This window comes from Cannabis sativa, chromosome 3, assembly GCF_029168945.1.
Source record: "Cannabis sativa cultivar Pink pepper isolate KNU-18-1 chromosome 3, ASM2916894v1, whole genome shotgun sequence".
NCBI classification, from domain to species: domain Eukaryota; kingdom Viridiplantae; phylum Streptophyta; class Magnoliopsida; order Rosales; family Cannabaceae; genus Cannabis; species Cannabis sativa.
In genome coordinates this window covers 470696-614874 of record NC_083603.1, presented here as the reverse complement: position 1 = coordinate 614874, position 144179 = coordinate 470696, and the positions used below count along the sequence as shown (strand labels likewise).

Here is a 144179-nt window from a genome sequence, read left to right as displayed (position 1 = left end):
TGGTGCATCCACTCCTATTTTTGCAGAGGGTCAGTCTTTGTTGCAGGGGATATCTTGGTGTATTGACTCTCAGTTGAAGTCATAATTCATCTTCTCCGACTGTTTAAATTTAGTTTCAAAAGTTAATGGTGATTGGCAGGACCACTCCACTCTTTCTGGTCTTGTTTCTCAGATCAGGCTGTTCTTCTCCAACTTCTCTGATGCCTCCTTGAAGTACTTACCTCGCCAGTTCAACACAGCTGCCCATTCTCTTGCCAAGGATGCTATAAGGTTGCGTGAAGAAGGCCATGAGGGATTATTCTAATTCCTTTGTTGTTGCTGCTTGTGCTTAGTGGTGTTTTTCTGCAGCTTGTTACCTCTCTCAAAAAAAAATATATATATTAAAATTATTTTTTTAAAAAAAACCCATACTTGATATACTAATTAATTTTTTTTTAAAAGAAAACAGATATATTTTATAAACAGGCACAAAACTTAAAAAGTCTCAAAATACAAAACGAAGCTCAAAAAAGATTATTAAACAACAAAATTCATAAGAAGCCCTAGCCACCAAACACAGGATCTAATAATATTCTTAGACCTACATCAATGAGACAAAGATATATACTTCGAAAAGATTTCTAAATATTAAAAATTTTATTAAGTACAATACCAAACTCATTATAACTAATATATTTACTATTGAATTACGATAACAATCGAAAAAGGTTGTAACATTCTTAAACCCAAACCAAAGGCATAAAGATAGGCTATGAAATAGGGCCATTGCCTCTTCTACATGAGGCTCGAAGGTACTAATATATTTTCTTCACTTATATATAATTCTTTTAATTTTTTGGGGAAAAAATTGTGTGAAATTATTTATTTTTTATAATTTAATCCGTGCACGTATATTTTGCTCATTATTTAGTTACAAATAAAGTTCTAAAAAATTTGTAGAATAATATATGTGTATAGGAAAATTCTATAATGCATCCCCTTAAAAGAGATACACCCATACATTTCTATCTGTTTTAGTATTCGAAATAATTTTTTAGTCAAACTTTTTCTCATGGTTATATAAATTATACTTATTTAAGACATTCTACAAAATTTTAAGAAATTCAGAAAAGTTTAACACACTGAAAATTGCGTTCAAGTAGTGTGTTGCACGCGTGACTATTTTATTTTATACGCGTGTAAAATAGACTGTTTGAACATTCATTTTTATATTGTAAATTATTCCGAATTTCTTAAAATTTTATAAGATATCTTAAATAGCTATAATGTACATGAATATGAAAAAAAATAAAGTAAAAAATTTTTTTGGATGCCGAAACAAGTAGAGGGTGCATCAATACATCCATTTTAAAGGGGTGCATTGTAGAATCACCCTATGTGTATATATGTTAGAAAATAAGTAACATATTTTGGAATGTGTAAATTATAATTATAAACTGATATTTAAGTAAAATTATATATTCTTTTATAAAATCAATAAATCTATAATTTCTTCAAGAAAATAGCATATTCACATGCTTAAAATCTTTTGCCCGCCCAAATGAGATTACTTTGTCTCTTATTAATTTATAATTACACAATTAAATAAATAATCCAAATTTTTAAATAATTAATTTGAAAATTACCTTTTATAAAACAATGAGCCTTTCTTGGGTTTCCTCACACTACTTATCCGTGAGAATTAATTAATATATACAATATATTAATTTAATTAACTAATCATAATTAATTTGTAGTACTAATATATATAAAGTACATCTAAATATATGGTTTTAATATATATGATTTGATGATGAAGGAGATATATCATAATTAATTATCTTTGAAAAAAAGTACATTGATTAACTATAACTTAATAAAAAAAACTATTACTTAACGTAAGAAATGATTTTGAAGAAATAAGAAAACAAGGATGAATTAATTGTAATTAATTAAATGCATGTATGCATGCAATTCTTAGTTTACAAAAATGAGAATATTATATAATATAAATAATAATATAATATTTACTTAAGCTAGACAGTCTTTTTATTTTGCATTTAAAAAATATAATTAAATAAATTATATTATTAATAGATTAGATGTAGTGGCATTATTTGGATCAAAATAATTAATTACTCTTGCTTAAACTATACGTACGTACAAAATAAACCTCATGAGAGAATTGATATAATTTTTAACTAATTAAAACTAAAATATTTGTCCACTATGACATTTATTATATAAAAATATATATTCACAATTAATATAAAAGTGTCGAATTATCGACAAAGTAATACCATTAGGTTTAGTGAAAGAAACATCGATTTGTGTTTTCTTGAAGACACAAATATTTATAGAAAAATATGGGAATATTATTAATATATATAGGTGATTTTTGCATCTTCTCTCATAAATATAATATATATGTTCTAATATGTTTTTTGATTAAAGATATATGTAAATGGTAAGATTTCATTAATAGTCAAAGATATACATATGAAATTTTAAATTACTTTCTTAATGTGTACTTATCTTAATTAAACATATATTGTATATTTTAATAATATAATAAAATGTGAGTATTATTCACACATCAAATTATGAGATCAGTATATATAAAAAGAAAATGATGAGAAAATTTATTTTTTATTTTTCTTAGCTCCGATTTACTAGCTATATATATGTGCTCCTTAAAAAAAGAAAGAAAGAAGAAGCTATAATAATTAAATAATAAATAGAATTAATTATAAGTTGCTATAGTAACCCTTCTAATTTACTTATAATATTACCTATATATATTTGTTTCAATTTAATTTTTTTTTTAAAAAAATAAATAAATTATATATCAGTACTGGGAAATTAATATTATTTCAACATTAATTACGTACTAATTGATGTCAGAAAATTAGTTACTATGACGATATAAAAGATATCTATAATATAAGGTTGCTAAAAATAAAAAAAAAAATTCCTTAAAGGCTCGTTTTGTACGTCATATTGTATTATATTACATTGTATTGGATTGGATTGTGTTGTATTGTATTGTATTAGTATTACTTAATATGTTTGGTATTAACTTGTATTAATAAACTGTGTAAAGTTATAATATATTTTCAATACACTCGACCCCAACACCAACTACGAGTTCGGGTCCGATTCTGGGGTTTGGGGTCAGGGTCTGTGTCTGGGTCTAGGTACGCGATCCGAGTCCAGGTCCGGATCTGAATCTGAGTCCGGGTCCCGAGTCCGAGTCCGAGTCTTGGTCCCGAGTCCTGATCCGAGTCCGGGTCTCAGTTTGGGTCCCTGGTCCTGGTTCTCGGGTCCGGGTCCGGGTCAAGGTCTCAGGTATATGAGTCTTGGGTTCAGGTCTAGGTCTTGGGTATGACTCCCGTGTCCAGGTCCAAGTCTCAGGTCCGGATTGGGGTCCGGGTCCGGGTCCGGGTCCGGGTCCTGGGTTTGGGTTCGGGTCCGGGTCCCAAGTCCCAGTCTGGGTCTTGGGTCCCGAGTCCCGGTCTGGGTCCGGGTTCGGGTCTCGGGTCCAAGGTTCAGGTTCGGGTCCCGAGTCTCGGTCTGGGTCTAGGTCCGAGACCGGGTTCCGAGTCTGGGTTCCGGTCCGGTCTGAGTCTAGGTCCAGGATCCTAGGTCCCAGTCTAGGTTCTGGGTTTGGGTCTGGATCTCGAGTCCCGATCTAGGTCCCGAGTCCCGGTCTGGGTCTTAGGTTCCAGTCCGGGTCTGGGTTTAGGTTTGGGTTCGGATCTGGGTCTCGGGTTCGGGTTCAGGTCGGAGATTGGTGTTGACCTTGAATCTCTTGTAAATATTATAATACAAGCTAATACAGACCATTTATTTTGTACTAAATAATACAACATACATTGTATTAGAAATTTTAGTAGTAATAATTAATACAATACATTGCTTTATCCAAACATAGTGTTATTTATCATTTAATACAATACGATCTTTATACAGCGTACCAAACAAGCCTTAAGAGTACTAATTACGACTTCACGTTATAATTTCTTATTAGTTAATTTTCTACCTTCAAAATTATATGTTGGGATATTTTTTTTTTTAATTTTTTATGTCAGTATTTGTTATAGTTATAGTCATCTCATTTATAAATTTTAGAAAATTCTGAATACTTTACAGTACTGGAAACAAAGATTCTTAATATTCCAACAGCATGTTCATAAAATTTTAAATTTATTTTCGATACTGTAAACAATTTTTAAAATTTTACAGGAATGATGTTGAATGATGTTGAGTATAAAAAACACTACTATATATATGAAAAATGATAATAACATATACCTTTTTAGCATATACATAAATATTTGTACATTCTAATTTCTGAATTTGGATTATTTTTGTAACCATTCAGAAAATATATATATAATATTTGTAAAAATAATAATATTTTTACGTTTACTTACAATTTGATAACATCATAGAACGTACGCAATAGTAATTAAATCAATCATTAATTAATAAATACCACACGAAGAAAATATGTGAGTTAGGCTATATAACTTTACATTCACTCTCTATACATAATTTTTAATTATATTCGATATATAACTTAATTAAATAAATCTTGTTCTTATCTTCACATCAATATAAAGTAATAATTATTAATCTTCTTAATTTGTTCTTATCTCTATAGACTATACCCCACTATAATTAATGTAGTCATCAATTATTTATTTCTCTTAATTAATTATATGTTGTCACAAAAATGTATTTTTTTAAAATTAATTTAGGCAACTTTAATTAATTTGATGTTTTCTTTTAAAGAAAAAGTAAAAAGAATTATTTTTTTTATAAGTAGTAAAAAGAATTACTCGATTTTGTTTTTATTTAGACACACTATAAAAAAATTTATTTTGTCACAACAAAATTTGTGACTAAAAGTAAAAAAAATTATGACTAATTATAAATTATTATTCTTATGTTGTGATTAAAAAGGTATTAGTCACAAAAATTACAATTTGTTGTGACTAAATGTATTTTTAGTCACAAAACTTAGTGTGACTAAAACTAAATTACTGACAACTTGTGACTAAAGACTATATTTTAGTCACTAACATTTTGTTGTGACTAAAAGTCACATTTAATCACAAAAATATTATATTATGACTAGAAAATTGTTACTTAAAAGTAATAATTTTTTGTAATGACACTTTCCACTTTATTTTACTGGTTTACCACTTGTAGAGAGCAAAAAAATGAAGTTAATGTGGTCTCAAGTTATCTAGATTGGATATACTTGTAGAAAAAGACAGTTGAAAGTGCAAAAAATAGAATTTTAATAATGATTTGGTACTATAAACATATAGGTAAAGAAGATGTTTTATGGTTTGAGAAGCTACTTCAATATTTTGTCAAAGTGAGTTGTAAAGCTTGTATAGAGATATCAGGCCTTTTAAGGTGCTATTAGAATGTACATGGCTGTTGATTAGCTAGATGCAATATATTTTTTGATTTCTTTAAAAAGAAAAAAGAAAAAATTAACGAACATGGTCATAAAAAAAATTAACTCAAAATGCTCTCTTGAATACAGATAAGAAATATATTAAAACAAACCTTTTAGTTAGGGCTTGTTTGGTACACAATGTTATAGTGTATTGTTTTAGTATTATTTAATACAATACTATGTATGATTGATATTAACTTGTATTAATAGGTTATGTAAAATTAATTATAATATATTTACAATAAACTCGACCCCAACCTTGACCCTAACCTAGACTTGGACCCCGACCTAGACCAGGACCCGAGAGTCAGACTCAGAACCAATCCTGAACCCCTAACCTGAACCCAGGACCAAGATCAAGACTCAGGCTTGGCGTGCCCGAGGTTCAAAGTTCTAGGTTGGAATCTGAATCCTAGTCTAGGGTTCTAATCTGAGGTATGAGGTAAAGATTGATCCAAACTCTTTGTAATATTATAATACAAGCTAATATGGATAATTTATTATGTAATAAATAATATGATATATGTTGTTGTATTAAAATATAAAGTCGTAATAATTAATACAATACAATATTTTATTTTATTTAAATATAGTATTATTTGTTATTTAATACAAGGCTAATTAGCAATTTCTCCCCCCTCCCCCAAACTTTGACATATACCAAATCATGTCCTTTGAATTTTTTTTTGCCGTTGAAAATTCTCCCTAAACTATTGAGATTGTTAGATTTAAGAACTTTTGTCTAATTTCATTCAATTTTACTGTTTCAGTGATTGTTTATGTACTAAACCATGCTCCCCAGACTTTGATCTATACCAAATCATGCCCCTCAAACTTTGATATGTACTAAATCATGCTCCTTGAACTTTCATCCATGTTAGAAATGTTTTACTAAAATTAGATAAAAGTCCTTAAATTTAACAATCTTAATAGTTCATGGGAAATTTTTAATGGCTAAAAAAGTTCAGGTGGCATGATTTAGTACATATTAAAGTTGGGGAGGAAAAATTGTTAATTAATTAGCCTTAATACAATACAATTCTTATATGACATACCAAAGAATCTATTAGAATATACTACATAAATAATTAAATTCAATTTTTTTTCAAGCTAAAGAAAATAGTGAGACCTTTTCACTTTAATAATTTAGAGTGAAATGTGTATAAAAACTTGTATATTATTGACAATGCAAGGGACTTTTCGCCATCCAAGTCATAAGTGGAAAACATTAAAGCCTTTTTGAAAAAAAATAACATCTATTTTCTTTTTGAATAATTATCTTTTTTACCCCTTGTACTTATGACACTATACTATTATGCCCCTTAATCTATTCAGCTTGTTACAAATAGTCCTTGTATAATTTTATATGCATACATTTAGTCCTTCTGTTTATTTTATTTAAAAATACTGTTTGTATTGATGAGGTGGTATTATAACAAAGGATATAGTAGTAATTTCATCTCTTTTTAGAGGGAAAATTGACTATGAGGTGGCATAATAACTAACAATGAAAGATGATTAAAAAATGATTTCATAACCTTTTAAAAAAAATTTAATAAAAATAATTTTATTAAAATAATTCCAATCCTTTTTTAGCAGTTCAAATTAGAAAAAGGTGTAAAATTAGGATTCTAGAGTATTTGAAGAGATGGATATCACTAGAAAGAATATGAGATTTTTGGAAAATTAAGGTAATGATATTCTATTTTTTGGATGTTATTTTTCATTTTTTTTTTCCTGTGATTGTAATTTTTATGACTTGTAATTTATTTTCCTAATGCTATATAATTTTTCAACTACTATCTATGTATAATGCCACATTATTAATTTAACAGTCAACTTTAGTCAATTTTAACAGAATTAGATAGAAGGATTATACTATTCCAACTGATATATTTTAGGGGGTATTTTTAACTACACTTATAAATTAAGGGGCATCATAGTATAGTGTCATAAGTACAGGGACTAAAAAAGCTAATTATTCTTTCTTTTTTGTTCATTTTTTTGCTTCAAAAAAGTAATTTTTCTTACTTTTTATAATTTCTAATTAATAATTTTATTCCAGCTATACATAGATTCTACTTTGATTTTTAAAAAAGTATAAAGGCTGTAGTCTTTGAAAATGGATAATAATAATATACTTTAATATAAGAAGGTAATGATTATAAAGCATAATTTTACATTATGTATGGTTGTGATTGACACTCATATATTATATCATAAATTATAGGCATATAATCATATCTATGAGTAAATATTATATGGTTTGTACTATGATCTATTAAATTAATTAAGAGTACGAAAATATTAATTATTTTTGAATAATATTAAAAGTTTGTTTGGTACGTCATATTGTATTATATTGTGTTGAATTGTATTGTATTAATATTAGTTAATACAATATTATGTTTAGTATTAACTTTTATTAATAGGTTGTGTAAAGATATATATTTTCAAAAAACTCGACCCCAACACCGACTACAGTTCGAGTCTGGGGTTTGGTCTAGGTCTCAGGTCTAGGTCCGAGTCCTGAGTATTTAGGTCTGCATCCGTGTTCGTGGTCTACGTTCGGGTCCTGAGTCTCAGGTCTCAGGTTTGGGTCGTGTCTGAAGTCCGAGTCCAGGTCCGTATTGTAGGTCCAAATTCGGGCCCGAGTTTTGAGTTCGAGCTGCGGGCTCTAGTGCTGGTCCTAGTTTGGGTACAGTCTGAGTCTCGGGTCTAGGTTGGTTCCCGAGTCCAGGTTTGGGTCCTGTGTCCGAGTCCAAATTTAAGTCCCTCGATCTGGATCAGAGATCAGGATTGATCCTGAATTCTTTGTAAATATTATAATACAAGTTAATACAGACTATTTGTTATGTATTAAATAATACAACTTACATTGTATTACAATTTTTTATCGTAATAATTAATATAATACATTACTTTATTTAAAAACACACTACTATTTATTATTATTTAATACAATACGATTTTTATACGAAATAAGAAAATATATATAAATATATATATGTGGATTGGTCCCCTCTCCACCACCCTAAAAAATATATGTAATAAATATTTTCCCCCTTGATCTTGTCAAATTTTCCCATCTTTACTTTGGTAGTAATTAATTTTTAGTCAAATAATAATTTATAACCATTATTAAAATATGATATAGTAGAGTAGATTATTGATTATATATATGTTTTTATTATTGAATATTGATTATATATATTCACTTGGTTTTTGTTACAAGAGAGGAATACATTTTTGTTACTTTAAAATAAAAACAATCTATAGAATTAATTAAATAAAATGGATTAGAAAATTTCAAAGTGTGTATTTGATTTTCTCGTAATTATTTTACTTGTCGTGCGCTCATATGGGCCAGCTGATCATTTCAATATATATGTACCTACTTAAAATTTATATTAATAAAGAAATAATGGAATATAATATATATACCAACAAACACTTCAATTTTTATATATATATATAACTAGAAATAATCACCTATTATCTGTAATATTAAAAAAAATTAATCCAGCAAAAAGAAAAAGACAATTTATTTTATATATCACTGCAAAATTCTTTATTTTTAGTCACAATAAAATTTTGTGACTAAAAATAAAAAAAATCGTAATTAATTATAAATTAGTATTTTTTATTTTGATTAAAAGATCTGTAACTAAAATTATTAGTCAAAAATTATAATTTATTGTAGCTAAATGTACTTTTAGACACAATACTTGTTGTGACTAAAAGTATATATTAATGATAACTTGTATCTAAAAATTATGTTTTAGTCACAAAAAACTTATATTGTGATTAAAAGTTTATCATTAAAGTAACTATTTTTTGTAGTGTATACACAACACATAAACCTAATATATATATACTAGAATATTATTACGTAATTCCACGTGTACTTATATTTTTAATTTTTATTTATGTGTATTTTAAAATTTTATAAATTAAAGAAAATCACTTTTTAATTTTTTTTTTTAAAAAATAATATTTAAAGTTTATAAAAATTTTAAAAAAATAAATATAAAATTTAAAAATAATAAAATTGAGCATACTCTTAATATTAAAAATATCAATAAAAAAAATAATAATGTTACAAATAGTATAGTAATATTTATATAAATTTAAATTAATTTAAAATTGGTTATACCAATTATAATCTAAAACAAATAATATTATTATTTTTATATATTTATAAAACTAACTCTACTAAAATCATTAAATTTTATAATAAAATATTTTATATTCTTAAAATATTTTATTAAATCAATAAATTTTTTTAAATAATAATATTTTATATTTGTGGATTTTCTTATGTGCATTAATGTATTTTGTTTATATCTCTATAACTATTAAATTATGTTGTTAATTATGGAGAACTAACTAAGTATATATCAAACTATAGTATATATGACCATCAATAAAATTTAAGTACATAATAGAAAACAAAATTTACTCCCTATATATATATATCATGTATATTTATATGAATAAAATTCAAAGTTGATATAATAATTTCTTATTACCATCATTGATATATTGACTGTATATATATATGTGGGGCAAACTGTTTACAGGACTTAGATGATCAAAGGTACCAACTTGAAGAAATATGTAAATTCAAATGATTAAAGTTTTGAGATATTTAGAAAGATATAATATGACCATATATATGATCAAAAATAATGAAAAGGGAAAAGAGTATATAGTCCCAGAAATTAACTTGATTGATCATCATGTGATCATAATATAATATAAGATGATATATATATATATATTATATATATATGTGTGTGCGATTGATGAGTAGGTGTGATGGTCATATTGAAATTGTAGTTTGTCGTTTTGTGTATACAATGTCCATTTCAGCAATTGGAAAGAGAGATATAATACAACTTTTTATAAGCACACATTGGCTGGTCATGTCTCTCTCTATCCATATATACTATCATTTATCTATACATATATACATATGATTTTGTCCCGTGTACTTTCACGGAATGCATTTTGTGATGTACGGTAGCCGTCAGATGAGGAACTTATTTGATCTAACGACTGAGATTGATCTAGGGGTAATTAGAGTTAAAAAGTAGAACATACCCTGACACTCATTTAATGTACTCCGAGACCCATCTAATGTACCACGGAATACATTCCGTAAAAGTATATCACGAGACAAAATCGTATCCCTATATTTATTTATATATTTGCTTCAAACTTTTAATTCCAATCATATGTAACTACGTATATAAATATACCTAGCTAATGGTGCTACTTTTGTGTTTTCAATATTTGGCTAATTATATGATTTTTGGTTTTCCAAATTTTGATACGTATGTTTTAAATTTTTAAGGGCGTTAATTTTTTTTTTTTTAAATTATTGAAATTGTTAGATTTAAATTTTTTTTATGTAATGTCATTTAATTTTACTATTGTGGTAATTATCTATATATATTATTTAGTACGTAGTGTATCTCTCAAATTTAATATCCATTATAAATTGTGTCTCTTAAAATTTGATATTTACTAAATCGTGTCTCTGAACTTTGACATGGACTTGTTAATTCAATTTTTGGCATATTTAATTAACAAAAATATTTTATTATTTATTGTATATTTCGGCTGATGTGTATTAAATTGGTGTCCATATTTTGTGTATTTAAATTTAGAAGGAAAGTTGTCTAACTTTCTTATTTTTGGAAAAAAGGTAAAATTGGTAAGTTTGATTACACAATTAATTCTTATCTAACCAGCTGGTATATTTTGATCTTGTGTGAGTTTCCTATTTTCTTAGATCGATCTGATTTCTTGAAGAGAAAACCGGAGCTAAACTTTCATTTTCTATAAAAGGAAAGTCGTACTTACTGCCCACGATTATGTAAGTACAGAAATAGAAATTCCTGGGCTGATTGAAGAAATATTTTAGGGAAGTTTCTAGTGGGCTGGGGATCTTGTTCAGACCATGTGTAAGCTGTCAATAAGGTGTATATTGATTATAAATACACCTTATAAAAGCTAGGTTTAGTATCTCTTTCATACAATTAAAATTGTATTCATATCTTAAGGAAAGAGTGTCTTTGTTATGTAGAGAAGAGTTGTTCGACTCTTACTCCGTTTATTTGTAGTTTGTATTGTCTTGAGTCTGTATTCAAGTCTAGAAAGAAGAAGAACATCAGTGCAACCTTCGGGAGAAGGTTTTACAAAGCTTTCGAGAGATTGCTTTTCAAGTTTTGCATCGGGAGGAAGCAAGCACTCAACCTTCAGGAGAAGGTCTTACAAAACTTTCGGGAAATTGCTTTTCAAATCTTGCATCGGGAGGATTCAAGCACTCTTCAAGGTGATCGAAGGGATTTCAAGCTCTTGGAGCTTTATCAAGATTCGGTTAGTAGGTGGAATACATCAAGCTTGCGACATATAATAAGAGGGAGTCTATTTATGCATAAGTCAATTACTTTGTATTATTGAGACCGATCTAATGAATCTTATCTCTGGGTGTGATCCCGTGGACTAGTAACAATCTGAAAGGATTGTTGAAACCATGTACAAAAACCTTGTGTGTTTTTACTTTTCTGCACTGTTTATTTTTCTGGTTTCTTCTAGAGTTACATAGTTATTTTCTGTAACTACGGAAAAACTATTTTCAGTGCCAGTTTTATTATTCCGCATTTAATTAAATAATTAAACTGGGAATATTAAAATACGGAATTTCAGGACTAAATTATACCTTCCAACCTTTTGTTAGGTTTCCGTTAGTAAAATTGAACAAAAATGTAACGCCCCGATATTTTGCCTTATTTTACAAAAATACTATTTTCATGCATAATTTGAAAAGATAAAAAAAAAATAATTTAAATACAACAGTGGATTTTAAAAAAAATCAAAATGCAACAGAGAAGGATCCTTCATTTGTAAAACAAGATACAGTAAGTAAATAATTTTAAATAATGCATTTCCACTGTGTTAGATTTATCAACTGCTTAAAATAAAACTAAGGCACCACTGGCGTTCTAGATCGTTTGTCCGCCCGTAGCCGCTCACAGTATACGTACCGAACCGACCCCCGCTCACTATACATACTTCCCCGTCTAATACTGTAGGGAAAGTAAGGGGGGTGAGCTAAAAGCTCAGTAAGGAAATGCTTATCAAACAATACCATATAATATCACACATACCATTAATGTATTTATTAAGTTTTAGCAATATCATACATGCTCTTTTATAACTATAACCAAATAACTGTACATATAGAAACCTTTATCATACAAGTCTATACTATTTGTTCACACCGTACACATATACAGAGATCATAACTCCAATATCATACTCATAACATAATCATATCAATACTATAGATAATAATAACATTATCACAACATTGGCATATCATAGCCATTACTTACATAACCGGAGCCTAGCGACCACAATATCACGGGCCTAATCTGCCCATATAATAACATGGGCCTATGCAGCCCTACCATTGTTATAGGATAGGGTATCTCTATATTCAACAGTAACATCACTGTATCATACCCACCATAACAATCTCATACACGACTCAGTAAAATGTAGGGTAGGATATCTCTACATTCAACGGCCTTATCCCGTATCATACCCCACCATGGTCCCTCACTTTACCTGAGACGTTAGCATACAACATACAACATATAACATACAACAATACACCATACACCATACAACATACAATACACAACATACAACATACACATATACAAGTCATAACAACCATAATTTATATATCAATTTACGAATATTGTGTCCATACCACACATTCTCAGTACCATATACAGACTTATAATAACAAATCATAACTCATATTTCAGTACACAAAGAATCCAAATTTATGCAGATAAACACATATAACACTATCTAATTTCCTTACCTCAAATCCCGCTGCTTAAACTTGTTATCTCGTCACTACTACCTATAATAACACATGGGTCAAGGCCCTAACATTAAAATTCACACTCTTACAGTACAGCAGAAAGAATACTATTTTTGACCAATAACTACACGAATTCAGTAAAAGTTTCCTTCATAAAAATTATAGGAAATTTAATTATCTTTCCAACGATATATAGATCATTAAAAATGGATTAAAACTGAGGGAGTTATGATAGTTTTACTGAAACTATTTCTGAGAAGGAATATGGAGTAACGAATCACAGGAGACATCGAAAATACAAAGTTTTGATACTGAAATATTCCAAATCAGAGAATACTCTCTTCATAAAAGTTTTAGAAAATCAAATTCCCTTTCTAATGACACTAAAATCTTTAAAATCGGAGTTATAACGTAAGAGATATAGATATTATACCGAAACAGTTTTCTAGAAATCCTGAAACAAATGGATTTCGAACTACAGCAATAAAACAATAATTTTGACTTAGAATAATCAATAATTAGTGAATGGTTTCTTCATAAAACATTTGGAAAATTGAATTATCTCTTCAACAGTACCAAGATCGCTAGAATCGGATCATTATTCAGAGAGATATTCGGATTTTACTGAAACAACTTATATAGAAAATATGAAAAACGATTTACAACAAACAGCGTAAAAATACTAATTTTTGACATAGATAAATTTCGATTCTGTAAAATCTTTCTTCATAAGAATTATAGGAAATTTAATAAGCTTTCTATAGACACCAAGATTGCGAGAATCAGATGAGTATTTAAAGAGATATGACAGTTTTACTGAGACATGTTTCATTCTGAAAAATAAGAAAAGGAGACCTACGAAAATTCTCCTATTGTGATCAATAAATAAGTTAATGTAGAGTTTCTTACCTCAAATACATCAAGCTACTTGGATCGATAGACATAAGATGATGGTGATCAAAGATGAGAGTGAAGAGTGGTATAGATTTGGCTAAGGATGTAATGGAAAGATGACTTGAAAATTTTTAGGGTTAGTGCTTGCTCAAATAGGTGGGAAGAATAGAACGATATAATTTTAGGGTTAATGAAACCTATACTATTCTGAAATCTTATTAGCTTTAGTTTTATGAATAATAATAATATTAACATAATAACAATAATAATATGATAAATTATTAAATAAACAAATATCTAACTTTTAAATTTAAATTGTAAGCTCTCAATCTCGTAACTTTAGGGCTTAGTTTTGACCTAGAAAAATTACGAATTCTGATATAGTTATTTCTACAAAATTTATAGATCTTTAAATTATCTTTCCAACGCCACTGAAATCACCTCAATCCGAGCTCTAGAACTCCAGATATGATCATTTTAGTAAAACAGTTTTTAATCCTGCGAATTTATCCAAACCTACGAATTTTTAACATTAATTAATTAAACTCACTAAATATATTATAAAACCCTAATGGACCTTCATATTGGGCTTTAATTAAACGATTACTTACTCTGTAAAAATACCATAATATTTTACTTTCGTAGTTAATACAACTTTAACTCTCTCACAGAAAATTGGTACAACTACTCTAAGCAATAATATCAACTCACTAACAGGCACGAAAAGCAAAGATAATTATCGCTTTCAATTAATATCCAAAAAAAAAAAAATTAAATACTATTTTAATGCTGGATATTACATTCTACCCTCCTTAAAAGAAATTTCGTCCTCGAAATTTAACCAACACTCGGGGTGTTGAGTCGTCATGTCTTTCACCAACTTCTTGCATTACCTCATTATCTACCATATATATATGGACCCAATAAACATGCATTTAACCTATGTCTTATCGGTCAATCCATAACACATAAAATATACACAACTTAATTAAGTATTATTATTTCTCTATACATTACTTTAAATACCAAAATATACTCCATCATAATAACTTACATATACATGCTTTGAATACATAAGTTTTGCAATCACATGCTCGTAATATATGAAAAGTTTTTCTTTCTCTTATGACCATCCTTACATGCCATTAAGAGTGAAATTATTTATTCTTCTATGAGCATCCTTACATGCCATTAAGAGTGAAATTATTTATTCTTCTATGAGCATCCTTACATGCCCATTTAGAGTCACAGTATTTATTCTCTAAATGAACATCCTTACATGTCACTTGAGAACACATTAAACAATACAAAATAACAAACACAAAGAGTAGGGTAAAAGATCTTATGCAAACTTCTCTTTAATTATTCCCATTCTCTCGTTGAATGTTATTACAGACTAAAATCTTACTCTCTCTACATCTTTTTTTTTTCCAATTTGTAAAGCTACGGTGTCATTCTTGCAGTTTCATAGTTGTTACTCATCGATAGATACTTTTTCCATGGCACTTGGAAATAAACATGGAATCTCTTTAAAAGGTCTTCTATGTATAAATGTTTAACTATCTATCCGACCACCTTTTTGTCTAACGTTCACTTCTTAATTTCTTTTATCCATGCATTCGTTGCACTTGTCATGACTTCCCATTTTCCAAGATAATCGTCTTTGGATCCTTTTGTTGTACGATTTTTGTATCACTTTCTATTGTATTTTCTTTGCTAATCTCTCTTTTGGTGCTTGGTCCTCCATTACCCCACTTGATCAAGTTGACTTGATTATGAGATTAGCTAGTTTTCTATACTAACTTTTATCTACTTTGGTATTACATCGATATAGTGATGAAGTTTAAATCTGTAATGTCTTAGATAGATTCTAATAGTTATGTTCAATGATTGCTTCTTCTAATATACTGACCATCGAGGTATCACATAACTTCATACTTATCATAGCATTGATTATTCCAGCCATATTCATATCCTATATATATTGTAGCCTTCTTTAATTCACCAAAAAAAAAAAATATCTCAACTTCTTAATTGTACCTCTAAATCTTCCAAATCTCTTAAACATACATTCCAATGCGATTATTTACTTAAGACTATAACATATATGTATTAAAACATAGAAAGCACACTAATAACCCCTTTAAAATAAGTTCAATCCTACCATAGCTTATCGTAGCCCAACTTATTTATTATTTGTTGACTTTTAACAATAAGTCAACCATACCAATCTCATAATGTATTGATCATCCAAGTTATCGGGGTAAGGATACTATATATATAATTTGCAAACTATGCCGAAACGGACCTTACTCTGTCCATCACTATTATACCTCATACCCCTACTTGTATTTGATTTATTCTTGGGAGACTCACTATTTATAATTCCTTAGTCGGGAATTTTTATTCTTACTTCCCATACTACCTTTAAGCATAGTCAATAATTTGTTCAAGCGTCTCATTTTACATCCAAACGCCACCAAATTATCAATACCTATCTTGTTTTTTTCTTCTTCTAACTTTGCACTTTCAATTGGACAAGACTTAGTAGTGTGCAATAAGTTAGTTATTGTCGACTTGAGAGAGTCCTTCCAAAGATCTCTATTGCGGCTTTTAGATTGAGAAAAATATCTAATATTTTTCCTTTTTTTTTTTGCTCTTAACAATTTTAGCTTTTGACAAATCCATAGTCATTTTCTTCTCGGGCAACATAGGGCCTAGAAACACCATCTCTTTTCGGCGAGGCTGGACTTTGTGAGTTTTCCTCTTAGTTTCTCATTAGATGACACTCCAACATACTTATACTATTGCCCTTAATATAAGTCGTAATTGGATTGTAGTATCCATTGCTTACGTTGTGCCTTGAATTCCTTTATGTTGCATGAGTGTATTTTCTAATCCCAACAGTTATCAAAAACTTGTATAGTCCTTGACATGCCATGACATTCTTCAATATATCATGTTACTTTGGTCCTAATTGTGTCTCACTTTTCTCCTGTCTCTAAGTGAGGCTTTCCTAACATTTTCTCATTGAGCTATACTCCACACCATTGTTGTTGCATCAGTGAGTATTTGGAATCTAGGGATGTCACCCTTGAATGCTAATTCCTCCTCTTTCTCGAAGTTTTGAATTTGCGATCTACTCTACATAGTTGTTTGTTGTACACCATGTTGCATCCACAATCTCTTAGTTGTGTAGTTGTGATCAATTCCAGAGTAGTCACCCTCTTAGTTGTCTCTCATTCATGTTGTACCCAAATTGTTAGGCTGTGCACGGACCTTTTTTTGTCTTTCTCCTTTGAAAATGTCTCTGTCGAAGCCATACACATTTTTCTACATTATCTCCTCCACCAAGTAGATGACCTTGAGTTTAAAGTTTACAACTTTCCTTCGGTAATCTAATATTTGTTGATGCTCTGCTTATCTCTTAGTGTTTAAGATACCTTCATAAGTTATTACCTCAGTAATTTTATCATGTCTCTTTCTAACTTCTCATTTTGGATTCTATTGACACTACCTCCTTTACTGTAATGATGGCATCGTCTCTCACGACTCATTTATAACATACTTATCTCCAATGTCTTTGCATACGGTACTCATACTTCTTACCATCTAACTTAAGAGTGTGTAACTTATAGAATATCCAACAAGATAGTACCTTCTCCTTAAAGATCTATTATTTCATCCTTCTTAATAAGTAGGTTTCGTAAATTATACTGTCCCAGTCTGGTATAACGTCTACTATTCTAAGTCATCCCTACTTCCTATATGTTGGGCTTCCATTCATGGCTAGGTGTAGAGACCGCTTCTTGACCATTCATAGATAGGTGAAAATATATGCGTCGGTACTTAGTTGGCTATTGGTACATTTCATTATGTGCTTGAAGTTCCACTTCTTAGTGTTGGTGATATTTCTGCGAGCTGTGAAAACTCTTCAACAAATTGCCTTAGTCATGCTCGTAGTCCTTCCAATACCTCTATTAGATCGTTAGCCTTAACTATTATTGGGTTTTCTAGAACATCAACCATACGTAGATTCGTGGAACACACATCCTTAGCCCCACCTCATTGGTCGTTCTTTTCACATTGATTCTAGCGATCTTCTAGTTTCATGTGTGAGCTCTTACAAGAAAGGTTAATTTAATAGAAACAAAAGAAGTTCAATTATAGGAGAGAAGATTCCATGAATATATCTAAACTTAATGTTGTCGAAGCTTAACTAGTAATATTCTATTTATCAAACAAAATCTTATGAATTCTAATATAATTTATTCTAAATTTTCAAGAAAGGAACAACTGTCCTTCCTAGTTTCAATTCAAGACAATAAAGAAAAATAAAACCTTTTCATATTCTTCATAAAAAGTGTAATCAATCATAACGGGTAATATACTCTTAATTTCTCTAAGCACCCACTTAGGATGAGCCACTAATTCTAGAAACATATTTTAACAAAAATCTATGTATCACATATAAAACTATTAATGGCAATACCAAGAAAATTAAAACTAACACTTACATAATAGTGAGAGGGATCTTTTTCGGTCTTACGTATGTATACGTGAGTATCCTTCGGGCTAACGGACGATCGGCTACGATACCAGTAACGCCCAGATATTTTGCCTTATTTTACAAAAATACTATTTTCATGCATAATTTGAAAAGATAAAAAAAAAATAATTTAAATACAACAGTGGATTTTAAAAAAAATCAAAATGCAACAGAGAAGGATCCTTCATTTGTAAAACAAGATACAGTAAGTAAATAATTTTAAATAATGCATTTCCTTGTGTTAGATTTATCAATACGCTTAAAATAAAACTAAGGCACCACTGGCGTTCTAGATCGTTTGTCGCGTAGCGCTCACGGTATACGTACCGGGCTGACCACACTCACTATACATACTTCACATCGTCTAATACGTAGGGGGAAAGTAAGGGGGGTGAGCTAAAAGCTCAGTAAGGAAATGCTTATCAAACAATACCATATAATATCACACATACCATTAATGTATTTATTAAGTTTTAGCAATATCATACATGCTCTTTTATAACTATAACCAAATAGCGTACATATAGAAACCTTTATCATACAAGTCTATACTATTTGTTCACAGTACACATATACGAGAGATCATAACTCCAATATCATACTCATAACATAATCATATCAATACTATAGATAATAATAACATTATCACAACATTGGCATATCATAGCCATTACTTACATAACCGGGCCTAGCACGACCACAATATCACTGGCCTAATGCCCATATAATAACATGGGCCTATGCGGCTACCATTGTTATAGGATAGGGTATCTCTATATTCATGATAACATCACTGTATCATACCCACCATAACAATCTCATACACGACTCAGTAAAATGTAGGGTAGGATATCTCTACATTCAACGGCCTTATCCCGTATCATACCCCACCATGGTCCCTCACTTTACCTGAGACGTTAGCATACAACATACAACATATAACATACAACAATACACCATACACCATACAACATACAATACACAACATACAACATACACATATACAAGTCATAACAACCATAATTTATATATCAATTTACGAATATTGTGTCCATACCACACATTCTCAGTACCATATACAGACTTATAATAACAAATCATAACTCATATTTCAGTACACAAAGAATCCAAATTTATGCAGATAAACACATATAACACTATCTAATTTCCTTACCTCAAATCCCGCTGCTTAAACTTGTTATCTCGTCACTACTACCTATAATAACACATGGGTCAAGGCCCTAACATTAAAATTCACACTCTTACAGTACAGCAGAAAGAATACTATTTTTGACCAATAACTACACGAATTCAGTAAAAGTTTCCTTCATAAAAATTATAGGAAATTTAATTATCTTTCCAACGATATATAGATCATTAAAAATGGATTAAAACTGAGGGAGTTATGATAGTTTTACTGAAACTATTTCTGAGAAGGAATATGGAGTAACGAATCACAGGAGACATCGAAAATACAAAGTTTTGATACTGAAATATTCCAAATCAGAGAATACTCTCTTCATAAAAGTTTTAGAAAATCAAATTCCCTTTCTAATGACACTAAAATCTTTAAAATCGGAGTTATAACGTAAGAGATATAGATATTATACCGAAACAGTTTTCTAGAAATCCTGAAACAAATGGATTTCGAACTACAGCAATAAAACAATAATTTTGACTTAGAATAATCAATAATTAGTGAATGGTTTCTTCATAAAACATTTGGAAAATTGAATTATCTCTTCAACAGTACCAAGATCGCTAGAATCGGATCATTATTCAGAGAGATATTCGGATTTTACTGAAACAACTTATATAGAAAATATGAAAAACGATTTACAACAAACAGCGTAAAAATACTAATTTTTGACATAGATAAATTTCGATTCTGTAAAATCTTTCTTCATAAGAATTATAGGAAATTTAATAAGCTTTCTATAGACACCAAGATTGCGAGAATCAGATGAGTATTTAAAGAGATATGACAGTTTTACTGAGACATGTTTCATTCTGAAAAATAAGAAAAGGAGACCTACGAAAATTCTCCTATTGTGATCAATAAATAAGTTAATGTAGAGTTTCTTACCTCAAATACATCAAGCTACTTGGATCGATAGACATAAGATGATGGTGATCAAAGATGAGAGTGAAGAGTGGTATAGATTTGGCTAAGGATGTAATGGAAAGATGACTTGAAAATTTTAGGGTTAGTCTTGCTCAGATGGGTGGGAAGAATAGAACGATATAATTTTAGGGTTGAAACCTATACTATACCGAGATCTTATTAGCTTTAGTTTTATGAATAATAATAATATTAACATAATAACAATAATAATATGATAAATTATTAAATAAACAAATATCTAACTTTTAAATTTAAATTGTAAGCTCTCAATCTCGTAACTTTAGGGCTTAGTTTTGACCTAGAAAAATTACGAATTCTGATATAGTTATTTCTACAAAATTTATAGATCTTTAAATTATCTTTCCAACGCCACTGAAATCACCTCAATCCGAGCTCTAGAACTCCAGATATGATCATTTTAGTAAAACAGTTTTTAATCCTGCGAATTTATCCAAACCTACGAATTTTTAACATTAATTAATTAAACTCACTAAATATATTATAAAACCCTAATGGACCTTCATATTGGGCTTTAATTAAACGATTACTTACTCTGTAAAAATACCATAATATTTTACTTTCGTAGTTAATACAACTTTAACTCTCTCTAGAAAATTGGTACAACTACTCTAAGCAATAATATCAACTCACTAACAACACAAAGAAACAAGATAATTATCCTCGCTCAATTAATATCCAAAAAAAAAAAATTAAATACTATTTTAATCTGGATATTACAAAAAATCCTTGAATTTAACAATCTCAATAAATCAAGAAGATTTTTAACGGCCTAAAAAATTCAAACTGTATAATTTAGTACACGTTAAAGTTCAATTTCAAGGACAAAAATCTTAATTAACTTAAATATTATAATTCAATATTCTTATATAATAAATATAATATTATAATTATATAAGTATTTTATTAATTATTGAGATTTTATGAATATTTTTCGATACTCAAAACATAATTTAAAATATAGTCAATTGCACAAGTGTAAAAAAAATTACACATGTGCGCGTGTAAGTTTAACTAGGTGATTGTTACGTGCCAAGCCACGTAGTGTTAGTTTTATTTAATATTTTAATTTTTTATTTTAATTAATAATTAAAATAGTATAATTATTTGAATGATTTGTTTTATAAAAATAAAATATGTGTTAGTATATTTAGTAAGTAAAACATAATTGTGTTATAATAATGTATGTTATTAATAGTAAAATGTACATTAATCTTCTAATTGAAAAAAGTTTTATTATCTCATTTCATATCTAATAATAGCTATTTTATCTTCTTTCATCTTCTTCTTTTTTTTAAGCCATTTTATCTTTTCTAGGTAACTAAAGTGCCATTTCATATCTAATAATAGCTATTGTTACAGCTCATTTCATCTTCTTTTTATTTTTTTAAGCCATTTTATCTTTTCTAGGTAATTACAAAGGGGCAACCCATATAACATTTATATTATCTTCTCTAGACATTTTATCTATATTTTTTTTTTAAAAAAATAAATAAAAAAAATTATTAATATTCTTTTTTAAGATAGGTTTGTTAGAGAAATATGTGGCTAAGATGATTTTTTTAATTTAAAAAGAAATTATTAATATTTAAAAGATTGTTTGATTTTTTGGGTTTAATTATTGGGTTTATTTATTAACGGGATCAAACCTAATCGTTAAATTTAACAGAATATTCTTTTATTTTTTAAGTATATTCTGTTAAACCAAGAAATGCCGTTAGATAGGCACTTTTAATATATAAAGATATTTGGCATGATAACTTATTTAAAATAATTCAAAAATTAATAAAATATTTACTATAACTATAATATATACAGTTAAATAAAATAATTTGAATTATAGTTTTTTAAAGTACCAAAACAAAAATAAATAGATGCTCCCTGAAAACAATGCATGGTCTCCAAACTGCAAAATTTTCCAACAAATATATATATATATATATCCATATTTATTTGGCTATGTTTATTTATTATTATATACTTTTTTGGTTATAAAATATATAACTCATTATATATGTACTAAAGACTTTTATTTAATTGATGTATTTAGGCTTTTAATAATTATAATTATTAATAATTAATTTTCTATTAATACATTACTCATTAATCTAATAATGTGGGGAGGTGAATGAAATATATTATTGACATGACAAAACCCTAACCCTATTTATATAAAATGTAAGCATCAAAATGAACTTTGGTCATTATGTCTATAGTATATAATTTATAATGATATATATATATTATAGTGTAATAATTGATTGGACTTATAGATACAAATATTTATATATAGTTTAGCTAACTTATTAGGCTTGTAGATAAGTACAACCGCAAATGATGTTTAATAATATTTGATAATTTTTATTATATATGTGCTTATATATACACACACACAAAAGAAACATAAATAAAATATTAATTTTAAAGGCTTCTAGATCTAATTTAATAAAAAAAAATGAGTATTTTTCTATTAAAAAGAATAAACACTCAAATACTCTAGCTAACACTTGTTTGTAATTATAATTTAATAGTTGTTGTTTTTTTCTTCAATTAATTTATCCAATTATAACCATCACATGTAGAAGGTTAATTTTATATTATTGTAAACAAATTTATAAATTAAATAGAGATGGTGATATTTTTTTTAATTAAAATATATAATTAATAATTGAGAAATTCACAAAAAGCAGCATGGATATTCATCATGTCATTATTTTGAATAAATAAATATATATATATATTATATGGTTAGTAATAATTAATGTACATAAAAGCAAGACCATGGTAGGGTCCAATTAGTAGGGTACAAAATTAATTAAACAAATAACTTGCTTCCATGATTGCTCTCTCTCTCTCTCATAATAATTACAGTTTTCATTTTTATATTTTGGAATACATTTCTCAAATTAAAGTAAATTCCTTTTCCAATATTAAAGGATTGTTTTTTTTACTAACCTAAAAAAAAGCATTTACCAACACAAAAGTTTGTACTTTTTGTTTTTGGTTATTCCACATCAATATTAATTTTGCTTGTATATTAACAATTATGAAAAATGAAGTTATTTTTAAAATATTTGTATAATCAATAAAAAAAATATTTTCACAGCATATACATACATTATGAAAAGTTGAAAACTATAGATTTTTTTTTTTTTTTTAAAAAAAAAGAAAAATCAAAATGACTATTTTTTTTTTTAATTTTTTTCCTAGTACATTTTTTTTCATAATTTTAAAATTAAAATTACCATAAAAAAACATAGACCTATATATATATATTTGTGTAACATTATATATATATTCATATGACTTCAGCAACATATTATATGCTAACTAGTTTTGTTTGGGTTTTCCTCATTTGCTTGTTTTGTGCATAGTGTTTATTCTCTCACTTGCTCAAAAGGCCATATTATACATCTTATTAATTATATAATATACTTATAATAATAAAATTAAAGAATTGAAGAAGTGGGTAATAAATATTTGGAAGTAATATATGTCATCACATGAGATCTTGGTCATCCAAAATAGCCTTCACTAGTTATTTATTATTTATTATTTGAAGTTCATGAATTTCATATATTCCTTTTTAAAGAAAAATGAAACGTCATAAACAAAGAAGTGCTCTAATATTTGATTTTCTTTTAGATTAAAATATACCCTCCATAAAATTTTGAAAAGAATAATAATAACAGCAAAAAAGAGTGGATTTTTTTTATATATATAGACACATTAATTCAATAAAGGTGAGAAAATAATAATAATAATAATAATAATAATAATAATAATAATAATAATAATAATAATAATAATAATAATAATAATAATATTGTAATGGAGCACTTTTTATGGCCACCAAAAACATGAAATCGACAAATGTTCTTATGCAAATGCAAATGACCATAATGTGTCACTCTCATGCTAATTAACATTTAATTTCAATTATAGTGTTCTTAATTATAATTAAAATCTAGCTACTTTCCTATAGTTTGACTCTTTTTTACTTGAAAATATATACCTTAGCTCACCATTAACAAATTAAACAAATTGATATATATATAGAAAAACATAAATGGATTTTGTGCTCTTAATTTCTTAATATGTAAAGTTCAAAACTTTATTGAATCATTTGATCAAACCTAATCTAGCTAATAGTCAAGTACAATATATCTTTCTTATATTAAATGTGTACCTATTCAGCAGAATTTATTAGTTTAATGATTTTTTTTAATTAAAATTAACTATTAACAATAAAACAGTTAAACCAATTAATTAATTATTTTTTAAATATTTTAATTTAATTTTAAAATATCAACAAAATTAGATAATTATTTGTTATACAAATTTTAATTTAAATTTGAATTAGACGTTAATTTAATTAATTAATCATACTTTATAATAAATTTATTAGTTATATTGTTTTAGATATATAAACTTATTTACTTATTTTATTGTTTAAAAAAATTAATTAAATATATTTTTAAATAAATAAATTTAAAACTAGATTAAATTTTATATTTTATGTATTTTAAGAAATATAATTAAATTGTATTAGATTTAATTTTATTATTATTATTTAAATTATAATTAAGTAATAACAACTTTATGTTATTAATACTTAATATATATGAACTAATTAATATGTTGAAATAATGTTTCAACTATCTATATATATGTCTTGTTAAAAAAAAACTATCTATATATATGTCTTGATCATAGAAAAGATATATAAATGATATTTCATCAAATATTTTAATTACAAACAATATAAATTTAATTAGATCAATCATCATTTTATTTTATTTTATACTTTTTAAGGAAAATTATCATTTTTTCTTTTTCATTTTGAAATTAATGAGGGTTTTCCTTTTTTCTTTTTCTAATCATAATTGGTGTGAGAAAGGAAAAGAGCTATATAGATAAGTTATTATTAGTTAATAATACTGTCATTATATTTATGTATCTGTCATTGTATTATAGATATATAAAAATGGGACAAGGGTATTTTTTTTTTGAGAGTGCTTTAATGAAGAGGTAATAAATATTTTTACTTGAGTCATAATGAGAGAAGATAAATTTTAAAAGAAATAAATGGAGGGTTTTGGGATTCAAATACAAAAGAAGAAAAAGTCATAAAAGGAAGAAATGAATGTTGCTTTGAAAGTCCCTTTCAAAAATAATAATAATAGACAAATAAATAACAAAGAAAGAAAGGAGTTTAAGTGTTGAGAGAGATACTTAAAATGACCCATATTAGAGATATGATAATAAGCATTGCTATCGAAAAGGCTTAATTTGGGTTAACATAGTTCCATTTTTATTAAATTTACACTAGCATTTAATATTATCACGAGATAATAATAATATTCAAACAATAAAATTAGGGTTTCTCGTTTTTAATTTTATAGCTATAGGAAGTTGTTTTTTTTCTCCGACTATGTCTGTCGCCTTCCCAGGGCATGGGAGCGGCTTGGTCGGAGTTATGTTTTACTATTGCGATTCAATTTTTGCTACTGCGATTAGTCTTGTATCTCTATGATATGGCTTGAGTGTTTTAGTCTTATCTCTGTGACATAGTTTTGCTTTATTTTGTTTAGTTGTTAGTTCTTTTTTGTTTTTTGTTGGCTCGCCATAAATCACTATTAATGATTGTGAATAACAAGTTCTCTACGACAAAAGGGGTTATTAGTAGTGCAACTACTTATCTTGCACAATAGTTGAGTGCTCATGCTAAGAGGTTGAATAGACATGTTCTAACAATTTCTACTGTTGTTTCTTCTGAGCAGTAGATAAAATAGAATATAGGTGTTCTTAAGGTACTTTATGATGCTGCAATCTTTTTCAATGTTTTTTTTATCAAATGATCTAGGAATTAGACGATTGATTATTTGATTTGTTTTTCTAATTCTAATTTTATTTGTGTCTTCAACGGAAGATGTACTTTAATTGAATTGCATACTAATATTTTAACTGATTGTTATTAATAAAATTATCTCATTTATTAAAAAAAAATTAAAATTAGACTAAAAATAGCACTTTAGAAAGTGTTAAAGATATTTTGATAGCAATTCTCTTGAGAATAAGTTGAAAAAGTGAAGAGAATCACAGTAAATCCATGTGGGTGTGTTTTACTATGATATGTCTCAACCTAATTTTATGGGACAAAAGGAGTATCATCAATTATTATTATTATTGCTATTATTATATATGGGTCCATTCCATGCATTTCAATGCAAAATTTCAGTCTTTAAATTTTCAAAAATATTTATATATCTTTAATATATATATATATGTATGTAGTAAACATATAATACACTTGCTTTCATGGATGTGACTAAGCACTGTAGTATTTGTCTGGTGTTTAATATAATTTATTTTGGGTTATATTATTATTTGTTTTCATTTAGGTCTCTAAATTGTTGTCTTTATGTGCAACACAAGAACAAGAAATAATCCCACATTATATTATTGTTATTTTCCTCTTATATACTAAACAACTCAACAACAAGTGAATATATAACTCACATTTCTCTTCTTTTATTACTAGGAATATAATAATATAGGATATGGATTTTGTCCCTTTTTATTATAAGATTGTTTGATGTACTTATTTGATTAAGGTGGGATATACTCTGGCCTCGGTATTATGTAATTTGGTTTTTAACCGTTAGATCAACTCAATCTTAATTCAATAATTTTCAGGATTACGAAATACATACTCTCACGGAACAAAATTCACTCCCTATAATAATATAGCTATTGAGAATATATTACATGTTACCCAAAATTATATGTTGTCTTATTATGTGCAGTAAGATTCTAAGTGGGTTGTGACTAAAGATGAAATATCATTTTCATCTTATTTTCAGTACTGAAAAAAAAATTATATGTTATGATAAAAGTGTCATTCTTTTTGTGATAAAGATGAGTTTCAACCAAAGAGGAAATAATATAAGAGAAAAGAGTTAGTGATTTCTGTAAAAGGCAATCTTTCTAACTATAAAGTTCATAATAGAGATGAGGAGAAGAGAAGAGCTTTAAATATAGTTTCTCTATTTAAGGATACACAAAACTTAAGCTTCTTCTGAATTGGGATTTTCTTCCTTAGTAAATTTAGTTAAAATCTCCTCACAACATTTATAGTGATATTCCCCAAAATGTCAATTATTACTAAGTAGTGAGTGAGTGAGTGACATAGTTATATAAGAGGGAAAGTGATATGAATCATTAATGATATATAATCATTTATGTTTATACCAAATCCACTACCTGAGCTAGTTTTTCTCTTTCTCTTTTTTCCAAACAAAAAATGAGTATCTAGATTGACTAGAAACTGGATTTAGAAGTGTTTGCCTTATCCAATCTCATAAGCCTAATAAACACAAATTTGGGCCCAATATATCTTGGATCTAAGACCATTCATTTGGCCCATTAGATATTGATTTTATATTTGCATCCATGATTCATATAGAATAATGTGAGTTTTAAAATTATTTTGTAGTTATATTTGATTAATGTGCAATAAAAAAGAGTAATTTTTAATTTATCTTAAATAATTTATAACATAAATATTTAAGCTTAACTCTCTTGTAAACAAATATTTAAGTTTGATTTTTGATGGTAAGAATATTTAAATTATATTTTCCAAACTTCTACAAGTACCTCACCGTTAAGTGTAAAGTTAATGACCACGTGACAGTTTTTAATTAGTCCAGATTATTAATTTTTTATTTTTATTTAAAAATTAATTAAAATATACCAATAAAATAACGACATGTAGATAATGACTAGACATCTAACGGCTAGGTGGTACTTATAGAAATTCTAGAAATATAACTTATGTATTATTACTGTCAAAAATAAAATTTAAGTATTTATCTGCAACCAAGAATTAAACTTAAATATTTGCACCACAAATTACTCTATATAATAATTATAATAAAATCTATTACAGGATCAATGTAAACTAGTTGACTTCATTATCATTATCATTATCTTTGAAATCTTCCAACTTTACATTACATAATTGCAACAATAATAATCATGATCATGACCTTAATTTAGTTTGACCAACATGGCCAACATATGCTGCAGAGTAAAATCATGTATCAACTACAGATTAGTCCACTGAACCATTTATGAACCAGTGTCACTCTTCTTTAAATATTGGTCCAATTATGTTGTGTATCCCTAAAAGGGACATACATATATGATAATTACATTATGCAACTATCTAAACAAGTAAGAAAAATAAAAGGTTCTAATTGCCCAACTAATCATAGTGATTCAGATTCCACTCACTAAGATTTACTAAGTTCATGAATGAAGAACAAAGTACTAAACTTTGATTTAACAAGATTGACTGAAACCTTAGGATAAACTATCACAAACTTTGCTAGTTCAATTCTACAATTGGGGTACTAATACTGACAAGCAACTAGATTACAATCAATTCTCACAAAGATCTTTTGGGTAATTTACAGAAGTTATTATACAAAGGAAGAGAACAATAGTATCTATCAAAAAGCAAAGTGTATATGTGTTGTTCTTCTATGTGTAAGTCAAACTATAAGAGGATATATATTGATTATACTATACAATATGGTTGTTGCATATAGTTCATATACTGATATGCAGTGCTATGTTTTAAGATACAAGAAACTTACAAAAGATATCTCTTTTGTTAATCACTCTGGTTGTGTTGCATCCATGGCTTGTGTATCAGCACTAGAAATTGAAATCTCATTTATATTGGCTTGACAATTCTCTTTCCATGGTGCAACCATTTGACAATTATTCACAATAGCATTATTAACCTGAGAGGAAGATCCAACATGTGAATGAAAACATGGCGAATCGGTCTCACATTGTAGGCCGAGTACTCCATTAGAAGGCTGCAGCTCACCACAATCACCTTCCTTAAAGAAACTAGTGGTGTTACATAACTTTTGAAAGGGGAAAGAACCCAATTCGCTATCGATCTTTCCTCTAAGATCAATCAAAATACTTCTCAACCGCATGACTTCGGCTTCAAGAACAGTTTGCCTCTGCAATTTCTTAACTAATTGTTGGTTTACCATTCGCAATTTCTTAACTTCCTCCTCTAAATAAGCAGCATGAGCCTTCTTTTTCTCCCTATACTTTCGAACAGCTTCTCGGTTGCCTGAAGACTTTCTTGATTTCTTGGTTGTGGGATCATCATCTTCTTCAGATGCAAGTACTTGAGTGTGAGTATGGTAACAAGTATGTGTGTGAGCTGAGTCAGGACCAGGTGGATTACAAGTGTGAGTGTGAGTACATGTCCTGGCATTCTTCCACAAATCATCAATGAATGAATCTACAGACATTGGATTATCATGAAAATTGGAAGAAGAATTCTCATTTGCCAAAACAGGTTGTTCATCATCATCATCATCCACCTTTGCTTTCATCTCTCTCTCTCTCTCTCTTTAAATTGATCAGACAACACAAAATCAGTACCCAAATTTAGTCAAAACTATAATATTTACTCATATTGAAATATAGATAACCAACCACACAGACAAAAGGGGTTCTTTGCATAAAAAAGAACAAGCTTTTCCATTCAGACATTTCATCTCATCGAATAGATTCAAAGCAACTTTGACCATGTGAAAAGAAAAGGCATTAAATTGTCCAATCAAAAGCTATTTATACAAAAACCCACTTGAGTTTCTGGACCAGTAAGCCATTAAAAGACATAACAACACCTAACCTTGATTCTGAATCTCAAAAATTATGAAAAATGAAAACCAGAGGTTCTTCAAGCAATTAATCCAATAAAAACCCAATTAAGGAAATTATATTTATACACAAATATAATAAGTGCCCACTACAAGATTATGGTATTGAAATCTAATTTGAGTGAGATGCTGCGGAAAATTTAAGCAAAGATGTAAACTTTTGTGGAGAATAATATTATTAAGCACTATGTATCATTGTTGTTTGACTTATATTATTATTACCTGATGAGTTTTCTCTTTTGTAGATTCTGTGACCACAAAGGATATTGAAGTTTGAAGTTGTGTGATTATGCCACTTTGAAGGCCATTGAAGAAGCAAGAAGCATCTCTGATTCTCTTATCAGTTTTCCTTTTTATCTGTACTGTTCACAACTTTGGGTTTGAAGAACTTGTCAACACCAGTACAGTACGGCCATTAATAACCGTTTTAGTTTTTCTTCTTTTGCTTAGGAAAACGACATCAGATCAAGAAAACGACTACAGCTCGAGAAAACGACATTATTTCCGTAAAACGACAATATTTTCGTAAAACGACGTCAGGTCAAGAAAACGACAATGTTTTGCTGAAACGACATGAAAACGACAACATCTCATGCAAACCACATTATTTCGGTAAGACAATAATATTTTCATAAAGCGATATCAGATCAAGAAAACGACAATGTTTTACAGAAACAACATGAAAACGACAACAGCTTATAAAAACGACATTATTTCAGTAAAACGACAATATTTTCATAAAACAACATCGGATTAAGAAAACGACAATGTTTTGATGAAACGACAACAGCTCATGAAAACGACATTATTTCAGTAAAACGACAATATTTTCATAAAGTGACATCGAATTAAGAAAACGACAACAGCTCATGCAAATGACATTATTTCGGTAAAATAATAATTTTTTCATAAAACGACATCAGATAAAAAAAACGACAATATTTTTCTGAAACGACATTAGCTCATAAAAACGACATCATTTCACTGAACGACAATATTTTGACGAGATGACATGAAAAAGACACTATTTGGTGAAGACAACCGATCGTGAAAACAACAATATTTTGTTCAAACAACATGAAAACGATAATTTTTTGTTCGAACGACATGAATACGACAATAACTCATAGAAACAACAATATTTTCTTGAGACAACAATAAAACGACAATTGATCAAGAAAATGACAATATTTTGCTGAAATGCCATGAAAATGACATTATTTACTATAAAAAATAATAATATTTTGCTGAAACGCCATGAAAATTGACATCTAAAAGTAAAAAATAACAATATTTTTCTAAAACGACAAACAACCATGAAAACAACATTTGAAAGTAAACATGACTATATTAGTCCAATAATTATAATTCAATTCAAGTTTAATGAAATCATCCACTTTGTCACCTTTGGGAGCTGTAAGGATTCAATCTAGAGAGAGAGAGAGAGCCTAGTATATTGCAATGAGAGAGTTGTTACAGAACATTATATACAATGAGCTAATCAAGCTCTAACTAACTTTACAAATGGTAAAGTAGTTGAGTTAGTTACAAACTGAAAACTAACTAATGAACATTAGACTCATCCTTGACAATCCCTTCAAACTGAGTGTGGATTTAAAAACAACACACAACTTGGTACGAACTTCAACAAATCTCAAGTTGGAGATGGATTTTGTAAGACAATCAGCAATCTGAGCATGAACAGGGACATCTTGACTTGTATCAGATTTTACAGCACTTTGTCTCGAACAAAATATAGGTCAATTTCGATGTGTTTAGTGCGAGCATGGAGGGTGGGATTGACAGCTAGAAGTACTGTACTTTGGTTGTCACACCGTATAGAGGGTACTGATGTGGATGAGAATGAAGCCATGTTACTTCAGTAACAACACGGACCAAGCTTCGAAACTCTGCTTCAGTGTATGATTTGTTGATTGTAGCTTGTTTTTTAGACTTCCAAGTCACTAGATTGCCACCAAAATAGATGCAATACCTTGTCGTGGAGCTCCTATTATTAGGATCGGAGGCCTAGTCAACATCACAAAACACATCAAGGGAGAAATGAGTGGCTGGTTTTAGCATGAGGCCATAGTCTAATGTCCTTGCAATATATCTTAGTATCCTTTTGACTGTTGTCCAATGTAAAAATGGTAAATGTTGCATGTATTGACACACTTTGTTGACACAGAATGTAAGTTCAGGTTGTGTCACAGTGGCATATTGTAAAGCTCCAACAATAGACCTATAAAGAGTGACACCCTTGACAGGGTCACTGCCATAGATGGAAAGCTTCAAACTACTGTTCATTAGTGTGTTCTGAGTATTAACATTTTGCATGTCTTCTTTGCAAAGCAGTTCTTGAAGATACTTAGTTTGAGAAAGAAATATTCCTTCAAACGCGTGTGTGACTTGAATCCTTAAAAAGTAGTCAACAAGACCAAGATCTTTTAACGAAAATGTTGTACTCAACTCTGTAATAATCTGATTTACAAGAGTATCATTACTGCCCATTACCAAGAAGTCATCTACATAAACTAGAATGTAGATGCAACTGTTAAGTGACTCTTATGAACATGGATTGATCAGCCTTGGAGTACTGAAAGCCATGCTGTAGCAACACATTAGATAGCTTCCCAGATCAAGTTCTCGGTGCTTATTTTAGACCATATATAATTTTTGTAAATATTCAATAGCGTAAATTCGAAGAAGCAACCAGAATCCACATGGAAATACTCTTAACGCAACTAGAAACTTTGTTGGAAAATCTAGAAAAAGCGAGAAATCATTCCAAAAGTACTAAAATACCCCTCATCTAAACTATAAATAGACTCGAAAACATTTCAAAATAGAGCAATTCAATCCCAAAAAAGATTAATTGGAAAAGTGTTATCAAACACACCCATAAATAATCTAAATTTAAATTTTTAAAACATGGATTGAATGAATAATTTTTAGTTTATGTAATCCAATCAAACCAATGAGGATATCATTCATAATACTCTTCACAAACTAGCTAAGCTAGAAGTAACACCTACATAATTATATCAAAATCTTGAATCTAATGAACAAAAATATATAACTGTTCTGTGATTTTGAGGTGAAACTGATAATATAACATATCAAGGTTGGTGACCAAGAAGTGATGGCCTGTAGAACACATGAGTTTGAGCAATCTGGATACGATCTCTCGGGTCGTTCATCGTTTCGTCTCTTAGTGTTTGAAGAATAGCTTGTGATGAATACTCCCTAAATACGAAAGAACCAAAGTATAAGAGTTTCACCCTTGAAAAAGAAACAAAATGCATCAACCATACCTAGCTAAGTTAGTAGTAAATAAGTACCTTTTGATAAGGATTTTATAGAGCATTTTCAGTATAGGACAGAGCTCAACCGGAGCAACATGCTTGTTTTCTTCGGGGTGTAACACACTCAACGATGAATGGCTTAACAACTCGAAAAATGCTTTCACAGCAGAGACACCCTGCAAGCAATTTGAGTTTGACAGGCTCAGTTTAGTTATAACAATTCGAATATCATTCCATAAAAATCAGTTTGGTTTGAAGATTCTGTTATGTACCTGAATCATACCCTTTCCCTTGATGCTATCACCCATTTCGAGGCTCAACTCTTTTTTGGCTAACTTTTGTCCGTACCATGCATTACGACCTTTCAACAATGTCACATAAGTATCGGCAAGCAAAGGCCCTGCAAGTTTCTCTGGCTCTTCTGCCAAAAGATGAGTTATGAATATCATTTCGGATGTGCAATGTGCAAAATACACCGATTTGCTCGTTGCACTTTCTTTTGTTAAAGCAGCTACCATTCCTACACAAAAACAAAAAGATAAATTGGAAAAGATAACTGAAATCGGGTAGATTGCTATCATGGGACATAACTCAAAGAACAGATCAAGTTGATCAATTTACCAATCAGATTATAAACATGTAAAAATTAGACAAACAAAACCCAACTCTGAAAAGTTTCAATTAATTTGAAAAGATATAAAAACTGAGAAGCACACAAGAATTCGATGCTCTTACTGAAAAATGAAAGCTTTTTAAACGAAAGCTTACCAGCTCCGATTGCATAGACATTTTTCAAACCGCCCATCACTTCATGAGTAACTAGATCACCATTGTCCCACACTATAAAATGGGGTTGTCTCAAAAATGTAGCCAATGGTTTTCTCCATTTTTCGCCTCCACATATTCGAGCATTAGCATACTCCTTGTTGTATATTTCTGAGGCAATATTAGGACCTCCAAGATAGAGAATGTTCTCAATTGGAACTCCAGCTTCAAAACACAACATCATAAGAACTTTAAAGAAATCGAAAATATAAACAAAAACAACTGTTTAGACATATAACTAAGTTATAATCAATTCAAACAAATGTGGATGTGTTCTTACTAGCTCGATTGATCATTTGTGTAGGAGTAATAATCCGTGGCTCAATCTCAAGTTCAGCCTCTACACCTTTAGACAGAGAAATAATAACCGGCATTGCTATTCTCTCTTTCCAATACTTGCTAATCTCTTCAAACACTTCACGAGTTTCTGTCGAGGGCAATCCATTTACCAAAATATCAGCATCCCACACAGCTTCCTGCAAGTTAGTAACAACCTTCAAGGGGCAAAGAGGAGTATCAATCATATTTACACAAAAACCGTCTTTCAATATCTCATCAGCATAGAGCGTTCGATCACCTAATCTTGCCTCGACATACTTCAAATAAGCACAGCGTCTGATTAGTCTCCTCAACACATCTTCTCTCGAGTTGATTATTTCGAATAAATGTTCAGCTGTGGCTTTATCGATTGCTCTTCCCGGTCTTCTCCAAATTCTTATCAAAACCTTGTCTCTTAAGTGACCATAACAATCCTGCAACATGGCAATAAACACACTGCCCCAAGCACCAGCACCAACACCAACTATCTTCAAAGGATCACCTTCAGCTTTCCCCAAAAGCCGACGAATCTCATCGATCTTGTCTTCAATTAAACCATTCGAATTATGTACCAATCCATTTGAGTACTCATTATGAATCACACCATCACCATCACCATCACCATCACCATCCCCAACCATATCTTATTCAATTCCTCTTTTTTCACTAAAAAAGAGAAAAGGTAGAATCTTTTTCAATGGTATTTCCTCCTCAAAGCCCCTGATCTAAGCAGCCCACTTCTAACTTTTTCACCTAATATAAGAAATTAACTTTAAAACATCAAAAAGAGCTAGAATTAATGTTGGATTTTCTACAAAAATCAAATATCCTCAACTCCAACTAGACTCTTCAAAGATCAACACTATTTTCAATGGTCAAAGCCCCTGATCTATGCAGCCCACTTCAAACTTTTTCACCTAAAATAAAAAAATCAACCTAAAAAACATCAAAAAGAGCTAGAATTGAAGTTGGGTTTTCCACAAAAAAATCAAAACCCAACCACCATTTGACAAAAACTTAAACTTCTATAACACCATTTACATAAAATTTAACAACATGGGTATTATAGTTTCTCATTCAATCACCATTTCCAAATATAGAATTCTATGAAAAATCATTAAAGTTCAAATCTTTAAGTTGGGTAATCTACTTCCCCACCTAATCAAATCGAAATATAATTAGATTGTCTATCTTACCTTTGATGGGCGGATACTTCAATGTAGTGACATGGGTTCCAAGCTTTGATCTTTTGGGTCATTAAAGAATTGGTTTTTTGGCGTGTGTAAATGAGCTTCTTCGTTATGGTCGGTGGGAGCAGCCGGCAGGGCCTCTGTCTGGCATTGCTGATGTCACCTTTTACCAATTCTTACTTGACACTTCAAAAGTTTCCAATTTTAACTCATAAAACCCAAATTTCCTGATTTGATTCGTATAAATTTTAGTTAATGTCGTTTTTCGTTTTCATTGTCGTTTTTTATGAAGTTTGTCGTTTATCTTATTTTCCTTTTTTAGTTGGTATGAAATGACTTTTCAAGTCATTTTATTTAGGAAAATTCTTTAGTTTACATGAATTACTATTCCTATGGAATGAGTTTTTCAATGACAATAAACAAACCAATCACTTGAATGATCTTTCTTTAGGAATAGCAATTCCATTTCTACACTCATTCATGTAAACCAAACACTACCAAGTTTCTTGTTGTGTTTTTTGAATTGTGTCGTTTTGCGTGTTTTATGTCGTATTCTTGATTGTGTCGTTTGCTGGTTTGTCTTTTTGCGTATTTTGTTAGAATTGTAAAATGCATGGGTTCTATCTCAAAACTAATTAATGATGAGAGGAGTATCTTATGTATTTTGTATATTGTTATCTTTCTACACATTAGCAGTATAAAATTCTCTAACATTCTCCCTTAAGATGGTAGTTGTTTTTTGCTCACCATCTTAAGCAGCTCTTTTATGGTTCATTATCCCTTGAATCACAAGTGACTCTTTTTAACTTTGACTCTACTTTTTGGATTGTCTTTTTGAATTTTTTTTATGGTTTTACTTTTATTTCGATCGACTTTTTTATTTTTTTGGATTAGATTGTCATTAGAGGTTTTTTGTTTTTGCTCTAATACCATGTTCGAATTATAAGATCCATGAGGATGATGCGGTTCCATCTTACAATCAATTGATGATGAGAGGAGTAGCTCATGGATCTTATATATTTTATTATCTTTCCACACATTAGCAATGTGAGACTCTCTAATATTCCCTTAAGATGTTAGTTATTTTTTACTCACCATCTTGGACAGTTCGATCACAAGCGACTCTTTTATGGCTCACTATCTCCCGAATCACAAGTGGCTCTTTTTTGACTTTGATTCTACTTTTTAGATCGATTTTTTAGATTTATTTTGTGGCTCTTTTTTTGGTTCCACTTTTGTTTCAATCGACTTTTTTTATTTTTTTTTAGATCGGATAGTCGTTAGAAGTTTTTTATTTTTGCTTAAATATCATGTTAAAATTGTAAGATATAAATGGTTCCATCTTAAAATCAATTAGTAATGAGAGGAGTAGCTCATGGATCTTATATATATTCTATTATTATTTGTTGATTTGCCATTTTTTTTTTGTATTTTATGTCGTATTCATGATCGTGTTGATTGATGGACTATCGTTTTATTTATTTTATGTTATATTCCCGATTGTGTCATTTGTTGGATTGTCGTTCATAGAATTATGTTATTTTTTGTTTTGTGTCTTCTTATTTTATATGATTGTGTTGTTTATTAACTTTTTGTCGTTTATTGATTTTTACTTATTTATTTTAGGGGAATTATCCTATATACTGTTTTTTTAACTTTTTTTTTTTTTACGGTTTTAGTTTCTAAAGTGGTTGCAGCACTAGTTGCTATAGGGGTTTCTATACGATTTTTTGTTGCGATTTAGGTTGCAGCGCTAGTTGCAATAGAGGTTTTTATGTAGAATTCCGTAAAAATGCAAAAAAAAAATAAATAAATAAAATTAAAGTGTAAAAATAAAAAAAACCCTTTATTTTACTTATTTTAATTTATTTTTTGTGTTAAATTTAAATAATTTTTTTTAATAATTTAAAAAATAATGCATATTAATATTATTTTCAAGTATTCATATATATATATATTTAATTTCTTTTAAAAGAAATTTATATAAAATATACTTTAATTTATTCATATTAATATTTTTTTATTAATAAAAAAAAGGCATAAACACTCCAAGACCCATATAATGCGTAGAGAGGACACAAGTCTCCTATTTTTTTTTTTTTTTTTTTTTTTTTTATATATTTTAGCTCTTATTTTATAGATTCTTATATGTAAGTCCTCACTAATATTATGTATTTTACATTTTTGTAAAAGTTATTTATATTTTTATTATATATTTATAACTATGTAGTATTATAATTTTTTTAATTGTATATATTAATTTTATTAATTATTTATATTTTGCATCTACGATGACAAAAAATTTTGGGTTCACTGAACATAAATAAAAAATAAATAAAATTTACTTAGGTAATTTATAAAAAATATATATGCTTTAAAAAATAAATTCTTATTTTGGCATATTTGAAAAAATACCTGTTTATTTTTTAAAAAATTGACAATATATATTAATATAAAAATCTTTAAAATCAATACTAAAAAATAAAAACTAAAAAGATCAACAAAAATACTATTATTTAAGAGTGGGGAGGGATGGGAACTTAATGTTGTCAAGATCAAGAAAATAAAAATTTGGGGATCTATTTGTCAAAAAATTAAGATTGGGGACTAACTTGTTAAAATTTATATATTTTGGAGATTAATTTGTCAAAAAATAAAATTTAGGCACCAACTTACCAAAATCTATATAATTTAAGAACCCACAGTACAAATAAGTCTATATAGAGTTCCACATTGGTTAGAGATTAATATTTCATCTCATTAACTTCTATATAATAATTCATGCCAATAATTATCTAATTGGGATAATAACTTTATTAATAATTATACAATTTTGCTAAACTAAATTTGCAATTCACACATTATTATTTTTATTGTGATTAAAACTTTTACCAACAGATTTTTTAGTCATAATCTCGTCACGATAAAGATTAGGACAAAAATTTTTGGTCACATTTTTTACCTTTAGTAATTAAAAATCAAGTTTTTTGTAATGAATATAGGTGGTATTTGGTTTAAGGGAATGTAATTGTAATAGTAATAGGAATAGTAATGGTAATAGTAATAGGAATACTCTTACTATGTTTAGCTTATTTTATAATGAACATTGTAATCAAAATTGAATTGACAAAAATACCCTTGCCTTATTTATTATTTATAAAGAAAGAGAAAAAGTAAAATTGTCTTTTTATTATTTAGTAGTGATTGTAATCCTTATTCATGTGGTGTAGGAGTGTAATCCTTATTCTATTACAAAGGTTAAAAACACAAACCAAACATTGTAATGGTAACTTTTATTCCATTACAATCTTCATTCTACTAAACCAAACATGCTCATAGTTATTAACTTCAAATTTGGGTAGTATTATAATCTTCTCCTTTACAATAACATATTTCTAAATTTTCTCAATAAAAATTAGTGTTAAAGAGATGTTGCAAGAAGGAAAATTTGTATGAATGTTTTACACTTTTGATTTAAATGAATAACTTAATCCGATAAATGTATGAGAATCTAAGAACAGTTGCAACCAGTCAGTCCCACAAGGAATATATCTTTCTGTATGCCGACATTGTGACAATGGAGATTCCCTCCCATCTTCTGTGAAAAATTAGCTCCTTTTCATTATTATGACATATGGGACATGGAACTATTTCTGTTCATTGATCATAGCTCTGTAAAAGTGAGAGCTTTTTATAATATTTTCCAACTACTTTTTGGCATTTTCAATGGAGATCCAAACAACAACAAGAAAGATTAGATTTTTAACTTTGTGGTATGTGTTTTGTTGAGTTTATGGTGTTCGATTTTTCATTCATGTTGGTTATCTTAATTCTTGCATGTTCTTAGTTGACATTTAAGATAAATATTTATCATAGGATGAATGGCTCAAAGAAAAGGTTGAGATTGATGTGGTTTATAATGTCAATTTCTAGTGATCATATTCTCTCAAACAATGGTTCATATCATTTCACCACTGTCTCTCTGAAAAGTTGCTTTGATTCAAATCATTACAAAATTTGATATACCAGAATATATTATGAGATGCTTTAAAGAATCTATTGAACAGAAGAAAGGCTTTCCTTTTTGGGTTAGTTGTTTTATATATCAATTTTTATTGGATGTTCAAAAGTTGGATCAAAATAGGAAAATATTCCTTAAGATTATAAAAAAGTTGTTATAGTTGACAAAGGCTGAGGTAACAAATATCAACCACAGAATACAAAAGTGCCATAATAAAATTTGATTGGATTCATGTTTGGTTATATCTAACAAGAAAGATCATGATATGTACATAGAAAAAGTGAGTTAAGTTGTTTGTTGTGTTCCCTTTTGGTTAACCAAAATGAATTATGCTAATTAGAACTTGCTTAGACTAATCCATAATAATTCGGTTTGATATATCTGCTGCTAAGTTTCCATTAGAAGAGTTCAAAGAAGAACATTAAAGGAATATTTGACACAACTAAATGAAATGTGCTCATTAAACTTGCTTAAACTAATCGAAATTCGGTTTGATATACTTCTGATTTAGTTATTTTCTAAGTTACCATTAGAAAGAGTTCAATGAAGAAGATTGAAGTTTTTATGTCCATAATCTGTTTTTCTATTTCTCTTTAGGAAAATTTGGCATAACTAAATGAATTATGCTAACTAAACTTGCTTAGACTAATCGAAATTCGGTTTGATACTCTTCTGATTTAGTTATTTTCTTAGTTTTTAATCCTTAATCTGTTTTTCTATTTCTCTTTTGGAAAATTTGACATAACTAAATGAATTCCGCTAACAAACTTGCTTAGACTAATCGAAAAATTCGGTTAATTAATCTGTTTTTCCTTTTCTTTTTTAGGAAAATTTGTCATAGCTTTCAAATTGGGCAAAAAAGAAAATGAAGACTAAATTCAGACAATGCAATGATGCAAATTATTTATGCATAGTCATTTTTCTCATGATAACAATGGAAGAAAGTAACATGGAGGTGTCTATTAGTTTGAGCCCCTCCATATAAATATAAACATATAATTAATTCATTTCATTTTCAATTGTCAGATATTTTGAAGTTACTTTTTCCAACAGTATCAAATCTTTGATACACTGCATTAATTTTTACAAAAGGAAATTGGGAATTGTCCAAGTTTCATATCTGGCAAAAGGGTAATAACTAATAAGTAAGGGGAAATTAATAGTAAAGTTATAATTTTTGTCTATGTGGTCCATACATACATATACAAACAATTTTTCTCTGAGAAAACTTTGTTACTAAAACTAAAGATTCAACCTTTCTGCTCAACTTTTTTAAGTGTTATTATTAAACAACTCAAAACTTGTTATGATTTGTTATGTCTAAGTTGTATTGTCTAATTTTCCGAATTGTTTTCTCATTTTTATTGGTTGATATACTTAAAAGAAACAACCAAAATTGATCTGCCCTTTGATTAGAAAATAAGCTTTCAGATGAAATCAATCCCTCCATTCTTTTGCATTTCTTCATTGAATTCTTAGTATAATTCAATCACTATTTTGAAAAAGAAAAAAAAATGAATCTCATGTGATTCTCTATGTATAAGTCATATTTTCTCTCTTTCTTATTAGTTGCTTTACTTAAAAAGTGACTAATAAATTAGTTTGCATGCCCTTTGGCTAGACGATAAATTTTCGGGTGGGACCCGATCGCTCCATTCTTTACTATTTCTTCATTGAATCCAATCACTATTTCAAAGAAAGAAACAAAAAAGATTGAAGCTTGAACATGGAGAAGAAGAAGAATAGTATGCATTTATAAAGTATAGAGATTGAGTAGTACACATTACATTAATATTTGTTATTAAACTTTACAAAATTGACATATATATAGATATATTTATATTTATATATGGTATTTATTTACATGGTCTATAGGAAGGACGGCTGTTCTCCAAGTCCCTTTTCCAACTATGATTAATACTTAAACCCTTTACAAAAATCTCAACTAACTAATTAATACTAATCAATAATTACTTACTGTTGTATAAAAGCATGGTTGTCATGAGAATTGTATTAAAGATTTGCCTTTTTGAAATATTCTTTGGCCAGGAGCAAATATGGCTAAAGGGTCATAAGTTGATTTTCTTTGTGTAAATTTATGCCATTTTTGTGGACCAAAGTGGGCTCTCCATTGTTGTTGAGTGGTATAATGTGGTAGGTATTGCTTTACTCCAAGATTGGATTTTTCACAAAACTCTAGAATTCTCTTGTTCTGTTTTAGAATATGTTCTAATCCATCTCTTCCTCTTGATGAGGGTACAGCTGAGCTAAGGAATGCCACCAAGTAGAAGATTTCTTCTTCTTCTTCTTCTGGGATAACTACTGATGTTCTGTTGTCCCACCTGTAAAATAAATATCAATCAATCAAATTTGGACAACATAAGGCAAATGGGATTTTGTCCCCTTTTTTCAAAAAAATAAAAACACAAAAAAAAAATGTACTTCAATAAAAATGTAGATATGTAATATAAAAGGTAATTACTTTGATTTGTTGACTGGGTAGATGAGAACTGGACCATTGCTTGTATGAGTTAAGATATTGCCAAATACTTGATGAGCAAAAGTTTGAATTTTGGTTTTTGGTATAAGAAGATTAAGCCATGGATGTGGTACTTCCCATAATCCCTTTGACCTTAATTTGACTTCAGATACATGAACTCTGTCTAGAAAATCAACATAACTAACATCTGATATGAACAGTGTTGACTTTATATACTTTAATTTACTCAACATTTTCTCCACTTCCTGCATTTATACAACAACAACAACATTAGAGAATTTTCATTTTGGAAAATTTTAGAAAAAAATTCAAAAATATAGGAAAAAAGGTATAAGGTAACTGGTTACCTTCTTGTGGTAACTAGTTACCGTTTTCCTATATTTTTCAATTTTTTTCCATAAAATTAAGTATTGAAAACCTATAAAATTCATAATTTAATTAAGTTTACTATGCTTACCTGATTTACCATATCTATATTGTCCTTGTTGAAATACTTAACCAATTCTAAACAAAAAAGAGTTTTTCCATCTGAATTGAATTGGCTAGCTTGAGAAGGATCATGTGGATTAAAAGATGATCTCCAATTGTTTAAGAGACCAGTTCTGTTAATGATAACAAACCCTTCAATATAATCAAAACTGTTGTTCTGATCTTGTGTGATCAAACTCTCTTGTTCTCTTGTAAAGGTTTCGAAATCCGAATAGAGAACTCTAATCCATTTCACCATTGAAGGAGCTGGTTCTAGTGATATTCTTGCTCTTGTTATGATACCAAATTGACCAAGTCCACCAAGAACACTATGAAACAAGTCACTATTCTCTTCTTTTGAACAATTCACCACTTCTCCTTTACCTGCAGATATATTTTTGTAAGTAAAAATCCAATCTTTAGACAAAGAAATATAATAAAAAAGAAAACTTTGAGAACAAAAGGTAAGGAAGGTCATTAAGTCTAGACAATTTGTTTTGGTTGTTTTGTCTTTCCAAGTTTGACTCTTGACCCTTGCAATAGTCACCTCAATATTGGTTTTTTTCTCTCTTGTTTGGTTGTCAACTCTACTTTACTATATAAAATAAACACCAACAAATAATACCTCTCAACTTTTCAGACCGTTAAAAATTGCTGAATTCAATAACTTTTAATTCTGTTTAATTTTACTAATGAACGTCTAACATGGTGATTGTTTATGTATCAAATTATATTCCTGAACTTTGATACCAAATAGTATCCCCGAACTAACGGGCATCTGACATAAATGGAAGTTCAGGGTTACGATTTAATACATAGAGAATCGCCACGTTAAGCATACATTCAAACAGAAATCCTTGAACCCAACAATGTTCGAAAGATACAATTTGGTACATGTGAAAGTTCAATGAGAAAAAAACAATCCTAATTAGCCATATATAAATATAAATACATTATAGTTTTTTAGATATGTATATTAACTTACCTGTAATAACTTGTAGCTGTAGGACATTGCTGATCTGGGGACCATGTCTAAATGCTTGTCCACTAATTCCAGCATTGGAGAGAGTTCCACCAACAGTGAGATGAAGATAATCAGTCCATGATTTTGGTGTTAAACCAAATTTCAAAGTCTCATGCAATATGTTAATCCAAAGCTCACCACCATAAACATCAACATAAGAGAATTCTCCATCACTATGAATATACATAACAGAGTTTTTGTTTTCACTAAGTGACTCCATATTTATGACAACACCTTTATGAGCTTGTGATTGTCCTTGGAGTGAGTGACCATGTCCTCTGGCTGCAACACTTAGCTCTGTTGTCATCCCCATTTCCCAAACATGTTTCACAAGAGTGGCTATATCCGATACCGATTTCGGGTAAAGAACAGCTGAGGGAAGGTACTGAAATCTGTTGCCAAAATCCTTGGATGCATGATCAACATCATCAAAACTCAAATGCCCATCAAACTCAAGTGTCTTCAAATGATCATGATCATGATTATTATGATTATGAAGAAGAAGAGGAAGAGTGTTTGAGAAACAAAGGTTTATCTTAATAGTACTTATTAAGCAAGTGAAGAGTAAGATAATAAAGCCTCTAATGATGATAAAGATGTTAGCTTTAGATTGCCAATTCATTCTTTTTCTCTTTTATGTATATATATTAAAAAGAGATTTATGGGGAAAATGGAGAAAAGGGTAGAAGTAGTTTTTGAAAGATTGGATGAGAAAATTATTGTTTTGAGAAGAGAATTTAAAGGGGTTTTAAGCTAGTGAAGAAAAGATTTGATTTTTATTATTTATTTATTTATTTATTTTTATTATTGGGTGACTTAGTCAAACTAACTCATATGACTTGATCTAAGTAGTCATTAGAATCCGTATGAAGACTGCCTACTTTGGTGGAAGAGTTTTAGGATTTTCTTTTGTTAGTTTTCCTTTCTTTCTTTTAAAGGAGGCTTTTTTAGTTTAGATGAAGCCATCACAACATATCACCAAGTTGAATACAAATAAAAATAAATAAATAAAAGAAGATTGTGAAAATCTTTCTTTGCACTTTTTCTAACAGTTACAACCACAACAACAAAACCCCACCTTTTATTTTTTTAATTCATCAAAGACAAAATATGTTATGAAGAAAAAGAAAACAAAAATAAAAAAAAAATGTTCAAAGGATACTTTCCCATTTTTAGCTAAACAAAAGAAAAAAAGCTTAGTCCTTTTGGCCATAATGGTGTATTTGTATTAGTATTTTTCCCTTGTGGCATGATGATGATGATGATGATGATGATGATGATGATCATGAGACTGTGTTTTGCCTGGGAATATAAACACAGCGTATCTGATTTCAGATCGGATGATTATGAGAAGAAATGGATTGTTGTGGTGTGGCCTTTCTTTTGATTCATTTTCAATGTGGGGTCTTTAGATGGGTCCACGTGGCACGTGATTTTTAACTAGTTTGTGTGTGCTTTGTTGGGGGAAGCTATGTATGATTGGTTTTATATTGGGACCCCCCAACACTCTCTTAATTAATTTCTTCTCTTCTCTTTCAACTAATGGAATCACAATTAATATCATTGTTATTGAGCATTGTTACTGAACACTAGTAGTGTGTAGGGTTTTCTGCAAGTGGCGTTTTACAATATGAGATTCGATACTTAACTATATCAATAGAAGAATGACACTGAGGAGAGTACTAGGCACCAGGCTACACTCATGGACATGTGATTTTTAAAAGTGATATTATCTATCTCCATATTGGTATGATATTGTCCACTTTGAGTTTAAGTTCTTATAGATTCGTTCTTGGGTATCTTTCCTAAAGATCTCAGTATGGAGATATTGTACTTCCTTATATACTCGTGATTTTTCCCATTTTTAGCTAATATAAAACTTTAGTTTCACATCCAACAATGATGATAAAAAATATTGTGCATCCCAATGAAAGAACCCTTTTGAGAGACTTGCACCGTACACAACACGTGTCACTGTACTTGTGGTATTCGAGAAATCTGCATGACATATTAATGAAAAAAAATTGTTCATCCAGATGAGAGAACCCTCTTGGGCGGCCACGTGGTACCTACCAGTGGTATTGGTCAAGAGACCTGCAGTACTGTACCACATGGCTCTAAGAAGTACTCACAAGATAATATTATTCTACATTGAAGTAAAATATATAGAATCTGATACTACATTATACTAATAACGATTTTATTAAATTTAAAATAGTATTGTTACTCCCAAAAATAAAAATTGAAAAGACTTTTCCTTATGGTTATACCTTACATTACATTACTCACAAGTCACTATACTCTTTTGGATGATTCTCTTGTTTGTATGTTTTCTTTTTTCAATTGAAAATTTGCAGCCTCTAAGGGAACCATATGTCTATTGATATGTAGTTTGATATAACTAATTTTGATCAAGTTGTGATGAACTAGCTAGCTAGCTCTTTATTATGCTCTCTCTAGCTATATAAATATATATAGTGGATCTATAAAATAATATATGGTATATATATAGTTGATATGAAATCTTAGATTAGATATATATGTTATATGGAGAGACAAATGGTCATGACATGTCTCAAAGATTGTAAACTCTTGTATTGAATATTGTTATATATGTTGTGAGATAAGATCTCTATCTCTCTATTTTGACCTAGCTAGATATGTTATAGCTAGCTATCTTATACATAGTTTTGTTTTCTCATGTCCGACCATATATAAATAAATTAGTTGATTTATGATAAAAATGGGATTCATTCATTTCATTTAATTACAAATATTTTTCATGGGAACATATTTTTTAATATTTGAGGTGGGAAATTGTTGTTCATTAAATATAGGATTCCACCTTCAAAGATTTTTAAGAGATCTAACATCGATCATAACTAAATTATATGTAGTATTAATATATTAAAACTATATATAAAGTATGCTATAAATTATAATTCTGATCATGAACATTTATTAAAATCAATGGCATGCATGTTGTTGTAATTGTACAACACAGAATTCAAGCCAAAGAACATTCATACTAGTTAAAATAAAATATAATAATAAAAAAATCAAGAGTTTCGGTTTGGCTTTAGTAGCGTTTGGTTGGAGGTAATGAAATGGAATGGAATGGATAGGAAATAATTTTCATTCCATTCATTTGTTTGGTTGCATTTAAAACTATTGGAATACCATTTCGATGAAATGACTTTTCCATCATTTTAGTGGAATGACTATTCTATTTTAAAATGAAAGGAAAGACCATTCCAATGCAAGATTTGAAAAAATTTAATAATTTTTTTATTAATTTTTTTATGCATTTTAATTTTTATTCCGTTCCATTCCTATTCTAATTCTCATTCTCATATTCCTATTCCTATATTTTCATTCCTCCTAACCAAACGTCATCTACTTCCTGTTACTCCCTTGAGTTTTCTTCTCTATGAAGATCATGAATTACAAGCTATTGAGTGCACCCTAGAAAACAATATTACAGACTGAACCTCTGAAACTCAGCTCGAGTTTCAGCTCCAAAAATACTGGTCTTGATTTAGATTTCCCAACTCTCTTCTCTCTGTTTTCTCTCTTAATTTTTTTGCCTCTCTCCTCGATCACACTCTTTCTCAATTGATCTGTATGAATTATTTCTTACATTACAAGAATGACTAATTCTTTAAAAAAAGGCAAAAGTAAGACATAACAAACTATATCAGGTGCACTTAATACTAACTGAACAAAATGCTACAACATAACATTACAACCTGTCAAGACAAATTCATGACAGTTATTTCAGTTAGTTGTTACTAACTGTTTTCTGTTACAGTCAGAACAGTCAGCATTGATTGTTTCTCTTTCTTTCTGTTGTAACCGATTCTTGTTGTGTTCATCATCAGCTACTGTATTGTCTATATAAGCTTGTATCGATTCATTCATCAATGAGATTCTCTTTTCAATCTTCAATCTCTCTTTCTCTGTCTTTCTCTGCCTTTCTCTCTTTTCTTCTCATTCTCTGTTTTCTGATATGGCTAATAGATTCAATATGGTATCAGAGCAATTTCCGCCATTAATGGCGAATGTAGTTTCTGGAGGAGCTGGTCTGAATGGTTCAAGAACCAACTCTGGTGACGGCGACAATGGAGGTGGTTCTACTCAACCTGCCAATCGTCAACCATCTCTCAACCGAGGAAGAACACGAGATCACGATGAGTTCTCTCCTGTCTTTTTTACTCACAATCTTTCAATCCGTTTAAATGATCACAACTTTCTGTTGTGGAAACAACAAGTTTTAGCTGCGATTCGTGGCAACAGGTTACAACGATACATCAATTCCAATCCCCCTGCAAAATTTCTGTCTGATGCAGATCGTGAATCTGAGACGTTTAACCCTGCCTATCTGGATTGGGAAGTCCAAGATCAGCTTCTCATGTCCTGGCTCCTATCTTCAATGTCTGAGAATCTCCTCACACGCATGGTTGGATGCGAGACATCGAATCAGATCTGGTCGACATTGGAGAAGTTCTTTACTCTTCAAGTTTCTGCCAAGATTCTTGAGTTGCGAACCAAGCTTCAAAACTTGAAGAAAGGCTCACTATCTCTATCTGATTATCTCCTCAAAGTTAAACATCACGTTGATCTGCTTGCCTCAGTTGGTGAAGTGTACACGGCAAAAGATCATGTAGCTGCCTTCTTCAAAGGACTTCCGAGTGAATATGACACTTTTGTCATATCCACCAACACCAGATTAGAGACGTATTCTGTTGCAGAGATTGTGTCTCTACTTCTTGCTTCAGAATCCAGAATCGAGAAGACTGATCGAGAGGTTGAAATCAGTGCTCAGGTTGCTTCACTTGACATTGATCATCTAGAAGCTAATCTTGCCAACTTCAGAAACAACTTTGGTAATTTCAGACAGCAATCTCCATTCTCAAGGTACAATTATCCATCTTAGTTTTCTTCTTCTAACCGAGGCAGCAATAGAGGAGGATACAATCGTGGAAGTGGCAGCAATAACTCCTATTCTGGTTTTGGATCTGGAATGTATGGCAGAGGTGCTGGAAGATCTGTCAACACAGCAAATAAACTTCAATGTCAGCTATGCTTTAAGCTTGGTCATACTGCTATAGATTGCTTCTATAGATTCGATAAGAACTTCTCCAATGTCGACCAGATCTGATTCGATGTTTCGCATAATAATTTTGAAGCCAATACATGTTCTAATTGCACTCTTAATAATTTTTCTCAATTTTCTATTTGGCATAACAGACTTGGACACCCTTCCTCTAGGGTTGTCCAAACTATGCTAAACCATTGTAATGTGTCCTTGAATAATGTTGAGAGAAATAAAGTTTGCACTGCTTGCTGTCTTGGAAAGATACACAAGTTTCCCTTTCCTAAATTCTCTGAAACTGAGTACACACAACCACTTCAACTTGTTGTATCTGATTTATGGGGTCCTTCCCATACTCTTTCATCCAATGGCTATAAGTACTACATTCATTTCATGGATGTGTACTCGAGATTCACTTGGTTATACCTTTTGAAAAATAAATCTGATGCCTTTAAAGTGTTTCAAAGTTTTAAAGCTGAAAGTGAATTACAGTTAGGCACCAAATTAAAGGTTTTACAAACTGATTGGGGAGGGGAGTATAGAAGCTTTACACCATTTTTAAATAAACTTGGAGTATTACATAGACATCCTTGTCCAACAACACATGAACAGAACGGATTAGCTGAGAGAAAACACAGACATGTTGTGGAAAATGGCTTAACCTTGCTTGCTCAAGCATCTATGCCTCTTAGGTTTTGGGATGAAGCCTTTAGAGCTGCTGTCTATATCCATAATAGGCTACCTACTCCTATTCTAAATAACAAGACACCTTTAGAAGTTCTCTTTAACCAAAAACCTGATTACCAATCTCTTAGAACTTTTGGGTGTGCTTGTTTTCCCAACATAAGACCTTATAACAAACATAAAATGGAGTATAGATCTGCACCTTGTACTTTCTTAGGTTATAGCCTAAATCACAAAGGGTATAAATGTCTAGATTCAAGTGGTAGAATGTATATATCTAGGGATGTTATCTTTGATGAAAATTCATTTCCCTTTAATAAAACACCTACTGCTATTGCTACATCAATCAATTATTCTCCTGAATTTTTCACCTCTGGTATTATACCATCTATCTCTCACAATGATGCATCTGTTGTCACTCCTACAGACTCACTCAACTCTCCTTCTGCCTCATTTCCTTTACCAAATTCAGTGTCTCCAAGTGTGTCTGACCAACCTGCTTCTATTGACACTTCTCATTTTCCTACTGTTTCAGTTTCTAACAATATGCAGACTTCATCTAATGTGTTGGTTGATATAGATGTTGCTCAGAATTTTGATAATGCAGCTGTTGCATCTGTGCACTCTATTCCTGTTGAGACTACACAGTCTGTTGCAGTACCTATTGCAGAACCAGGTGCTTCCAGTAGCTCGAGAATTATTAATTCTCACCCAATGCAGACTCGGGGGAAATCTGGAATCACTAAACCAAAGGTTTATACAGCTTCAAAAGAACCTCAGACATTAACTGAAGCACTACAGAGTCTACACTGGAATAAAGCTATGGCTGATGAGATACTTGCTCTAATCAGGAACCACACCTGGAAACTTGTCAAACTACCAGAAGGAAGAACAACTATAGGTTGTAAGTGGGTATACAAAGAAAAATTAAATGCTGATGGATCAGTCAATAGACATAAAGCTAGGCTAGTAGCTAAAGGGTTTCACCAACAACCCGGATTTGATTTTACTGAGACTTTTAGTCCAGTGGTGAAACCCATAACCATCAGGGTTGTTCTTACTTTAGCCTTAGCTCGTGGTTGGAAAGTTCAGCAACTTGATGTTCACAATGCTTTTCTGGATGGTAATTTACAGGAGGAGGTTTATATGACTCAGCCACCTGGTTTTGAGGATCCAACAGCTCCTAATCTTGTGTGTAAACTTAACAAGGCTCTATATGGCCTCAAGCAAGCTCCAAGGGCTTGGTTTGACAAGTTGCATCAATGCCTATTGAGTCTTGGGTTCTGTTCTTCTAAGTCAGATCAGCCCTTGTTTATTTGTTTAACACTCAGTCCACTACACTTATATTAGTGTATGTGGATGATATCTTGATCACAGGGAGTGATTCACATGTTGTCTCACAACTTATTATTGATCTGAACAAACAGTTTGCACTTCGAGATCTTGGAGAGTTAAACTATTTTCTGGGAATTGAGGTCAACTACACTACTGAAGGGATGCACTTGTCTCAGGAAAAATATGCTAGAGATCTTCTCTGTAAAGCAAAAATGCAAAGTGCAAAAGCCTCATCAACTCCTATGACAAGTGGGACCAAACTATCGGGTTATGGAAGTGATCCTATTGATAATGTGCAGGAGTATCGATCAATTGTTGGAGGGCTGCAATACCTTACCATTACTAGACCCGAACTTGCCTTTAGTGTAAATAAGGTATGCCAATTCATGCATCAACCTTTGCACTCCCATTGGGTAGCTGTCAAGAGAATTTTGAGGTATGTAAGTGGCACGATCAAACATGGTTTGCATCTTAGAAGGCCTACATCTTCATTGTAGCCTTCTGTGATGCAGATTGAGCTGCGGATCCAGATGACAGAAGATCTACCTCGGGGTTTGCAATCTTTCTTGGTCCAAACTTGGTTAGCTGGCAATGCAAGAAACAACCCACAGTATCTAGATCAAGTACAGAGGCAGAGTATAGAAGCTTGGCATGTGTAGTTGCTGAACTAACATGGATGAACAGTTTGTTCTTAGAGCTGAAAGTTTCCTTGCCAAGAGTTCCTACCATCTGGTGTGACAACTTAAGTACCATTCTCCTTACAGCTAATCCAGTTCTCCATGCAAGAACCAAACACATAGAGCTAGACTTATACTTTGTCAGAGAAAAGATTCAAAGCAAGGTAGTTCAAGTTAAACATGTTCCTGCAATTGATCAAGTTGCAGATGGTCTTACTAAAGCCATCTCAAGCAAGAGGTTCTATTCTTTCAGGGACAAACTTCGAATTGAGGATCTTTCAATTCTAAGTTTGAGGGGGGCTGTCAAGACAAATTCATGACAGTTATTTCAGTTAGTTGTTACTAACTGTTTTCTGTTACAGTCAGAACAGTCAGCATTGATTGTTTCTCTTTCTTTCTGTTGTAACCGATTCTTGTTGTGTTCATCATCAGCTACTGTATTGTCTATATAAGCTTGTATCAATTCATTCATCAATGAGATTCTCTTTTCAATCTTCAATCTCTCTTTCTCAGTCTTTCTCTGCCTTTCTCTCTTTTCTTCTCTTTCTCTGTTTTACTGGTATGGCTAATAGATTTAATACAACCAATGTTGTAGCTTTTAACTAACTTAATAGTTGTTAGTTAAAACTGTTATAATCCCATTTTATTTGTTCTATGAATTACCAAACAACACATGTTTTTTTAAATGGATGCATGTCTTAACATTTCAAAATACTTACTTTTGTTGTTGAAAATAAAACACTTATTATTTAATAACTACACCCTTTTTAAACTAGCATTACTAACATTCACTACTGTAAATATTTCCTCCTGTAAAAAATCTAGATTCATTTTCACTTTGTCTATATACTTGAGACAATTAACATCATATAGTACAAACCAACCATTTAGTACAACGAATCAAATTATCCCTACCGATCGAAAAATCTAATTATTTGGCTGCTAGAGTTACAAGAAGTTAAAAACAAAAGGAAAAAAGAAACAAAGAATCTAATTAAAGATTCGTTGAAACTTTTGAACATGGCAGATTACATAATAATATAATAGAATAGAATGAATGGCCAGCAACAACATGACATAAAATCCACACTTTGGCATACACTTTAAATGGGGCCTTGGTGACTTGTGTTAAATATTATATATTTGTCCGAACTGAGTATGCATATACTCTTCATTTACCGATGACTCAATTAAGAGAGACTGAAATATGAGTCTTTTATAGCTAACATGTAATTTTGAGAATTGTCTAAATACGACCGAAAAAGTAGGGAAAAAATCAGTACTACGTGATCCTTTTTTTTTTTTTATTCTTAGCGAAAAAGAAAAGTATGCATGTGTCCGAATTGTTTTGCCCTATTTAACAAGTGTTAAGTAATCTAGTAATTAAGTTATATACAAAGTCTCCTTTTTATTATATGGTAAAAAACCTAATTTTTTGATTCTAGAAAGGACACACCGACCACTAATAAAGAAATCAAAGTGTTTTAATTCATTAATTTTGCAGTGATAATGTGGAATTATGGCAAAGATATAATATGGGGCCAATTCTCTTATACATGTTATAATGTTCATTTGGTGCTTCTTCTATATTGTGGAATACACACTCATTTATCAATGAAAAAGAAACTATACCCAAAGGCCAATCATTCAACATGTGTCCAATTTTAGGGATCAAAATTAAGGGCGGTGAAAAAGGGGAATATAAATATTAAAGAAAAAAAAAAACAAACCCTACACTTTCCATGGTGATCATAACTAAGTAAAATTATTGATTTTGATATCGACACACTACAAAAAACTACTACTTTTAGTGATAACGTTTTAGTCATAACATAATTTTTTTGTAACTAATTGTGATTTTTAGTCACAATAAAATATTACTTGTGATTAACACATAGTTTTTAGATACAAGTTGTCACTAATTTAGTTTTAATCACAATAAGTATTGTGACTAAAAACACATTTAGTCGCAACAAATTGTAATTTTTGTGACTAATACCTTTTATCACAGATCTTTTAGTCATAACATAAGAATAATAATTTATAATTAGTCACAACTTTTTTACTTTTAGTCGCAACCAAACTTGTGACTAAAAGTAAGATTTTTTGTAGTGACGTGTGATACTAATCATGGAATTTCATTCCGAAATTAATTGGTGATGAGTGGAGTAATCCATGTTCTTATCTCAAGTCGTGTCTCGCTTTATTTTGTTTGAATCTCAAACGTCTTTGCACCATCTGAATCTCATCCATCTGGATTAGAGATAGAAATTTATACCGCGGGGATGGGTAACCGCGGGGACCCGCCCCTAATGGGGTGGGGATTCCCTGTCTTGGTGGTTAATGGGGCGGTGGTGGGGGACAATTTTAATACCCGAAGTGGGGATGGGGCGGGGATGAGGCGGGGGCGGGGATAATACTATCCGCACCATATCCGACCCCGATATAGATATATATATAATTTTCTTTTTATTCTTAACATATATATAGTATATATATGATTGATAATCGAAATTATTTTGATTATCATCCAGAATCAAAATTATATATCTTATGCTTAAATTATGAAGATCTAATGACGATAGTGAACTGATGATCATTGTGGATTACATGTGTAAAGATATTTTCTTCTCGATTCTTAATTTCATCTTTGTTTACTTTTTAATTTGTTGGGAGGCTTGAGAGGTATGAGACTATGATCCTATACTTGGGTTATGATTTTTTATTTATTTTTTTTCAAACTTTGAGACATATTTAGTTTTTATTTTCTACTAAGTTATGCTTTTTTTTTCGGTAGGTTTATTTTTTATCTTCTATGAATTATGAATGCATAATAAATATTTGTGAGAATATTGGTTTAATTTATTTTTTCAATTATTTTAATTTTTTTCTTCATTTTACCTTAATGGATACCCAATGGATTCTCCATAATCGATGGGTATTCCCCTACCCCGAATCCGTTGGTTATTAGACGGGGATGGGGCGGGGATGGGGCAGGGATGGGACGGGGATGGGAGTATAAATAGGTAGCGGGGATGGGGGCGTGGATTGCATTCCCCGTACATTAACCGTCCAATTTCCATTTCTAATATGGATAGGTACTGTGTGTGGATCGAAAGCTTGTTACCATGATAATAATAGGGTTTTATCTCAAAATCAATTACTGATCGTGTGAATTGTATATGACTCAATATTTTTACATTTAATCCATGGGGAACACTATTTTTTCAATAGACTGCCATGTCATCATACTCTCAAGTGTATGTATTTGATTGGTTGGACGGGGATTGAGGATTAGCCAATGAGAATTTGGCAAGTGGGTGCCACGTTGATTATGATCATGATCATTATTAATATCATGCAATGCAATTTGATATAAAAGAAATGTGGGTTAGAAGGGTTGGTAGGGTACAAAATTGATTTAGGATGCTATTGATGTATATATTTATAAACCCTAGCTAGTTATATATATAAGATTTAGAATTATAATGAAATTTTTATTTATTCTTATCATGTTCCCTATCTCACTTTTATTCCACTTTAATCACTGTCTTCTTGTCCCTAATTCCCATTCCCTCACATAAATATTTACAGCTAGAATCTTACTTACTCATTTTGTCCTCAATAGTTTGTTAATTATATAATATATATTTATATATATATATATAAGCAAGATATTGGGAAACATGCATGTAAAATCATCAACTTCGATCTTCATAAGATGACAAAACAAAAAATATAGTGCTTAATTAATTATATCTCTTTTGAATTGATTTAAATAAAGCTTACCAAAAGTCATATATAGATATTATAATATATAAATCTATATATATTTATATATAAATTCATTATTGACGATCTAATTGTTAGATCGAATTACATGATAAACTTAAATTAAGCTATATATGGTTAATTTAATTTGTTTAGCTTGATCAAAATGAGTGTGTTTAGCCAATTTTTCTTTTTTAATATAGTATGTTTTTTCTTTTATATGTATATAAAGTAATAATTAACATTTCTAAGATGTACATTCGATCATACTTTATACAAAAAAAAATTGATACTGTAGCTGAAAATCTACTTTGTGATGAAGAAGAAAAAGATATATATTAAATATATATACATATAAATCTCTACTTTTTACTAAATTATTCTTAATTCAAGATCATGGGGATTATTACATTGATCGATATTGGATTTTATTCCAATCCATGTGTCCATATTAATTATTACCAGCTAGCTAGTTTAAAGTTTTTCACTTTCAATATATTAAATTTACTAAAAGACAAATAATAAAAGTAACTTTTTTTTAATATTTTATATGGCATATGTATCCTTATTACTTGATCAAATATTACTATATATAGTAAAATCATTAATTATGATCATAACATTATTATTATTATTATTATTATTATTATTATTATTATTATTATTATTATTATTATTATTATTATTATTAGAAACATTTACACCAAAAATACAAATTATACACTTTATTACATATAAACCTACACACGGTCAAATCAACTTTTTTACCTTTTCTCAATATTTTATTACACATATACCACATACACATCACATCTATGCACCAGTCACGTCAACTCACCTATCAACCATCATGCATCCCTCAATCACTTCCCTCTCTCTTTTTCTTTTGTTTTCCTTTGATTTTTTTATTTCATTTCAGTTTTTTTTTTTTTTTTGAAATAACAAATAATAACATTTTCTCTAAACCATCCCATAACATTTTCTCTAAACCATCCCTCAATCACGATTCCTCAACCATTTTCCCTCTCATTTTTGTTCTTCAAAATTTTTTCAACTCCCTCTAAACCATCCCATAACATTTTTCTCTCTTTCTTTTTGTTTCTTCATCTCCTTCTCCTGTTCAAAAAAAAAATTCAAAATGGGTTTGAAATCACTAGCTAATAAAGCTAAGGGAAAACGTCCTTTTATTGAGGAGGAAGACTCTGATTTTGCTCCTCCATTAACGAAGCGTGGGAGAGCTCCTCCTAAGAAGAAAACAAAGGTCCGTGTGCAAGAAAAAATGGCTGAAGATGTTTATGGGAAAAACAATAATGTTGGTGTCGTTCGAACCGAGGTTTGTTTTCGGTTTCATTTTCGTTTCCCAGTTTAAACATTTTCTTGTATTTCCATTTCATCGTTTTGGTTTTTTCTGGTTTGTGATATTTTAGGTTTTTCATTTTAAAATTTCGTTTGGTTTTCTTTGGATTTTTAGGACTTTAATTTTCTTTAATCAATTTTATTTTGTTCTTGGGTTTGGCATTTTAGTTTGTTTCTTATTAGTTTCGTTTCATTTTTGTTGTGTTTTATGTTCTGTTTGTGTTTCTAGTTTTTTTTAGATATTTTGAAACATTTGTTTTTGTTTTAGTGTCTCTAATCAGTGGGTTTTAGTTTTTTTTTCTAGTTTTTTAATAGTTTAATATGTTTATGTATGATGTGTTTTGGGAATATTATTAGGTATAGTTGTTTGCTGTTCTTTTTTAAGTAACAATTCGATTTAGATGTTTGTAGTTTATATTCGTAGAGTTGTTTCTGCTTGTCAGTTTGTTTTTAGTTTTTTTATAGTTTTATTATAGTTTGTATACTTGTTTATTTACAATTTATATTTATTGCTGTTAATAAACTATAATAAAACTAAAATGAAACTATTAAGAAACGTTTAAATTTATTTCAGAAACTAACTATTTCTCAAAGTGTTTTCTCCTTTTCTTATTTCCAAAATAAATTCTTGCAAACAATTGAATTAAACTAATATAAAATAATGATGCAACTGTAAATCAACTTGAAAAGCCACAACACTTAATTCAATTTAATATAGTTGTGGTCATTGTGCTTTTTCATCAGTTTTATTTGAATCAGATCAATTGAATTAATAGTTGTATTTTTCTCGTTTTGGTTTCATTTTGGTTGTTTTGCAGTTTTGAAACGAGCGCGTATTTTCATCTTTATGGTTCGCTCTGTACAGCTGAAGGCTTAGTGCATGTGGTATTTTTGTAAATATTTGTATGTGGACTGTATAAATGTTTAATGGGCCGGCCCAAAGTATTTTTGTAATTTTTTTTCCTTTTTTGTATTTTTTTGTTTTTTTCCCTTATTATTATTACTACTTTTGTTGCTTAGATTCAAGTAAATCATACCTATATATAGCCATTCTAGCCACCATTATACCTATATAATATAAATATATATATATAAATTATAATCAACTTTCCAAATGAAATGGTTTCATTTTTAATTATATTATTATTAATTAATTTACAGAAAAGACAGAATAGCAGTTGGCTGATGAAATTTTTGGCAAGCTGTCAATCCTAAACTTTTCCTCTTCATGACATTAGAGAGAATTATTATTACATTAGAGAGAATTATTATTATTATTATTATTATTATTATTATTATGTTTTTCCTCCTAAATTTCTTTGTCATCTTTCTTAGTATTAATTTAGTATATATATTTATATAAGTGAATAATGTGTATAACTAAAGTATTTTTGCGGCTGTCCTTATTGTAGTTTGCTTTGAGCAAGTGAAGATTTATATATATATTATATTATATATATACACATTCATCAGCCACTATATATATAGTTCTAGATGATGATCAAGTAATATTACCTAATCTTTTAATTTTTTATAAGTTTGTAGTCAAATAGTTTGTTTTTGTTGTAACCCTAGAGAAGAATATAGGATACATACAGATTCTAGGGTTTTTTATTTATATATTTAAAATATAGTTATTATTATATACATTTTTGTCTTTTTCTTTCTTTTCTTTCTCTTCTTGCACTAATGTCTATTTCTAAATCTAGATCGTAGATATTCTTGCTTTTGGTTAGAAATAGTAAAATTGTTCTACTACTCGAATATCCACTTGAATAATAATAATAATAAGTTGAATATTGTCATATATATTTATATATATAAATTTTATTTCGTTTACTAAATTTTATAAAGATTAACAAATAATATTATGTTTAGATATAAAATATTGTATTGTAATATTAATTATTACGAAAATAAATTTTAATATATTAATGCGAATCGTATTAGTTATTCAATTCTTTGGTCTCTCCAATGCGGTGTAGTTCTGGATTCGAGTCTAAGCTGAGGTCAGGTTTGAGGTCGAATTATTGTAAAAATATTATAATTTTACACAACCTATTAGTACAAGTCAATACCAAACATAATATTGTATTAAATAATACTAATACTAATACTATGCAATACATAATATTTTACAATACAATACTAGTTGTTATTTTACTATTATAAATAGAATTTTTTTACGGTTAAACCCTCTCAACTATTATTCTATTTGCATTTAATCCTCCAAGTTCAAATTTTAGTGGTAAAATCCTCTAAACTACTGAATTGTTAACAAATTTTAGGTGTCATCTATTTTTCACAGTAAGGTGCAAATTAACATATATATTGCTTACGTGTATACTTTATATGTACACGTAACGCGTTTATATTAGTATATTTAATATTATTATTTAAAAATTATAAAAAAATATTTCAAAATTTATAATATTTTTTATTTTTTAAATATTTTTTTATTTTATAATCTTATTTAATTTTAAAATAAATTTTGAAATAATAATATTAGGTGAATCAATATAAATGTGACACGTGTACAAGAGTGTATATATAAGCAGTCCATAGTAACAGTTAACTGAATGACACCTTAAATTTACTACGGTTCAAAAGTTTAAAAAATTTTACTGTCAAAAGTTGAACTTAAAAAATTAAAATACAAGTAAAACGATATAATTAAAATTTAATTAGCCACTATAAACTCTTATAAATATATATGAAATCGCAAACAGTGTAATGCGTTTATTCTACCACCAATGATCATGTAGTTTTACTATTATATATATAGTAGAAGTTTATAGTGATCAAAAACTCAAAACTAGTTGGACTACGACTATATATATTATTAGTAGTGTTGTACGTATAAAATTAAGTGGTGCAATATCATATTACATGCACTAAAGAAAGAAAAGGTCACACTTAAGTATGCATTTTTATTATTAACCATGCATGCATATATATAAATGTCTATATATATATATTGGACAGCAATTGATAATGTCCCCTTTCTTGACGGTTCTAATTCATCAGTATAAAAATATGTAATGTTTGATGTTTCCAATTAAGTAATACAACGAATCGAGCTATATATATATATATAATATCTAGGTTTTATGATGAAGAGTGAAGACTATATATATATATATGCAAAACTTAATTTAATTTTATAGTACTTTAAATTTATTTTAGAAAATATAGAGTAATATTAGAGTTCTTGACTATATTCACCCGCTCTCTAGCTACTCGACTATTTGTGCATGCTTTCGAGTCAAAATTATCGAAAGCAGCACAAATAGGCTGTTGCACACAGGGTATGAAATTGGTGGAACAGTGTTGGCTCCAATCTCACCCTATTAGCATACTCTCTTCTTAGAGATTTGTGCTCCTTAGTATTGCATGTAAATTGTAACCTATTTATTATGTTACTACAGAAAAAAAAAAAAAAAAGTTATTTTTAGTCATAAAATTGGTTATAAAATAAATTTTTTGTGACTAAATGTGATTAATTTTAGTCATAACAAAAAAATTATTTGTGATTAAAACATATTATTTAGATACAAGTTGTCACTAATTCAGTTTTAGTTACAACAAATATTGTGATGTGACTAAAAACACATTTAGTCACAATAAACATGTGATTAATACTTTTAGCCATAGACATTTTTAGTCACAACATAAGAATAATGATTTATAATTTATCATTTTTTTTTACTTTTAGACACAAATTTTATTGTGACTAAAATTAAGAACAATATTAAAATAATATTCTACTCTAATAAGGAATTACTTTTGCCATAATATTTTCTATTTTGACCTTAATTTAGAAAAATTATATGTTCATTGTAGTATATTGAAGTTATAATAAATATCTTACAAAAGTTTAAAAAATTTAAGAACATAAAATTTAAAATAATTAAATGCGCATATATATATATAAAAAAATTGCATGTATATATCAAGATCTTTTGAAGAATAACAACAAGAAAAACCTCTCCCAAAGGTGCATCATCAAAGTTGACATTAGTAAAGCCTATGATACGATGAATTGAGATTTTCTAATAAGGCTTTGCTCAATGCTTTTAGGGTGCCGGCCAGATTCATAAGCCAGATGATGACTTGTTTGAGAGCCACTTCTTATTCTATTAATGGAAGAGTGCAAGACAACTTCCAAGGTCAAAAGAGTCTAAGACAAGGGGACCCCCTCTCTCCCTTCCTCTTTGTGTTGATAATGGAGTATCTAACAAGGAGACTCTCCATGGCAGCCAGTCATACCAGATTCAGGTATACCCCTTACGCAAAAGTCTCAAAATTGTAAATCTCTGCTTTGCTGATGATTTGATCTTGTTTAGTAAAGGTAATATTCAGTCAATTCAGATTCTCAAGAATATCATGAATGAATTTTATGCTACTTTGGGCCTAGCTATTAACACCTAACAAGTCCCAAATTTATTTGGGAGGGGTTGATAACAAGGCTAAACATGAAATCCTGAGAGAAATAAACCTTTTCTGAATGCAAGTTCCCATTAAAATACTTGGGAGTCCCGTTGAGACCAACAAAATGGAAAGCGGAAGACTGTAATGTGATCCTAAAGAAAATCAAGCAAAGACTCCATAGTTGGGCAAGTAGACATTTGTCCTTTGCAGGAAGATCGCAACTTATTCATTTTGTATTGCTTGGTCTCCATAACTACTGGATGAGTATCTTTATTCTCCCTCAAAGTATAACGAAGGAGATTGAAAAACTTTGTAGAGGTTTTCTTTGGGGTTGGAGTAGAAATAGGAGTAAGCTTCATGTGGCTAGTTGGAAAAAAGTTTGTCTTCTGAAGAACTATGGTGGTTTGGGGTTCAAAGATGGTGCCAAATGGAATCAAGCTGTTCTTGCGAAATATATTTGGGCCATTTCAAACAAAAGTGATTCTCTTTGGGTGAAATGGATCAACAACATATATCTAAAGAACACTTCAATATGGACCTATGTTCTAAAGCTTGACTCGAGTTAGTATTGGCGGAAGCTTTGCCATGTGAGAGACAAATTTAACAGCATGGAGATACATATTGCAGGGGCCTCGGGTATGTTTAAATCGCATCTATTGTATAATAGTAAACTGTCCCAGGTGCCTTTCATTTACAGCAAGAGTATATGGGGTTCGATTAATGTTCCGAAGCATCGGTTCATCTTGTGGCAAGCTGTAAATGCTCAGCTGTTAACAAGGGATAAAATGCTTCAATTTCGAGTCGTATTAGACAACACAGAGTGTCCGGTTTGTGCTGAAGTTGCTGAATCAAATCAGCATCTTTTCTTTGAGTGTAGACTCTCTCAAAAGGTGACAGATCTAGTACAGACTTGCTGGGAGTTGGGGTTTGGCCGAAGGAGTATCAAGCTTGGAAAAACTGGTTGGTGGTTATCAGCAAAAACAGAACTTGTAGAATTTTTATTGCTGTCATGGCTGCCATGATTTATAGATTGTGGTTAAACAGAAATGATTGTGTTTTCAACGGTTACTCAAGCACAGTCACTAGTATTGTACAGGATATTAAAAAAGTCATGTTTTATAGATTAACAATAGCTAAAAAAGAGAGCTTGAATAGACATGAGAGGAAATTTATAGAGCATTTATTTTGTAAATAGTTGTTTTGTTAGCAGCTGGTTTATCTTTTTCAACTTGACTTTATTTGTAATTGCTTGTTGATTAATGAAATTATTCCTTCTTGATAAAAAAAAATATTTTTAATATATACATGATATAATATGATTATAATGTATATATAATAGATTTCATATTTTGGTTCTAATAAACAAAATTCATTTATATATATGATGATTATCAAAATTAAGATATTTGACTCTCAACATCAACATCATGGCACAGTCAAAAGATATGGAATTAATATAACCGTAGATAACAAATATTGGTTTTCAAACTTATTAGAAACTATATAGATAAAGGTAAAGGTTCATGAATGTAGCAATTAAAAGTTCTTTCTTGTACCTTATTTTGGTCATATAACTCAAAAGATATCATGTTCTTCATATCCCTTGCATTTTACTTTTACTAATTAATATCCCTTAGTGGATTTCTCTCTCTCTCTCTACATTTTCTGTTGTGTTAAATAACAAATTAAATATATTTATTAAAATAGTACATTAAACTTAGTTTTAATAAAATAAATAAAAAAAAAAAAATCAATATGGTCATAGATACATTTACACAATTGCGAACTCAGAGTTTAAAGTGAGCGAGACATATTTTTTTTTAAAGGTAGGAGTAAAAATAAATATTTTTTATGGAATCTACGTACCCTATATATAATCTAGTTTAACTATTATACTGAAGTTAATATTATGTCTATAAATATTATTTTTTATTATAAATATATATACCGTAACTAACTAAATTGCATATATATTCGTCTCACCTACATGTAGGTCCACCCATGCATTGCATTGACGCCCAAATTATTATAATTAAGTTTATTTTAATAAAAATTAAGTTCAAGCAACTATTTTTTGTACTATTTTTTTAAAAAAAATACATATATAATATAATTTACCATTTTACAAAATAAACGGTTTAAAATAATATTTACTATCATATTATATATAATAATTAGGTAGAGTGATTATTTATAACATATTTTCAAAATTTTAATATATATTATGAATAAATTATAATTCTACATTTTTTTTCATTACGGTGTACGTATAGTTAGAGGAGACTTTTCACAAATTTTCAAAAAATAATCCTAATGGATAATTTAGAAAGTCAAAATCAATATTTCAACAAAAATTGTTTGAATCCAAATCATAGCATCCTAAATTATTTAAAATTATTTCTTCAAAATTCATGAGAGATCGATCTTTAACTACATTATATATATACACAATATATATATATATATATATATCGAGTATTTATAGGTAGTAAATAAGATTAAAAATAAAGTTATAATTACAAGCATGAAAATCCCTCCAAAAAGGGGTCGGCAAAGAATTATAATTCATTGCAAAAAATAAAATAGTTAAAAGGAAACTTAAAGGACTAAATATATATATATATATATATATATATTTATATATAAACATATATAAATCAACATCATGCATGAAAATGATATATAAGAATAATTGAAAACTATTGGTTTAGGGTCTATATTCTATAAATATATAGGATAATCCCTTTTCATATATATATATATATATGCTCGATCATGATGATGATCATGATCAGTCATATTTTTTGCTACAGTTAACTAATTATATTAAGACCAATCATTCCATTGAATTCATTCATCTTGATGATCAAAATCTAAAATGCATATACAATATCTATATATATATATATGCTTTAATTTCTATCACATATATAATGCAATAGATGTTTAGTCCCTTTCATATGAAAGCTCATCGAAAATGATATATAAGTAAGTTAAATTTTAGTAAATTAATAAAAAAGATTTTCTTGGTGACTATATAAATTAGAATTGACTGATTAAAGAAAATATATATATATTTATATATAAAATATATGAAAATAGTTATTAATTAGGCCAAACCAACCATTCATGTATGTGTAGTCTACTATAACTTATTATTTACTTTAGCTATATATAGTTAATAACTTTGAATTTTATTATAGGTGATCATTAGTTTTTTATTATTGTCAACTATATATATATTCTGTCTATTTTTTGGTTGGATCACAATGGAAATGTCTGTGTTATATAAATGGTGATTAAAATATATAATTTACATTTTTATGGTTGGTATAAGTTGGAAAAATTAAATATGGTGTTTTTTTCAAAAAAAAAAAAAAGTTAATAAAATATGAAAAAAAAAAGTAATTTGCAGCATAAATATACTTAAGTTTAACTTTCAGTTGTAAATAAATACCAAAGTTTAATTTTTGACGGTAATAATATCTAAGTTATAATTCTGGAATTTTTGTAGGTACCTCACTGTTAAGTGTTAAGTAAATTGCCACGTAGCAATTCCTGATTGGTCCAAGTCATTAAATTTTTATTTTTTATTAAAAAATTAATTTAAATATACTAATAAAAAAATGACATGTGGATAATGACTTAATATTTAACGGTTAGGTACTTATAGAGTTTCAAAAATATAATTTAAGTATTATTACCGCCAAAAATTAATCTTATGTATTTATCTACAACTGGAATTAAACTTAAGTATTTATGCCGCAAATTACTCAAAAAAAAAAAAATAATATAAGAGATCTTGTTACCTTTTTATGGTAACTAGTTACTCCTCTAGTTACCATAAGGATATTTGGTTACCCTTACCCGATTTTCCCATATTTTTCTACATTATCTTCAATTTTTTCATGAAATAATCTTTTTGAATTTTTTTTTTATATTTTTGCACAAAAAATATAAAATTATTTTTATGTTATCACTAAATTTAACTATATACATTTTTATTAATCACAATATTTATTGTTATTAATAAAATTAATTAAACTAGTAATAATTTGTATTTAAACATTACCTTTTAGTTACAAACAGTTTTTTTGTTGGGATTAAAATTAACATTTAGTTAAAAAAAAATCAAAGACATAAGACAAAACAAAAAAAACTTGTGATATATAATAATAATTTTGATTGTTACTTGACTTCATCACGCGGAAAAAAATGAACGGCTCTAAAGAGTGGACCCAATTCAAACCTATCATAGCTACTCAAACATGATTATATATATGTATGTATATATATATATATAGGTTAGTAATAATAATTCAAACCCTCTTTGAATGTCACTTTCAAAATATAATATAAGGATCTCATTTATAAGTATATATCAACTTATTGAATTGAAGAGTGAAAAAGTATGAATGAATATTGCCCTAACTCACTCAAACCATATCCTATAGTCAAAATGTTCTCCACAAGTTTTGACCAAATTCTTCTTCTTAAAGGTGGCACTATGCCTTTCATTTGAACAACTACTCTACTCTTGAGATAGTCATCTCAACTTTTTGTGTTAGAAAGTGTATTTAGACACATTGTTCAATGATTTATAAAAGAAATATAGTAAAATTTGCGGTAAAAGTCCTCAAAAATGTTACTTTGATGTAGATTAGTCACCAATCTTCAAAAATAGCGGCAATAATAATCAAGATCATACTTTTTATTTGTCTGTTATTATTATTGATCTAAATTGTTATTTTAATTTTAAAAAATAAAAATAAATAAATTATTTAAAAATAATTTTTTTTTTGTCTTCATCTTCTTCTTCTTCTTCTCAGTGCCAGAAATTTCGTCTTATTCTTATTCTTATTTGAGCTTTAATGGTGGTCGAGGAGGAGAAGGTTAACAGATTTGGGTCTAGGTTGCCAATCTGGGTCACCAAGTGGGGCAAAGGGGGTTGGGTCGCGCGAGAACAAGAGAGAGGAGGGGTTTGAGAGCGAGAGAGAAGAGAGGAGAGGGTTTGAATCGTCCGCTGGCGTTCCGCCTGCACCGAGAGGAAGGAACAAAGAGAGAGGGGGAGGTGGCTGATGGATGAGATGGGCAGCTTCTGACCACGGTGGCTATGGAGGTTCAGGCGTAGAAGGAAGAAGACGAAGGGGAGAGGGAAGAGAAAGGGTAGGGCTGAGAAAGTCTTTAGAAGAAGAAGAGAAAGGGTCGTGGCTATTCAGGCGTGGTGGTGGTGATGGTTTGGGGTTGAGCGTTGGTGGTTGGTTGTTTCTAGTAGTGAGAAGAATAAGAAGAAGACGAAGAAGAAAAGAAAGAAATTATTTTTAAATAATTTATTTATTTTTTAAAATTAAAATAATAATTTGGACCGTTAAGATTTCAACACGTGGCAATTTTAAAAAAGTAAACGGCTCAGTTAAAATTAAGACTAATATACAAATAAAAAGCATAACCTTAAGAACTATTACCGCTATTTTTGGAGGTTGGGGACTTATCTGCATCAAAATGATCTTTTTGAGGACTTTCGTTGCAAATTTTCCAAATATATATATATGTCATTTACTAATTAATTTTTAGATAATATAATAAGGATAAATATTAATATTTTGGGTTGGGTGTGTTTGAAAAAGTTACCGATTAAGACTTTATATTTTGTTAAATGAAAATTTAGATTTTTTATTTTTTAAAATTGTACTAAATAATAACATGCATGAGTTTATTTTTCGTTAAAATAAAACTTAATAATAACTTGACCTGAAAGATTTAGAGGAATCACTTCATATACTATTTTTTAAATTTACCGTTTGGGTTTCTAAAGTGATTTCTCCTGTAGTTTCTATGTGGGTTGCTATACGATTTTTTGTTGAGGTTGTTCCGCTAGTTGCAATAGGAATTTCTATGTAAAATTTCGTAAAAATACAAAAATAAATATTTTAAAGTGTAAAAATAAAAAAGTCTCAAAGATTTATAATAAAATTAATTATATTTTTTGTAAAGTGCTACTAGCTTTTAAATTGGTTATGTTGAAAAAAAGAACGAAAATTGAGTTCAATGTATTATTTTTTTTACTATTTTAGATGATACATAATTAAAGTTATATATCATTTAATAATAATAAAAATATAAAAAGCATCATCTTCGATTAGAGAGAAATTCAAAATTATTTCTACTACATCGAAAAGAAAATGTACAATACTCGAATACTTATTCTTAAGTAAGTAGCTCTATTCAATCACTTACCACTAAAGAATAAAAAAAATATACTTATTTAGTACTCTGCAATTTATAATTAAATTTAAACTAAAATCATCATCATTTTCAAAATTTGGTGTAACATAAATTAAATTCACGCGTTTATTATAACATCTAAAAGAAAGAAAAAAATTTATCTTACAAATAATTTTTTACTTTGCTTAAGAATAATATAAATTCAACAAATCTATTTTATATATATTCTTCTCAAAGCTTCCAAGTATCTATTCTTACATTACATACATTCTCTTCTATCTAAATAATAATAATAATAATAATAAGTCAAAATTTGTTTATTTTATGTTATAATTGTCGGCCGCATATTCTCACTTAGGAAGCCCATGTGCCACATATACATTGGTTTGGTCCAATCCCAATGGCCAATGTTTGTTTGGAATTTTATTATCAATTAGTTCATATAATTATATTAATTATTGAAAGGTACTACTAGTACATAATACATTTATCAATGATATATTACTAGTGTAATTAAATATTGGATCACATATAATTTTAAAAAATAATTTTTATAAAATATTATTAATTAATTGTAAGACATTACTTATAAAAAATGTTGAGCATTATTAATGCCCAATAATAATATTTTTTTATTATAAGTATTGCTATTGGTACTCAGTATCTTTTATAGGTGACGCTCCACTACAATTGGTTAACGATATTCTCTCAAAGTTATTTGTTTAAGTTATATATAATAAAATCTAATACTTAATTACACTAATAATAATATGACACTGAAAAAAAATATTAAACACCAATAATATTTTTTAACAATTTTCTTTTATTATTATTTTGAAAAATCACACACCATAAGTGGGAGACAACTTTCATTTTCATGAGCTAGTAGTGCTTATTTTGTCAAACAAGTTAAAATTTTGAAGTAACATTTGGCATTTTGTTGAAATTAATGCATGAATATTACTCATGATGATTAGGAAATTTTTTTGGGAAGTTTTATATATAAATTAGCTTTTTGTTGGTGGACACTTATTCACACTTTAAATATGTGAGAATATGATTAATTATAAAACTAGAATATTCAAACACAAAAAGTTTGTAATTTTGTGTGTTTTTTTGTTGACTTAGTTGACTTTTACTTAATGGAGTGTAACTCTTTCTTCTAACTTTGGACTTTGACAAATTAGTAAAATCAAATCATTATTCACATAAACAAAGTGTCAACCAATGCAATGGTGTTGAATGATATATAATTTTTATAATTAATATAAGATGCATGGTTATTGAACATAGATGAATGATAAATGGATTATGCTCTTCAAAATAATTAAATATATAAAAATTAAGAATTGGGTCTTTTACTTCCTTTTAGTTTATCCCAAAATTACAATAATAATAAGGAAATATAACAACATTGATTTATTATACCACAAAAAAATATTCTTACTTTCATTTATAATCACTACAAAAAACAGTTACTTTTAGTGACAAATATTTAATCACAACATAAATTTTTTGTGACTGAATGTGACCTTTAGTCACAACAAAAAGTTACTTGTGACTAAAACATAATATTTAAATACAAGTTGTCAATAATTTAGTTTTAGTCACAACAAATGTTGTGACTAAAAACACATTTAGTCACAATAAATTGTATTTTCCGTGACTAATACTTTTAGCCACAGACCTTTTAGTCACAATATAGGAATAATGATTAATAATTAATCACAAAATTTAATGTGACTAAAAGTAAGATTTTTTATAATGAATAAAAGATTTTATTAGAAAAATATTGTTAAGTCTGTATTATTACTAAAATCCATGGCTATAATATTAATCACAATTTGTTGTGATATAAATTAAATTATTAACAATTTATATTTAAATATTAATTTTCAGTATCAAGTAACTTTTTTGTTGTAAATTAAAATATACTTTAGTCGTAAAGAATTTTTATGTTGTCATTAAAATATTATCACTAAAAACAATTTTTTTTAGTGTTTTTTCTATTAATTTTTCAAATATTTAATAAACATAAAAATACTATCATAGATTTATAATTAAAAATGATGCCGTCTTCACTTAAAAATATACTTGTACTTTCTTATTTTTTTACGTTTATTCCATGCACAAATTTTTTGCTTAGTTTTCATCTTTGTTATTTATTTATAATTTTTTTAAAAAATATATTAAATTGTTATGTGTGTGAAAGAGAGAAAAGTTTTTTGTTATTTATTTATCTTTGTTAGTTTAGTGCAAATAATACAAGTGTGAACATGATAATTTAATTAAAATAATAATGTAAAACATGTGGCTATAAAACCTAAAACCTAAAACAGTCGTAGAATTCGATTAGTGCTAAGGTCTTATGTGGGAACCAATATAAAATAATATTTATAATCTTATAATATAATGTCTCAACTCTCAAGTCAATCATGGTAGAAAACTTTTTTTTTTAAAAAAAAAAATATATATATATATATATATATATAATAAACATATATATATTGAGACCTTAAAATATAGAACGTGAAATTTTGTTGTCAATAATTTAAAAAATAATGAAGGTGACACTATTTATTGAACCAGCTTTCACACTATATATCATGCATAGATATAATGTGACTATATATAAAGTCATTATCCATTCATAGTACTATGAATTATCTTTTTAGGTGTAAGATTTTGAGTTTTGAGTTAATGGTTAGGATTAATGTCCTTAATTTTGGGTCAAATTAAGACAAGTTTCATATAGGGGAATTTATATAAAATATTATTTTTAGTGAAAAATTTATACATTTACTTTTAAATATTGTATTTTATATTTTTACAGTGTTTTATAAAAATAATACAAAAACTACTTGAAAGTAATAAGAAAATAATATTCTTTTTTTTTTGAGAAAAAGCGTTTATAACATTAATTCAAATAGTTAGACCTCGCGGTCGTTACACAACATATTGTTTGGTAAGTCGAAGGCAAGGGATAAACCAGACACGATGAGCGAGACGCCCGTATTTAGCCACGATGAGCGGCGAACGCCCATCTAGCTAACATAAACATTATAATGAGCGGCGAAGTTACAAAATGAGCATGTAATTTTCGGGATAAACCCGACGAGATTAACCTAATAAGCATAAATTACCACACTCGAGTCATTCTCCTGATCACAAGAATCCTAAGGCTATGTAATTTTCAAGAGCTCGCGGCCGGGAGAACATCAGAAATCTTTCGGCGAGGCTCTAATGACCCTACGCAACGATGATACTTGCTACACTCGAGTACAGTAATACTATTCCATATCACACTTGACATCACAATCCTTAATCTTTTTAGTTCTAAGCTTTCGAGTTTTAAGTTGTCACTTTTTCTTAAGATAGCGTTTGCTTTAACAACACTTTTCCAAAACCAAGAATCTGCATCTTTATATCTGCAATTAAGGAATTCTTTCCCTTTTAGATATTTGGCTCTTAAAACTCTACAGCACAGAGATTAGCTTCTGGTGAGGATATTCCACCCCCATTTGGCCAAAAAGGCCTGATTCATTTCTTTAGTTTTTCGGAAGCCCAGACCACCAAGCGACTTTGGAAGACACAGTTTATCCCAAACTCTGAGATGAATTCCATGATTTTCCTTCTCAAAACCCCACCAAAAATCTCTGACCATAACGAAATAACATAACATAACAATAATAAGAAATAATATAAAAATAATAAGAAATAATATGAGAGTAACGAAATAACATAACAATAATTTTAAAAACGGTAAAAAATATCGATCCAACCGTATTTTCATAATTCTTTTTTTTGTTGTTGTTTTTATGAATTTAGGAAATAATCGTTAATCTTTTTAAGCTTTTGAGTTTTAATTTTAAGTTTAATATGGTTTGGACTGTCCTTTAATTTTGGGTCAAAGACAAGTTTCATATATATACAATTCTTTTAGAAGCATTTTGGCATCATGGCCCATATTTTAGAATATGTATAATATTTGGATGATATCAGATCAAATTGATATATACCAAATTTAAAATGAAAACCATATATTTAGTATAACTTAAGTAGAATAAAAATGATTTTACCCCTAATTATTACAACATTGTGATTGTATGATTATTTTTTATGATACTCCAAATTATTATTTTTTACGAAAAAATTACACTTTTCATGATTCTAGAAAATAGTTTTACAATTTACAGTTGTTGCTCGTACTTTTACTCTGGTAACACGTGGCCTTCGGAAGAACGCCCAACAAGTTATGGGCTCACCTATGGCTCTAAAGAGTCCACATGAGGCTCCAACCAACAATCCCAAACTAGATTTGGGATTGTAGCAGCAACTACTCTAACATATCTTTTTCCAAGATATAAACGACAGCTCATGCATTGCTCGTCGACGTTAATAGTACAGTGAACAATAACAGTGTCCTACTTTTAAAGGATTAGGCCTCACCTATAGAGCTGGAGGAAAGGGAGGGCATGTGAGGTTATTTGCCCCCCACCTCCCTTAATTTTTTATTCATATAAATTTTGTATATAATTTTTTTATTATTTTATATTTTGATTCCATAAAAATAAATTTTTTTTCATTTTTGTCCTTACATATTTATATATTCTCATATATATTTACTTTTATTCTCATAAAATTCGCATTTTTTTTTAATAAAAATTATATTTTTCTTAAAATTTCTTTGTTTGCCTCCACTAAAATATTGCTATTTATCAATGTGAAGTCATTTATTAGTGGACTATATAATATAGGAAAATTTACAAAAATACTGGAATTTGGGTTAGTTTTTACAAAAATATTATCACACAGAAATCTTTTCGAAAATACTGTGTTTTTAAAAAACACTAGTAAAACACAAAGAAGAAAAACTCAAAACAACAGTAGAACAACTAAAAAACACCAATAGAATACCAGTGAAAACTTAACACGGTATACTGCAGTATGAAACTTATAAAAAAAATACAGTAAAAAAGTAAAAATATCGTCTGGCAGTATTTTTGTAAAAAAAATGTCACAAGTTAGTATACCATGTAAATTTCCCTATAATATATTCTTTGTACCTAAGACCTTCCATTGGGCCCGGATCCGCTCTCCCAAAGTGCATGGCTTCTTATAAATAAGACCTCATCCCCACCATGCTGGCAAAGGGTTCAAACATTAGGTTTCACAAGAGAAAATACTTTGCAAAACATTGTACAAACTCTATTGTTGCAAGTAGGGATGCAGAAGAGAAAATAATTAGTCATAAAATAAATAATAATACTCATAATATTAAATATGTGTTACAGCTCAATAGTAATTTAATTAGTTTAACAACTAAGAGCATTAGAGTTCAAATCAATAACTTCTCACTATTTTATTGGGTTTTAATTTTTATTTTTGCTTAAGGTCTAAATTAACATAGAGCCGACTCTAATTATAATAGTAAGCCTAAGACTAGATGAAATACTTTAGTCTTTTATGTACATAGATTGGATTGTCTTAGTATTTTAATTCTAGTGATCCTATAAGTGACCTAAGTCTATTTTAAGGCTATAATGCAACTTCATTTAAATTAGCTTAGAAATAGAATCCTCTCCAAAGATTGTATTTTAAAGATTTTAGCCTCTCGAAAGCTTAGCTGAATTTGTTGCTACTTTTATCAATAAATTATTTTATTTGAGGAATTTAGTTATTTATGTAATAGTCTTATTAGTTTGTTGAATGAAGAAGCACTTCCCTTTCAAAAATAAAATATATGTTATAAAATAATATAAAATAAATAAAGAAGAAAAGAAAAAGAAGAAATAAAGAGAAAGTGAATGAGAATGGAAAGAATGGAAAACTAAATCAATATAATAAAAGAAAATACAACCAAACATGTTACTTGTGTTAATTAATTTAGCGATTTGGATATTCATAAATAATATTTCATAATAATATAATAATAATAATATTAACATAAATACACACAAAACTTCCAAATTGATATATTTTATAAGTAAATAAGATAAAAAAAAAAATTGCTCCATCATCACCAAACTTCCAAATCTTAAACAGTGACAAATTCTGTTATAGGCTACTAATTAAAATAGCATTATTAAAATAAAATAAAACATTCTTTAAATATTTCGATATGATATACTATACTAAATATATATGTATAAAGTTATGTTAACATATAAACATTTGAAAAAGAAAAAAAAAACAAAGCCCTTAAAAATAATTTGAAATTTTCAAATAAAACCTCACAAAAATAAAGACTAATAAACAATTAAGTGACTAAAAATTCACTCACTCACTCACTCAATCATCCTCTAGCATGGTGCCAATGAGACAAAGAACACTCAGAATCAAAGCTCAAATCATTATTCATATTCACCATCATCATCTTTCTGCTTGATTTCACAGGCCCTCTAACCCCTTTCATGCTTGGAGATCTTTGATGAAAGTAATAATGATGATCACCACCAACACCAACAACACCATTATTACTATTGATAGAAGATATAAGTGAGAGTTTGTTTTTGCATGGTGAGTTACCATCTAAGCTTTCTGGCCTTAGTTTTGGTGAGCTTAAAGATCTTGATTTGGCTCTAGCCGATTCGGTTGCAGCCATGTATGTTGGAACAATTGGTGATGATGAGCTTGTGAATGAGTTTTCATCACCTAATGAATATTGTTTTTTATGAATTGATTTTCTTGGTACAAACATTGGTGGTGAGTCCATGAATTTTCCTCCTCCTCCTCCTTCTCCTAATATTCCTTCACTATTTTGAAGATTTTTTATCCTTAGTTTTTTTGTGTTTGATACCAAATTTGTGTCCAAATCTTCAAGCTCTTTGCTTTTGGTGAGTTGGGTATCTACCCATTGTTCTAACCAATATCTCCATCTTCCATTTACTTTGTTTCTATCTGATTCTGCTGAATTCTGTTACCAAAAATGAAAAATTAGTAACTAGTAACTAAAAAAAACATAACTTGGGGGATTTTCTTTTGAAGGCATCCCTCGAGACAGAATGAATTTTTTTAGATGGAAGAAATCTCTCTACTTTTTAACCTGTTACGGTTACCATTCAAATGAAAGAAAAAACAACTAAATTTTGTAACCAAAATGATCTTTAAGTAAAGAAACTTCTGAATTTTGTTACCCATGAAAAAAAATAGGTAAATAGCGGAATAAGTACTCAAAATTTTAAGTTTGTAAGTGGCATAAACTCAATGTTTAATTTTAGCAGTACAACTACCTAATACTTGTAAAACTGTAATTTTCCTCCAATTTCGTTAGTACAGACTCCGTTTTGAATTTTAGTAAAAGAACATTTTAGAAATAACTGATTCTACATGCTTCTGTCTAGACTTAATAATTTATAATCGGGTCTTATATGTGCTCTGTTTAATACAATAATAAAGTCTGTATTGATAAAATTAGAAAAAAATTACAATTTTTCAAATATTAAGTACTTATACCGCTAACAATAAATATTAGATTTATACCATTTACAAACTTAAAACTTTAGATGCTTATACTACTATTTACCCATAAAAGAATTAGTAACTAAAGAACACAACTCGGGAGATTTTCTTTGGTTGGCATCACGATGAAATTTTTCAGATTTCGCCTTTCAATATTTTTTTTTATTTGTCTAACCTATTACGGTTACCATTCAAATGAAAGGAAAAAAACCAACTAAATTTGGTAACCAAAATGATGTGTTAGTAAAGAAACTTACCCTATGTGCATACCAATATTCTTTGATTCTTTCTCTCTTAAGCATAGCCTCTCTTTTGCTCATGAACAATGCATCTGCATTTTCCTTTGATAGAAGACTATCATCCCATCTTCTTTGATTGTAACAATCCATCTAAAATAAAAGATTAATTAAGTGAGAAAAGTCTTTACTTTCAATAATCTCTTTTTAATACTGGTTTACAAAATCAAAATCACATGGAAAATCAATTTGCTAAGTATACAATATAAAAGAGTGACACAGTTACATTGTCAATGTGTTTAGAAAGCTAAAAAAAATGTCATTTTCAACAATTACTATATATATCTACTAAAAGTAACATTCATAGTACTTAGTACTTACCCTTAGTATTTTGTTCCTTAAATTCTGAAGTTGATCATCACCATCTTCAACATCATCATCATCATCATAATCATAAGTAGCAGTGGCTTCAGTGGTTTGAAATCTGTTAGCACAAACTTGTGACTGAATATTAATAATAGATTGCAAACGTTTTAGAGTTGTAACAGCTTGGCGTCTCACTGCTCTGCCTCTAATAATAGCTTGAAGTGTCACTATTCCCTTAAGTGCCCTTAAAGCCTTTTTGGCCTATAAAAAAATGTGTTCATTATAAATTGTTAAAAATCAAAACTTTATGCATAAAAATTCAATCTTGAACCACTTATAGAGAGATCTAATAGAATTTGAAAGAAAAAACTTACAAGGTAACCCCTGAAAGCAGTTTGAATCTTAGTGGCAGCGAATTCTTGGATTTCCCGAGATTCGATTTCCACTATTTCGGTTAGTTTAGCAGCCTCGGCTGCATTAGATGCAGTCGAGGCTGCATTGGGTGGAGACAGAGCGGATAAATTGTTGTTTTCTCCGCTCTGTACTACTCTTTCTTCGGTTTCGGTTTGTGTTGATTCAATTGGTGGTGGTGGTGGTGCTGTTATTGAAGCTAATCTTTTGATCTTAAGCCTTCCAAATATCCATTTTCTTCTCTTTTCCTTCTAATAAAAAAAATATAGTAAAAATCAGATTTAGATAATAAGAAGAAGAAAGATATAAAAGGTCTAACCTTTTCTTGCTTTGACTGTGAATCTGAAGAGAAGAATCTTTTCACTAAACTAAACCAACTCTTCTTCTTAGCCATTGGTGATCTGAGACTCAGAATGAAGATCTGATATTGGGTTTTGGAGTTTTATTATGCTGAAGTAGTTGAATAAAGTTAGTCATTGGACCACATAATTAAGAAAATTAATGAAATTTGATCTAAAAATCCAGATAAATCAAAAGGGGTTTTGTAGATCAATCAAAGAAGAAGGAAAAAAGAAACATATATTCACAAATGCTAAATTCTATGAAGATACTATTAAATAATCCAAAAATAATAATAATAATAATAAAGGTTGAGTCTTTATACTTACACTTACCCATTTGTCTTGAATATCATGTGATTCTCTTTGATTCAATTGAAAAAATCAAATCAAAACCAATAAATAATATAGAAAAAGATGATAAAGGTAAGCTCTTTGGAACTTGAGTTAAAGTGAGAGTTGTTTTGAAACTCATGAAAATTTTAGTCATATAAACTATTTCAATTTTCAACTACATAAGAAATGAATGAAAATTATTTATCAATAAATAAATAAAAATGAATCAAGATTGATGAAAATTCCCTAAGTGTGGTGGTATGTTTGGTTGTCAATTCAATCATTCAAAATATATTTTCAGCTTGGTCTATGATGAGTTTCTTCTATTCATTTTTCATTATGTGGGGGCCATTTCTAACCAAGTAATAATATATTAAAATGAAATAATTAAAATAAGGTATACAATTTATTTATTTATTTATTTATTCATTTTTTACACATGGAAGAAGGAAAAAGCTTTTTTGAGACTTCATGGGGCCCTGACATCCCTTTTGTGACTCCCATTTTTTCTACACTTTGCAGAAAAACACCTTCAAATGTCTGTTGGGTGAAATTACTAAAATACCCTTTATTCCTTTTCACTCATACAAAATATATATATATATATATATTTTTTTTATTATTTAAATTTGTGGATGGTCAAGATGGGCTTTTTATGGTGTTATCAAGAGAAGAAATATGATTTTGAAATTTCCCATTTTCTTGTTAGCCATTTTATTTTTAAGAATGTGTTTGGTAATATTTTTTAATTAATATTTTGTTATTTTAATTAAAGAAGTAAAAATATTTTTTAAAAATATGTTTTATAAAACTTTTCACTTTTTAATTTTTTAATTGAAAATCAAAATTTTAAAAATAAAAAAATTACTTTCAAATTTTTTTTAAATAATTTTTTTAAATAAATATTTTAAATTCTAACTCCAACTTGAACCTTAGAATTCAAAATCCGGCCTCAATTCCAATCCTGGACACGAACCACAACCTCGGCTCAAGACCTGACTCAAATAAAATCAAAAAATAAAAATGAAAATGAAAGTTATAGAACACGCTTTTGTTTTCTATTTTTAAAATGAAAAAATAAAAGTGATTATAGAACACGTTTTTATGTTTTAAAAATAAAATTTTAAAAACACAAATTTTATTTTTATTTTTGTGATTAAAAAATTAAAAAATAAAAGTATTACCAAATATTCTTAAAGATTTTTGTCTTTTAAACTTTAACATGTATTAAATTATACTTCCGAACGTTTTAAGTCATTAAATTTTTTTTCTGAATAATTGAAATTATTAGATTTAAAGACTTCTGTCTAATTTTATTTAATTTTATAAATATAATGATTATTTATATACTAAATTGTACCATAAAATTTTTATATTTACTATATCATACCTCTACCTCTAAACTTTAGCACGTACAAAAACTAAAAAAAAAAATCATAATATAATTTAATATATATCAAAATAATTGAGGAAGAAAAAAGTCTTAATTACCCTTTCATTATCATATGTAATGAAATATACCTTTGATATTTTTCCTTTTTTTTTTGGCTTAATTCTTGATTTTTTTTTATTCTTGATAATATGGAAAGTGGCATTATTGAGGACTGTGGGGGAGTCTCAATGTGCAATGAGATTATATGAAAAATAAAAATAAAAATAAAAATAATTAAAAGGGAAGAAAACAAATCAAATGGCCTTATTGGCTTGCTTTTTTGCTTGGTTTATAGTAATAGTGTTTGTTTACAGCTGTTATAGGGCCCAAACAAAGGACTAGTCACATTATATTTTTCTTCTCTTTTGGAAAAGAATAAAGAAAAAAAAATCACACCCATTAATTATTACTACTATTAATAATTAATAAGTGAGTTTCCTTGTTCTATATATAAAGAAAATGAAGATTTTGACAATAAGGGTTGTTATGGTTAGCTATCACTATCTTATCCCATGCCATTGTTTGTTTTTTTGAGTATTAATACTAGGAGGCAAAACTCACTTTTATTTTATAAATTAGACTATATGTACCATTTTTATTTATTATTATTGCTAATTAATAAACTCAGTGCCCAAGTAAGTAAGCAAGTATTTATAAGGGTGTGCAAAAAGTCATCCAATTCAATTCCAACCGACCGATCCAATCCCAACCGATCCAATAGAATCGGATGTCCAATTATAATTGGATCGGATCGGATGCAAATTTTAAAAATCCAATTGGATTGGATCGGATGTTAAATGAGACATCTGATCCAATGGATAACCGATCCAATCCAATCCAATATCATCCAATGTCCATCCAATCATATTTAATATTTATAATTTTATATATTTAATTATTTTATTTAATATTTTATATATTATTTTATTATCTATGTTAGATTATTATGTTTTAAATTATGTTTTTTCATATATATTTTTTTTCAATGAAATTAGCTTAAATAGTGGTTAAAATGGATTGCATTCATCCATGGGATTCATTGGATGGATCCAATCCAATCTAATAAAAAACCAGTTAAAGCATCCAATGGATGGAACCGATCCAATCCAATACATCCATTGGATCGGATCGGATTGGATGACTCAATTCAATTGGATTGGATCAGATGGAAAAATCCAATATCCAATAAATAATTGGATTGGATTGGATGGGTCCAAATCTATTGGATGTGATCCAATGAACACCCTAGCAAGTAATATGACATTTTCTTGATTAAATATTTATTGTCCTTTGAAAAAAATGAACATTTATTGTATTTAAGTTAGTTGGTTGATTTAGAACTTCTCATAATATAAAATTGCTAAAGTACTTTCTTTCTTTCAAAACAAACAAAAAATCTCAAATTTATTTAGCTATTTAGAATTTTTGTTCTTAAATTATGACTTATATATTATTATGCCTATGGAACTTTTCAGCTATTTAAAAATAGATTATGAACTATTCACGATGTTATAAATTGATTATTTTGTCAAGCTTTATCACATGTAGCTAATGAAATGATGACATGGATATTTAATCAGTTGTCACGTCAGTGTCATGTCAATAATACATGTATAATAATTTAAAAAATAATTTATTTTTTTGATTTAATTTTACGTAATTTAAAAAATAATTTATTTTTTGATTTAATTTTTAGTTTACTAATTTTATAAAATACATAATTTTTATATTTTAATTTTAAATTATTTACATAGCATTAATATGGTAACTGGCTAAGTAGTCATGTCATTATTTTATTTGTCACATTCGATAAAATTTGATAGAATGACCAATTTACAACAGTGTGAATAGTCCAGTAACTATTTGTAACAGGCCAAAAAATTCAAAGAGCACAATAATACATAAGTCATAGTTCGGTAGGCAAAAATTTAAAATAACCAATTTATTTGAAGTTGAAATGACATGTCGTTTACTTTATTAAACGACAAAGAAGCTCCATAAAACGACATGCATTTGACAAATTAAAGTATTTGTAGCTATCCTTAAATTTTAAGACAAGTAGTGAATAAAAGCATTTTCAATAATAGATGAAGTATAATAGCAACTAAAATATTTTATAAAATCACTTCTAGATGATGATTTATTATACATTAACTTTTTAGTTTGTTAAGAAAAAAATATTCCACATTTTTCTACTCTATCATTTAAAAATTAAAATACATTATTAAAACTTTACATATTTTTTCTATTTTTCTATTTTACAGCATACTTTTACATTATACCATACATCAAATTCTGTAAAATACATCACCAAAATTTTACTTTTTAAAAATTTTATTATACTTTATTCATTTTAAATATATAATATTAATATATACACACATATCTATACAAAAATTAATTATCAAAACCTAAAACAATTAATAAAATATGCTTAGAGTAATGAATAGTATTCTATAAATGTAGAACATAAATAGTATATTTTAAAGAAATTTTAAAATGAAAGAGTTTAAAGCATTTGTTGTGACATGTTTTTAATGCGGTTTTTAAAATTTTTAAAGCTTATCTATTTTAAAGAAGCTGATATGAGTGCTCTTAGTTCATAAATAGTGAATCTCTATATTGACATATAAATAAGTTTTGTACTTACATATCATTTGGTGTGGCCCTAAGTATAAATAGGCTAGACCTGTGCTTATGATCCACACAATCTAAAGGCCCAAGAAAAAAAAACTCTTTATAAACACGCATATTTTTTCACTAGTTTTAAAATTACTATATTTCTTTCTAAAAAGATTATAATTTCTTTTTTCTATGTCCCACTAAAATTTAGAACAGGCGCTGCATATCAAAATACAAAATATTAAATTTCGTATTTTGGGTGGTGCTATGGTTTGTCTGGATTTTTAAAAATATTATTTAATTAAATGTACGTACAAAAATATTATTTAATTAAATATACGATGTAGTTAATAATTTTAACCATTAAAATAAGATCCAACATACATAAATCAATTTCATATATTTATTCTAATTTTTTTTACTTTTAATCATAATAAAATTTTTGACAAAAAATAAAAAAATTGTGACTAATATATTATAAATCATCATTTCTATGTTATCACTTAAAGATTCATAGCTAAAAATATCAATCACAAAAATCATAATTTGTTATGAATAAATGTATTTTTAATCACAAGTAACTTTTTTGTTGTAGTTAAAAATTACATTTAATTATAAAAAATTTATATTATAACTAAAAAATTATCACTAAAACTAATTTTTTAATGATCATTTTATGCATTAGTTACTTTTTTTTTCTTTTGTTGCATTATCTTTAATAAAATGGGACATAATTAGTGGCCTATATAAAAATATTTATATATGAGCTAGCTTAAAGTGTCAACTAACTAGAGAACAAATAACAATGGATAGTGTGCAGGTCCAACTCTGAGTATAGACGGGTTAAGTTTATGTTTAGAGTTCACTCAACATATGAGCCAGAAATATTTTTTTAAAAAAAAAATATATACATATTTATTTATCAGTTTTAAAAATACTATATTTTTTTTTTAAAATAAAGGCCTAAAATTTCTTATTTATTTTTATAGACTATTAGGTGGCGTTTGGTTGGAGGTAATGAAATTGAATGGAATGGAAAGGAAATAATTTTCATTCCATTCCTTTGTTTGGTTGCATTTTAAAGTATTAGAATGACATTCCAATAGAATGCTCTTTCCACTATTTTGGTGGAATGGCTATTCCATTTTAAAAAGGAAGGAATGACCATTCCAATGTAACAAGAAAAAAAAATTAATTATTTTTTTATCAATTTTTTTTTATGCATTTTAAATTTTATTCCATTCCATTCCTATTCCAATTCTCATTCCCATTCCTATTCCTATATTTTCATTCCTCCCAACCAAACGCCTCAAAGTTCAAGATCAGCCCTGATAGTGTGTACGATGTACCCATGCACATCAAACATATTAGCTATTTTAAACATATCATTATGATCTAAATTATTAAATAATAGCTAATCATAATATCATATCATGCATATAAATAATTAATATGCAATTATATATGATAATAACATACAAGCACATGTATTAATTATTAAGATATTTTTTATTTTCCAAACATAACTCATTCACAATAAACAATTACAAAAGAATTGACAAATCAAGGCGAATAACTTACGAACATATTAGAGATCAACTCCTATTTACATGGCACTAGTTTTGGCTAACAAAGCTCATCCTCTTGATATCATGATATTATTACCATTTATATAATATTGCCCAAGTAGCTTTCTTGATTTGGTTGTGACTTTCCTTCCTCACTATTATGTGTTTTGTTCAAGCTTTTCAAAATGTCACTTTCTTAAGTTTTCCTCTATCAAAGTATCAACATGTAACCTAATAAATCGATATTGCTCTTGCTTTATCTAATTGATCTTACTCTTTTATGTGGGCTTCAAATCAAGTTCCTGTTGAAAAAGTTCTCATTACAAGAGAGAATATGAGGATTAGAATCAAAATACTTATAATAAAAATAGAAGTATTTCATCAAGATTACAAGAAAGCTAGAGAAGAAGAAGAATAATAATAACACACACAAAGTTTGACCAAGGCTCAAGAACCTTTATCCTAAAAGTCATTTCCTCCTTCATATGGACATTTAGGGAAACTCTAGAAATGCTTTTAAGGATTTATCAAGTCTCATATGCTCAGCCTAGTGTCTAAGGATGAACATATCCTCACAAGGTTCTAACCACAATAAATGGTTTCAACTACTTCTAATACAAGTGAACAATATGACCTCTATTTATAGAGTTTTCACTCTCATATGAACATGAATGACCACCATAAAGCCCTTGAATGTTACCAATCATAAATTGGGCATTTATGTTATTAATTGGGTGATTTGGAGGAGTTTTGGGCTGTTACAAAGACTCTCAAACCTTAAAAAACGTGTGCAAGTATATGCTAAAGTGTTCAAAATCATTCTCACTTGATTTTGAACTTTATACACCTTATAAATGAATAATCAAGTCTCAAACAACAATATTTTCAATATCTATTATTCATTCACATCCATAAACAATTAGTAACATCTTTTACTAATTTAAGAGTGAAAAAGAGATGAAAATTACATATTCAAGTGATCATCAATTTAGGGTGCGTCTGGAAGTAACTGTGTAATTACTAGGGTGGTAATTACACAGTGTAGTAATTACACTATATTTTAAAATGCAAGGTGTGTTTGGATATGAAGTGGTAATTACATATGAATTCCTAATATCTTGTTTGGCAAAATAGTTAGTAATTACATGGGAAAATAATATTTTTTAGTAGCTAATGTTTAATATGGAAAGTTTTTAGTAATTACACAGTGTAATTACATTCAGTTCTCATGGGGCCATGAGAATTGGAGAGTGTAATTGGAACCCCTCAATTACTTCCAATTACACAGTTACAGTGTAATTACATGGTCAGACAAACATGTCAAATTGTGTAATTACCTCTAATTACACACAAATCTAATTACACTGTGGCTTTCCAAACGCACAGGATTTGCAACTCCTATTTTGTAATCATTCTACACATTTTGTAACTCCATAATTTATGTTACAATTTGACAAAATTAATACTTTGTCACACTTAATTATTTATAACTTAATTATTTGTAACTCCATAATGTATGTTACAATTTGACAGTTCCTAGTTAAGCATCCTCACCTTTTTTGTTCCTCAATATTAGTGGCTAGTTAACCTAATGCTAGGACATCGAGTTCTTAGATGAGCCTACACCTTCCAAGAATTAGGGTAATTAGCCACTAATTTTCAGAGACTAGCTAGTTGTATATTCTTTAAGTCCTTATGTAAATTTCTCATGCTTGTAGCTTCTTGATTTTGATTTTTGCGAACTGTGAAAGAAATTTTAGTGGGCTCTTTGATGTACTTTTCGACACAACATAAACGGATAGAAGCAAAGAGAACTCTTGGGATATACTAGTTATTTTGTAGTGTCTTTTCATTCATTTTCGAAAGGTTTGGCTTTGAATTCAATAGTTTAATCTATTAAAATTAATTATATTTTAAATATTTTTCATATGTAAATTGTTTGTTTTAGGTTAGATAATAAGTTTATGCTGTATATTTAACCTATATGTTATAAAACTAATGATACCCTGATATTTTTATCAAAAAAATTAGGCTTAAGATTACATTAAATTAGATATTGAAACAGGATTGTTAGAGTTAGGAAAGAAAAAATTTTAAAGTTAAGAATTAACCTTTTAGGGTTAGGGTTTAAAAAATCGACGAAAATCAAAGTATCAATGATTATTTAATAAAACATAAATTAAGCTTTAAGAAATAAAGAAGAAGACATTTTTAAGTGGCTGAAGCGTTAATGAGCCTTAGTTTATGAATCAATATTATTAAATTCTTTGGCTATGAAGTATTTTATATAAGAGTATTCCTGTCCAATTTTTACAGTTAGCCTACATGAAGAAATAAAGCCTTATTTATAGGTTAAAATTGAGTTCTCAAGTGAATCTGGACCTGTTAAGATTTTGTACATGAAATAAGTTGATTGATGAGGTAAAATATATTATAATATTAACTTTAGGTCGAGTAAGTGATACCCAATTGAGGGGTAATTGTCGTCCATACAATGTAGTACTGTTTGATGTTTACAGGTCGCCATGCACTGCCGATCGTATACAATAAAGTAGTTGATGTTGGAAAAAATGTATGTTATTTTTTGTGTGACACAGGGGACAAACCCCTAATTCTGTGAGATTTGGTGTCAGATGGATGCCACATAGGACAGCACCCGAACACCTCTTCAACTACTCCTTCGAGACTATCCTTGAAGGTATCCAGTTGTGTTTCTCTAAGTCTCTACTTTTCTGGACGAGAGTCATCCTTTCGAGACCAAAGAGGTATGACTTTATCGAGACATGGTTATAGCTATACCCAGAGTCGTAGTCCAACTCCGTTTATGGGTTGACCCATTGCTTTGTTTGGGCTTAACAGATGGGCTCTTGAATTGATTTTGGGCCTTGAAAGTACAAAGTCCTCCATCGAGAAACACAAATAACACTCACCTTTTTGCCTAAGAGCAATACAAGGAAATAATATTTTTAAGTAGTTAATATTTAATATGGGAAATTTTTTAGTAATTACACTATGTAATTACACTCAATTCTCATTTCTCATTAGGGTCATGAGAATTGGAGAGTGTAATTAGAACCCTTCAATTACCTTTAATTATATAGTTATAGCATAATTACATGGTTAGATAAATATGCCAAATTACATAATTACATTAATTACACCCAAATCTAATTACACCATAACTTTCCAAACTCGCCCTAAATATTTAGGGTTTGTTTGGAAAGCTATAATTTGATATATTGTTACAATTTGAGGATAAGGTAAATGGAGTTCCATCCCAAAACCAATTGGCAATGGGAGGAGTAGCTCATTACTCTTATATATTCTATTATCTTTCCACACATTAGCAATGTGGGACTCTCTAACATCCTCCCTCAAGATGGTAGCTATTTAATATGCTCACCATCTTGGACAACTCGATCATAAGCAGCTCTTTTTTGGCTCACTATCTCTAATCACAAGTGGCTCTTTTTGCTCTACTTTTCGGATCAGTATTTTTGGATTTTTGGTAGCTCTTTTTTATTTTTGGCTCACTATGCCCGAATTATAAGTGGCTTTTGGCTCTTGGATCAATTTTTTTTTAGATTTTTTGGTGGCTATTTTTTTTTTCGGCTCTACTTAGATGGGTTTATTTTTTTTGGGGTTGAATAGTCGCTAGAGATTTTGTTTATTTGTTTGTTTTGCTCTGATACCATGTTAGAATTTGAGGATAAGGTGAATGGGGTTCCATCCCAAAACCAATTGGCAATGGGAGGAGTAGCCCATTACTCTTATATATTCTATTATCTTTCCACACATTAGTAATGTGGGACTCTCTAACATATATTTTTCTGACCATATAATTACACTGTAATTGTGTAATTTTAGTGTAATTACTAAAAAATTTTCTATTTTAAACATTAACTACTAAAAATATTATTTTTCGTGTAATTATTAACAATTTTGCCAAATAAAATATTATGAATTCATGTGCAATTACACTTTATATCTAAACAGACATTGTATTTTAAAATATAGTGTAATTACTAGATTGTGCAATTACCACCCTAATAATTACACAATTACTTAAAGCATAACAAATCATGTTGTAAATAATTATAGAAATTAGAGCAAAAAAAAAACCATGGTACAAAAAGAATTCAAATACAAATTACACGGGATGCGATGAAAAAAAAAATTGCACATGTCGAATGGATCCGAAAAGATAAGATACTCCTACAAACTATTCGAGTTATTATTATTATTATTATTATTATTATTATTATTATTATTTTTACAAATTAGGGTTGTTCAATTTTTTATTTTTTATTTTTTATTTTATAAATCACACCATAGATATTTAATTAGGATTGCCCAAATTAAATTATTGATTAAAAAATAAAATTGTAATTTTTTTACAAAAATAATAAATAAATTAATTAATAAAAAGCTTGAGTCTTTATAGTTTCTCATCTCTTTGAGACTGAGAGCGATACAAGTATAAATCCTTCTTTCTCTATTCACCAAAGAAAAAGTACAACCCTCTTCTCCATTCGATTCAACTCATTCACACCCTATATATCTCTGTTCTCCCAACCAATAACACTCTCGATTCCACCCAAATGGGCAAATGGAACGATCGTCTTCCTCGTAGAACCTTCCGTCATCAAAAACCATGGACGCCGCCGCATGTCACTTACGATTCAAAACCCATCATCGGTAACCAACAATCTGTCTCCCCATGTTTGAAATTTTGTATCTTTTTATGATTTGGGTTTTGTTTCGAATTGTTAATGGTTAATGTAATTATGGGTCTTTTGGGTTAACTTGGTAATGTGTTGTTTTTAGCCCTTTTTGGAATTGTTGGTGTTTGTTTAAGATTTGATGTTGATGTCTTTGTTTGGTATCTATAATAAGATTGAATTGCATGTTGTTGTTCTTGGTCTAAGCATTACTAAAGAAGAAGGGTATTATAAATCAAAATTTTGATTCAAAGTTGTATAGACACTGATTTTAGAACAAGAACCCTATGTGTTGTGTTTCTTAGCTTGATTTGAATATTTTTCATCAAGTTTTGATTTTGATTTGGTTTGAATACTTATTGTCAAGTGTATTTGTACATAAAGTTTGAATTTTGGTTTAATTAGTGTTCTATTTTATAACAAAGTGAACCCATGAATGAATAATCAATTGGATGTATAAGAAGTAGAAGTTTGAATATTGGCTTAATTTGTATAATAATAATGTTCATGTCTTTGTTTGGTATCTATAATTAGAATGAATTGCATGGTGTTGTTATTGGTCTAAGCATCACAAAAGAAGAAGGGTATAAATCAAAATTTTGATCAAAGTTGTATATATACTAATTGAAGAACAAGAACCTTATGTATTGTGTTTCTTAGCTTGGCTTGAATATTTTTCATTAAGTTTTGAATTTGATTTAGGTTATTATGGTTTGATTACTATTGTGAGGTGTATTTGTGTATTGTGTTTCTTAACTTGATTTTGATTATTTTGAAGTACATAAAGTTTGAATTTTTGTTTTGTTGATTTGGTTTTTGGAAGATAATGTGCCTGCTTGGGAGAAGAAATTCTGCTATAAGATTGGATCGGTACCATGGAGAAAGATAGTAAATACCAAGGATTTCATGTCTTACTATACTAATGTTGTCGATTGGAACGATTCTGCTGTGAAAGAAGCATTTGATAATGCGAAGAAACGGTTTTGGGCAGAGTTGAATGGCTTTGATTGTGATATACCAATGCCTGACCCGGACAGTTACATAGACGAAGTAGATTGGAACCCGGTTATTGATTCTGAACTGATGAAGGAATTGGAGCGAACCTTTTTTAATCCTGATGATGTGAGGCAAGAGAATGAAAATCAGTGTAAGAAAGAAGATATGAAGAGTAAAAGCTCAACTTCTGCTCCTGATGGTGGTAATGTAAATCCTTGGGAATCTAACAATGCCGAGACTAGTAAAGAAGATGGCTGGAACCAGTGGAAGAATAATAGTGCAGGTGTCCCGATGAATATAGACGGTAATGAGAAATCTTGGCAATCAAACATTACTGAGAAAGATACAAAGAAGGAGAACTCGTGGGGAGATCAAGCGAAGAAATCATGGGGACAGGACTTGATGGAAATCCAGAGTTCTAACCAAAATGAAAATCCTTGGGACCGTGGTAATCAGGGGTTTGCCAGTTCTAGCCAAAATAGCGGATGGGGTTCTTGGAACAAGGTTTGGGGCTTGAATAAGCATGAGTCGAGTAATATGGGAAATAATGATGATCCTTGGGTTTGTAGCTCTAGCCAATACGGATGGCAACATAAAGGGCGAGAAACGACGGGTAGGAAACATTGGAACCCTTATAGTACTCAGAACAAAGGGTTCGGAATTAGAAGAAGTGGCAATAGCCGCCAAGTGTGGAACGAGGATTTCTCTAATAGGGTCGGTGGCTATAGAAACTCGAGGTTTGGAGGAGAAGAAGCTCAAACAAGTTGGAGGGGAAACAATAAAACAAGGGTCACCACCTACACTTGTGGTCAATGAAGGAGAGATAACAAGTACTCATTGTTGTTTTGTCAAAATATTTAGCAATTCTAACTTATAATTATGCATTGCTTGATTGAAGCTTTGTTATCTATGGCTCTGTTCTCTGTCTTGTAAAGCACCGAAGGGGGCGGTATGGAGCCATCCATCCCCAGCCCCATAAATTTGCACCAACTGTTTATGCTTTTCAGTTAGAAGGGTAATGAGTGGACAATAATGTAGCTTGTATTTCATTCTTTAATTTACTTGCACATACTATAATATAAAAGACTTGATTTGTTTATTTCTAATGGTTAGAGAGCCTTCATGTTCAATGGAAAATTTTCCTTTGTGTGAAGTTTGGAATATGCTGTAATTTTTTTTAGCTGGAATTGAATGGTGTTTGTTTTATTTAAGGTTAAGAAATGACATGTCATTTAAAGCAAAGTGTTCTCCATTAGCAATGGCCTTAGAAGAGAATCCTTTTTATAAAATAATGAAAAAGTAATAAAGTATTTGATTAAAATACTATTACAAAAATTTAATAAAAGAAATAAGGAGTTTTCTACATTTAGAAAGCTTCCTATCATTATCTGTTATAAAGAGTTAATTTTTATATACTTAGAAGCTTATTTTTTTTAAGTTACACTCTCAATTTTAGCTAAAAAAACGAGTTTAGAAAGCATGATTAGAGATGCTCTTAATGCAATGTTTCTTCTTCACTCACTAGACCATATATTTACACAAAACAAATTAGACTAATCAGTATTGGTTGGTCGACTAAATCCACACATATCTAGATAATAAGTCAAAATTTAAACAAAATAAATAAAATTAAATATTGAATAATATTATCCCACATCAAATAAATATAAAAATATGAAATAGTTTGAGATTCTTATTAGGATGCACTCTCATGTTTCGAGATTAATTATGTATATGAGATAATTTGATATTAATCCAAAAGTTTTTCTAGTTTGAAATTTTTTGGTTTATAATCTCAAAACTAAGATAAAAGGTATATAACTCGATAGTTCAATACTTCAATGAGCCTTGATAAATTTACAATAATTTTGATTAGAAAGTAAGATGAAAATGTATATTATGAAGAACAATAATCTAAACTTCTCTAATGGGTCGATTACGCGTACGTGAAGGAGTCACATTATTATTTGAAGATAGTTCAATATCTTCTTCACCTTCATCCTCCTCTGACTGTCTAATAGCTTCATTAAGAGCAACCTGAAAGATACACCAAAAATTTTCAAATTCATTCAGCAAATCAATAAGTTTCACTTATTCATAACTTTCAATAATTCTATATAATTACCTAAACTAATTCTTTTTTAGTGTAGCTTATAGTTTAATAGGTTAAAAGCGAAATATTAATTCTAATTACAATTGATTTTTTATTTGATAGTCACTATTTAAATAATTGACAAAATATTTTCATTATGATTAATATCATTGATTGTCAAATAATAGAAAATCTCACCAATACCTGTTGCTGAGCTGACTGTTTATCCTGAAGTTCAACAATCGATTTGATTACTCAAACTAACTCATCTTTGTTTGCACACTTTTACAACTCGTTTGGTGATCATATTATATTATAATTATATTAAATTAGGTTATATATTATATTTCAATCTTTACAGTTAAATTCTCTCAATTGTCATTCTACTTCAAGTTTAAATTTTAATGATAAAATTCTCTAAATTATTAAATTGTTAGTAAATTTAAAGTGTCGTTTATTTTTCACAGTTAACTTTTAATATAGACTGCATGTGTAGACTCTTATACACGTGATACGTTTATATTAGTACACTCAATATTATTATTTATAATTTTATTTAATTTTAAAATAATAATATTAGGTGTACCAATAATAACGTATCAGATGTTTGAAAGTGTACACATATACCATCTATGACAATTAACGGAATGACACTTTCAATTTACTATCAGTTTAATAATTTGAAAAGTTCTATTATCAAAATTTGAGCTTGCAAAAATAAATGCAAGTAAAACAATACAATTTAATACTAATAGTACCAAACGAAACCTATTGAGTTATCTCATCATTGCTAACAAAACTATTTCACTCAGTACTTTTATCAAACAGTTCAAAGACAAAATAAAAGAAAAGCAATGAAATGAAATGAAATACCTCTTCAAGAAAGTCTCTATCGAGTTTATCAGAGATTCTGATTGAAGTAAAGACAGTGATGAGAATGAGAGACAAGGGCAAAAAGAAAGCAAGAACAAAGCTTCCTGTGCTGGGACCTGCACGAGTGACCACACTCAGTTCTCTACCTCTGGTTTTCAATGGGTCACCGGAGAATCTGAGCGCCGCCGGCAAATTGGGGAAGTGAGAGGAGTTGAATGAAGCTGTTGTGGAAATGGGTCTGAGAGGAAAAGAGTTGGAAGTGTGAGGAGAGAGAGTTAGAGGGAGTGAGGTTGGGTTGCAGATTAGGAAGAGTCTAGCCATGGTCGATTTTGGGGAACTCAAAAAGAAATGCTTTTTTTGTTCTTTTTATTTTATAAAAGGATAAAATAATAAAATTAAAAAAAATGCTAAAAGACAATATTATATCTATCACGAATAAAGCTATATAGCCCGAGCCACCTAGATTGAAATTTTACCCGAGCTTACGTGTACATCTTTGTTCTTTTTTTTTTTTGAAAGAAGTGTACAACCTTATTCCACATATATATATTTAATAAAAGTAAAATTTTATAATAATAACAATAATAATACTCTGGGTATATATAGTTATTAACTTTTGACTTTTCATTTACTTTGAAACTTTTCATTTGCTTTGAGAAGAAGAAACTTATCACTGTAGAATGTTCTTTAGAAACTTACAGCATTTCATCTTCCCTAATAATGCGTACCATGTACAAGGTAAAAGAAAAACTCTCCATGCAAGAATTATTATTTTCATGTATAACATAAATCTTTATTGTTATGTTAACTTAATTTTGTTTTCTTTTAGAAGAAACTAGAAACTTTTTAAATTCTGGCCAAACAAGTAGAGATCATCAAATGTGAAAAGGTAATTTTTTTTTTTAGTGATTAATAGCTTTCTACTGTTATATGCATGTCATTAATATTTTGTTGAGCTATAATTGAATTTGCAGGGTCTAATTATGAAGAAAGTCATTTTTTTGCTAAAGAGATATGAAGAAGTTTAATATGCAATACTTATGGAAATTATTTTTTGGCTTCGAGTTCGCTTGTAATAATGTGAGAGAATTACAGATCCTTCTCCAAAACATGATTATTTACTTGTTGAATCTTGAAAGTAAGCTACAACTTTTACTGGAGTAGTGAGTAAAATCTTACTGTGTTTCTTTTTGAGGGAAAGCAACTTTTAGATGATCTCGATCATATTGAAGTGGTCCAAATGTAATCGAGGAGCACACATTTTGTCTGTTTTGAACATTGTGAATCTTCTTAGCAATTTTATTATCACTCATGCCTTTAATTTTTATATTTTATTTTTGATAGGAGAAATTAAACTAACTGAAATATCTTATCATACTTCTCTTTAAAAAGCTTGTTTCCTCCACAAATGATCAAATTAAGACACTAACTTCAATCAGAATTCATTCTTCTCGTAATGACATACATGTTGCTAAAAAGCTAAAATTGAAAGATGTTTAAAAAATATGGTTACCAACGAAATTTTTACTAACGAACTATTCCCAACGACTTTTTACCAACGAAATATCCTCATTGATGAGGAATACTAACGAAAATGGGAGTTTTTACCAACGAAATTTGTCCTCATTAATACTCATTTTTCTTGTAGTGATAATGTTTCTTCAACATGTTAGTAATTGAATAAAATTAAGACTACATAAAAAAAAATTATTAATTACAATTAAAAATGATAACTTCAACAAAATAAATATTAGAGCTAATATAGCTTAATACTAGTAAGAAAGAAATAAAAATAAAATTCTAGAGGAACAAAATTTAATAATCGGTAAAAAAAAGGGATCAAAATGGCAAGTAAAAGACCATGAAACTAAATGATTACCTCTTTTTGCTTTAATTTTTGAAAAATAAATTTATTTCTTAGATTGAAGTTAAATTCAGAAAGTTAAATTGAGGATGTTAGAAAGAACACAAAGATAACTATTTATATGGATGGAGAAAAAAAAAATACAATTTAAAAGAGGTAAATCTTAAAAATATTGAGAATAAATGATTGAATATTGATACTTAGAAGATTATGAAGATTGTAAATGGAATTTGAAAGAGGAATCCTTTAACGAGTGTCTGAAGGTAAAGTAAGTTGTTTTCTTTTTTTTTTCTCTTTTTGCGTGTTTTTTTTTTTTGGAAAATGTAGTAACATGTATAATTAAAAATTTAAATCAATATATAAAATAAACACACGTGGACTACCATAGGAAGTTACATATGGATCAGGATAAATTTCAATCCAAGTGGCTCGGGCTATATAGCTTTATTCTATCTATCACCATCTTCATTCTTATATTCTAGTGTTATGTTTGGAAGTAACCGTCTAATTATAAGGTAATTATTAGGTTAGTAATTACACAGTTTAGTAATTACACTATATTTTAAAATGCAAAGTGTGTTTGGATATGAGGTGATAATTACATATGAATTCCTAATATCTTGTTTGGCAAAATAGTTAGTAATTACATGAAAAAATAATATTTTTTAGTAGCTAATGTTTAATATGGAAAGTTTTTAGTAATTACACAGTGTAATTACATCCAATTCTCATGGGGTATGAGAATTGGAGAGTGTAATTGGAACCCCTCAATTACTTCTAATTACACAGTTATAGTATAATTACATGGTCAGACAAACATGTCAAATTGTGTAATTACCTTCAATTACACACAAATCCAATTACATTGTGGCTTTCCAAACGCACCTTAAGTATCGAGTTTTGCATAACTTTTAACTTTTAGTAAATATTGCTAACTAATTATATGGCATCACTTAGGCCGATCCCAAGTTAAAAATTTAGGCATTTTAAAAAATAGAATAGAAAAATTATTGAGAGTGCTTTAAAAGTATCACATAATAAAAAGTGATCTAAATTTATATGACAATATAAATGTAAAATTTGCATCACAATAAATAGTATGCTTTTATATTTATAATTAGAGAATTATTAAAAGACACTACTGGTACTCAGGCTCGACCCTGGGCTTAGGCAGGCTAGGCCTATGCCTAGGGCCCACCTAACCCAGGAGCTCAAATTTTTTTTTCTCCTTTTAAAATTATATATATTTTAAATGACTTTGAAAAATACCATATATTTTCTAACATAAAGGCCCAAAAATAAATTTTTTCACTGTGACCCACTTTTTTGTAAGTCTGGTCCTGCTGGTACCTAACACTTTTGGTGTCATACCATTATTGGTGTAATTAAGTATCAAGTTTCATATAACTTAAGAAAATAATTTTTAGACAATATTACTAATTAATCATGAAGCTCCACCTATAAAAAATATTAAGCACCACTAGTTTCCAATAACAATACTCTTATAATTATGTCATTTTTAATATTTTATTATTTAATTTTAATTAACATGTTCTTTTACATCTCAAATTTTAGAGATGGTTTAAGGTACCAAATTTTAAGTAATATCATGTATTGTTGATATTAAAGTCTTGTCTTATGTTTTTAAGTTGAAATTTTACGTAGAAATAAGTTTCCAATTTTCTTCTTCTTTTTTTACAAAAAGGCCAAAAATAACATAGAAAAATGATATCTCAACACTGTGGTTTTCTATACACAAAAAGAAGAAAAAAAAAATCACCACAACTTGTAGTTATGGTTTTCAAGTCAAAGCTTGACAAAATAATCTCTCTTCCTAAAATTCTTAGTTTTTTACACCACCGCTTGGATACTGATCGGGAAGAACCAACTGCGAACGCAGCCCCCAACAACAACTCTACTCTCCTATAGCTCTCCCCATCGAGAAAAACACGATCAGAGAGCAACCGTTGCACTAACAACATCGCTTTCAAGCTTCCATGATGGTGAAATGGTCAACATCATCACTTGAAGGGGGAGACAATGGAGGAACAGCTGCTTCTTGATATGAAGCAGAAGCAGCATTTTCGATCGTTAAGACCTTCCTCACAGTGGCTTGATTCTTTCTGATTTTACCTATCTTCCTTGATGGAAGAGATTCAGAGGCAACAGCTCGGGTTGAGTTGCTGCTAGTACTACCAATGGTAGTTAAAAACTTCTCCTTTGAGATATTTGATGAAGCCGATGATGCTATAACCGAGCTAAAGACACCAGATTCTCGTAGACCTTGAATTATGACCTGATACAAAATTTAGAAAGTGTTTTTCGAGTGAGCATTAGTAAAAAAAAGCAAAACTTGATATCCTGCGTAAGCTCTCATTCTCTTTTTCGGTGAAAATGTACTTACCATGGGAGCATATATGCGAGTCAAGATGCCTTTTCTCAGCAGTTTCATTTTAAGGTCTTTGTCATCCCATACAATATGTTCATGGTACCTAAAAGAACAAGAACAAACAAGCACCACTCAGAATCCCGAACATTTGTATCATGGTCCGACTTGAAATGAACAAAAGGATTGGTTGAAATGGTATATTTACCAGTTCATCATTTCTTCCTCGGTTGCAGTTGACGCAATTATAAATGCCTGCAAGGAATTAGATGTGAAAATTATGCTTCACAGATACCTACTACATTCATGATATGGTTGTACATAAAGAAATATAGCTCACAGTTCGGTCGAATTCGAGCATAAAGCATCTTTTCACATCCTCCCTTGTTGGTTTGCAGCCACATCGATCACGTCTAGAAGTCAAGTCTGAAAACTTGGCATAAGTATAGTGAAGAACAGCAGCTTCTTCTAATTTGATCTCACTAAAAGAAATTACACAAATCGAGTTAGTGTTTCTTGCGTCTCAAAGATTGTAGGTTCAGAAAAATGACAGGCATCAATCGAAACAAAAGTGAGTGAACCATACTTTGGAGTTTTCATATAATTATGCCATCTGTGTGCTCCATTAGGACGAAGATGATCTTGAACTCGAGCAACTGATTTTCCATTGCCGTAAGTCAAAAAGTAGTTAGGATTGCCACGAGTTGATTCTTTGTACATTCCAAAGTATGTATCTTTCGGGAGATGGTCATAGTTTCTCTTGAACATCGATACCTGTTCGGGTAGGTACACGAACACAACATGTCAGACTAATTTCACTGACTAACATGCAAAACAAAATACGGAGAATGAACTGATCACTCTCTCGGGGAGAAATTTACCTCGGTGAAAGGTTCCTTAATATCATCTCGTTCGACACTGCTTTCCTGAAAATTAGAAACTCCGTTGTTGATTAAATTGTCTAGTAACTACTGACAGGTAGCCCCCTTGATGTTACCATTACTCGAACAAATTTATCGAAAGATGTACACAAATCCACTTACATAGTTGGGAAATATAACCATATCGACATTTTTGGGCACATCAAGCAGCAATTGTCTCAAAGAATACTCCCGAGCACCAGCAGGGTGTATTAACTCATCGGTATCAAGATGAAGTATCCAGTCCATACCAGCATCCTAATATTTCAATGTGCAATGTAAAAAAAGAAACTTCTAAAACAAAACTTACCAGCAAAGCAATGAGAAAATGAGTTTACCCTTGCCATGACAATAGCCATTTCCATGTTGAGCGATTGCTTCACGAATAGTTCATAATTGCAAGGCTTGTAAAAGAAACTCGAAAGCCATGTCTCATTCCATATCCGACTGATGATGCCAAATAGATACAAACAAAAAAAAATACATAATCAATCATCCGAAATGTCACTGAGATTTACATCATGAACAGAAAGATACAATACAATTACATTGATTAGTCTAAAACCGGGTTCGTATATTTCGTGGGAAAGAAGAAAGGCTACTTTTCGGTCTAGATTTAATCTTAGGGACTGACTAAAAGTAGCAAGACTAATCTACCTTTTAGCTTGTTTCTCCTCTAGCTCTTTTGTTCTGTATATCACTTTTACTCCCTGAGAAAGCAATGTAAATTTTAATGCTCAAAAAAATCAATGCCATTAAAAAAAAACATCCATACGATCGAAAGTATCATCGAACTCACAGGAATGGACTTCAGAACTTTCGAAACTTCAGGAGTTGCAGCCTTTCCTTCCACAAAAAGGAAAAATGTAGTAACCCCAAGAACCTTATGGTAAAACATCCATGGTAGAATCTGTTCTAAGCCAGCTGATGTACTTGTTGTGATACATATCTATACAATAAGACACACACACAGAAAAACCATATATGACGAAACTTAAGTCTTAAAAAGTTAAAAACAACCATCCTAACAAAATTTGATTACCATAAAATCCAGTGATCTAATCTTAAAAAAAGAAAAAACAAGACCAAAGAAAACAGCAAACAGTTCAAATAATTCATTAATATCATCAAAAAAACAATTCTTGCTTGAAATATGGAACATTTTCCAACACAAAAATGGAAATTCTGATCAAGGTTGTATCATAAACACTTAGCATTATATCAAACCCAATTCACTAGAAGCAAAGATCAAACATAAAAATCAAAACTTCTCCAATAAAAATTAACTAAAAATGAAAACCCAACCTTAGGTTTGGGATTACTTGTTGTAATACATCTCTATACAATAAGACACACACAAAAACCATAATATGAACACTTATCTTAAGTCTTGAAAAGTCTTAACAAAACTTGTATAAGCATATAATCAAGTGATCAAATCTTAAATAAAACAATGAGCAAAGCAAACAACAGTCCAAAAAGATCCCCAAAATCAAATAATATCCTCAAATCTAAAGACACAAAAATGGCATTATTCAAAAAGTTCAGCAAGATCCAGCAAAAACCCAATTCAGCAAAAGCAAAGATCAAGTCATAAAAATCGAAACTTTCCCAACAAAAATGAAAACCCAACCTTAGGTTTGAGATTAGATCCATAATCAAACTTCCAATCGTGACCGTACGGAAAAGATGGTGAAGAACTCCTTCCAAGCTTGAGACAATCGGAGTGAGCAGAGTGAGAGACAGCTGAGATGGGAGAAGCTTCCATGCCGGGAAAGAGCTTCTCAGAGCCAGGTGGGGCCCAACGGGTGGTGGGATCGGTGACCCCACCACGCCATTGGAGGACGAAAGCTAAGGCAGCGAGAGTGAGAGGGAGAAGGGTTAGAAGAAGGAGAAGCTTGGAAGTGAAGGAATGGGATGAAGATGATGAGAAAGAAGATGATGATGGGGTTTGCCGGAGTGGGGTGTGGCTGGGCATGGTGGTGGTTGTGGTCAGGAGAGACAAAGCTTTGATCTTTAGAGAGAGAAGGAAGAAGAAGATGAAGAAGAAGATGAAGAAGAAGAAAATACCAGATTAAAGGGGTCTTCTTTCTTCACTTTCTTTCTTGGACTCTCAAATCAAAGATTTTATTTATTTATTTATTTTATTTACTACAAGTACAAGAGACTCCTATTATAATTTTTTAATTAATTTTTGTGTAAAAACACACAAATTAAAATGTAAAATGTATTTCTTTTTAAATTATTTTGATAGTGATATTCCTTATATTTTTTTAAAAATTTTAAATAATATATCATATTAAAAATAAATTTAAAATTTTCTGAACATTCATGATGAATTAAAATATCACGAACTTTATTTTCGGTACTATAAATTATTTCAAATTTTTTAAAATTTATAGAATAATATTATAATTATGACAAATATCGCTATAAAAAAATTCTCATTTTAAGCGTGAAAATTAAATAAATTATAATTAACACTCCTCTTTATTCTATTTTTATTTGATTTTATTACCTAAAATATATAAAGATCTAATAAAAAATACTTTTGAATCTAATTTTACTTCAAAACAGCTTTTTTTTTTTTTTTTTTTTGCATTTTTACGAAATTCTACATAAAAACTTATATTGCAACTAGCTCTGCAACCTAAATTGTAACAAAAAATCGTACAGAAACCCCTATTGCAACTAGCGCTGCAACCACTTTAGAAACCCAAACTGTAAATTTGAAAAAAAAAAAAAAAGTTAAAAAAATAGTATATAAAATAATTCCCCAAAAATATATCTAAAAATGTGTTGGTTTTGGAGGATTTATAATACTTAAAGTTTGAGTTTTTAGAATTTATTTGAGTTTTGATTGAATTCTTGATTTTTTTTTATATAGGGTGTTGATCTGGTGTTTTATAATTATGTATAATTAAGATTTTTGTTAACTAAATTTTGACATGTTCTTCAAACTTTTCAAGTCATAAAAATTTTTCCTTAAATTATTTTGGATTCAAAAATTTTTGTTCAATTTTACTAATAGACACCTTACATGGATACAAGTTCAGAAAATACGATTTGGTACATATCAAAATTCAAGAGCACAATTTGTTGCATATTAAAGTTTGGAGAGCACGATTTGGTAAATGAATAATCACTATGTTAGTAAAATTAAAAAAATTGAATAGAGATCCTTGAATTTAATAATCTCAATAGTTCGCGATAAATTTTTTAATAGTCTAAAATATTTAGGAGCAATAATCTTAATTAGTCAAAAATATTAAAATTTGTCTTTGATTTGAAAAGGGATAGAATTTATTTAGTTTTGTTGCTTTTCATACCATAAATAAAACATGTATTTAATTTATTTTTGAGAAGAATGTATTTAAATTTTGGGAACATACAATATTGAATTTTTGGAAAAAGTAAAATAAATTCTCATTATACTTGAAATAGAATACTCAAAGATCATGGTACTTGTTTTCACAAGTTCACTTTTCGATGATAAATTTTTTTTATCTTCTTTGTACTCTCCAATTATTATTTGAATGATAAGTTCATTATTCAATAAAAAAAAGTTACTTACTATTCAAATTTTCGGATAAATGACACATAAGCCTTAGAATAAACTCATTAAAATTGTCGAGCCTATTCATTGGATCTAGATAGGTAAACCACCCAACCTATGGGCGAAGCTAGATGTATTGTTCGGATTTCACAACTGCAATGAGAAAATCGGACACAAGGTCTCGAGAAGTAATCTCACATCAGTTGATAGGCACTCAAAGAGACAAAGACGAATACCTTCAAAGATTGTCGAGGACCAAAAGTTGAAAAGGCGTTTGGGAACATATAATATTTGGGGGACCAGCCTATGTGGCACTTCTCCGACAAGAATCCCAAAAATTTGGCAGCATGTCCTTTATAATGTCCCCGCTTCAAGCTTCTATTGGGCCCTTACACCCACAGAATGATGGCTCTTATACACGAGTACATCACTTTGGCTGCTTCATGGAATGACGACTGACCCTACAGACCAACACGAGTGTTTCTAGCATGTTTTGTCCTTACTCGCACACTTCTTAGGGAAACTTCCCAGAAGGTAACCTATCCTGAAATTACCCTAAATCAAGCACGCTTAACCATAGAGTTCTTTCGTGATGGACTACTAAAAAATAAGATGCACCTTGTTGATATAGGTAGTACCAATCAATTCATTTAAGTCCTCTTCAACTATGTAGTCCCATACCTACACAGTCTCAGAATCATCACACATGACCTTCCCCAGGCGATGGAGGATTGTACAACTCCCAGTCTTTCCCCTTCGAATTACGGGACTCTGACTGTCACGTCCTCTCTGTCAGGCCTTGGAAAGGCGCGTAACAAACGAAAATAATATTTTTAGGCCAACGCCCACTACTCTCACATTCCCTAAAAAAATGACACTTCATGCTAAGTTGTCATTGTCAACAGTACCTCTGTGTACAAATGACGACTGCCTACAAACTGGATCTTACTTGTCGGGCCAAATAACAAATATTTTATTGTATTTATCCCACGAGTAGACTTTTTCCACCACACAAACCCTAATGAGCCTGCCTATAAATAAGATGTCCCTTCATATAGATAGTTAGAAATTTTTGTATAAAAAAATAGTATATATTCCATAGCAAAAGAGTTTAATAATATTGACGCGTATACTAAAATTCTTTAATGTTCCGATTACGTAAAACATCTCATTTTATTTCTTTCTTAATCTTATTTTCTTCAACATAATTTTCTTTTAATATGGCTTTTGAAAAACTTAGGAAACAACATTATTTATTCATTAGTTATGTCAAAATCATTTTTTTTTTGTTGATTCTGCTGAAGCAATATATATTTTTTATGTAACGGATTGGATTATGTCAAATTCACTATTAATGGAAATTTTGATCATGTACCCATTTTTTTTTTAAAAAAAAAAAGGAAAGTAACTTTCCTTTATTTTATTTTTTATTTTAGAAAAAAGGCATATTACACTCATTAACCAATAAAGTTAATTAAACTTCCAAGCTTAACAAATCAATTTAAAAATCTCTAGTCTAATTACATATGCAAAATAAATAAATAGGAAAATTTTCTTGTCTTAAATGTAAATATATATGTTTTTTAGTTTATACTCATTAAACAAAAAAATCTTAAAAAATACATTTTAAAAAAACACAAATATATATATATATAATAAACATAAATATATTTTAAATATTAAGGCAAAAAAATGTATATAAAACTTTCTTAGAATAAGAAATAAAAATAAAATATTAAAAAAATTATTAAAATAAACACAAATAATATAAAGGGAATTTCTTTTATTAAGAGTAACTTTATTCTTCTAAGGCGCTTTATAACTTTTCGTGTTTAATAAAAAAATAAATAAAAAAAAAACAGGAAACTAGCTATGGAGGATTTTCCTATATATATAGACACACTACACTAGGTTTTATAATTATACATACTTATTATTATATGTAAAAATATACAAAAAAAAATAGTGTTGGGTTAAGATGATGATGAAGAAGAAGAATGATTATGATGATGATAAGAATAATAACAATAATTGTTATAATTTGATGATGGTGATAAGTTGTATAGTGGTTGCTGAAATATCTTGGGTTATGGCATTTTACAATGCAATTAATTTTGCAAATATTTGTATTAAATGTGGCCTAACTCAATTATTTTCCACTCTTTTCCTAATCACAATGATTGGAGTTATTGGTTTTTTTGTGGTGAAATTGAGAAGAATTATTCAAATTACAAGAAGGGAAATAATAATGATTGGATTATTATCAGAGAAAGAATTGGCAGAGAATTTGGGAATTGTTACATTTTCAATTATATGTGTTTGTTTTTGTTGGTTTATTGTGTCTAAATTTGGTGTAATTTTATTTGATATTTGGGTTTTAATGTCTGGTAAAGATGTTTTCTTTGCTTTATTTCATCTTTATGTTTGTATTGTTTTTATTTATGGTGGGGTTGTTGTTGTTGAACTTAATTTCAGTTCTGCCAAGAGAAGATTTCATATGATGATGATGGAGAAGAAGACAAGTGATAATAATCCTAATTCAGAGGATGAGTTTGATGATCTTATTGTGTAATTAATCTAATCTTACTTTATTAGTCTATATAATTAGATATTATGTATTTTCTCTTTGGATTTATTTATTGGAATAAAATGTATTTTCTTTGGTTTAGTCAAGAACTTTGAATGATTTTATTGTTTTGTTAAAACTTATATTATATACAACAAAAGGCACTAATTGATTATTTGACCAATATATTAAAGTTAGAAAATTGTTAAAAAGTATTATTAGTACTTAGTACTATTTTCGATTTTATACTGCTATTAGTGTAATTAAATATCGAATCTAATATAAAAAGTGTTGGGACTAGTGGCAATGCTCCCAAGTTAATTACTCAAATAATTAATTTTCAAATTTTTTAATGGAAAATTATCAAGTAAATAAGGTGGACTTTCCTTTATTCTTTCAAAAATTAAGAAAAGGGAAACTCATTTTTTCTTGGCTAAAGTTGTCATCGCAACACTTGTGATTGATTTTTCTGTGGCCAAGCTGAGATTTTTTTAAGAGACTAGAAGGACAATCATGACTTTGGGAACATGAACACCATTACATAATTTGAGTATTGTTATTTTCTCTAATTATATAAAATTCAATTACACGGTGACTTTTTAAACTTACACAGTGACTTTCTAAACACACCCTAAACGTTATTTATAGTGTTTGTACTATAAATCATTGTAGACTAATCACTTGATCTTTATATATCATATATATATTAGTGTTAATCATATTTGTTGCTTATTAAGAGTTTTTTTTAGCTATAGTGTGTTTAAATTTTGACATGTTTAGTGGAAAGGCATGACCAAATAGCTGAGAGAAGTAGTGTCTCCTCATGGTTTCCCATTTTTTGGTCACCAAGTCGGGGGAGCAGCATCGGCATTGAGTTTTGGGCAAGCATTGGTGTTGCTATTAGCTTAGGAAAACAATCATAGTAATCAAAAGACGATTGCACAACGAATTCAATACTTAAACCGATTATGTTTATGGAAGAAGTACTTATTCCTTCGATACCAAAAACGCCATAATAGAATCGACACATGATAGTTCGAAGGCAGAATGAACCTCCTTTCTAAGCTCTTTATGAACACTAGTGACTACACTACATCTCCATAGAGCCAATCCAATGAAGTTTTTCAAAGAAAAAACTTGACTTATTGACGTACCATTTGAGGAGCTGACCTGACCAAATTGTAATATTGTTGCAACTCTTTTTGCTTTGTTTTAATGCTGTAATAATACTGAGGATATTTCATGAAGATGTTGACTTTGACTTAACTATGATGTGGATGTGTGAGTAGTTGAGGAAAGATCACATGAAATGGATAATAGGTTTTGGATGTGGCGGCTTGTAAGCCATTACTTCATTATTAACTGATAATTAATTAGTTAATATGTTTTTATTCAGATTGATAATAAACATTCATCTACTGAAAATGGATATATTCTTTTGCATATTATATATTGAACCAGATAGCAATGCATTTCTTATTCCGTACAAAACTCTCAAGTTGTCAAAGACTCAAAACCAACCTTTAACATTTTTATTAAGGAAAACACCTTTTCAACACACCAGAAACTGTTTCAAGTTATGAGAAAAGAAGAAAAGTAAGCACTGAAACCTCAAAAGGATGGGGAATAGGCCTCTAATCAGAATAATGACAACAATCACATAGTGAAGTTATATAAATATATATATATATATATATATCTTCTTCAACTGCTGCATTTATTCAAGTATGCATCCCATCCTTGGAGACGATACTCACGAGCTGCCTCAGCAGGGTTTGCCGCCTTTATAATTCCACGCCCCACTATTATTATGTCACTACCTCTATCATATATTACCTGAAAATTTGTTCAAACAAATTACTCAATTAATCCTTTTCAATCATTTATCAAGTGATCTCTCTCTTAAAACTGTAATCCTTAACAAGAAATTATACCTTTTTTTCTTTTAATTTAATGAAAGCACAATAATAGTATGTAAATTTCTGACTTACAGAGCGAGGAGTGTTATATTGTTGTCCAAGATCATCACCGCCTTTTACCATCTGGACTCCGGGTGTTGCCTGAATAAACACTGGATTTATCGGGGCACCCGGCCATGATGCAGGATTTACTGAAATAAACCCAATCACAAAGTCTGAATGCTCCTCTGCAATCTTCACTGCTGCTGCTGTGTAGTCTCCCTTGGCAAGGTTACCAGCCGAGCTCATTTCAGCAAGAAGCAACAGACCCCTACCCCGAGGCAATCCCTGCATAAAACAACACAACACAAACGGTAAAAGAGTAGTGGGCGATTTGTTTAAAGACATAATTTTTGTTCAGTTTAGACTAGTTCGGACCTTCAATTTGAGTCCATCAACTATCCCGGGACCAGAGATTATGTGGGCATTAGTAATATCTGCCCAATCCAATATGTGGAAGATACCGCTGCGAACAAGAACGAAATATATATCAGAGCTGCAATGAATAGTGAGAATTTATGAAAAATAACACAAGAAAGAAAGGAATTTGAGCCTCACCCTTCATACTGCATAGTCACTGTGTTGCCAATGTCAGCGAATTTACGATCTTCGAAGATTAAGAAGTTATGTTTCTCTGCAATCTTGAATTGGATAGAGTAATACATAATCAGCTCCCACAATTAAGTGAAAGAGCAACAATGAACAAATGGTAGATTGTCGAAAATAAGAAATGTACCGAGCGAATTTTAGATCCGAAATCTGGGGTAAAATCAGGCAGTATATCCACATGGGTTTTCAATAAGCAAATCTCAGGTCCAACCTGCATTCAATTCAACAAAATTGTTACTTAACACAATTAAATAAATTAAGGCAAGAAAACCTAAACACGCACTTAAGTACCGAAACTATTCAACCCACCCAATATATTCATTGGGCGGTTTTGATTTTTCGTTATTATTTGAGTTGTGTTTTTTATCAGTTTATTCGGTTTGATTTGTTCGGTTGCATCCGTCAGGGGCGGAGCCAGGATAAAAAATTATGGGGGCCAAACTATATTACAAATTTAGGTGATAAATATTTTAGAAATACTTTATTAAATGAGATATTCGCAGTAAAACTTTCTTAGTATTTACATTTATTACACATATGATCCTAATAAAAAAAAGCAACAAAAATATTTTACTTTACCATTTTTTCACTAAAAAAGGCTTTTATTTATTTAACTAAAGAAAAATTGATTTCATTTTTCTATTCAAATTTGTATATTTTTAATTAAAAAAAAATAATTAATATTGTAAGATAAGATAATTTTGTCGCTATTTTTTTTATTAGAATTATATGTGTACTGCAAATATTATGGGTGTTTCATTGTAAACATTTCTTATTAAATTCATAATTAAATTAAAATACATAATTTTTTTTCTTGTATATCACAAAAATCATCGATAAGTGAATTTATACTAAATTTTTTGGCGATTTCTCATTCAATATATATTAATAAACAATCACGTAAAAATTCATTTTTTTTTTGGAGAATGTAGTCTTCAATGTATTGGTAGTTGAAAAAGATTACTTTGTGGTAGCTATAAAAAATGAAAGAGTAAGAGAAAAAAATTATCATTTTATACATAATTGGGAAAATCTAAAATAGCATATCTTACAAAGTAAATTAATATTATTAGAGAAAAAAGTAAATATCTTAAAAAAAAGAAAATAAAATAAATTTTTATAAAATTAAATATATAAAAGTAAATCTAAAACATACCATATATATAATTTTAGTTTGACTTTAGATGTCCATGTACTCAATTATCAAAACAAATTGAATCACATAAGCTAGCAAAAGAAAAAAAATCAATTACATATATAAATTTAATCGTATAGAATATATCTAAGGGGCCATGGCCTCTGTATGCCATACAGTACGTCCGCCCCTACTTGCATGGTATCAAATTTCACCTAATAACTTAGTATTTTTGCCCCAAAATATTAACTATCTTTCTACATTATTCTTCTTTCTTCTATATTCTAAAAACTACAAAGTCACAAATAAAATTTATAATAAATGAATATTAATTTAAATTACATTGGTAATTAATTATATCGAATTTCAGTTTTATATAATAAGAAAAAGAAAAAATTAAAACCAACAAACAATTATTGGCCGACATTATATATTTTTTTTTATAAACATTTCTTCCACATATTAACAAAATATATATATACATCAAATATATTTCAAAGAGAGTCTGCCCCTGTTAGTGCTCTGTGGCAGTTGAAGTCCCTTATGGGTTTTTACCGGTTTCTTCTAATAGTTTCCCAGGAAATTGCAGTTTTTTTAGCAGGTTATACAGCAGTTATAGTCGACCTCCCCCATTAAACTACTTTCTGGATCATCTTTCTCGTGTTCTTCTCCTATTCTCCCCAGTTTTTCTCATTTATTCTACTGTTTTTTATTTTCATTCATCATGGATCCCCTCACTAACAAGATGAAGGCCAAAATTACTTTAACTGAAGATGAGGAATCTGTTTTTGAATTTCATGACACTGAAGCTATTTCACCATCGGTCTCAATTGACACAGTCCCATATGCAAGGATCCTCACTAAAAAGAAAGTGTGGCTGTCCACTTTGCAAAACCAAATGTCCGATCACTGGGATGGAAGGTACCCTGTTAAAGTCTCTGAATCATCTGATATGTTCATGTTAACTTTCGGTTGTGAAGGAGATAAAATTCGTGTGCTACACCGTGAACCTTACCATTTCCAAAACCACCACATTGTTTTGCATTCTCCTGAAATTGGTAAGAATTTTGTCTCTGAAGATCTTAAGTTTACTCCATTTTGGGTGCAAGTTTTTCGTCTTCCATTCCTCAGCAAGACTAAATCTTTGGCAATTGCTCTTGGTAATATTATTGGAGAGTATATTGATGTGTTTGAAGATTCCCTAAATGAAGGATGGGGGCCGTTTTTGCGTATCCGAGTCAAAATTGATGTTTCTAAGCCTTTAAAGAGAGGTCGAATGATTTCTTTGACTCATGTTCGTGATAAATTTTGGGTGGATTTTCGATACGAGCGCTTGCCTGAATATTGTATGGAGTGTGGCAAAATTGGTCATCCTTACAACAAATGTCAAGTTTATCTAGAACAATTAGATAATGGAGAAGAACCCGCCCTTGAGTATCAGCCTTTCATCAAAGGTTCTCCCTTACCACAATCAAGTTATGATCGTTACCGAACGGATTTCTCTAAGGGAGATGCATGGCCTTTATTGACTCGACTTGCTAAAAAAGGACTCTCTGCTGCTATTCCTCAGTTACAAACTCGTGGTCTGCCTCTGCCACAACAATTATTAGAAGGTGAATCATCTATGCAAACTGCTAATAAAGATGCTGCTATCAATGTGAATATGAATGCCACTGCTGGACAAGTTGCTCCATCAACTACCATTCCCTCTTCAAACTCAGTTGTTTTTAAGCCTTCTACCCTCAACCATCATTATTCAATTTCTCAGAATCCAAAAAGGAACTTTACTGACCGTGGGAAAGCACCACTTCTGGATGAGGACACCAGCAATTTCACTGACCTTTCCTCCATTTTTATCCCTGCAATATCAGCATCATTATCAGGCAACACTTTCGCAACTTATCCACCACCTAGCCATTTGGTTTCTGTCATTAGTAAGCCTGATGTAACTACTTTTCCTACTGTTAGTACTATGACAAAGGCCATTCCTTCTATTCCCGATGCCCCTGCTGTCATGTTGGATAAGGAAAATACTCATCCAAATGTGCAAATTAAACGACAAAGTGATGGTCTCTCACTGAGACAAACTTTAAAAAGATGCAGAGGGAATATCTCGAATGACTTCACCCCAACCTTGTCAGTTGAAGGTGATGAACAGCATCAAGTTTCTGTTGATCTTATGGATTCTGGTGATGTTAAAGACAATACAGCGGCGACTGTTTTGCAGTCCCGCCGACAGCCATGAAAATAGTTAGTTGGAACGCTCGTGGTTTGGGGAACCCGAGTGCTGTCCGGAAACTCCGTTTGCTTGTCAAAGAGCAAAACCCCTCTGTGTTGTTTGTAATGGAAACTAAATTAGCTTGTAATTCAATTTCTCATTTTCGTAATCTTTTACATTTTAGTAATGGGTTAGAAGTCCCTAGAGTAGGTCTTAGTGGTGGTTTAATGTTGTTATGGAAAGATGATGTTGTTGTAACTTTGAACCATTTTAATACTAATGTATTTGACTGCTACATGAGTTTTTCTAATGGTCTAAGTTGGCATTTTACTGGTTTTTATGGGGCTCCCGCTACTCAAAATCGCATACATACATGGACTCTCCTTAAAAGGCTTAAAGATGTGGCTCCTTTGCTTCCTTGGTTGGTTATTGGAGACTTTAATGAAATTCTTTATAATCATAATAAGCAAGGGGGAAATCTGCGATGTGAACAACAAATGGAGGAGTTTCGTGAAGTGTTAGACCATTGCCATTTACATGAATTACCATTTACTGGAGATCCTTTCACCTGGATTAAGGGTCGTCATAAAGTGGATACCATCAAGGAACGATTGGATTGGTGCTTCACCAATGATTCCTGGAACAATAGCTTTCAAGGTTTATCTACTGCTCATTTGGATTTTTTTTCTTCGGACCATAGAGCTATCGCTGTAGATGTCTTGGCTGTTAACTCTATCAATGAAAAATCTGCCAAAAAGTCAAGGTTTCGCTTTGAAAAAATATGGCTTAAGGAAGAGGATGCAGCTGTTATTATTCGTGATAACTGGACAGTGGACATTCATTGTGATATTGATCAATTTCAACAAAATCTTGCTTCTTGTACTGATGCACTTCAGCAATGGCACTCACATAAATTTGGTAAAATGAGAAAGGATATTTCTATGATGCAGAAATCGGTTGCCAGCTTGAATAATGCTGCTGTTCGCACACCTGATGGTGTGAATCAACTTCAAAAATCTGAGGAAATTCTTGATGAACTTTTAGCTAAGGAGGAGGAGTATTGGCATCAAAGGTCAAGAGTGGACTGGTTGCAATGTGGAGATCAAAATACCAAATTTTTTCATGCTCATGCTTCTTCAAGAAAGGCCAAGAACTCCATCAAGTCACTTAAAAATAATCTTGGGGTGGCAGTAAGTAGTAAAGATGAATTGACTGAGGTTATTTGTTCTTATTATTCAAGTTTATTTGCTACTGAAGGGGTACATTCAGATTCTCTTGAACATGTATTAAATGTTATCCCTACAACAATAACCACGCAGATGAATCAGTCGCTTGTTGAACCTTTCTCCAGTGCTGAAGTTTTTGCCGCATTACAGTCCATGAGCCCTGATAAAAGCCCTGGGAGTGATGGTATGTCTGCTATGTTTTATCAAAACTATTGGAACATAGTTGGCAATTCTGTTACTCAGGTTGTACTTGGCATACTTAACGATGGTAATGATATGACTCAGTTGAATAAGTCCATTATAACCTTGATACCGAAAGTGGCTAACCCTTCGGCTATGCATGAATATCGTCCTATAAGTTTGTGTAATGTTATATACAAACTTATCTCGAAGACGATTGTCCTCAGATTTCAGAAAGTCCTTCCTTTTGTGATCTCTGAAACACAATCAGCCTTTCTCTCTAACAGACTCATTACGGATAATATCTTAGTTGCTTTTGAGCTTATTCATCACATTAGGCATAAGACTCAAGGCAGACTAGGATATTCGGCGCTTAAATTGGATATGAGTAAGGCTTTTGATAGGGTGGAATGGAAATATTTAGAAGCGGTTATGCTAAAGATGGGTTTTGCTTCATGGTGGGTGACTTTGATTATGAACTGTATTACCACTAGTTCTTTCTCTTTTTCACTCAATGGAGATGTGGTTGGTCATGTCCAACCTTCCCGAGGATTACGCCAAGGAGATCCTTTATCTCCATATCTGTTTCTTATTTGTTCTGAGGGTCTTTCACGTCTATTGCAATTCGAAGAATCCCAAAGGAATTTCAGAGGTTTGAGTATAACACGAAATGCACCATCAATTTCACATCTTCTCTTTGCAGATGATAGTCTATTGTTTTGTCAAGCCTCGGATCAATCTGCATTAGCCATAAAACAAGTTCTGCACACGTATCATCAAGCCTCGGGACAAGTTCTCAACAATGATAAGTCGGTAATGTCTTTTTCTCCAAATACATCTGTGGCAACCAAAAACTTTTTTGCACAAACACTTCAAATGCCAATCTCGGATTGCCATGAGAAGTACTTGGGATTACCTTCTTATTCAGGAAGGGACAAGCAGGAGTTGTTCAGTAGCATCAAAGAAAAGGTGTGGAAACTCCTTCACTCTTGGAATGAAAAAATTTTCTCCATTGGAGGGAAAGAAGTCCTTCTTAAAGCAGTGGTGCAATCCATTCCCACCTATGCTATGAGTTGCTTCAAGCTCACTAAAAAGTTTTGCAATCAATTGGAGAGTATGATGGCTAACTTTTGGTGGGGTACTAATCAAAATGGTACAAAAATACATTGGAAACGATGGAACTCATTATGTAAGTCTAAACATGAAGGAGGCATGGGTTTCCGTTCTTTCGTCCATTTTAATCAAGCGCTCTTGGCTAAGCAAGCTTGGCGGATTTTTGATATGCCTGACTCTTTGTTGAGCCGCTTACTTAAACATCGATATTTTTCTGCCACTTCTTTTTTGGATGCCAACATTGGTCATTCTCCATCCTACACTTGGCAAAGTATATGTTGGGGAAGAGAGTTGCTCATTAAGGGATTGAGGTTTAAAGTGGGTAATGGTTTTAATGTTGCTGCTGGTTTTGATCCTTGGATCCCCGGCCAAACAACCTTCAAACCAGTCAGTTTCTGTGGCCCTTCCAGCATGATGGTTTCGTCTCTTATAACTGACAATCGGGAATGGAATTTGGAGCTCTTAAATGACTGGTTTTTGCCTATTGATGTTGACAAAATTCTAACCATTCCTTTAAGTTTCTTTGCAGCAGATGATAGATTGATATGGCATCATTCCTCAAATGGGATTTATAATGTTAAATCAGGATTCCATTTGGCAACCACCTTGGAGGATCAATTTATTTCTTCCACTTCAGATGTTAATCGTGATTGGTGGAAGTATTTTTGGAGTCTCAAGTTGCCACCAAAAATTCGTATCTTTGCTTGGAAAGTTTTTCAGGATATCCTTCCTACTGCTGCTGGTTTATTTAAGAGGAAAATCATTGACTCAGCCGCTTGTTCTCTTTGTACATCAAGTTGGGAATCCATAGGACATGCTCTTTTTGGATGTCACAATGCAAAGGCTGTTTGGAAGAAATCCAAATTTAGAATAGACTTCAATAAGGCTCAATCCATGTTTAAAGGAGACTATCTGCACTATATCTCAGGCGTGTACAATCAAGAGGATTTTGAGCTTTTTCTATGTCTTATGTGGGGTGTTTGGACAAACCGAAACAAGGTTTTTCATGGGGGGAAGTCGCGTGACACCTCTTCAATAATTGCCTACACTACTGGGTTCTATAATGATTTTTGCAAAGCCAAAACTGCACCAAAACCAGTAGCAGTAGCAGACCCGAATCACTCACACCAGATGGCATCTTCACCTGTCCAGAGCAACCACATACCGTGGTCTCCTCCCTCATCAAATGGATACAAACTAAATGTTGATGCAGCAACTAATTATGAGCAGAAAAAATTAGGCATTGGAGCTATTCTTAGAGATCACGATGGCATGGTAGTGGCTGCCCTTTCAAAGGTGGTTCAAGGCAGTTTTCGTTCGGATGAAATGGAAGCAAAATCACTTTTTCATGCTCTCAATTGGGCTACACAATCGCAATTGACTATAACGCATATTGAGACGGATGCTTTGAGAGTTTCTACTGCTTTGAATTCAGCTACAAACGATTTATCTAGTTTTTCGAGTCTTATTTTCGATGTAAAGTGTCTTTTATCCTTTTTCCCTGGTGTTTTAGTGTCTCATGTTAAAAGATCTGCTAATCAAGCAGCTCATGGGCTTGCTAAATTTGCTTTAGGGTTGGATGATGACATATGTTGGATGGGAGAAATACCCTATCCTATTTTCTCTGTTGTTGTAAATGATTTCAGTTTATAATAACAGTGATTATTCTCAAAAAAAAAAAAATTATTGGCCGACATTAATTGGAACATAAAATCTTTTTTCCTGACATTCTTAAACACGTGTGTCCTGTCATCTCACACGTGCGAATTTTTCTTATTTTTCAATTAACATTTTTTAACAATTTTAATGTATATTTCAACGGTAGCAGAAAAAGTGCCAAAATTTATTTACTTGTTCTGTTTGGTATGTAAGAAAAAGCATTATTTTCCCCAGAAAATTTCCTCAAATAACTCTGACTACTAACCTTTTCAGCAATCTCGAGCAACTCAGCGGCGGTACCAACATCGGCGGCCAAACACAAATTACTCTTCTTCTCCGCCATAACCTGAAACAGTCTTTTCCCGGTAGGATTCTTAGCCAATTTCGCCCTCTCCTCAAATCCCAAAGCTTTGACCCTAACCGGCGATTTCTCAACCTTCGGCACAGCCACACTCCGATTCTCCTCCAAAAACCTAAGCACCAAACCCTCCATATCCTCGCCAACCTTCCCATGCTCTCTCAAAACCCTGACCATCTCAGTAAGCTTAATCATCGCATGAAGTCGAATCCCATTCTGCTCGAGATTCTCCCTCCCACCTTGCTCCCGATCAATCAAAACAACAGCATCAGTAACCGTAAGCCCAACGGATCTTAACGGCGCGGCGGTTTCGAGAACGGAGGCGCCGCTAGTGACGAGATCTTCGATGATAAGGCAGATTTGGTCCGGTTTGAAGTGTCCTTCGATGGCTTTAGCGGTGCCGTAATCCTTGACCTCCTTGCGGCGCATGAGCATGGGGATGTCATTGGAGATTGAAACGCAGGTGGCGATGGGAAGAGCTGTGTAGGGAACACCGCAGACGACGTCGTATTTGGTGGAGGAAGGGATTGAGGAGATTAGGGTTTGAGAGATTTGACGAAGAAGAGAAGGGTATGAGACGATTAGACGAAGGTCTATGTAGATTGGGGAAGAAATGCCTGATTTGAGCTTGAAGTTACCGAATTTAACGGCTGAGATTTCGTGGAGCTTTAGGATGAGAGATTCCATTGACGGTGGCGATGAAAGTAAAGGAGAAAGCTTGTGAAAGTGGAGAAAGCTCAGTGGGTTAGCTTAGCTTTACTCAGTAGAATAAGAACACATTGTTTTCTTATCTCTGAATATTTATGCGCAGAGTTAGGGGTTTAGGGTTTGGAAATTGGAATATTTTAAGTTTAATTCTCGGTTGTATGGGAATAATACGAGTATTATTATTGGGTATCAGCCTGAAACAAAGTGGGCCATAGGGGAAAAAAAAAATTTTGGGCCCTTATGCTAGAAAAAATATGGTATTTTTCAAAATTGGTAAAAAAAATGTATAATTTTAAAAGAAAAAAAAAAAATTTGGGCCCCTGGGCTGGGTGGGCCCTAGGCACAGGCCTAGCCCGCCTATGCCCAGGGCCGGGCCTGGGTATCAGGAGTGTCCAACACTTTTTATACATGACGTTTTAGGATTAGTTAGCGATTTTTTTAAGTTATATGAAATTCAATACTTAATTATACTACTAGTGGTATGACACTAAGAAGAGTATTAGGTAACAATAATGTCTTTTAGTAATTCTCGTAATAATACTTAAGTTATAATTTTGGAACGGTTAAGTGTAAGTAAATAGTAATTTTAAGTTATTAAATTTTTATTTTTTGTTGAAAAATTAATTTAAATATGCCTATAAAAAAAATAAAAGGTGGATAATGACGAGACATTTAATGATTAGTACTTATAGAGTTTTAGAATTATCACTTACATATTATTACCGTAAAAATAAATTTAAAAATTTATTTGCAACAAAGAATTAAATTTGGATATTCACCTACAAATTACTTGTAGTTTTTTGTTGGAGGTAATGAAATAGAAATGAAATAATTTTTACGGCTAAACTTTCTCAATTATCATTCCACTTGCACTTATCTCTCTTAAATTTTGATGGTAAGACTTTTCAAGCTACGGAAATGTTAGCAAATTTAAAGTGTCATCTATTTTTTTCAAAGATAACTATCAAGATGAATTGCTTATGAATTTGTTAACAATTTAGTTGTTTGGAAAGTTTTGAACTTCTACAATGCACCTTTTAAAAGAGATTCACTGATACACTTGTATTTGTTTTAGATAAATTTAACACGCCGAAAGTAGGATTCAAAGAGGTGATGCTTTTTTATTTTATACGCTTGTGAAATAGATTGTTTAAACTTTAAACCATGAGCAAAATAGTGCGGATTAGATTAGATAAATACCCATAATATTAGTATTATCATGATAAAAGTAAGTGCAGATATCCGTACTTTGCGAATAGTATTAAATTGAATTGAATCGTACAGATTAGATTGGATCGACTATTTTATCAACACCCCCTATACTAAAGTGTTAAAAGATTTTGTGGGTTGAATATGACCATTTATTCGAGTAGTCACATTCTATGGTGCCAAACTCACAAGAGAAAGAGATAACAAAGGCATATTTAAGTATAAAGCAAAGGCAAATTTTTACTAAATTTTGTTAAGAAAATATATTGCATCATATTTAGACACTGCAATTGACTGAATATATGATTGTATACATTCATACATACATATATAACTATATATATAAATATTTATAATATTGTCTGCCTAATAATGAGGAAATTATCATAAAAAAACAAGGGGAATAATTACTTTTAGTTTGCAAAAGCATCATTTCCTTTTTTTTCTTCCTTCCATTGAAATCACTAATAAGCAAAGGCAACATTAGCTTCTTTTTCAAAAGCTTAAACAGTGTTACAATATATGCAAACTAACTCATATCCATTTTATACTTCTGATTTTCACCTTTCAATCTTTTACAAGAATTTTCTGGCAGGCATTTCGAGATTTTCCCGACTCTACTCCGTGGTAGCCACAAACACCGTCAATCTTCTTCGTCTCGGTTATCCAACAAAACTGTTATGACATGAGATGGTAAATGAAACAATGAAGAAATCTTAAGAATATAACCTCAGCCGGCTTTGGATGCTCTTACTACCGGGGGAAGAACAACTGAATCAAGGTTTCCGGGATAAGGAGTCCACAAGCCTAACCCCCCTCGACTTTCAACCAAATTATCCTTGCTCCCACTAGCTTGATCCCAATCTTTACCCTTATTTGAAATCTTAGCATTTCCTTTAAGCTGATCCCAGTTTGTTACCCACTCTATACGAGAAGAATGCTCTCGTATGTGTGGATGCAACACGAACAGAGAATTGTACTCGCAATTAGGAAACATAAAGAACTCGAACGAACCCTTTAATCTGTAGACTACATAACCGAAACTCAGTTGGTCTCTTGGAGTGAAGAGGTCAACCTCGTTGAACCACAAACAACTAAACAGATTACTCATAGCGGTATGTTCCCGTATGATGATGGCTCCTTCGGGCACATCTGCATTTTATTCAAGTTTCAGTTAATTCATGAAAACCAAGTCAGCAAATTGTAGAACAAAAATGATGTTTCCTCTTACCACTAACTGTTTTCTTTTCGGGACTCCAAGGCTCCATTCCTTCGTAACGATAAATTTTCATGTGGAGATCAAGAAGAGGCCGAGCATATCGCTTCCTTCGCTTGTTTGCATCAGCCTCCTCATAGATACTGTGATGATGCTTGTGTTGAGCAATGGCAAATGTATTTTTTCCACGCCATAAGTATCTGCAGAACGAAACTATTGTAATTACTTCACTCGTCTCATACACAAAATCCAATGAGAAAACAAAGAGATTGTCTTTTAAGATACCTCTCTAGCATTAGCAATGGATCAACCAATAGCTCCATTTTACCATCAATCCAGATGCTGTACTGTGCTTCGGGGAATAATCGGTGTGTAATAATCTTCGGAACCTTACCATTCCTTCTTGGTTCATCATAAGGTGGATGTTTTAGTAAAATGAGACGCCATATACCAACCCATTGCCCTCCCTTTGCATCCTCCTTAACGGTTACATTTTCCTTTATGAAATCAAGAGAGATCTCATCGACAACCATAAGAAAACAGAAGAGCTTTTTAGAACGAGGACTTAGATTTGAAGGCTGATGTGGAATATCGTATCCATCGAAGATGCCAGACGCAACCACAAATCTGCATTTCTTGACATAATTCTTATCTTCAGCAGACATTTCAGCCCCACCACCTTTAATAAATCCACAATGAACCTAAAGAAAAGCAAAGAAAATACAAATCAGGTAAATCGAAATGCAATCACAAGAGCAAATTACATCGATTTCCCATAAACTAGAAATACAAAGCTTCAATCTTTGTTTGACAATGCTGCATTTCTCTTCTTCTCATAAAGCTAAGATAACCGAAACATGTCTGTGTGCAAAAACTTTACCTTCATGGATGATCTTAGCTTGAAACTCTCTTCTCTTTGAGCCCAGCTTTCATGTCCTCCAAACAGTGGAGTACTCTGAGATCCGTTATTCGAATGCTCATCCTTTGTAATATAAGACAATTTTTTTACAATTTTGTCAGGAGTTCTTCCTTCTGGAATAACTACTTTCTCAGGATCGCTCAGAACCGGAATTGAACACCCTAAATGATAAAGCACCCTAAATTATTAAACACAGATTCACAACAGCTATACATAAATTGAGACATAACAACAAAAGATTGCAAAGTTCTTACGGTGTTGGGATTGTGACTTTGGTACAAGTCCTATGTTGCTCCACATTGTGAAAACCTTACTCTCTTTGTTACACATACCTGCAAGTCAATGAGACAAAACATATATTGTTCAAAAAAATTGAATCTTGAAGAACATAGAAGCTTTTTGATCCACTATTGATCCAATTGAGTTCTTGAAAGAATTAGAGAATAGGCATTTTGTAGATATCAAAGTAAGAATTACAATTTTCCAAACTTTTCGAGATAGTTTGGTATCTCTCTAGAGCAATGTTGACTCTAAATAAGTCACACAAAATTCCATAATCTTGTCATAAGACTCCCTCTTAGAATTTATAGGCTACACTAACAAAGATTCCTAGCTAGCCAAACCATAGCAATCTAGTATTAGACACACTTAAACAATCATCTAAGCCATCAAGGACTTGGCAACTCATCCACTAAAAATGCTAATCAATTAAACTAATGAGACTAATACTAAGGTGTAACACTTTTCACAGTAATTAGCACAGTAACCTGAGTGAAAATAAATGCAGGTAATTGCAGAATATTCACAGGAAAATAAGAATACCGCGAGTAGCTGATAACTTCGTATTCGTTTGCATCTAATCTATAAATCTAGAGAAATTCATATACCAAACCAAAGTAAGTTCTTGGAATTCAAAATATGTCCATATCATTAGCTTAATGTTTTAACTCAAGCTGAATATGTAGCTAGAAAGAAATGTAAACTAATCAGTTTTTTTTTGATAGATTTCAATCACACACATAGCATTTGTCCAATTACAAAAGCTCAATCACGGGGTTAAGGCTTGATAGCTCTGAGTGTAATAATCCCACAAATCACTCACACATGAGCAATGTGGGACGAAACACACTACACAAGTTTCTTTTTTTTGATAGATTTTAATCACACACGTAGCATTTGTCCAATTACCAAAACCCAATCATGGTTTAAGGCTTGGTAGCTATGAAAAAGAACGTAAATTATCTTTAGAACATATACCAATACTTTCATCATTATGACCTTTCCAACTTCAGAGCCAACCTATGGACCAGTCAGTTAAGAATCAATTGGCTAAAAACTCTATTAACCACATATAAACATTGAAAAGATAACAATAAAATCATAAGAGTACGTAACAAAGTTTCAAGCTTTAAGTAAAGTTACCTGAAACAAATGTTATAGAAGAATGGCAAGACCAAATATGAATCAAAGAAGCGAAAAGAATAAGAAACATCCACAAGATCCCTCCAACAAGAAACAACCGAATAAACCCCTTTTTCCAAACAATCTTCATATGATAATCTTGATGCAACTTTCCACCTTCAACATCTGCCATTATCAACACATTAGCTAATAGCTTATTATACCAAATACCCACTTCAAGTACTAAACATATCAAATCTAAAAATCACTTCTTTCCCCCATTTTTGTATAAAAAACCAAAAAACAAGTATACCCTTTACCTTTAGAATGCGAGCTATGATTACTTCGCTCCCCTCTTCGGTATGTACGGAAAGATACCGAACGTTGAGTCTCTTTCTCCATAGTTACTCACCACAAATTCTCATTCCTAACCATTAAAGAAAAAAACACATTATTGGTGTAATTGTTTCAATGGAGCTCTCTAATATAGCAGAATTATCTTAAAGACCATGTAACAATTATGTATAAGCGAGAATAAAAGGAAAGATCCCAGATCTGGGAAACTTACAATTTGAGGAGATGATTAAGAATTTTGTTAGATTTGGTGGAGTGTTCATGTTCGCGCGAGTTTGAGTCCGACTCAGTAAAGGGTTTTGGTTCAAGCCCCGAATCCGACTCAGTTCAGTTTATTGGAAAATTTTCAATTTTAGGATTTTTGAGTTTTTTTTTTTAAAAACTCAAAAAAAAAAAAACTAATGATTTTTGAGATGATTTTTTTTTTAAAAAAAAAGAACTAAAATATAGAAATGTTATTAATGGGTTACTCATCTAGTTACTCTAAGGATTCGTTTGGTACTATTGTATTGTGTTGTATTGTATTATATTATATTAGTATTATTTAATATAATATTATGTTTGGTATTGACTTGTAATAATAGATAGGGTTGTACATCGGTCAACAGTTTATCCTATATATTTTCTAACTCAATCTAAAATTCGGGTTGTTAAAATTTAAGTGCAACCCGTCCAATTTAAAAAAAAAAAATTGTAAACCGACTAACGGTTTAGGCGGTTTGGGCGGGTCGACCAAACTTTTTTTTTGGTTTCAAAGTTAAAATCAATAAAAATTAAAAATATCACATTCCACCAAAGGACAACACAATATATATGACTTTGAAACTAACAATTAAGTATATAGCTTTATATTATTATATATTTAATCATTGACAGACATAGTCTTCTCTCAATCATTCATATAATTTTCTTAGATTATTTGTTTATTTATTTTGAGTTTGACCAAAAAAAAAATTAAGATATATTAAATTTAAACCTCCTAATTATTACATATAATTCCTTAAAATTGTTGAAACCTCATAGAAAAAGTCCAATTAATAAAATTATAGGCCGTAAAATAAAAAAAAAAAAATTACAACTCTGAAAATAAACTATAGCTAAACAAGATTAAACACAATGAAATTGTAATTAAATTAATGATCACTTCTTCTTCTTCTTCTCCATGATATGATATCTTCTCTTAGCAGCACTAAAATGAAGTTCAACAAGAACAAGTCCACCATAAATAAAAATTACAGTGAGATAAAAGTGAAAGAGAGCAAAGAAAACATCTAAAGAAGAAATCACCACTAATAAATTAAACAAAGGGACACAAACAAAAGACACAATAAACCAACAATAACAAACCCAAACAAGATCTAATGTAACATTACACCAATGATTTGCTTCCACATCATCACCATTATCAAATTCTTCATTAATCATTATCAATACTTCTCTTCTTGTTTTTATTATACTTTTCAATCTTGTCATGGAAAAACTAATGACTCCAATCATTGTTATGGGAATAACAATGGGAAGTGTTAGTTTTTTTAAGCCATAACTCATACAAATATTTGCAAATTTATATGCATTGAGAAAAGCCATACCCCAACTTATCATACCAACCAAAATAATGTTCATCATCAAATCTTTTTTACACTTATTTTTTATCTTAATATCATCATTTTTCTTCATAGCTTTCATATTATTATTGGATATTTTCCTACCTCTCTCTCAACACCATTTCGTCTGTATAATTTTGTATATATATATATATAAGCTCCCTATGCCTAGTTTCCTGTTTTTTTTATATATTATTGGTAACTACAATATCTAATAATTAATTGTATTTGATTTGTAATTAAGAAAAAGGAAAGTTTGAGATTTTATTTTATTTTTTTAGAAAATTAAGTTGTGAGATTTGGTTATGCAAAGTTTGGAGTAAATTTTGTTTGGTTGCCACTTCACTTTAATTTATACTTTTTTATATTAGGTTTTTTTTCTTTCAAAATAATTATTTTATACAGGAAAATTTTAAGAAAATGTTAATAATATGAGAAAATCAATTAGGGTAACAAATACTTTAATGGTAAGCAGAATTTTAATCAGTTAACTAATACTATTTTTTCTCATATTTTTTAACTTTTTTCTAAAATTTTTTTATAAAATAATATTTTTGAGAAAAAGTTATATTTTTGTAAAACTTATTCCTTAAAAACCATAAAAATGAAAATTCTCTTAAAAAAACTATAAAATTTGTATTTTCCTCCATATTAGTATGATATTGTCTGTTTCGAGTCTAAGCCCTCACGGTTTTATTTTTAGGCACGTTTTCAAAAAATCTCACAACTCTTACGCAGGGCCGGCCTTGAAATTTAGTGGGCTATAAGAAAATTATTTTTGGGCCCTTATTTAGAAAAAAATAGTATTTTTCAATTAACAACAAAAATTGTGTAATTTTAAAAAGAGAATTTTTTTTTTGAGCCCCTGGACTAGGTGGGCTTTAGGCACAGGCCTAGCCCGCCTATGCCCAAGGCCAACCCTGCTCTTACGTATTATTTTGATGGGGACTTGGAGTGATACCCCAACAAATCTATGCATCTTATCATGTAAGAAACCTTAGTCTCTAAGTTTTCTATTAGTTCAATAACAGTTCCCCCCATTTTCTTAATTCTCAAGCTACTACTGTTTCATTGTTTTTACTGTTATTGTTGCTGCTGTTTTTGAGGTTTGTTTGGCTATGGCTTATTAATCTCTGACATCACAATCAATGTAGAACCTTTTACAAATTGCTCACAAAGGAAGGAACCAACCAAGCCAAGTGGTTGAACAAAGACAACAAGAAAATGTCAATTTCATAACTATTTTTATAAAAATACAAGCAATATATATAGATAAATAGCGGTATGAGTATCTAAATATTTAAGTTTGTAAGCGCCATAAATCCAATGTTTATTTTTAACAGTATAAGTACCTAATGTTTGTAAAACTGTAATTTTCTTCTACTTTCATCAGTATAGCCTTCTGATACTACATGTTTCTATCTAGACTCAATGATCTAGAATCTAGGTCTTATATGTGTCCTGTTGAAGGGTTTGTACTGATGAAATTACAGAAAAATTATAATTTTACAAACATTGAGTACTTATGCCGCTAAAAATAAATATTGAATTTATGCTACTTACAAACTAGAAACTTTAGTACTTATGACCATATTTACCCTATATAGGAAATTTAGTTCTGATATGTAGGAATTAATCTCTGTAATTTTAACTTCAAGATCACACGAAACAAACAAAAATTAAATAAAAAAACAAACAAGAACAAAACCAACAAACACATATCAAACCAAAAACATAAATACAGAGATGAATCTACATAGCTTCCAGACACAATAACACACGCGAATTATACTGGTTTAGATCCGAAGTTCAATGTGAACTTAGTCTTACTCCAGTTTCAAAACACTGCCACCAATCTTTCTTTAATAAGAATAGGAGATATCAATATCAGGAGCTACAAGGAAATAATCACAGTGAATCTTCCATAGTGTAATCACGCAATACTCATTAAATCACCAATCCGAGCCAACATAATCACTAATGTTGCGCAATATAACTTTCCAATCATAGCTTTCTTTCTCACTCTTTCACTTTAACTTCTTTATCTACTTTGTTGTGTCTCTCTCCTTTTTTTTGGATAAGTGTTCTTTATATAGGCCAATGGATCCAATATGCTTGCTTGTCATTTTTGACAATTGTATTAGTTAATGACTAACTAACTTAACTGAATATTGATTGGTGGTTTAAGGAATAATACAACAATATATTATGAGTTTCTACATTGAAAAAAAAAAGATTACAAAGAAATATATGGACTTATTACTTTTCAGTTGAGCGGCAAATTGTGCTTACACTATTGGAAGCCATAGTTTTTGAGTCTTCCATTATCCTAGCAAGAAGAAGAATCAGAAGAAAAAGAAGACCAAGATGGAGATGAAGATGAAGAAATGTCTGTAGAATCTGAGTCAGAGAATGAGTATTGATTACTTTTGTCTTTCTTATTTGTGTCATTTGCTCTTTCACTTTCTTTCTTTAGAACATGGAAATCGGCTGCTTCAGCTGCGGCTTTTGCTGCTGCATTTGCTTTTTCTTTGGCTTTTGTTGCGGCTCTTGCTCTTTCTTTGGCTTTTGCAGCCGCGGTTGCTTTTTCTTTGGCTATTGTTGCTGCTATTGATGCTGCTTCTGCTGCTGTTTTCGCTTCTTCTTCTGCATTTGTTGCTACTCGTTTTGCTGCTTTTTCTGCCTCTGCTGCTGCTTTAGCTGCTGTTTTCGTTTCTTCTTTAGCTTTTGCTGCTGCTCTGGCCGATTTCGCTACTTCTTCTTCCTTTTTTCGCTTCTTCTAAAAAATATAGAATAATTACAACATTAAAACAAAAGAGTTACAACATGTTTTGTCAAAGTTATGCAAGATATCCATGAATAAGAACAACTTTCAAATTATCTTCAGGGCAGTAGATGATCTGATCAAAGTAAGAATCACATCTTGGGTGTTGTTCTTAAATATCTAATAATTCAGCTGAAGCTTCAAGTCTGAAGTCAAGAGTTTAACTAATTCAAGTTGTGCTTTTAGAAATCATAAGCTATTGGATAATGTCGGGCGGCTTTCTTCCACCTTATTGGGGCGCTACCTCACCTTAACTCCTATAATTTTATTTTTAGGCACCTTCCCAGAAGACATCATACTAGGTGGGACACATATTCAACAAAACTCTTGTTTATTTTTTATCGATGAGACTTGGATTGATACCTCAACAACAGATGAGTATTTGTTTACTCAAAAAGTGATTGCTGAGATAGATAAACTGTGAAGAATGTTCCTATGGGGAACTATGGACACAGAGGAACAAAGTTTTGATAGGTAAGTAGACTTGGGGCCATACAACCAAACAAACAATACAGCTTTGGGTGAACTGATTCTGGTCTTATAATCTGAAGCAGGATGTGAGGTGGTACTTTATCATAGCAGCAGGGAAATTCAAGGTGAGTAAAAGTGAATTATGCTAAAGCAGTGCAGTGCCATACTGCCTTGCCCATACATAATTTAATCTAGTGCCAAATTTGTTAGTTAACTAAAGTAGCATTTATCCAATTATCAAAACTCGGCTTTGGCTTGGGCACATCAATCGTCCAAAGGGAGTCATTCAGAACATAATCTCCTCTTTGACACTACCAGTCCCAAAGAGGGCATTCTATTCCAAATTCTCGGCATCAAGATTGTACTAGCTAGGCGAAATGGCCGTTTCATGTCCCTTCCAATCTTATATACGCTATTTGTACTGGAAACAACCCATTCTTCCAAAATGAAAGTCACAGTGCTACGTGCTACTTACTCTTCCTGCTCCAGTTAACGCTAGTGCTACTCCTAACAGCGCTTATTTCAACAACAGCGAGAACAGTCGTTGGGGATTCGATTGCATGAGCAACCTACTCTAGCAGCTAGTGTGTGTGTTTGATAATATGATTAACAGCACTATTAAGGCTAGAGTTTGTTTTGTAAAGACAAGCTCTCAAAATAAGAGAGAATTGGAAGCTATCCATTTTGTTTTTAGTAAAATATGGGAAACATTAAATCAAGAACTTACTCTAGCAAGATCAGATTCCATCTTCCTTCTCTTGGCAATAATGTTACTTAGCTTCTTATCAAAGAGTTTTCTGGTGTTGTCATCCTTGAGTACATCATATGAAGATTTGAGTCTTTGAAATTTAGCTTTGGCTTTTGAATCAAATGGATTTTTATCAGGGTGTAACAACAATGCCTTTGCTTTATATGCCTTTGTTATCTCTTTCAATGTAATCTTGGCACCATTCTTGCCACTTGGTAACCCAAGAATCTCATAGTGATCTTCATAAACATCCATATATAAACAAAGGTAAAGTCTTTGTAAATTTTCTTTGATTTGTCTGTATTACTATTAGGTGTGATATTAACAATATATATAATTGACTACATTTCCAATTCCAACCTGTGTTTGAATATTTCTATATGTAAATGTGAAATATTGGAATTGATGGTGATTATTATTAATTACTATAATAATTCTTAATTAATATTACAGCATTGGGTAATTAATAAAAGATAATTACATTGATTACATTACATTAAATATTGTAATGAATCACAATAAATGATGCAATTCTCTATGTAGCAGACTACCATATGACCTTTTCTTTTCTCATTAAGGAAATTGAAAGGTTATTTTTAGTAACTGTTGTGTTTGGTCATTATCAATTGAGGACTGTTTCTATTCTAACAGTTTTAACTAACCATGTCCCTACTGCCACAAGTGAGGATCAATTGTAATCGAAGTTAAGCTTCATTGAGAGTTGAGTCTGAGTACTCATTGGGTGAATTGATTGTAATCCAACTTTGTTTTTGGCTCAATAAAGATTCTAAAGCCATTGGTGCTGTTCTAGCCGGGGATGGTAACACAGCTACAAGAAAGAGAAACTATGAAATCATGAAGAAAAGGTCAAATTCATAGAAGCTACTGGCTACTCACCAATGTAAACATACTTGTTAATGTTGAATTTAGTATGTTCTAGTCAAATTGTATGATATTTAATATTTGTGTAGTTTGGATAATTAACAACCTTCACTGCAATTTCAAGTGTATGAGACATAATTGTTATTATATACACTACAAAGATAGACACAAGGGAATACATGTGGGACTTGGGTAAACTACTAAGAGTGATTGAGACGATCAAGGAGAAGAACAGCCTGAAGAAGCTGATTCTCAACCTGGAGGAGAAGAGAAGCTTCGGGGGAACTCAGATAAGAACAAGTAGAAGATGAACTGTCTGCTTTGGCTTTGGCTTCGGCTTCTTTTGCTTTAACTGCTGCTGCTAGTGCTGCATTTGTTGCTATTATTGCTTCATCTTTGTATTTTGCTGCTACTTCTGCTGCTGCTCTCGCTTCTTCTTTGGCTTTCTCTGCTGCTCTCGCTTCTTCTCTGGCTCTTGCTTCTGCTCTTGCTCTTACTTCTTCTCTGATTAACGCTGCTCGTCTTGCTTCTTCTTTGGCTTGAGCTATCGCTCTTGCTCTTGCTTCTTCTCTTGCTTTAACTTCTGTTCTTGCTCTCAATTCTTCTCTAGCTTTAGCTTCTATTCTTGCTCTTGTTTTCGCTTCTTCTCTTGCTCTCAATTCTTCTCTGGCTTTAGCTTCTGCTCTTTCTCTTGTTCTCGCTTCTTCTCTTGCTCTAGCTTCTCTACTTGCTCTCGCGTCTTCTTTAGCTTTAGCTTTAGCTTCTGCTCTTGCTTCTCTGGCTTTAGCTTCTGCTGCTCTTGCTCTCGCTTCTTCTCTGGCTTTTGCTTCAGCTGCTTTGGCTCTCTCTTCTTCTTCCTTCTAAGAATTACAACATTAGAACAAAAAATTATTAAAACATATCATAACATGAACAATTCCTAAAAATTCGAAAAAATTCATTTCATCACCAACCCTATCGAAATCAAAATCCATCTTCCGTCTCTTGGCATCGCGTTCAGACTCTCGGCTTAGCTCCTCGTCGAACAGTTTTCGAGCCTTGTCATCCTTAAGTATGTCATAAGAAGACTGAAGCCTTTGGAATTGAGCAGTGGCTTTTGAATCATATGGATTTTTATCAGGGTGTAACAACAATGCCTTTACTTTATATGCCTTTGTTATCTCTTTTAATGTAAGTTTGGCACCATCTTTGCCACTTGGTAACCCAAGAATGATATAGTGATCTAAATAAACACACATATCTAATCAACAAAAAAAAACTCGTAATAAGCAAGAGAAAAATGATTATTATAAGGTGGCAAAAATTCAATTTTTACAGCTATAATTGTTGTCTTAACATGTGAACATCCAAACATGGCCTTAAAATGAAAAATCATGAAAAGATTGTTAACATTTTTTAACCATACAAAACTATAAACACCCTTCATATTAGAATATGTAATGCATTTATAAAAATGTTTTTTTTTGGAAAAAAATACAAGTACTCTTTTACCTTAAAACTATATGCAAGTATGATTTTTTTTTACAAAACAAATAATAATAATAATTGAAATCATTCATACTATCCCTATAGTTTTCATTTTTCCTATAGAAAGATTGCTACTAAGTAAAGTTTACATTTTTAATGATCAAATTTGGCTTGATTCTTTGTTCACCTTGAGAAAATTAAATCAAAAGTGTAATTGGAGAATGAAAATGAAAACCCAACACAAATTTATATACACTTATATAAATATATATATATATATATATAATAAAAAGAGAAATGAAATGTTACCTATGAAGAGATGAAAAGTAGAGAAGCCTTGGCAGGAGAAGAGAACATGAAAAGACAAAGCTCTGTGTTTGTTTAGTAACTGAACAAAGATTTATAGTAGAAAAAATGTTTTAGAACGTGTCTTATTTAAATTATATTTCTAGTAAGTTTTTTCTTTCCATAACTTAATTTATTTATTTTGATTTTTTTTATATATATTTATTTAGAAAATTTATTTATCTGTTTCAGTATTTAAAAAGAAAAATTAGTTATTGATATACTTTTATTTTCGGTATTTTAAAAGAAAATTAGTTCGAATTTTTTTTATAATTGTATATTGTAGTTATTTAACACATAATATAAAATTTTAAGAAATTTATAAAAAATTAACACGCTTAAAATATGGTTTAAAGCATTTGTTGCACGTGAGATTCTTTTATTTTATACGAGTAAAATAGACGATTTGAACTGTAGGAATTTTGCTTGGTGAAATTCCAAGTTTAACCTACACCAACTCAATGTTCACGGTTAAAACGACAAGGACAAAATTGTCCTTTCAAATCAATTAATATCAATTCACACGACAACCAAGAATTGGTCGTTTTCACTTGCACGACAAAGGAACTTGTCGTCCTCACCCACACGACAGATCGTTTGATTCTCAAAACGATCTGTCGTTCTTCTTTGAATAAAACTCGAGAGTTCAGAGCTAACCCTAGCTCATTTCTCTCCTCGAACCTTCGAGAGTTTCAAACTCTCTCTCTTTTCTCTTCTCTCGCCTTCTCTCTCGGTTCTCAAACCCTAGAACTGAGATCTCCCTCGATCTCGATCGATCTAACCCGTAAAATCACCCCAAACATAACACACACACATATTCACAAAGATTAGCCAAAACACAACATTTTTAGAGTAAGAAATCAAACACCGTAAATATGTAGGTTCGCCCTAAATTAGGGGTACGTCCTCTGATGAGCTCGCCTTGAAGATCGACCTCAGATCTTGCACTATGTGAAGGAATATTACAATGTGTGAGAAATCCAAATACGTATCGACTGGTATTTCTAAAGTATTCTCTCTTTTGTTTTTCTGTGTTTATTTCTCTCTTATTTTTTTCTGATTTCTCACACTAACTTTCTTTGTTTCTTTTGCATGAACTTGAAAACAACATTTGGAGCTGAACAATCTCTCAGATCTGGTAACCTAGGGCTTTTTTGTTTCTGGTATATCTTTCCTCTCTTCTCTTCTGTTCCTTTTATAGTTGTAGTTCTAGGGTTGATCATTGCAGTCCAGAGTTAGTTACAACTTCCGTTGTAACTAACAACTAGTTCTTGATCCACTAGAGGCGAAGCCACCTAGGTGATCTCGATTTCGTTGTATTCTCGTTTGCTTTTATTTGTAATTTTCACTTCATCTCGTAAAACCGTAATAATAAAGGTTACAGTGAGGTCTAATTTTAACAATTTCCACCTTTTAGTATCTCATCTCGTAATCTTTATTATCATAGTTCTTCGTCCTCGTGTCTTAACATGCTGGCAAAGTGGTCATCCACCACTACCAACCCCTAACAAGTCCAAGCAAAGGTTTTCGAACTTGGTTAAGCGGTAAGCACCTTAGTACCGATATCGAAGGATTCTCTTCAAAGGGGAACTTTCTCTATCTGTACAACCTTCTGTGTCACTTTATCTCGTATAAAGTGATACTTTATTTCCACATGTTTGGTTCCGTCATGAAAGACAGTGATTCTTACACAAGTGGATACAACTCGTCGTCCGAATAGATTGTAGGTTCTTCATCTAGAGTTTAAGTTCATCTAGTAGTCCTTTAAGCCAAATGGCTTCTTTAATAGCCTTCGTAACAAATGTTTACATACTCGCATTCTCGTTGTAGATAATGCTACAACAGTCAGTAGCTTGTACTTTCCAAATTCGATACAATTCCCCCATAGTGTAAAGAACAGGCAGAGGTGGATTTTCTACTATCTCTCGTCACCCGCATAGTCCGCATCATCGTACTCTGATCATTCCGTTGTTGTCCCTTCTTTGTAGTTTAATCCCACTTCGTAGATCCTAGTAAGTATCTTAAGAACCATTTCATAGCCTCCCGTTGTTGTTTACTCGGGTTAGCCATGTACTTACTTAAGTACACTAATGGCATAGGCTAAGTCGTCCGGTGCTTACCATTAGGTACATCACCGATCCCACCGCACTAGAATAAGGCACTTCACTCATGCATTCTTTCTCTGCTATAGTTTTAGGACATTGCTCCTTGCTTAGGTAGTATTGATTAGTCATAGGTTGCTTAGTTAGCTTTGCATTAGTCAGAGAGAAATTCACTAAGACTTTCTTAATGTAGTTTTTCTGATGTAGCCTAAGTGTCCCATGTTCCCCGTCCCTAGATGTTAATGCCTAGATCTTAGCAGCTTGCCTAAGTCCTTCATCTCAAACTCTTCCTTAGCCTAACCTTTCATTAGGTCAATCCCGGTCCTTTCCTTGCTCACAATGAGCATGTCATCTACATACAAAGCAGTTAGCAGATGACTTCATCAATCTTAAGGTTTTGTAGTATAGACAGTGTCATAATAGCTCCTGTAAAACCCTTTCGATCATGAACTCATCAAACCTTTTGTTCCATTGTCTGGTGACTGCTTTAAGTCCATACAAAGGACTTAATCGGCTTGCAAACCAAGTCTTCTTTACCTTTTTCCTCATATCCTTTAGGTTGTTGCATGTAGATTTCTTCCTCAAGTTCCCCATGTAGAATGCGTAGTTACATCCATTCGATCAACTTCTGTGTCAAATTGGAGTATGGTAAGTATAATTCTCGATGGTTTTATACTTAGCCACATGTGAGAATATCTCATTAAAGTCTATCCCTTCTTTCCGTGTAAATCCCTTAGCCACTAGTCTTGCCTTAAACTTCTTAGATCCGTCTCGCCGAGTCCTTCTTTGTGTTTGAAAAGCCACTCGCATGACACTATGCTCTTTCCTTTAGGTTTCTTCACTAGTATCCGTGTTCTCGTTCTTTCTCGCAGATTCCATCTTTGTGTCCATTGCCTTGGACCATTTCTTGGCATCTTTATCACTATAGCTTCTTCATAAGACTTAGGTTCGTCATTTCCACTCCCATAGCACAAAAGAATGCATAAAGCAAGCACTTCTTCCCAAGCCGTGGAAGTTCAATCTCTCGTGTAGGTCTGTGAACCCTTCTGGGGCTTCTATCTCCGGTCACGCTTGGTAGTCTTGGATTTCCTCATTTTCTTGTCCTTCTTCGCAACAGGTTCCACTCGAATGTTGTCATCCCGAACTTGGTCATTTCCTACCAAGTTTTCATCTCCCCGAGTATTTTCCACCCGTTCGGTTCCACCCGAACCGCATTAGGTTGAGTGTTCCGTTTGCATGTCCACGTATGTGCCTCGCAGTGGTTAGTGTCTAAAATAGACTAGATATTGCATTATTATTAGTAATACAAGGGAATAAATCTTCCTTAAAAACAACATCCCTACCGTTTATGGTTTTAAAACCTTGTTTCTCTCTTACCCATAATCCGTAGCCTTTAGTACCTTCAGATAGCCTAGAACACACATTTTAGAGCTCTAGTGCTCTAACTTACCAACACTCCGATGTGCATAGGCCGCACATCCAAATACTCTTAAGTTTGAGAGATCGTGAGGTTTACCCGACTGCATCTCCTCCTGTCTTGAATTCAATGGCACCGGATGGACTTCGTTCACTGTAGGCCGTCGTTAACACAGCCTTCTCCCCAAAATCCTTTAGTAAGCCCGCATTGCAATACACAGTATCCGACCTTGTTCATCAAGGTCCTATTCATTCTCTCGCCTACCCCATTCTCGTCGAGGAGTAATTCTCACGCTTCGTGCCTTGAATTCCAATGCAGCCACAATACCTCGTTAAATTCATCACCGCAAAACTCTAAGCCATTGTCATTACCCTGTGGTTTTAACCCTTTGATTAGTTAAATTTTCCATTAGGGTTTTCCATTGTATGAATTTAGATAAAGCCTCATTTTTATGTTTAAGTAAAAATACCAAAACTTTTCTAGAATGGTCATCAACAATAGACATAAAATACACATTTCCACCATGTGTTGGAGTTTTCTCCTCGTCCCCAAAGATCGAGTGAACATACTCCAATATGTGTTTAGTTTTGTGAATACTCGCTTTAAACTTTAACCTATGATGCTTACCTAGACACAGGATCTGGCGTAAATCCACTTTACTTACTCGTCCTTACCAAGAGCCTTTGATCACTCATGATCCGTAGGCCTTTCTCACCGATATGCCCTACCTTCGTGCCATAGGATAGCTTTTAGTGTCTTCTCGGATTGCCGGTGACCGCATTGTGTTGAGTCACCGGTTCTCCATCTAAGTAGTATAACCCTTCATGTTGTGGCCTTCTCGATTATTGTCATAAGACCCTTACTTAGCTTCATATCAACTCGCTTCAATTTTGCTAACAATACCCATGTCATCTAGAACACTTATAGTAAATCAAATTTCTAGCAAGATTGTGACATACCTTACACTGCCAGTAGTTCCGACAATCCCATCAAACATTTTAAAACTTACATTACCCGAACCTTCTATATTGCATGTGTTGTTATTTCCTGTAATTACTTTGCCACCATTAGAATTTCGTAGTCGGCTAGGATTTCCCTAGAATTTGTCATGTGAAAAGTACACCCGTAATCCAAAATCCACTATCTTTAAAAGATGTAGATGCAACATAGACTTCACCACTATCATGCCTATCTCGAGTAGCTTTCGTTTCGTCGCTTGTCATTTTGTCATTCGTTTTGATTCCGATCTTCAAACCTTCCACCTTTTCGTTCTTGTATTTGTTGTTGTAGAAATAGAAGCCTTTTTCTTATAAGGTCTGTGTTTTCCACAATAGAAACACCCCGTAGAATCACTGTAATCTCTCGATCATGATCTACTCTTCCCTTTGCTCGAGTTTCTATGATGACGTGCACTATTACTTCTACCCTCGTTCGGCAGATTTCTTGTGAGATGGCCTTCCCTACTTAGTTCATTTCACCATGTCCAATTGGATTTTTCACTCTTCATCTCTAAGTCTTTAGATTTTAGTGGCCGAGATGACTTCATCAAGTGTGATCGAAGTCCTTCCATACTGATTGTCAGTTTTATTCTCTTCGTATGAATCGTGCAATGAATTCAAAATGATTATTGCCTCGATTTTCATCACTTAGAGCTTCATTCTCTCCCGAATTGGCCAATTCAATGTGCATTCCGAGAAACTCATCAAGATTCGATCTGTGTGGTTTTAGCCGTGGCTCATCTTAAACCCAAAGATCCTTTCTTTTAGGTAGATCTTGTTAGTTAGGATTTTTGTTGAAACTGCTTCTTCAAGTTTCTTCCAAATTTTAGCCGGTGTTTCTTCTTTATCAACCAATCCGATAATGGCATCGTAAAGGTTGAAAATTATGATTCCAAAGGGTCGTTTCCAACAGCTTCTTCGTTGAATCTTCAAGTGTTTCTTCGGCCATTCAATGGTCAGGTCTTCAAGAACCCTAAGTAGTTTCGTTGAGCCAAACAGGATCCGATCTTCTCCTCCGCATCCCGTAGTCACTCGTATCCATCAAAACGATCAATGTCAACTTTGATATTGCTCATGTTAAAAATCAAAATTAAATTGAGCCGAGTTTAGAAGATTTGTTTATTATCGCCTTGTGGAATTTCCACGCATTTTCCACCGTCCACAACTTCGTTGTGTTTCTTCTTCTTCTCCCGCCTCGATCACTTTCGAATCTTTCGAGTCGATTTAAGCTTCGAACCAAAGCTCGATACCACCGTAGGAATTTTGCTTGGTGAAATTCCAAGTTTAACCTACACCAACTCAATGTTCACTAAAAACGACAAGGACAAAATTGTCCTTTCAAATCAATTAATATCAATTCACACGACAACCAAGAATTGGTCGTTTTCACTTGCACGACAAAGGAACTTGTCGTCCTCACCACACGATGCATCGTTTCGATTCTCAAAACGATCTGTCGTTCTTCTTTGAATAAAACTCGAGAGTTCGCAGCTAACCCTAGCTCATTTCTCTCCTCGAACCTTCGAGAGTTTCAAACTCTCTCTCTTTCTCTCTCGCCTTCTCTCCGGTTCTCAAACCCTGTAACTGTAGATCTCCCTCGATCTCTCGATCGATCTAACCTTTAAAATCACCCCAAACATAACACACACACATATTCACAAAGATTAGCCAAAACACAAGATTTTAGCAGTAAGAAATCAAACACGTAAATATACAGGTTCGCCCTAAATTGTGGTACGGGCCTCCGATGAGCTCGCCTTGAAGATCGACCTCGCATCTTGCACTATGTGAAGGAATATTACAACAGTGGAGAAATCCAAAATTACGTATCGACTGGTATTTCTAAAGTATTCTCTCTTTTGTTTTTCTGTGTTTATTTCTCTCTTATTTTTCTGATTTCTCACACTAACTTTCTTTGTTTCTTTTGCATGAACTTGAAAACAACATTTGGAGCTGAACAATCTCTCAGATCTGGTAACCTAGGGCTTTTTTGTTTCTGGTATATCTTTCCTCTCTTCTCTTCTGTTCCTTTATACAGTTTGTGGTTGAGCCGATTGCACCTCAGTGAGTTAGCTTACAACTTCGTTGTAACTAACAACTAGTTCGATCCACTAGCAGGCGGCTCACTCAGATCTGATTTCTGTTGTATTCTGTTTGCTTTTATTTGTAATTTTCACTTCATCTGTAAAACTGTAATAATAAAGGTTACAGTGAGGTCTAATTTTAACATGAACATTGAATTTTATATTATAAATTATTTTGAATTTTTCAAAAAATTTCAAGATATCTTCAAGATGCCGAAATAATTAAGAATTGCATCAATACATATATTTTAGTGTGGTGCATTATATTTTTTTATGTCAAAAACAAATAATTTCTAAATTTTAAGGATTTTACTACTCCCTAAGCAATTATTATCATTATTTGCACTTTAAAATTTAAAATGGGTTGATTTAATTTAAAATTATGATTTGTATTTCGTAGTCGTTCTAATTTTTTTTTAAAAGTAATTGTTCATTTTTTAATAATTTTTTTTTTTTACTTTTAATAAATTTATAATACATAAATAATAAAATAAAAACTTTCAAAAATAATATTAATTATATATCAATATTCTACTTAAAGTTATCATAAATATCAATATTCCATCTAAAAAAAAATATTAAATATACATAAAGAGTTATACAGATTGATTTAGTTAGAACTACTATGGAGAATTTTAAAACCGTAACCAAACCAAAAAATTGTAAATAGTCCGAATTGACCAAACCATTCACTTTGGATTCATTTGGTCCGGTCTCAAATAGTTCAGTCTGAATTGGTTGTGATTTGAAGCCACGAATTACAGATTATATGAATAACCTAAATTTAGTTATACATAGGGGTGTTCATCCAATCCAATCCAATCCGTACTATTTTGCTCATAGTGCATTTGATCCGCGCTAAGTGCGAATTTCATTTTTTTTTTTTTGATCAAATCCAATATGCACAATAGCTCAAATCCAATCAAATCTAATCTGCAAAAGTATGGAATGGATCGGTTATTTCAGATTTGTTACTTTTAAATATTAAATTATTTAATATTTATAAAAAAAAATTAAATAAAACAAATTATAATTATTTTATATCTCCAATAATAAATTAAAATAAATAAAATAACAAATTCAAATGAAGAAAAAAAAATTGTATGTATAAAAAAGGTTTAATTTTATTTTAAATTGTCTGTAGAAAAAAATTATATATAAAAATAAAATATATATTTGATTTATTAAATTTTAAAATATAATTATATTACTATTTTCTTTACATTAAAATGTTATTTGTATATAATTTTTTTTATAAATATATGTGAATTGGATTGAATCGGTTATTAATCAACATCCAATTCGCACAAGTGTGGATTTTGGATTTTCCAATCCAATCCAATTCATATAAGTACGAATATCTGCTTGCGAATTAAATTGAATTAAATCGTGGAAATTGGATTGATTATTTTATGAAAACCTTATATATATAAATTAATTGTTTAGAGACTTCTTTTTTATCTTTGCAAAGAAAAAGATTCAGATACATTTTAATTTGTTTTCTAAATAATAATAAAATAACAAAAAGCCATCTATATTTACATTTATATTCAAGCAATCTCTCCATACATTTTGAAATTCATTGTCATTCACTACATCATCTCTCATTAATTCTCACATACATTTTAACTCAAATTTTCTCTCTAATATCTAAAATGCCCAAATCCCCTAATCTCCAAATTACCCCATTTCAAAGGTAATGATTTTGCAAAAAGGAAAAAGAATAAAAAGTTTTCGTAATAGAAAAATTAGAGAAGCATATAAAGACCACAATAGAATAGGTTATAAAGATAACCGATAAGGCCAAATTTTACTTCAAAACCACAGCAGCATTCCTCTGAGCAAGATACCTCTGCACATATTCATTAGGCAACGATCGAATGAGCTTGAAAACCTCAGCATTCGCGTAACGAAGATTAGTTCTAGGATCAGAATAAGGTGCCTGCATGGTGTATAAAAAGTACCACTAATCGCATCATTTCGTAAAAAGTAGTGTTTTAGTTTAAATTGTGTTAGTACCATACTAAGCAAGAAAGAGTTGCTTACAAATTAGAAATTACAACTAAAAGAGTACATACAAACATTTAGCAGATCATTTATGAATCCAGTTGAAGTAATGTGGGGTATTCAAACATAGTAAAAAACTCCGTTGTGTGAACAACATTCACACATTTTTCGATAAACTTCGTAAACCTTTTCAAATCTTGGATTAGAATTCTCAACTCTAAGTAGGTTTTCCATTAGAAGATGTATATGAAATGGCCAAACAATTGACTTTTGTTCTAAAATCTGTCAATATGACAACTGAAACTACAACTGATAACTATGGCAATATCTCGAAGAGAAGCAAGCTATGCTCGCGAATGACATAATCAGTGTGTAACCGATTAGTGTGTAAAGATAAAGAGAAAGAGAGGTACCTCATATCCAGTTATGTCACAAATTTTTTTGCAAGGATGCATAGAGGGAGGTGACTCAATGTTGACATCTGAAAATAGATAATACCAACAACTCAATACTTAGAAACAGCTTTATAGAACACAAAGGATAACATAGTATTAGTAAGTTCCTAACAACAATGGTCAACTAGATTTACCTTAAACAGTACAAAGACATACCAAAAGGAGACAGCGATCTACAATATTTTCATTATCGAAATTCTATTGTATTAGATTCTAGTGAATTAATGTATTCTATAAACAATATAGAAACTCTTTCAATTAAACAAATATATTGCAATTATTCTAATCGAATCATTCATAAATTTTCTATATGAAGAATAAGGAAGAACAAAACCCTCTTTACTTTTTATCACAAAGAACCAATTAAGAAAACTAATCAACCTTAAACTTCTCAGCTCATCTTCAATAATGTAGTTCCAAACATATATGGCATTTTGCTACACAAACAAAAAAAAAATCCTAAATTTCTCCCAAATCAACTCATGCAATCATGAAAAGAAAAGAAAGGAAAAGAAATTTACTAACAATTGGGTTCATCTGGTGGAAAATTCTGGTAATTTTCAGCTTGAATGATCTGCCTTAGGTGTTTCCAATGTCTACCTCTCGATTGACCTTTTGGGTACTTCTCATACATTTGAACTCGCTTAAAACTCAGGTGAGTTGGCAATACCAACTCGGCTTCAATCACCTCTGGTTCCATTCTTAATCTTCAAACCGAAGAGAAAAAAAAAACAATCTTTAATAAATTTCACAAAAGGGAGTCAATTTAAGCATATATAAACCCTAACAATGGTGATAGTGAAATCTATTAGGTAAAAGACACCATTTTTACTTACTTAGCTCAACAGAGAAATTCAATCACATCTGGTTCCATTTTTACTGTTCAAACGAAAAATAGAAAAGAGAAAAAAAAAACCCTAATAAATTCACAAAGGAAGTCAATTGATTTAAGCATATATAAACCCTAGCAATGGTGATAGTGAAATCTATTAGGTAAAAGACACCATTTTTACATACTTAACAAAGAAATTCTTGTTACTTGAGAGAAGAATTTGACAAACGAAATCTTTAATAAAAACAAAAAGGGGGTCAATTTAAGCATATATAAACCCTAGCAATGGTGATAGTGAAATCTAATTAGGTAAAAGACACAATTTTTACTTACAAACTTATCTCAACAAAGAAATTGTGGAGAAACGGCCGGCGGTGGAGAGGTTGGAGTGGCGGTCGTCGGAGAAAGAGAAGACCGATTGGGCATTGGGAGCGATCAAAAGGAGTGAAGTTAGAGTTACTGTTTGGCAACAAGGATAGTGATAACCATTCACATGGATAGAGAATTACCCTATTTTGTGTTTGGTAAGATTGTGGAGATAATTTTTATTTTTTATTTTTTTAATTACAATAATAATTTTAATTTTAAATATATTTATCTTAATTTTGAGCTTCGTATTTTCTGAAAAAAAAAAATTAAATTCAAATATTTAAGTCTTTATAGTTCTAATAGGATTTAGTAATAGAAAATCTATAAATAGATGGTTCGAGTCTCTTATTTCATTTTCTCAAAAAAAAAAAAGTCTCTTATTTCATTCAAAACTCATAGTCATATTTCTCAAACCCTCCTTAACACACAACTCTTTCAAAGTTGATATTAGATTACAATTCATTTTATAATAATAAAAAAGGCAATTTACACTAATATATACATTAGTGAAGGTAAATATTATTTCTTTTCATTTCAACTATTATAATTGTTTGTGTTATTATTATTAATCAATAATATTTATTTATCAAAACTTTATATTTGGCTCATTCATGAATATTATTGTGAATTTAGAGATAATAATATAAATATTTGATTTATTTTTATACTAAAAATAACTCCAAATTTGTTGGTAAGTTGCGGAAAAAACTTTTTTATATAATTTAAATTTAAATTAGAGTTATAATTTATATATATAGTTATCTTTTGAGGCATCGAAAATTCTCGAAGAAATAAAATAAAAAATTTAAATGTTTTAAGATTTTATTATAGTTATAATAGGATTAATGAAGTCTATAAATAGACTTGCTTAGCCTCTCATTTCATTCAAATCAAAACTCACATTTCATTGCTCTCGAACACTCATCTTACTTTGTTCTTAAAAAAAAAACACTCATCTTACTTAATTATTCTCAAATTAATATAACAAATTAATTAAATATATATATATATACACAAGTCATCATATAATAAATAGTGAAGTGAAGGTATGTTATTGCTATTTATTATATATGTTAATTATTTTACACTTCAACTCTCACTTATATTATATTTGTTATATATTAAACAATATTCATTAATATTATTGGTAGACACAAGTGAGAATTTAGAGATAATAATATTTTTATTTTCTAATATTAGGAGCTTTAATTTTTTAAACGAATTTTAATATTGCTTTAAACAAATACTATTTAAATATCAAATATTATTTGTTAATTTTATATATCTTCTAACTTAATTGAATATATATTTTTTAAAAAAAGTTTATCTATTCAAAAATGAAAAAAAGAATATAATAACAAAATATTATTTGTTTTTTTTTATAATTATTATTTAAAATTTAATTTCTTAATTTTAAAATTATTATTCAAAACTCAATTGATCTATTATTATTATTTAAAAATCAAATATTATTTGTTATTTTTATCATTAATTTGTTAATTTTATTTATTTATTTATTTATTTATTTATAGATAGTAGAGAAGAGAGTATAGAGAGAGAGAGAAACATCAAAGACGGGAATGGCGGCAGCCAACCAAGTTCCCTAATCGGAATACCAAAACAACAATCAGAAACCCTAATCCCAATTATCAATCCCAATCCTAACCCAATTCCAATTATTTCAACAAACTACTTCAAATTCAAATTCTCACATACATTGGGACACTGGTCGATACTAAAAGAGAAGGAAATATGAGTAATCCCAAGGTGTGTTTTCCTTAATTTTGATATAAAGATATGATTTTTATGATTGTTATTTTTTGATATTGTGATTAGAAAGTTGAGTTTTTTTTTATTGGGTTTGTTTAGATTGTTTTTTTTATGATTGTTGTATTGTACAGGTGTTTTTATTTGGTTCTTTTAGTGAAGATGAGACTAAGTCTTTGATGAAGCCTAAGTCATCTAAGAAGGTTGTTGAGAAGGATTTGGAGAAGAAAGTATTCAAATTTGGATCTGTAGATTTTGTCTCTGGAAAATCTACTGGTGCTGCTTTGAAAGGAACAAGACAAGCATCATATGGTGTTGCTGAACATACTTCTCTTCATAGTAATGGAGTTAAGGATAGGAAAAGGGGCAATGCTGTTGGAATTTCTACACCTGAGTTGGAGAATCTAAATGCCCTTAGAAATGGTTTTGCTTGTTTGAATTTGCAGAATGGAGTACAGAATGGTGGTAGTGTAGGAGACTTTTCGGTATCTTTGGCGAAAATAGAACCTAATAAAGTTGCTAATGGACAAGTTATTGTTGTTGCTAAAACCTTACTGCGCCGGGGATTAGTCAATTTAGGAAACTTGTGTTTTCTCAATGCAACTGTGCAAGCTCTGTTGTCTTGCTCCCTTTTTGTGCAGCTTTTGGAGGATTTAAGACACTCAAACATCACCAAGGTGATTATTTAATGGAACTTAAGACATAATAAGTTTATCGATTTTACTTGGCGTTTTCGCTTTATCTGTTGTTGTTGCTTATGTTGAATTGTTTTGTAACTTATCAGGCTGAATATCCAACATTGTCTGCATTTACTGAATTTGTGATTGAATTTGATATGCCGAGCTGTTCAAACACAAGGAAGAAAGATACCAATGTGATTGACGTTGGTAGGCCCTTTAGACCTGCCATGTTTGAACAAGTACTGAAGAACTTCACTCCAGATATTCCAAGTGGTATATCAGGCAGACCAAGGTATATTATGTGCAGTGATTTTTATGTTTCTTTTCTTTTATCTTCAATAGTTTTTGTTTATTGAATTTGACGTAGAAGTAGTGCCTTTAGTGTCTTAAGCATAGAGTATGGCTTGATCTGTAATCCTTTCAGCTATCAAACATGTAATATCTTAGCTTGTTTCGAAATATTCACGGATTAGATTTAGAGCATAGGTTGATCTTCTTATTGTCAAATGTGCTATAGTAAGTTCATTTTGTAAAAAAGAATTGTGCCCTGTTTTGTAAGCCCGACATTTATTGATCTTTGAGAACTGCCACCATTTTATTTTAGTGATTATCACGGGCTTTGTTAGAACTAACCATTTGACACAATTTACTATGTTCAGACAGGAAGATGCTCAAGAGTTTCTGAGCTTTGTGATGGATCAAATGCACGATGAGCTGCTCAAGCTTGAAGGACAATCACCTGTTGGGAGCAAATCTTCTCTTATATCTTCTGTTGAAGACGATGAGTGGGAAACGGTTGGTCCAAAGAACAAATCTGCAGTGACAAGAACACAGAGCTTTATTCCTTCAAAACTGAGCAATATCTTTGGAGGAGAATTGAAAAGCGTTGTGAAGGCGAAAGGTAATTTTTTTTTGTCTCGAACTTATTCTTTGTTAAATTTTTGCAAAGTATTCAATTATCCTGATGAGTTTTATGCCTTTGTTTCGGTATTATGCAGGCAATAGGGAGTCTGCTACCATTCAGCCGTTTTTACTACTTCATCTTGACATTCACCCTGAAGCTGTAAATACCATTGAGGACGCATTGAAACTGTTCTCTGCACCAGAAACTCTCGAGGGTTATCGAGCATCGACAACTGGGAAGGTATTATAAGCCCAACACACTTTTATGTTATTGCATTGGATTTTAATGGCATTACTTATGTGGTACTTACTTCACTTTATGGTTTTCTCAGAGTGGTGTTGTGACTGCAAGTAAATCAACCAAAATCCAATCCCTTTCAAAAATATTGATACTTCATCTGATGCGATTCGGTTATGGAAGCCAAGGAAGCACTAAGTTACTTAAGCCTGTGCGCTTTCCTCTCGAGCTGGTATTAGGCCGCGAGCTACTCGTCCCTTCACCATCTACCAAAGTAATTATCACTACCCTACACCTCCACAATCAAATGTTGTATTATGGCTTTTTTTAGCTGTGTTAACTTATGTTTATCTTTTTCTCATGTTCGAATTCTTAGGGCCGAAAATACGAGCTTGTTGCTACAATAACTCACCACGGAAGAGAGCCATCGAAAGGGCATTACACCGCGGATGCATGCCATGGTAGTAGTGGGCAGTGGCTGAGATTTGATGATGCATCTGTTACAACCATTAGCACAAGTAAAGTGTTACATGATCAAGCTTATGTTCTTATCTACAGACAATTATAGGAAAAAGGAAAAGGGTTACAACAGAGGAGTTTTTTTTGTCATTAACTTCCCTCTAAAGAGGGGCTTTTGTCCCATTCATGTATTTATTTATGGATATGTTAACACTAATTAAATATAATTAGCCAAAATTAAATTTTGGCTAGAGTAAATGGCCTTTTTTTTAACTGTTCTTTAGTGCCAGCGGTTTTGTAACTTTTGTAATATAATTAAATTGTTGATTAGTTTATGAAATACTTTCTTTTTATTATTATTGGATTTTCTCTTTAAAGCTTAAAACATTGGTTTGTGATAATACTATTGCAATTCTCTTTTCCACTTGGTTCTTCTTGTTCTTTAAAGTTAAATTTAACTATACTCAAAGGGAAATTTTCAAAAATACTTAAACTTTTGAAATAATATATATAAAAAATAATATATTACAAAAATACAAGTTTGTAAACATTTTTTATATCTTTGTAAACAAGTTGGTGTGTTTAGAAAGGAGAAATTAGATTTGGGTGTAATTTGATATAATTACATAATTTGACACATTAAAAATTATATTGTAACCGTGTAATTTAAGTTAGTTACGAGTTTTAATTAAGTGTAATTACTCTTAATAGTGTATTGAGTGTAATTATTAAAAAAATTTCATTATAAATATTAACTTCTAAAAACAATTATTGTTATGGTAATTACTAACTATTATCAGATAAGTATATTATTGTAGCTGTAAAATTTAACGAAGTTAAGAGTTTCAATTACGCTTGAGTGTAATTACACTCAATATTATAATTACTATAAAAATTCTATTATAAATATTAACTTTTGCAAACTATTATAGGTAATTACTAACTATGTTTCTAAACAAAATTTTAAGAATTTATGTGTAATTATCAGTTTATATGGTATAATTAACAAGAATATTGTATTTCTGTTATACTCTGTTAGTTTATATTGTATTCTGTTAGTGACATATACATATACATATGTATATGTTTGTTTGGTTGGTCCCTTGTTTTCAACGGTTCTCCTTGATTTAAGGAGATCTGTTTCTGATTTCACTGCTGCCTATTTAAGGCTTATTTCCTTTTGTAAACAAATCAATTCAATACAATAAAATCTCTTGAATGTTTTCCCTTTTCTTCCGCAATATGGTATCAGAGCAAGGAAGCTATACTTCCTTTCGATCTTGATTCGTTCTCCTCTTCCTCGCCGTGTTTTCTGTTCTTCTCCGGCGACGTTCAATGTCCGCAGTTGAAGAATTCGTTTCTTCAATCGACAATTCCTCTTCCTTCACAGTGTTTTCTCTGAGTTCTTGAGACGCCTCTAAGCTTAACACGTCCACTACATGTCCAACGATCAAGAATGGAACAAGACAATGAAGCCACCGCTCAAATCGACAATGGTGACAATCTGGATTCAAACACCAGTACGGGTTTGAACACTCAAATAAACGAGACACAGAAATCATGAAGATCCATCCGATCCTTATTTTCCGCATCATGGAGACAACCCCGGAAATATTCGGTATCCCGATTGCTCCTTTGGACAGAAAATTACATTGCTTGTGTAGAGCAATGGAATTGGCCATTTCAATAAGAACAAATTGGGATTCTTGAATGGTTCCATACCCACATGTAACCGATCAGATTCTCTACAATGCTTGGATTCGGAACAACAATATCGTCATTTCTTGGATAATCAACTCGGTTTCTAAGGAGATTTCTTCTAGTATTCTTTACGACGAATCAGCCGCTGCAATATGGAATGATCTAAGAGTTAGGTTTCAGCAAAGGAATGGTGCTCATATCTACAATCTAAGGAAGATTTTGATGAATCTAAAGCAAGAAACCCAATCCGTCAGTATGTATTTTACCAAGCTCAAGACGGTTAGCAATTGTCCAATTTCAGGCCAAATTGCACTTGTAATGGCTGTACTTGTGGAGGAGTCAAGAAATTACAAGAACACCACAATATGGAGTACATCATGTCCTTTCTCATGGGATTATCGGATCTTTATTCACAAGTGAGAGGTAATATTCTAGTTATGGATCCTTTGCCTGAAATTAATAGGGTTTTTCATTTAGTGTCACAGGAAGAGAATCAAAGAGGAGGGCAAATTGCTATCGCCGATCCCAACTCCAACATGGCTTTTGCCTTTCAAGGAGAAAGAAACCTAAAATCCGATACTTCCAAGAACCAAGGACGAAAACGCGGTAGACACCTTTTGCACTCATTTCGTATGCACGGCACACCATCGAAAAGTGTTACAAGATACATGGGTACCCTCCCCGGATACAACAAACCGGAAAAATCAAAAAGGGTCTGCCGGCACCAATCAATTTCGTACCACAAATGACCTTTGGTTCGGATGTGAAGGACAACAACACTATGCTGCCTCAATTAACACCAAACCAATATCAACAACTACTCAATCTCTTAGCATCTCAATCCACTAATCTGCCTACTACCGATCCCAATCCTTCCTCAGGTAGT

At 30.5% G+C, this 144179-nt stretch overlaps 14 protein-coding genes across 26 annotated transcripts in view; 3 read left to right on the top strand and 11 right to left on the bottom strand.

Annotated features, from left to right (window-relative positions):
• Positions 1-304, top strand: part of LOC115719982 (uncharacterized) — a 1068-nt gene extending 764 nt beyond the window's left edge. The window contains exons 2-3 of the mRNA XM_061111349.1: positions 1-29; positions 114-304. The exon at positions 1-29 is cut by the window's left edge and continues 224 nt beyond it. Of these exons, the coding sequence (XP_060967332.1) occupies positions 1-29; positions 114-304 (220 nt within the window). The remainder of the gene's footprint in view (positions 30-113) is intronic.
• Positions 305-29374: 29070 nt separating this feature from the next.
• Positions 29375-31124, bottom strand: LOC115711602 (basic leucine zipper 23). Of its 3 annotated transcripts, none has more exons than XM_030639969.2 (2): positions 30931-31124; positions 29375-30386 (listed from the first exon to the last, which is right to left on the bottom strand). In XM_030639969.2, exon 2 carries the CDS (start codon positions 30376-30378, stop codon positions 29635-29637), a length of 744 nt encoding a protein of 247 aa, XP_030495829.2. In that variant the 5' UTR covers positions 30379-30386; positions 30931-31124; the 3' UTR covers positions 29375-29634. The 3 variants fall into 3 exon arrangements, with proteins under 3 accessions (XP_030495829.2, XP_060968884.1, XP_060968882.1); XM_061112901.1 differs by having other exon boundaries at positions 29375-30394; positions 30931-31111; XM_061112899.1 differs by having other exon boundaries at positions 29375-30390; positions 30931-31111.
• Positions 31125-32514: 1390 nt separating this feature from the next.
• Positions 32515-33219, bottom strand: LOC115709469 (uncharacterized mitochondrial protein AtMg00810-like). Its single transcript, XM_030637584.2, has 2 exons — positions 32884-33219; positions 32515-32736 (listed from the first exon to the last, which is right to left on the bottom strand). The coding sequence occupies exons 1-2, from the start codon at positions 33217-33219 to the stop codon at positions 32515-32517; spliced, it is 558 nt and encodes a 185-aa protein (XP_030493444.2).
• Positions 33220-33644: 425 nt separating this feature from the next.
• Positions 33645-36572, bottom strand: LOC115709745 (probable glycerol-3-phosphate dehydrogenase [NAD(+)] 1, cytosolic). Of its 2 annotated transcripts, none has more exons than XM_030637933.2 (6): positions 36353-36572; positions 35119-36073; positions 34782-35003; positions 34286-34533; positions 34050-34189; positions 33645-33954 (listed from the first exon to the last, which is right to left on the bottom strand). In XM_030637933.2, the coding sequence occupies exons 2-6, from the start codon at positions 35795-35797 to the stop codon at positions 33828-33830; spliced, it is 1416 nt and encodes a 471-aa protein (XP_030493793.2). In that variant the 5' UTR covers positions 35798-36073; positions 36353-36572; the 3' UTR covers positions 33645-33827. The 2 variants fall into 2 exon arrangements, with proteins under 2 accessions (XP_030493793.2, XP_030493794.2); XM_030637934.2 differs by having other exon boundaries at positions 35119-35909; positions 36353-36566.
• Positions 36573-42094: 5522 nt separating this feature from the next.
• Positions 42095-45252, bottom strand: LOC115711707 (cytokinin dehydrogenase 6). Its single transcript, XM_030640094.2, has 4 exons — positions 44321-45252; positions 43325-43719; positions 42850-43112; positions 42095-42709 (listed from the first exon to the last, which is right to left on the bottom strand). The coding sequence occupies exons 1-4, from the start codon at positions 44979-44981 to the stop codon at positions 42367-42369; spliced, it is 1662 nt and encodes a 553-aa protein (XP_030495954.2). The 5' UTR covers positions 44982-45252; the 3' UTR covers positions 42095-42366.
• Positions 45253-74036: 28784 nt separating this feature from the next.
• Positions 74037-77419, bottom strand: LOC115709836 (protein IQ-DOMAIN 11). Of its 4 annotated transcripts, none has more exons than XM_030638071.2 (6): positions 77082-77419; positions 76727-76857; positions 76371-76658; positions 76012-76257; positions 75652-75783; positions 74037-74849 (listed from the first exon to the last, which is right to left on the bottom strand). In XM_030638071.2, the coding sequence occupies exons 2-6, from the start codon at positions 76799-76801 to the stop codon at positions 74229-74231; spliced, it is 1362 nt and encodes a 453-aa protein (XP_030493931.2). In that variant the 5' UTR covers positions 76802-76857; positions 77082-77419; the 3' UTR covers positions 74037-74228. The 4 variants fall into 4 exon arrangements, with proteins under 4 accessions (XP_030493931.2, XP_030493932.2, XP_060968881.1 ...); XM_030638072.2 differs by having other exon boundaries at positions 77076-77375; XM_061112898.1 differs by having other exon boundaries at positions 76371-76655; positions 77076-77369.
• A 9722-nt stretch (positions 77420-87141) lies between these two features.
• LOC115710019 (uncharacterized) lies at positions 87142-89526 on the top strand. The gene is made up of 2 exons (XM_030638314.2): positions 87142-87401; positions 88248-89526. Exons 1-2 carry the CDS (start codon positions 87305-87307, stop codon positions 89234-89236), a joined length of 1086 nt encoding a protein of 361 aa, XP_030494174.2. The 5' UTR covers positions 87142-87304; the 3' UTR covers positions 89237-89526.
• A 656-nt stretch (positions 89527-90182) lies between these two features.
• LOC115709601 (uncharacterized) lies at positions 90183-91804 on the bottom strand. The gene is made up of 2 exons (XM_030637736.2): positions 91386-91804; positions 90183-90457 (listed from the first exon to the last, which is right to left on the bottom strand). The coding sequence occupies exons 1-2, from the start codon at positions 91704-91706 to the stop codon at positions 90335-90337; spliced, it is 444 nt and encodes a 147-aa protein (XP_030493596.2). The 5' UTR covers positions 91707-91804; the 3' UTR covers positions 90183-90334.
• A 3124-nt stretch (positions 91805-94928) lies between these two features.
• Positions 94929-98722, bottom strand: LOC115709600 (glycosyltransferase-like KOBITO 1). The gene is made up of 11 exons (XM_030637735.2): positions 98189-98722; positions 97355-97504; positions 97213-97265; positions 96894-97002; positions 96679-96813; positions 96517-96561; positions 96222-96409; positions 95976-96117; positions 95844-95890; positions 95654-95741; positions 94929-95545 (listed from the first exon to the last, which is right to left on the bottom strand). Exons 1-11 carry the CDS (start codon positions 98531-98533, stop codon positions 95237-95239), a joined length of 1611 nt encoding a protein of 536 aa, XP_030493595.1. The 5' UTR covers positions 98534-98722; the 3' UTR covers positions 94929-95236.
• A 5465-nt stretch (positions 98723-104187) lies between these two features.
• Positions 104188-114029, bottom strand: LOC115709556 (uridine 5'-monophosphate synthase). Its single transcript, XM_030637685.2, has 6 exons — positions 113041-114029; positions 105372-105455; positions 105194-105276; positions 105014-105101; positions 104669-104923; positions 104188-104513 (listed from the first exon to the last, which is right to left on the bottom strand). Exons 1-6 carry the CDS (start codon positions 113818-113820, stop codon positions 104382-104384), a joined length of 1422 nt encoding a protein of 473 aa, XP_030493545.2. The 5' UTR covers positions 113821-114029; the 3' UTR covers positions 104188-104381.
• Positions 114030-115461: 1432 nt separating this feature from the next.
• Positions 115462-119307, bottom strand: LOC115710017 (probable hexosyltransferase MUCI70). 2 transcript variants are annotated; one of them, XM_030638312.2, is made up of 8 exons: positions 119155-119307; positions 118907-119013; positions 118608-118772; positions 117440-117517; positions 117147-117346; positions 116552-116967; positions 116282-116466; positions 115462-116202 (listed from the first exon to the last, which is right to left on the bottom strand). In XM_030638312.2, exons 2-8 carry the CDS (start codon positions 118986-118988, stop codon positions 115781-115783), a joined length of 1548 nt encoding a protein of 515 aa, XP_030494172.2. In that variant the 5' UTR covers positions 118989-119013; positions 119155-119307; the 3' UTR covers positions 115462-115780. The 2 variants fall into 2 exon arrangements, with proteins under 2 accessions (XP_030494172.2, XP_060968879.1); XM_061112896.1 differs by having other exon boundaries at positions 118907-119014; positions 119138-119294.
• A 3382-nt stretch (positions 119308-122689) lies between these two features.
• Positions 122690-125119, bottom strand: LOC133036311 (uncharacterized). The gene is made up of 2 exons (XM_061112895.1): positions 124567-125119; positions 122690-123323 (listed from the first exon to the last, which is right to left on the bottom strand). The coding sequence occupies exons 1-2, from the start codon at positions 124840-124842 to the stop codon at positions 122874-122876; spliced, it is 726 nt and encodes a 241-aa protein (XP_060968878.1). The 5' UTR covers positions 124843-125119; the 3' UTR covers positions 122690-122873.
• A 10281-nt stretch (positions 125120-135400) lies between these two features.
• On the bottom strand, positions 135401-137694 carry LOC115711678 (protein EIN6 ENHANCER). Of its 6 annotated transcripts, none has more exons than XM_061111412.1 (5): positions 137510-137664; positions 137177-137223; positions 136870-137051; positions 136303-136370; positions 135401-135824 (listed from the first exon to the last, which is right to left on the bottom strand). In XM_061111412.1, the coding sequence occupies exons 3-5, from the start codon at positions 137042-137044 to the stop codon at positions 135693-135695; spliced, it is 375 nt and encodes a 124-aa protein (XP_060967395.1). In that variant the 5' UTR covers positions 137045-137051; positions 137177-137223; positions 137510-137664; the 3' UTR covers positions 135401-135692. The 6 variants fall into 6 exon arrangements, with proteins under 6 accessions (XP_060967395.1, XP_060967394.1, XP_030495913.1 ...); XM_061111411.1 differs by having other exon boundaries at positions 137181-137223; XM_030640053.2 differs by having other exon boundaries at positions 136870-137045; positions 137181-137223; positions 137510-137663.
• A 1380-nt stretch (positions 137695-139074) lies between these two features.
• Positions 139075-141948, top strand: LOC115711378 (ubiquitin carboxyl-terminal hydrolase 24). Its single transcript, XM_030639711.2, has 7 exons — positions 139075-139312; positions 139447-139989; positions 140097-140284; positions 140652-140893; positions 140991-141136; positions 141228-141407; positions 141510-141948. The coding sequence occupies exons 1-7, from the start codon at positions 139298-139300 to the stop codon at positions 141699-141701; spliced, it is 1506 nt and encodes a 501-aa protein (XP_030495571.2). The 5' UTR covers positions 139075-139297; the 3' UTR covers positions 141702-141948.
• Positions 141949-144179: the final 2231 nt, after the last annotated feature.

Excerpts from the sequence above, each read along its gene's own strand:
- LOC115711378 (XM_030639711.2), top strand. Across the intron at positions 139,990-140,096 it reads GACACTCAAACATCACCAAG|GCTGAATATCCAACATTGTC; the intron begins GTGATTATTTAA and ends GTAACTTATCAG. Across the intron at positions 140,285-140,651 it reads GGTATATCAGGCAGACCAAG|ACAGGAAGATGCTCAAGAGT; the intron begins GTATATTATGTG and ends TACTATGTTCAG.
- LOC115709745 (XM_030637933.2), bottom strand. The coding sequence starts at position 35,797 with ATGGTTGGGGATGGTGATGGTGATGGTGATGGTGATGGTGTGATTCAT. Across the intron at positions 34,534-34,781 it reads TGTCTATGCAATCGGAGCTG|GAATGGTAGCTGCTTTAACA; the intron begins GTAAGCTTTCGT and ends GTTTTTGTGTAG. Across the intron at positions 33,955-34,049 it reads TATAAAATCCTTATCAAAAG|GGAGTATTCATCACAAGCTA; the intron begins GTACTTATTTAC and ends TTTCGTATTTAG.
- LOC133036311 (XM_061112895.1), bottom strand. The coding sequence starts at position 124,842 with ATGGATGTTTATGAAGATCACTATGAGATTCTTGGGTTACCAAGTGGC. Across the intron at positions 123,324-124,566 it reads TGGAATCTGATCTTGCTAGA|AAGAAGCGAAAAAAGGAAGA; the intron begins GTAAGTTCTTGA and ends TATATTTTTTAG.
- LOC115709836 (XM_030638071.2), bottom strand. The coding sequence starts at position 76,801 with ATGGCTAAGAAGAAGAGTTGGTTTAGTTTAGTGAAAAGATTCTTCTCT. Across the intron at positions 76,659-76,726 it reads CACAGTCAAAGCAAGAAAAG|AAGGAAAAGAGAAGAAAATG; the intron begins GTTAGACCTTTT and ends TTTTTTTATTAG. Across the intron at positions 76,258-76,370 it reads CTGCTTTCAGGGGTTACCTT|GCCAAAAAGGCTTTAAGGGC; the intron begins GTAAGTTTTTTC and ends ATTTTTTTATAG.
- LOC115711678 (XM_061111409.1), bottom strand. The coding sequence starts at position 137,044 with ATGGAACCAGAGGTGATTGAAGCCGAGTTGGTATTGCCAACTCACCTG. Across the intron at positions 136,371-136,869 it reads TCCACCAGATGAACCCAATT|ATGTCAACATTGAGTCACCT; the intron begins GTTAGTAAATTT and ends ATCTATTTTCAG. Across the intron at positions 135,825-136,302 it reads GTGACATAACTGGATATGAG|GCACCTTATTCTGATCCTAG; the intron begins GTACCTCTCTTT and ends TACACCATGCAG.
- LOC115709469 (XM_030637584.2), bottom strand. The coding sequence starts at position 33,219 with ATGGGCAGTAATGATACTCTTGTAAATCAGATTATTACAGAGTTGAGT. Across the intron at positions 32,737-32,883 it reads TTACATTCTGTGTCAACAAA|GCCTCCGATCCTAATAATAG; the intron begins GTGTGTCAATAC and ends GATGTTGACTAG.
- LOC115709600 (XM_030637735.2), bottom strand. The coding sequence starts at position 98,533 with ATGCCCAGCCACACCCCACTCCGGCAAACCCCATCATCATCTTCTTTC. Across the intron at positions 96,410-96,516 it reads TTAAGGAACCTTTCACCGAG|GTATCGATGTTCAAGAGAAA; the intron begins GTAAATTTCTCC and ends CTACCCGAACAG. Across the intron at positions 96,118-96,221 it reads AATTATATGAAAACTCCAAA|TGAGATCAAATTAGAAGAAG; the intron begins GTATGGTTCACT and ends AATTTCTTTTAG.
- LOC115710017 (XM_030638312.2), bottom strand. The coding sequence starts at position 118,988 with ATGGAGAAAGAGACTCAACGTTCGGTATCTTTCCGTACATACCGAAGA. Across the intron at positions 116,467-116,551 it reads CCATTGCTAATGCTAGAGAG|ATACTTATGGCGTGGAAAAA; the intron begins GTATCTTAAAAG and ends TTCGTTCTGCAG. Across the intron at positions 116,203-116,281 it reads CGAAAAGAAAACAGTTAGTG|ATGTGCCCGAAGGAGCCATC; the intron begins GTAAGAGGAAAC and ends AATAAAATGCAG.
- LOC115711602 (XM_030639969.2), bottom strand. The coding sequence starts at position 30,378 with ATGAAAGCAAAGGTGGATGATGATGATGATGAACAACCTGTTTTGGCA.
- LOC115709556 (XM_030637685.2), bottom strand. The coding sequence starts at position 113,820 with ATGGAATCTCTCATCCTAAAGCTCCACGAAATCTCAGCCGTTAAATTC. Across the intron at positions 105,456-113,040 it reads TGCTCGAGATTGCTGAAAAG|GTTGGACCTGAGATTTGCTT; the intron begins GTTAGTAGTCAG and ends AATTGAATGCAG. Across the intron at positions 104,924-105,013 it reads TTGATGGACTCAAATTGAAG|GGATTGCCTCGGGGTAGGGG; the intron begins GTCCGAACTAGT and ends TGTTTTATGCAG.
- LOC115709601 (XM_030637736.2), bottom strand. The coding sequence starts at position 91,706 with ATGGCTAGACTCTTCCTAATCTGCAACCCAACCTCACTCCCTCTAACT. Across the intron at positions 90,458-91,385 it reads ATAGAGACTTTCTTGAAGAG|GTTGCTCTTAATGAAGCTAT; the intron begins GTATTTCATTTC and ends TGTATCTTTCAG.
- LOC115711707 (XM_030640094.2), bottom strand. The coding sequence starts at position 44,981 with ATGAATTGGCAATCTAAAGCTAACATCTTTATCATCATTAGAGGCTTT. Across the intron at positions 43,720-44,320 it reads ACAGCTACAAGTTATTACAG|GTAAAGGAGAAGTGGTGAAT; the intron begins GTAAGTTAATAT and ends ATATATCTGCAG. Across the intron at positions 42,710-42,849 it reads TACCCAGTCAACAAATCAAA|GTGGGACAACAGAACATCAG; the intron begins GTAATTACCTTT and ends TTTATTTTACAG.
- LOC115710019 (XM_030638314.2), top strand. The coding sequence starts at position 87,305 with ATGGGCAAATGGAACGATCGTCTTCCTCGTAGAACCTTCCGTCATCAA. Across the intron at positions 87,402-88,247 it reads CGATTCAAAACCCATCATCG|ATAATGTGCCTGCTTGGGAG; the intron begins GTAACCAACAAT and ends GGTTTTTGGAAG.